At 38.2% G+C, this 144,179-nt stretch overlaps 2 protein-coding genes and 1 long non-coding RNA gene across 11 annotated transcripts; 1 reads left to right on the forward strand and 2 right to left on the reverse strand.

Annotated features, from left to right (window-relative positions):
• Positions 1 to 1,480: 1,480 nt before the first annotated feature.
• On the reverse strand, positions 1,481 to 64,719 carry RIF1 (replication timing regulatory factor 1). Of its 8 annotated transcripts, none has more exons than XM_045575697.1 (36): positions 64,563 to 64,719; positions 64,061 to 64,174; positions 63,242 to 63,320; positions 58,414 to 58,510; positions 56,844 to 56,971; positions 56,652 to 56,746; positions 50,909 to 51,098; positions 46,767 to 46,859; positions 41,712 to 41,850; positions 37,842 to 37,993; positions 36,317 to 36,434; positions 34,511 to 34,684; positions 33,771 to 33,881; positions 32,795 to 32,857; positions 31,871 to 31,971; positions 29,480 to 29,542; positions 28,764 to 28,837; positions 28,112 to 28,292; positions 26,823 to 26,930; positions 26,308 to 26,457; positions 23,393 to 23,492; positions 19,081 to 19,345; positions 17,750 to 17,792; positions 15,920 to 16,122; positions 15,261 to 15,360; positions 14,076 to 14,195; positions 13,138 to 13,286; positions 12,696 to 12,776; positions 12,561 to 12,615; positions 8,604 to 11,855; positions 6,616 to 6,762; positions 6,227 to 6,304; positions 6,019 to 6,134; positions 4,917 to 5,070; positions 3,009 to 3,114; positions 1,481 to 2,412 (listed from the first exon to the last, which is right to left on the reverse strand). In XM_045575697.1, the coding sequence occupies exons 2-36, from the start codon at positions 64,162 to 64,164 to the stop codon at positions 2,198 to 2,200; spliced, it is 7,404 nt and encodes a 2,467-aa protein (XP_045431653.1). In that variant the 5' UTR covers positions 64,165 to 64,174; positions 64,563 to 64,719; the 3' UTR covers positions 1,481 to 2,197. The 8 variants fall into 8 exon arrangements, with proteins under 8 accessions (XP_045431653.1, XP_036278161.1, XP_036278162.1 ...); XM_036422268.2 differs by having other exon boundaries at positions 29,456 to 29,542; XM_036422269.2 differs by lacking the exon at positions 64,563 to 64,719 and adding an exon at positions 64,352 to 64,530 and having other exon boundaries at positions 29,456 to 29,542; positions 64,061 to 64,175.
• Positions 24,435 to 24,993, forward strand: LOC123651673. Its single transcript, XR_006740550.1, has 2 exons — positions 24,435 to 24,572; positions 24,772 to 24,993. It is a non-coding gene; the product is annotated as an uncharacterized LOC123651673 (long non-coding RNA).
• A 28,687-nt stretch (positions 64,720 to 93,406) lies between the features above and the next one.
• TNFAIP6 (TNF alpha induced protein 6) lies at positions 93,407 to 104,243 on the reverse strand. 2 transcript variants are annotated; one of them, XM_036421975.2, is made up of 6 exons: positions 104,064 to 104,242; positions 100,749 to 100,886; positions 99,145 to 99,306; positions 97,078 to 97,306; positions 95,374 to 95,414; positions 93,407 to 94,094 (listed from the first exon to the last, which is right to left on the reverse strand). In XM_036421975.2, the coding sequence occupies exons 1-6, from the start codon at positions 104,155 to 104,157 to the stop codon at positions 93,925 to 93,927; spliced, it is 834 nt and encodes a 277-aa protein (XP_036277868.1). In that variant the 5' UTR covers positions 104,158 to 104,242; the 3' UTR covers positions 93,407 to 93,924. The 2 variants fall into 2 exon arrangements, with proteins under 2 accessions (XP_036277868.1, XP_036277869.1); XM_036421976.2 differs by lacking the exon at positions 100,749 to 100,886 and having other exon boundaries at positions 104,064 to 104,243.
• Positions 104,244 to 144,179: the final 39,936 nt, after the last annotated feature.

Consider the following 144,179-nt stretch of genomic DNA (forward strand, 5'->3'; position numbering starts at 1 on the left):
TCATGTTTTATTAACCATTAGAAAATATTTGAAAAAGCTGCGTTAACTTTAATAATGAGCAACACAATGGAGTTAATTAAGAACATTAATGCATTTTTCTACTTGGGAAAATTTGCAGAAAAATTTAAGGCAAGAATATTGTAAGTAAGGTTCCTCAGAGATAAACTTATAACTACATCAACAATGATTGATGACTTAGCAAATTAATCTTTGCCCTCAAATATTTTAAAACATATCCTTGTTGAATCACAAATGTTATAAATACATACGCTAGTAACAAATTCAGTGACTTAAGTGAATGGTAATCATTTTGGTCCCATTTTCTGCTATACTGTTCACTTTTCCAAGAATTTCATTCCACCATCAAGTTTTTAGTTCACACAAACATTAAAATATGTAGTCAGGAAATGAGGTAATTTTGACTCATTTGAAATACACATACACAACTGTCCACTAGAAACACATATGCCTCTTTACTGTCAAATGTTATTTGGGAAATGATAGACAATATAAAAATATTCTTATATTTCATGTTATTTCTTCAAGCTACAATCCTCAATTCAATGCCCCCAGAATTTCTTTTAAAACCATCCTTGGTATTAAAATTTCAAACTTAGACCCCAAAATATTTGTAATGAATGTGGATTTACAATTACAAAATACACTAATTTTTTTTGTGGTTGACTGGTGGCCCCCTTCTGAATATAGAAGCAAATTAGAAACAAACATTAAACTTCCAACAATTTGAAAAATATGTGCCTTTTCAAGTAGGGGCTAGTTCTGAATAAAGCGAGAAACTGAGATGGCTCACACACTCTATTCAGAGAACAAATGAGATATTCTCATTACAAAAGAGAGAGAGAGAGAGAGAGAGAGAGAGAGAGAGAGAGAGAGAGAGAGAGAGGAGGGAGGAGGGAGGGAGGGAGGGAGGGAGAAAGCCAGGCACTAATATGAGTCAACACAATTCACAAATGTTTTAACTATTTAACACCCTAATTTTTAAAAGTAGGCAAAGCACACATATTTAAAAAAAATAGTTTAAAATTTCTTCCAAGTTTGCTTTAGGTACAGGTGAAAAGAACAGATAAACTAAATTTCTTCTAGTCCAAGTTGTAATGAAAATACTCTAACTCTATTAAAAAGAAATGTAATGAGGCATGCTTTCTAGTGGCTGATACCCTCTTCCAAAAGACAAAAGAAAGTATAGATATGAATAGTAAAAACTGTCATGTAACACTTTCTCATTTCTATTGACTACTCATTTTGGTTACTTAAGAAAATAAACTTATGTTTTAACTGACACTATTTGCTAAGTACAAAACTATTTGCTGTTTCATTTGTAAATACAGAATCCTACAAACATCTGCAGCAAGTCCACAAAGCACTTCTATTGTCCATACTGGTATCTCAGTATTTAATATATACAAAATATTTTCTATTACACAAAAGTATTCACAAGAAGCTTCAGAAAAACACGCAATTAACGAAAGCTGAAATTTATAAATTAAAAACATTGTAATCTATACATAATGTACAAGTAGTCATGCATTTTTAAATGAATACTATATCCCCAAAGAGTAAATTTTCACAGGCAGATGCTGTTGTACAAATATTTGCTAATGCAAATAAATGAATGGTGTGCATTTTAGTGAAGTCTGCTTTAACCCAAAACCTGAAACTTTTGGATTTTCTTAAAAGTTATCCATAGTTAAAATCAGTGAAAAACATTCTAATTCTTTTACATCCCACATATAGTATATTTTTACCAAGACCAAATTTCTTAAACCTTAGCACAACAAATATCAATTTTTTAAAAAATCAAGTATCAGTTCAGCAAAAAATCCAAGTAAGAAATTTCAATTTTACTTCAAATAAGATATTTTTCATAAAATGTTTAATCAGAATATGCATGAGTTTAAGTGAAATAAATGTCTGCTTGTTGCTAGTTTTTGCTTTCACATTTCAATTTAAAATTTTGAAAAAATTATGCATAGCAGCCAAAATACATAGTATCAAAAAAATCATCTTACATAATGAACTTACAAAACTGAACTTACATAAGTCATTGCCCTTCAGGTTCTGAAATGTTACCAATTTTGAAAACATTCAGTGTGAAATTGTGCCATATTTCAGAACTTATTTTATGGAATAACAAACTCAGAGGAAATTTTAAAAGTTTCAACTTTGTCTTAAAATACTAAACAGAATTATCATGAGTTGGTGATCTCCAACGTGACTGCAGATTTTTCATTATAGAGTTTGCCATGCTACCAAGTTTCTCGTGCATTTCAAATAGTTGGCTTCCTGAATAATTATGGAGATCCTCTGAATCCAGCTGAAGAGCAAGGGCACTGATCTGTGCCACAAGATTTTTAGATAATGGAGTTTCTAAAGCAATAGGATCAACTAAATCTAAAAAAAAAAAGAGGAAAAAAGAACAATTAGATGTATTTCAGGTAAAACATAAGTTGTATATATTGCCTCTCAAGTTAATATAAAGTCTAAGTGCCGAGGTTTGAATATTGAAAATGCAGGCTGAGGTATGTAACCATGCTCAAGAGAACAGGCAACAGGAAAATCTAACATAGCTTATTCTTTGCCATTAATCTCTACACTTACTTCGTTTTCATTAAAAGTATGGCAAGAACACAATGTTTAGTTCATACCCTTATTGGAGTAGACAATTACAGAAAGGCAACTGATCTATAAAGTTGTCCTGCCAAAACCAGTTTGGCTCAGTGGACAGAGCATCAGTCTGCAGACTGGGGGGGACCCAGGTTTGATTCTGGTCAAGGGCATGTACATTAGTTGCGGGCACAATCCCCAGTGGGGGATGTGCAGGAGGCAGCTGGTTGATGTTTCTCTCTCATAGATATTTCTAGCTCTCTATCCCTTCTCCCTTCCTCTCTGTAAAAAAAAAAAAAAAAAAAAAATCAATAAAATATATTTTTAAAAAAACCACAAAAACAAAACAAAACAAAAAGTTGTCCTACTTTGCTAAAATATACCTGAGGCAAGTCCTTCTTCATCAGCAGACAGAGGTTTTTCTGTTCCATTTATTGTTTTTTCAGAAATATCAAAAACTGGAATTTCTTCTAGTCCACGAGACTTCACCTTGATTAAACATTTAGATCAGTAAAAACAAAACCAACAAATGGAAATTTACTCTTAATAGGACTAACAGATTCTGACAGCCCATCACGTTATTACTAGCTTAGCCAGTATTGCTAAGAAACTATGTTCTAATAACACACCAAAAAGAACTACAAATAAGCTTTGAAAACACAGTGTTAAGTCAGTCACAAAAGACCACAGGTTTATATGACCCCACTTTTATGAAATGTCTATAATAGACAAATCTATTGAGGAGAAAAAAAGATTCTGACCCATCTTCCCAGTTGTCATGGAGTTGTGCATGAAGAGTGACTGCTAATATCTAAGTTTTTTGTTTTTTTTCTGGAGTGATAAAAATGTTCTAAAATTAAGACTGCAGTTGCGATGTATAAGTTTGTAAATATACTAAAAAAGCACACACACAAATCACTAAAGTGTGTGTAGCAGTGAATTTTATGGTTCGTGGATATCTCAATAAAGCAGTTTTTTAAAAATTATATGTTTCAGAGACAATTCTCATGGCCCATGGACCACAGAAAATACTTAAGAAACTAAATTTTTTATCTATAAGACTAAAAATTACTAATAAAGTATTTGGATTTTTAAAAACTAACAAATGTGTTTAAAAATCACAAAACAAATTAATGCTAATTATAGGACTTTCAAGTAGTTAGCAAACTCTAGTCTCAAAGATTCAAATCTAGAATGCTGATTTTCACTTTTAACAGACCCTATTTTCCATTCACTCAGAATTCTGAGTGTCAATGGATCTGAATGGGTTTTAGAAATCTATGAACCTTTCTGAAATAACATAAAATTTTCCATATATTTTATAGGAGGAAGAATATTGGTCTTCATCAGAAACTCTGAAAATATCCATGACCCACAATGTTTATGTATAAAAAGGTTGGGTATCAAAATCAAAATACTGTTAAACTAAAAACCTGCAAGATTTTTATAAACATTTATATTTTAACATCTGAGTTTTAAGAATCACAGCCATGTAATTCAATAGCCAGTTTTGTAAAAATGAAAGAGAGGTGTTAGGAGAACAGAATTCAAAGAATTGAGAGGTACATTGCATAAGAACAGTTCAAAATAAATGAGAAAAACTCCTCAGTGGAATTATAATGTGATCTTTTAAGTTACTCCTGAGGGAATGCGTGAAATGCGTGTACAGTGTAAGCACAAATTGTGTAACTGTATTAAATCATTTATAGTTATGCACTACTTAATGACAGGGATATAATCTGAGAAATGCATTAGGCAAATTTTGTCATTGTGAGAATATCATAATGTACTCACAAACATAAATGGTTATATGGTACATTCTACTGCTTCTAGACTACAGCACGTTACTGCACAGAAAAATGAGAGTAAATCAAGTAAAATGATGCAATCAAGAGATGCAGTAAATGTAGTTAGGAGGCTGCTACTGGGGTAACATGGCAAACTTTCTCAGCAAACCTTTTTTTACCTAAGTAGAAAGAGTACATTCTAAATAACAATAAAGTTTAGTAAATATGTAAACCAGCAACACAGTCATTCATATTATTAAGTATTATGTGCTATACACATAATCACGTTACATTTTTATGACTGGTAGTGCAGTGCATTTATTCACACCAGCATTATTAAACACGAGTAATGCATTTACACTATGACATCAGTAGGAATTTTTAGTTCCACTATTATCTTGTCAAACCACTGCTGTATATGCAGTCTGTTTTTGACCAAAAGATTGGTATATGACACAGAGTTATGTTTATATGTGCTTTATAACTGACATCTAAGTTTTTTACCTGTTGCTCATGATATACTCTGAGAGCCTTTTTTACATTGGACACTTTTGGAGAACGGATAGGAAGAGTTTTAATTTCAGATGCTGTAAGAGTACTCAAATCACCAATTGTTCTTATATTCTTGGCTCTAATGAGTTGTCCCAGTCCTCTTGCCCTGAACAGACAATTAAAAAAAAAAAAAAAAGGTAGAACATTATTATACAGTTTTATATTTACTCTATTTGTGAGTCTATCCAGGTGAATTTCCTAAGTTCAACCATACTGAATTTATATATGCCCACCTAACCTTCTGTGAAGGCAGACACTGAACATATAAATCTATAATTTTTAAAAAAGTAAAATGCTAATTAGACCAGATATCCTTCCAGATGAAGCCAAGGCTGCGAGGGTAGCCTTGGGTGCTAGAGGGAAGCCAGTGCTGGCAGCTGGGGAAAGGAAGGCCTACTTCTGCATGAATTTCGTGCATCAGGTCTCTAGTTTAAAATATAAAATTTTAATTGGATATGTATGCCTGGTATAAGCAATAGTATTGAAATCAGACTACCGTATTTTCTGGTGTATAAGACGACACCCTAATTTTACAGTTAAAACATAAGTTTAGGCCTATATTCGCTGTAGACTACCCCCCACTTCCGAGGCAACACCAGTTCTTTTTTTAATAGACCGCCTCTCTGACTCTGGCCAATCTGAGCAGGCTTTTTACTAGAACACAGTGTACATGTGATTGTCTTATACGCCGGAAAATACAGGTAAGCCTAATGTGTACTTCATGCTTTTCTAACATAATGACTGACTTTGATGGATTAACCTTTGTAAAGCTTATTTTATAAAGTAGAAATAACACTACTGCTCATATAGGATTTATGATTAAATAACAATGTATATAGAGTTCAGCATGGCACCTAGAAAATAAGCACACAATTATCTTAGCCACTGTGATAAATGCTTCTCTTATTGTCCTTTCTGACCCATCTTCCCAGCTGAATTTTTATTTCTAAAATATATATAAAGGTGCATATAAAAGCAATTCTAAATATGAGGACTTTGATCATTTTAAAGGGGCAACTTTAAGAAGAAGCCAGAAACCTAAATAATTACTTACCAAATATTTGAAGTAATCTGGGGTAAAATAATATCAACTGGTGCCATACAGTTTACCAAAGCTGGGTAAACACTTTCTGTTGGGCATGGTATGGATTCTTTAGCCATTTCTGCAATCTTAGAATAAATTTCAAAAACTGTTAAATAGACATCACCTCACTAAACATGAAAAAAAAAAAAAGTTGCATGAAAACTAAAACACTTCTTACTAAACATTTCTTTGAGCTCTTAAATTTAGGGCTACGTGATCCTGGAAACAGAAATCCTTTGCTTGAAGTGGTATTATGCTAGACAGAAGGAGAGAAAAAAAACACCTCAGAACCCTAGATAACTATAAATTTACAACTCTATTTTAACAATTTAGAATATATTAATTTCTTAATACTTTCAGAAAATCTAAAATGTAATAAACCACATAATCAGTTACTTGCTGGATCATCTTTGCCTTTTATAACCTGTTCATGTCTGTTTACCAAGTGGTAGAAAAAGAATATATCCAAGCCAAACAAGTTTTGTCCTTAGTTATTTAATTTTAAGACAAACCACACAATGCAATTCTGTCTGCATACATACATTTATTTTAAACCCTCCAGCTTACCTTAGATTGTGCAGTAGGTGAAGTTTTAACACTTTTTACCATGGGAGAACTAGTTGAAGAATGGGCTCTAACAAGAGAACATCGCCTATCAATGTCATCTGCCAATCCTGCTTGATATATTGGATCTGCAAAGGAGACTCGGCGAACCTAAAAACACAGGTCATGTTTTTATTTAACAAAATTAAAGTTTTTAAAAAATAACACCATAAATTCTCATTATAAGGTTACCCAAAAATAAGAGTGTGGGTTTAGAAGCTTAAATTATTTCACTAGAAACCAAGAGAATGTAAAAAGTGTAGTTTTTTCCTAATGACTTGCTTTCACAAATAGCACAGGTCATTCCAATGATCTACGTTCTATAGCAACAAAGACTGAAACAGACACAGTAGCAGAAACTTAATAAAAGTGCATGTGGCAATAGAAATGGCATAATCCAATACTACTAACTTTATGGGTTTAACTGTAACTACAATGACTGTAAAGAACAAGTTAAAGAGTTAGACATAGTACCAACTAGCTTCTGGTATTTCTTACTTATTATAGATTGATTCTGTTCTAAACTTTGAGGATACCAGATTCACAGCAATTGGGTAGCAATTTTTGTTTCTTAGCTCTAGTTGGAAGTCTCTTCAAAACTTAAAATATGTTCACTCAATCAGTTATCTAACATAAATACACAACAGAGCACTTACATTTTAAAATATGTATATAAATGTCCCTTAGTTTTAACTCAAAAAGTGGGAAGATTCTGTATATATTGGTTATAAAAAAGCTACACTACGCTGTTGCCTAAATAAAACTGAAATATGAGATACTATCAAACAAAACAAATTTGTATTAACAATGTAAAGCATACTGGAGAACCAAAAATCAAATCCTTGCTTATATGATCAATTAATGCCAAAGGAAGTAAGAATATATAATGGAGGTAAAGACAGTTTTTTCAGTAAGTGGTGCTGGGAAAACTGGACAGGTACAAGGGGGAAAAAAATGGAATTGGAACACTTTATTACACCACTTACAAAAATAAACTCAAAATGGATTGAGCTGTAGCCAGTTTGGCTGAGTGGATAGAGTGCTGGCCTATGGACTGAATTAGATTCCTGGACAGGGCCCAAGTCCAGGGTTGTGAGTTCAATCCCCAGTAGGGGGCGTGCAGGAGGCAGCCATTCAGTGGTTCTCTCTCATCATTGATGTTTCTATTTCTCTCCCCCCTTCCTCTCTGAAATCAATTAAAAAAATATGTATTTTTTTAAGAAATGGATTAAAGACTTAAATGTAAGACCTGAGACCAAAAACTCCTAGAAGAAACCATGTGATGATAAACTCTGTGGCATCAGTCTTGGCATAATCTTTTGGGTTATAGCTCTTTGGAAAGAGCAACAATAGCAAAACTAATCAAATATGACTACTTAAACTGAAAAATTTCTACACCAAGAAAGAAAACACTAGCAAAATGAAAAGACCTACTAAACGGGAGAAGTTATTCACAAATGAGCCTTCTGATAAGGGATCTATACACAAAATATGGAAAGGAACTCATACCATTTAACACAAAAACCCCCCACCAATAATCTATTAAAAATAGGTAGAGGACCTGAATAGACATGTCTCCAGAGGCCAACAGACACGTAAGATACTCAACATTACTGATTACCAGGGAAATGCAAATCAAAACCACGGGAACATACCACCTCACACAGGTCAAAATGACCACCACAAAAAAATTGACAAATGAATTTGTCAATGGTAGTGTTGTTGGTGATGGGGTATGTGGAGAAGGAGGAACTCTCATAAAGCTGTTGGTAGGATCATAAATTGGTGCAGCCAATATGGGGATCAATGTGGAGTACTCAAAAAATTAAAAAGTTTCCATATACCCAGCAATTCCACCCGAGTATTTGAAGACAACAAAACACTAATTTGAAAAAATTAATGCAAAAATATTCCATTTAAACATGAACCAAAATTCAGCCTCAAACCCCTACCTTGTGAACAGGTGGTGAGATCTCATCTTCTTGAGGTCTTTTTAATCCTCTTTTTAAAATGCTACTGGATGGAGAAGCCAAAGGAGACCAGATACAGCGAGCTTGCATGCCACTAGGACTCTCAATAGCTGACAGAAGTAAAGGATCAAATTCACTTAATTTTTGAGGAGATGTATTATTGTCTTCTGTTATCAGTTCAGAGGTCTCTCTTTCAGACATCAGAGACTGTGATGTTTCCTTCACTTTCTCTGAAGTATGGTGAGCTTCCTGTAAAGTTTCAGTATCACTTTCCATTTTCATTTGATTGTCATCTAATTTTACTTCTTCTGGTTTATTAAGTACAATGCTTGTTTCTGTTTTATTAGAGTTAACGTTTCCTTCTTCAGTGTTCACCTTAAGTGTGTTAGGGGAAATGTTGCCAATTTCTATATTCAATCTGTTTGTTTCAGCTTCTATGGACCTTGATGCTTTGGTAATCAAGTCCTCATCCTCTGTTTCACTGACATGGTCGGTTTCAGCCTTCACTTCACCAATTACCCTTTCTTCATAATTTTCCATTTCAGCATTCATTTCTTCAGATGAGCCTGGAACAGATTCATCATTCCCTCCATCTAGTCCACCAACTACTGTTTGTTCAGAAATTTCTAACTGAGGTCTTACTTCTACAGGTGTGGTATTATCAGGATGACCAATAGCTGAATTAAATTCCTCAGTTACTGCTTCTTCAGCAATCAGTACTTTAGCTGCATCTGCTTCAGATTCATCACTTCTTGTACTGTTTTTCTCCGTTGCCTCTTCCTCAAAAATATCAGTTTTGGCACTCTTTTGTTCAGAGAAGCTTGCTTCAGATTTATCACACTCTACATCCAATTCCATAGCTTCTACTTCTAGACTGAATTCTGCTTTTACTTTGTATGCATCTGCTTCAACATTAACCATGTTCTCTGTACTTATTTCCATTTTTAGTATAGCCTCTGGCTTTTCTTCTTTGGTCTCCAAACTAGAACATTCCAGTGAAATATCTTTGGAATCACCTAAACATGGGCCAACAGTCTTACATTTTTTATTGGATGACTCTTGGCTTTCAATCGAAATTGCTTCCGTAAAATCTGTATCACACATTTCTTCTTTAAAATTTACTATTTCAGAAGGAAGAGAGTCTTGAATATCCCTTTCTTTCAACTCAGTTTCAGGTACAATTAATGAATCAATAGAATCGTTCTCCTCCTTGAGACCCAAGTGAAAATTCACATTATGACACTCATCTGGAAGTTTAGCCTCAGGGTTATTATTAGCTGTAGTAGTCTCTGATATAGTTACAGGAGCTGGCACATCTATCTCTTTTGTTTCACTGACCTTGACATTGTAATTTTCTGTATTTGTCAACCCAAGGGGTGACTTTTCTTGAGATTGTGACTTTTCTCCACAGCAATCACAACCCTTAGATCTCCTTACTCTCCTACTTCTCTTGTGTCGGCATTCAGGTGTTTGAAATGTTTTTTCAGAAGGCAAAGAAATGTCTGATGTCCCTATTTTTGACCCTTCTTCCACATTGTTATTTTCTATGGAATCTCGCTTATGTAACCTCTTATTGGCATTTCTAGTCCTTAGATTTAATTCTGATACAGAAGAATTTGAAAAGGAATCATCTGCACATTTATTAGTTTTACTTTTTTCTTCATAAGTATTTGATATATCACAAACTAGCCCAAAATCTGAAGATACTGTAGAATTTTGGAGAGCTACAGTATTTTCACCTTTGTTTTCACAAATCTGAGATTTCATGTTTATGTCCATTTCTGAATTTGCTTTATGATCATATATCTGACTTTCAACTTGCAGACATTCCTGTTTTTCCATTTTCTCTTCTTGATCTTCAATGTCAACACTGTCACTGTTTTTGTTTTTCCATTTTCCAGATCTCTTCTTTCTAGAACTTTCCTCCTTTGCCTCAGAATTATCAGATTCAGAGTTTTCAATGTTGGAAAGCAAACACTGGGATGCTCTCCTTGTTTGATACCGTGTCCGTCCCCTTACTTGCTTCTCGGAGGACTTATCTGCAATGTCCTGGCTAGCATCTCCCTCAGATTTACTATTCTCAAGGTCTGACTTTCTTCTATTTTTTTCAATTACAGTATTAGTGCTGGTTTCCCCTAAAGTCTTCTCATGTGAAATATCTTTCTCAATTAAATTTTCCTGTACAGTCTGTTCAGAAATCAGTTTCTGCTTAGGTAGCATATCATCTTTTACATGTAACTGACTTTTCTGAAGAGTCTTTTCTTCTTCCTTATGTCTTTCCTTTTTTTGAAGATTATTTTCTTTATCTTGGCTATCAGTGATAGGCTCTGTTATTTCTGAACGTCGCCTTAAAGAACGTCTAAGGGTTTTCTGATTTGGAGCAATCTGAACATGACTATCCTCATTTACCATTTGATCTGCTGGTACTATGGCCGGAGGTGTATTTTCTTTGGATTCCAAATTTGTTACTAAGGTTTTCTCCTCTGCAGTACTGTTCTCTACTAAAGCATTTTCTGTTGTTGGTTTAAGCATTGTATCCTCTCGTTCCACTGCAGATTCAGAGAGATGAGCCCGATTATCTAACACACATTCTGTTTGATTAAGCAAACCAGCTTGGTTATTTTCTAAGGCTACCATGCTATCAATAGATTCCTGAGTATTTTTCTTCTGATCAGATGTCATTAAGAGCTTAGAACTTTTATTCCCTGTTTGATCAGCTTTACTTGACCTTAGGCCTGACCGCTTATTTCCATGCACTATTTTTTCAGAGTCAGATTTTGAAAGAGCCACTTCTTTTCTCTTTGCTTTTGGTGGAATACCTGTTTTAGCCATGCCTTCCTGACTATTTTTCACTGTAATAGCTGATGACATATTGTTCAAGGGGGATGGACTAAAAGGTCTATTTTCTGAACCATCAAACTTCTCCAAAGTAATAAAGGTTTGCCTTCGACTTGTAGGCTGTGTGGGTGTTCCAGAATTGGTGATATTAGAAACTGTGCTACTGCTAACACCAAAAGTGTTTTCTGCACTAGATGCACATTCATTTGAAATTTTCTTTGATGAAATTAAAGGGTTTTTTGGGGCATTATTATTATTATTACTGCTCAGTATTCCAAGATGGCTTTCCTCAATAGAACTACATTCATTATTTGAAAGAGAAGTCTTTTCAAGATGTTCTTCCATACCACACTTTCCCGTAACATCTTGTGTAATGTCACTCTTCGTTAGTTCCTCCTGCACAGAAATGTACATATATATAGATTAACCAGCATACAAGTCTGACTTTCTGGGGAAATTTTAGTGTAATGCCTTAGTAATTAATTCAAAGGCAATCACTGACTTTTGATATTTTGTAATTATTACAAAGGTGGTGGTATATGCCCGCTAACTTGTTTCTAATGATAAATCTAGATATATAAAAGGCTAATATGCTAAGTGTCTGACTGTTCAACGTTTCGACGGGTAGTTGTGACACACACTGACCACCAGGGGGCAGAAGCTCAGTGCACTGGCATGGAAACATGGAACAGACTGATGAATCTAAGAAGGAAAGGGGGTAAGGGGGGAGGGTGGGAAGAGATTAACCAAAGATCTTATATGTATACAAGAGGACCGGTGCACACATTCATGCACCAGTGGGGTCTCTCAGCCTAGCCTCGGGAGGATTGAGCCAAATCCATGCAATGAGAACCAGACATCCTCCAAGGGGTCCTGGATTGTGAGAGGGCACAGGCCAGGCCAAGGGACCCCATGAATCTGTACACTGAGTTTCTAGTATTCAATAAATCCAAATACATTTTAAACACCTCTACATCCACAATGACTATAATTCTGCTAGCATCTGCTAGTGAAAATTAACAAACTAAACAGCACATCTTAAAATGAATGAAGAAACTCCATAATGAAAGAGTAATTTGAAAACCCCCAAAATATGTATACCTTAAATGCCATCTTGGAATCTTCCTTCGATTTTTCAGCTAATCTAGGAACTTCCCTGAAATAAACAAACATAAATTAGAGTATAATAGTTAAGTAAAACTTTAAAAAAGTTACTTCAGCAGCTTCCATACTTACATAGACTCTTCCTGACTATATTGAGAAAATAATGCATCTTGTGAAACATCCAGATTATTATACATGGCAGGAATATCACACCTGAAAAATATTTTATAAGTTCACAATCTTGGTATTCCTACAATCGAAAAGTAAAGACTACAATTCTATATCTAGTTCTTTTAAGAATAAAAATTTAAAAAATCAAGGCTTAGATGCTTATTTTCCACAAAACCATCTTCTTTATCTTTCCCTCCCACACTACACCTCAATAAACAAGCATTTGGGGCGTTACTAGGGAGCTGTATACATTATGAAATGTAGTTACTTAGTGTATCTTTCCAGCATTAAAATACACTATAATATACACAGTATCTTAGTTCTAAAGACAAAGCTATAGTTTGGTGCATAAAATCTAAGTGTGACTACAAAATACTCAATTCAAAATAAAAGGACTATAAACCTCTTTGTTTTGAGTACTTCTTTCTGATGTTCAGTTAGTATTCTTTCCTTTGCTTCTTTTCCTTCTGGAGGTATAAACACAAATTCAGTAGACTTTTCTTCTTCCAAAGGCATTCCACTCATTTTGGGTGATGAAGATTCTAGTTTGAACTATAGATTTTAAAGAAGTAAATATACATTTGAGTTGCCAAATTATTTTTCTAATACTTGAATAAATCTCTATTCTAACACTAAGCTTTTTGATAATGAATAGGAAGGTTTAAGTTCAAAAACCACACAACTATAACATTTCTTCTTAGTAACAATTAGTAAAATGTCACTTTGATTCATTGTACCTCTATTACTCAGAAAATAAAAATTATATTTCTTTAAAAAGCAGGCAAGCGTGTGTTTACCAACAAAGCACGGGAAGTGTTTTTTTCAGTTCAACACATATAAATCAATTTGTTCAAGAGAAGAGTGTATCTACAGCTCTCCTGGTGAAGTATTAATTAGTCAAGTTCCAGCTGCCAAAATAATTTGCCCTATATACCAATAATATAAATTGGTTAAATGGCAACTAAAGAGATATTTAATTTTAGATTTGAGGTTAAAATAGATTTCTTACATAGGCATTTTGTTTCTGTTCAATAATATAAGTTCTACAATGTTTTCCTCTTATGCTGTCACAACTATTCAAATCTAGTTTCATTCCATCTCAAAAAGACTGCTACTTAATGGATGCAAAGTATTATGTACATCTAACTTTACTAAGAAGGAATCATCTACTAAAGCTTCAAGATATCCATGTCATTCTAATATAGTCTTTCCAGACCAAACTCATTCTCCTGCAATCCTACTTTTAGTCTTAAAACAGCTTTTTCTTCCAATTAGAAGTTGTATATTTTCAACCTACATATACTGTAAAAGTTCTATGAAATAAACATTGAAAGAACATACTTTGGCTGGTGACTTAATATTTTCTTTTGTAACCTTTGGTTGTGCCAAAAAAGAATCTCTTTTTCCACTTGATTTTCTTTCCATGCCACTTATCTTCATATTTAATTGGGAATTTTCTGTCTGTTTTAGGACATATAAAACAATATCATTAAGTACAATATTTCTCCTCATGTTTTAAAATTTCCAGTGTAATGAATACTCATTAAATTTCTTTTGATTCAACTCTAGTAAAATCATGTCAATGAAAAGTCACTATTTCAGTTAACAGCAAATAGATTTTGTATCTCCAATATACTCAATAGTTGTTTTACATCACTTAATTTTATGAATTCTGAAATTAAGATATACTACAAAGTACTATAAAAATATATCAAATACCCCTACTACTACTATAGTTCTAAAAGAAAAGCCAAAGCCATAAAACTTTAAGACATTAAATAAGCATGTATGATAGAAAATATTAACTATTATGCCCCTCCCAACAAACCATGTAAGTTTTCAAGCCAACTTACAATCAAAAAGTCTCAACAGTCTATTATTTTAGCTAAAAAACAAAACTAAAGAGTATTTGACCTTTTGTCTTTTATAGGTTCTAAACAAAAAAATAACTAAACTATATTGTTATTGAAGAAAAAAGTTGTCTAAGAATGTTCGCTTCATGGGGTATACATTATCCATGCCTTTACTCCTTAATCTTCAGACAGTCATCAGGTATCATTAGCCAAAGTAACTGGTTCAATCGGGTGATATAATAACAAAGATGTGTTTTTCTGATAGAAGGAATGAATGATTCAATGGAAAGAAATGAAAAAGTAAAGGGTAACTCTTGCTTAGATGTGCACAAATAACTATTACTCCTAGTTTATCTAAATAGCAACATTTAAAAATGTGTTTTAATAATTTACAGCCTTTGCAAAACAGCACACATGATGTAAAGAAATTCAAAAGAGATTAGGGAACAAGCACAGAGATTACTTACACAAGAATCTATGGTGAAATTTACTGCCCTACATTCATAAAAGTATCTCAAGCCAGACAACTGACTTTATGGAAAAAAAAAATCCTGTATTTCAAGTATCTTTGTTTAGGTTGTACTTGCTCATCACTTCAATAAAAATTATATTGAAACCTAATAAACAAACTAATCATTCAAAAGCAAAAAAACACACACAAAAAACCACTCACTGCATCCGAATATGGTCCACTGGATTCCTCCATAATTTCAACATTTTCCAAACCAGGCAATAGAAGCAGAAATTTTTCTTTGGCTTGTCTTAGTATAGGTCTTTTAAAAAAGTACATAAATATGCATACCTTGAGTCAAGTAGAACTGGTGAATATCAGTAATCTACAAGAACACTTTAATTATAATTTTAAAATGGCAAAATAAATCCAGCTTAAAGACTACTTCAATACTCTACAAACACAAAACTGAGAGAAATTACTGGCAACATTTAATGTTTTTATGCTAAATTCTTCCATTTCCAAATTTTCTTTATAAAAAATTTTTTCAAATTTTTCTTGCAGAAAATGTCAAGCAAAGGTAGACTATATTATTATTTTATGTAGCCAAGTGCACATCAGCCAGATTTAATAACCATCAATTTCCTGACCTTTGTATTTCTTTTAAGGACAATTTCAAATTACTTTTTCTTTTCCTAAAACCAAGAGGTTACTACTCTGAAATCCAAAGAAAGGGTCAAATAATGTTTAATAATTAGCATGTATTCCACATAACATCTCAACTAAGAAATCCTCTGCAATAATTTCTTACAAGAAAAAAAATTTTTAACTAAAAAATGAATTTACAAGATCAAGAGAATAACTAAGTAAGATTAGCATACTTTAACTCTTCGGGATAAATCAACGTCGTCACTTTAGCAAACGTAGCATTCCAGAACTGAGCACTCTGCTTTCGAATCTGCTTATTCTTGTGCAGAAATATTATGCATAATAATGGGGAAATGTGTTCAAGAAGTTCACTGTCGTAAGTCCCGGTGTAGTTGAAGTGAAGATAAGCAATGATTTCTCCGAGCAGCTTTTCTAACTGAAAAAAGAAAAAGCTTATTAGGATAATACTTGAAAATATACCACTTAAAGCAGCAAAAAAATAAAAGCACATAGCATACTAAACTAAAATACGCACTTGTGACTATTTCAATTTTTAAAATTCAAATAGCTTTCGAGAACGTTCCAGGTCCGCAGAGCCGTTAAGACACATGAGTTATCGCGGGGCTTGACGAGGTCTGCGAGGTGCCCTGGAACAGCCTGTGCGCAGGCGCAGTGTGGGTGCGGCCTGGGCTGCCTGTTCCAGGCCTGTGGGAGGCGGGGCAAGGGCACCGCCAGGCTAGATTGAGTGTCCTCAGGGCTAAGGGAGGGTGATGGGAGGCGGCCTGGAGGACGTTTCCGTTTCCGAGGCCACCAGGGTGCAGGGTCAGGGTGGAGGCCTGGCGCTATTTAAATCGCACGTTCCCACGCCACGCCCACAGTAGGTAACAACCCTGTGGATATTGCATGTTTACGCGTGCTTTTCCATATGGAAAAATGCAAGATTCCTAAAATAACGCTTACTTCTGAATGGGGTTAAAAGTGGTTTTTAAAACAACTTCTGGTTTTTGGTAATGAACCTTAAATAATGTTGCTGGAAGAAAATTTTTAAAAATTTATACTTAAAATGGCCTTTTAAAAGCTTCCATCCATCCCCTTCAATATATACTATATAAGCTGACAATTTATCAAGTAACTTTAAGGTTACTAAAATTAGAACCTTATTTCTAGCTTATTTTCTATTAACAGAAAATTTTGTTTTCACATCAATTTTAATCGATTAAGTGTTTATACAGTTGTATATACAGACAATTGAAACCAGTTATCCCCATAAAGAGATGATAGGAGTTATATAAATTTAAAGAAATATTTTTAAATCCTTCTTTTAAAAAACTATACTTTAAAAAAGTAAAGCTTTGCCGTGAACCAGCATGATGAAAATGTTGTCCAGAAGGTACAAATCAGTGTTCTTAAAATGTGGCCTCCACCTTAGCCATCTTGGTTCAGTGGTTAGAGCCTGGGCCTACTGACTGAAGGATCCAGAGTTCGATTCCAGTCAAGGGCACATCCCTAGGTTGGGGGCTTGATTCCTAGCCCTAGTAGAGGGTGTATAGGAGGCAGCTGATCAATGAAACATCATCATTCATGTTTCTATCAATCTCTCTCTCTCCGAAACCAAATACATTCTTAAAATAAATTAATTTAATTAAATGTGGGCCTCAGTCCAGCAGCATCAACATCACTTGGGAACTTGTCAGAAATGCAAATTCTCAGACTCCATGCCACTCCAGGGCTAAAGCCTATTGTGTTTTAACAAGACTCCAGGTAATTCTGCTGGAGGAGAAAGTTTGAAGGCCAGTGGTATAAACCCTATAACAGGGATAGAGGTCCAGAAAGCATGATTTAATAATAACAGGCCCAGGTCCCTAACCTGCAAACTGAAAATTATTGCAAACAAACATACAAAATAAACCATCCTTTGTTTGTCATATTATTAGATGTCCATTAAAGTTGAAGTATGATAACACCTTTAAAAGTCAGCAATTTCTATTAAGGAAGACAATTATTTAAACCCTAACATTTTCTCACCATGATGTATGTTTATGGGTAATTGTCTATTTTTTTACCTTGTTGTTCATGTAACTATATACTTTAGGAACTTCATCAAGCCTGTGAAGAAAAAAAGATGCAATATTATTTATATTTTAGAAAAGGTAAACCTAAAAGTATGAATGCAGCCATAAAATGAGACATGCATGTATAGTGATATTTAAAAAAAAAAGTACCAAGACTTTTTTTTAAAAAGGACAATTATCAAGTATAAAGTATGGTATAGACCTATAAGTATCAGTTATTTCTGATGAAGCTTAAGAACTATAAAAATGATTTCCAAAAGGTTAATAGATTTGAGGCTCTAGTTTATTCTTTATAAAATCTGTTCCTACGAGTGGGGACTCCCAAAAGGAAGGCAGGGAAGGGTGGGAGGGAGGAGGTAATCAACCAAAGACCTTGTATGTACATATGCATAACCCATGCACACACACAATAGGTTGCTGAAGGCCTGGGGTGCGCTGGAAGGAATCAATGGAATAAAGGAAGGACATATGTAATACTTTCAACAATGAAGAATTACTAAAATTAAATAAAATCTGTTCCTAAAACTTTCTCTGTGAATTTAATTATAAAACGTAGATTATATTATGATTGCACAATATAAACTTGTTATAAAGAACACTGATGAATCCTTGCAACTGTTTTTAAAAAGTATATTATTTGCAATTTTTTAGGTTTCTTTAAGGAATTACTTGTTTCAATTAAATATAAATAAAACTTTGGAAGATAATTCAGAAATATAAATGTATATATCCTTTTAAACCAATAATTTCACATCTAGGACCTTATTTTGCAAGAAGTGGCAAATGTAGACAATGACTTAAATATAAATACATTCAACTGCAACATTGTAGGTTAAGAGGGGAAAGGCTAGAGAAAAAATAATATTATGTTCATTAATAAGAATATGGATAAATTTCATGAAGCCCTATGCAGACATTAAAAAGAATGAGCTTCTTAGGTGTATGGTGCAAGTAAGATGCATATATTTAGTGGATACCATATACTAAATTGCAAAGTAGCATGTCAAATATACTTTGATATACATCATACATTTAATAGGTATGCTTGTTTGTATTAACAAATCTAAAAAGATACACACTAAATGGGAAAAGGGGTTAGACTAGCATATAAACTTAAAGGGCTACCAACTCTTACCTCATAATTATGTATTATTTCAACTATCTTTTTAACAAACACATGATCTAATGAACTTATTATCCTCTCCACTAAATTGTAAAATATTACTATCAGCAACAAAGCTGATAAGAAAACCACCAAAGTTTGCTACCTAGATCTCAATTTACCTACTTATACTTCAAAGCTATTAAGCCCAAATACTTACTTTGAGTTTTCATAAAATAATGCCAGAGGTCTTGTTAAAGTTGCAAATATTTTTCGCATCATAGAAGGCAAAGAAATATGTCCAAGTACATTGGAGAGAATGTTGGTGATTGAGTTCCCAACAGTGAGAAGAGCATCAGAATGTGCTTCCTTGAGGCTTAGAGTATGGAATGAATAGATGACTCTCACAATAAGTTTAAATAAAGAAGCCAATTTGCCAAGGGGCTCCTTCTTCTTTTTGGACCAATCTGAAGCTCTCTTCAGTGCTAAAATAAAATTAAATTTATTAAAAACTCAAGTGCTTTGAAAAGTATTACTGTCCATCTTTAATTCTAACATTTAAATGATAAATGCATCTAATATACTTACTTCGGTTGCAATACCACAAATCTTAAAATACACATACCATTAATGGATGAATATAATCACAAAATTAGATGAATATCTAAAACAAAATAAATATCTAAAATAAAATTAGAGAAAAAAGGAAAAAATTAATCCTTTTCTCTAAGGAAGCATTTAAAAAGTTTACTTTATCGTCTTAGAATTTCAACAACTAGCTACGGCAGAAATATTTTTTTAAAGCCTCGATTAAAAAAAAAATAAAAAATATATATATATGTATGTATGGATGTATATGTATGTATGTATGTCGCGGGGACCGGTTTGGCTCAGTGGATAGAGCGTCAGTCTGCGGACTGAAAGGTCCCGGGTTCGATTCCGGTCAAGGGCATGTACCTTGGTTGCGGGCACATCCCCAGTAGGGGGTGTGCAAGAGGCAGCTGATCGATGATTCTCTCTCATCGATGTTTCTAACTCTCTATCCCTCTCTCTTCCTCTGCGAAAAATCAATAAAATATATAAAGAAAATAAAGAAAAAAATGTCTTTAAAGAAAATGTCTCTTAAAAGCACTGTCCAACTTTTTCTTTGTACCCTCCATCTCTGTTAAGGTGCCTAACCTACAAGGATGAACCCCATTCCAAAATTACTTTTGTTTCCCTCAATCCATTCTTTTACACTAAGATGTCATATTAAAGAGAAAAATCTAATTTAGTGCTTTCAATTAAAAATATCAAGTAGTGAAGTGTAAAACAAATGCTACTAAAAGAAAGTCAAGCCGAAGCCGGTTTGGCTCAGTGGTAGAGCGTCGGTCTGCGGACTGAAGGGTCCCGGGTTCGATTCCGGTCAAGGGCATGTACCTTGGTTGCGGGCACGTCCCCGGTGGGGGTTGTGCAAAAGGCAGCTGGTCGATGTTTCTCTCTCATCGACGTTTCTAGCTCTCTCTCTCTCTCTCTCTCTCCCTCTCTCTCTCCCCCTTCCTCTCTAAAAAAAAAATCAGTAAAATATATTAAAAAAAAAAAAAAAAGTCAATAATCCTCCCTAGAAACAGCAGTTTCCCAGAGATGAATATAAATTGAAATATCTACCCAAAAATTCGTGGCCAGGATGTTGAGGATGAGAATACCGAAGACTGGTTACAGAGAAGATAATGATTAAACAGTAAATGTATTGAGAGTAAGGAGGGCCAGGTTTCTCACTATTAGAGAAAGTAGGCAAATACAGGAAAGGGTAAGACTCAAATATCTAGAGTAGGGGTGGGAAATCTTTTTTCTGCCAAGGGCCATTTGAATATTTATAACATCACTAGGAGCCCAATGCACGAAGATTCATGCAAGAATGCGCCTTCCTTCCCCTGGCTGCCAGCACTGCCTTCACTTTGGCCAGAGCTACCTTTCCACCTTCCCACTCTGCCCAGAGGCTAAGAGCGGCTGGGGTGGTGCAGAAGGCCTGCCTCCAGCTGCTCTGCACCTGCATATACAAATTAACCTGCTGGTTTGTTAATTTGCATACTCAGTCCTGATTGGCTGGTGAGTGTGGCAAATGTATAGTCAATTAGCATTTTATTCTTTTATTAGTGTAGATTCTCAGGCCATACAAAACTATCAACTTAAAAATTACCTGCTATATTTGGCCCAACATTTAATTAACTCACCCCTAATGCCTTGGCAGGGCCAGACTAAATGATTTTGCAGGCCTGATGTTCCCCACCCCTTATCTAAAGAAACAACTGTGTATAGTCACAAACACATCTATTTCTACCACCCCTATCCACTAAAAAGCTCCAGAAACAGCAGTACCATAGTGGCAACGAACAGATCTTTAAATGCCATTCTCTCGGGTAAAGGAACCAGGTTCCTTGGAAATATAAACTCACTTTGGGAATCATCCTAGTGTTTCAGGCAAAAAGCATCAATGAATGATAAAGTCATGACTGTAAATTTGCTGAGGAACAGGATATTTAAATATCTCAAAGTATTTGCCACAAAACATTAATTTCTTAATTGCAAATATTCACTAATTTACTTTACAGTAAAAAACCTGGCAGATACCATCCTAACAAATAGTAAATGTTAACATCACCGTAATAGGACAAAATGGCATGATGCCTGCTGACATAATGCACTAGAAAAGACTATGGTATTACTTCTGAAATATCCTTGTAAATAAATTAATGAAACCTGAATTTAATATTGACAAAATATCAACAAGGCCAGTTTGAGAGATTCTCAAAAAGTAAATAAGCCTGTGCTCTTCTCTTTTGCAGGTCATGAAAAACAAAACTTGGGAATTGTTCCACATTGAAGACTTGTGTACAACTACTTTGAAGTTATTCACGAAAATGTATACATGGAGGGGGGAGGTGAAAATAGTAAGAAAAATACAACCAACTGTTAATTGAGGAATCTAAGTAAAGGATATAAGGTATCAGTAAAAAATTATTTCTATAAAACAAATTATTACAAAATCAGAGTTATCAAAAACCCCAAGTGATCTTGACAGATATCCATAAATACTTTCTTTCAACTATTTCTACTTTCTCCCCTTTCTTCCTCAGCTTCTCCTGGCAAATTTTAGAAATCACCCCCAGTATGCATAATTTTAAGTAACAAGAACACCTCTTCTAAGGAAAGTGAAAAGACAAACATGTAATTGTGGATTTAATCCTAATTTTTCAGAATTAACAAAATAGGTAGAATTGTGTCAACACAGGGATGCTCTTACCTGTTATATGCTAGGCACATGTTTCTCTCTATTACTACTTAGTAAAAACTGAAACATAAAAAACAATTCTAAAAGTAGCCTATGTTCTAGAAATATTTACACTAATTCATCAATTATGGATATTACTAAAATAATGTTCCTACCCTTTATTCAAGAAAAGTAATAGCTCTAATTATTACTGGAAGGTTATTTTCTAATAATATAAATATATACATGGAATCTCATTTCTGCAACTTAATTCCGGAAGGCTGTTTGAATACTGAATCATTTTTTCGCATTAGAAATAATGTAAATTGAACTAATTCATTCCAGACCTCCAAATGATGCTGTTTTAACCTTTTTTACATACATGTCTATTGTACTGTTTAATCTATAAATAAGTACTTTAAAAACAAAAAGAACATGACATAACTTAACAAAAAGGGAAGAAAATGAACATTAAAAAATGAAAATATACCAATAATTATAAGCAGAATCAAAAGCAAACAAAAATAACAAAAAAAAGAAAGAAAACATTCACAGCACAGAATCTTGAGATTTTAAGTAGTAAACTAACTCATATTTATGCATTCTTTCCTTTGTCACCCAAGAGATACGTGACTGAGAAACGAGGTTCAACTGTATACTCAATTCATGGAGACATTTAATTTCAAAGAATCAATTAGATTAAAATAGCTCATTATTAGAATGAACCAAAGCATATAGTTTTAAAAATCATACCACTATGTTAATTGTGCAATTTTAACTAAATAAAAATGAAGTTAAATTTTTAGAATCATTTTTTTTCTATAAATCATAACCAATTAACCACTACCATGATTTTCTATTAAACTTAATGTTAACTCAATGATTATTTCAAATCAGACTACCAAGTAAGAACATTTTTATTTTAGCAAATATAAAAAGTTTCTTGTCCAGATAATCCCTTGCACCAAATGGAGTAAGTAAAATCATTTGACTAGGCAATGTCTAGACAGAATATTTGTCTTTCAGAGTTATAACAAGGAGTAAAGACATTTTGTGCATGTGTGGAGGGCGGAGAAGGGAGGGAGGGAAAAAGGAAGGGAAAGAGAGGGAAAGAAAATGAGTATATTTCAAAAGTATTCCTAGCACAGTAACTGACATTGTTATACAGTATCCAAAATAGGTAAAATGAGCTGGGGAAAACCATTAGAATTTGTCATGGCAGCAGTTTAGAAAGCCAGGTTTATAAAATATTTGAACAAATAAAGGTAAAGAAGATACTTACATTTAACTCTGGACTGAATTTTAATATTATATGGTGAGAAGTCGATGCAATCAACCACTACAGTAATAACATGAATGATCCTATCCAAAAACAACAAATTCTAGAGAAGAATAATTAAAAGTATTAAAAACTTTCAATTACTGGTATAGTTTTCAAAAACAATAAGCACTGACATAATTGTAAGACTTTTACTCCCATATATAATTTACAATAACACACAATATTTTATAGTATATGTTATGTTAAGTATAAGCTATGAATATTTCTCAGTTAACTGCTGTGTGCCATGTATTATACTTTTTTTCTCAACATACCGAGAAAATAATTCAGCTTTAAGATGGCCATAAAACTCAACATATAAACAAATCAATTGAGAATGGAAGAGCTACATTTATCATTGATTTTTGATCGAATTCCTCTGGAAAATTACAAGTCTTCACTAAACAAACAAAAAATTAAAAGGTTGCTAAGCTACCTCACTCCCCTTCCTTCCCCTCTTCCAATCCAACTGAAATAAAAATAAGCCCATCCATAAAAGTATCAGAGATTTTTCTGGAAATTTATTTAAACAGGGCAGGTATTTTGTGGAGATGTGGGAACAGGTTTCAAGGAAAGACTAAAAATATAAGGAAACCCGAGCACAATGAGTCTAAGAATACCTCAATAGCTTTCTGCCTAGCTGGCATGGCTCAGTGGTTGAGCATTGATCTATGAACCAGGAGGTCACATTGATTCCTGGTCAGGGCTGGATCCCCAATAAGGGGTGTGTAGGAGGCAGGCAACCAATTATCACTGCCATTTCTCTCTCTCTCTCTCCCATCCTCTCTCAAAAATGAATAAAAACTTATTTTAAAAAATAGAATGGACTTTAAAAAAAATAAGCAAAGCACAAACACATATAGAGAAATAAAAGGAACACAAGATAAACCCCAAAGGACTAAAAACCATGATTATTAGTCCCTCATTGAGCGGGTGTGGGTGGAGTTTTCATCAGTAAATGCCTCCACTTTCTGTATTACCTGCTGCTGTTGTATTCCTCCATCATAAAGATTTAGAGCGGGTCAACCAGGTCATTACATCTTAATAACAAGCATTACTGTAGAATGATTGTGTGTAGATACCCGTTAGCCATTAGGGTGTGTTTTTTTAACCCATTGTGTGCGTGGGTAGGATTAGAAAGGTTCGTGGTTGGAAAACCGCAGTTCTCAAGCCACATAAGGCTCTTTGGCCCCTTGAATGTGGCTCTTCCACAAAATACCACGGCCTGAAGTGGTATTAGAAGAAGTTTAAGTTGAAAAAATTTGGCTCTTAAAAGAAATTTCAATTGTTGTACTGTTGATATTCGGCTCAGTTGACTAATGAGTTTGCCTACTGGAAAGGTGAACTGTTCAGAAATTGTCTGAACTGATTGTGGCGACGAGTGCTGCTCTGGCATTCATCCAGGAACTATTAGCAGGAGCGGCACCGCCCATCTAACATGAGCATAGGTGCTTCATAACAAACATTACTAGCATGTTCAACTGCATAATGTTCTGGCACTGTATTTTGAATGATATTAATTTATTAAATACATGTATATATCCAAAATAAAAAAATAAAAACCTACATAAAGGATTAGAATACTGCTAATGCAAAAAATTTCCTGAGATGAAGATACAGTGCTTTAGATTGAAAAGGTCTATCCAGTATTTAAAAGAATAATGTAAAAAGATGCCCGAAAATACATCCTGGTGAAATGTGTAAGTTACAAACATTATGAAAAAAATATCTTAAAATGTACAGAAAAAATGGCTAACAAGAAAATTAACATCAAACTATACATTTGCAACAGAAGCGATAACAAATTAACTCTACTGCAAAATTCTGTGATACAAATTACCCTGTATCAGTAAATATAACTAAAATGCAAATCTTTTTAACAAAACTTGGTAGGTGGTAAAAAATAAAAATTTGTGGAATTGTAATATATCCATCTCTTCACTTGATGGGCTAGAATCTTAACTTCTACAGGATGTTAACTCTTCAAATCTGACAGATTTGAGTAGTAATTTCTAAAAGAAACAGGACAAAGCCCCGCTGGCGTGGCTCAGTGGTTGAGTGTTCTACCTATGAACCAGGAGGTCATGCTTTGATTCCCAATCAGAGCACATGCCTGGGCTGTGGGCTTAATCTCCAGTGTGGGACATGCAGGAGGCAGCTGGTCAATTATTCTCTCTCATCATTGATGTTTCTATCTCTTTCTCCCTCTCTGAAATCAATAAAAACATATTAAAATATAATAAAGATAAAATAGAAGAGATAGATAGATAGATAGATAGCCTGATTAAAATATTAGTAAAGCCCTAACCCATTTGACTCAGTGCATAGAGCGTTGGTCTGTGGACTGAAAGGGCCTGATTTCATTCAGGTCAAGGGCACATGCCTGAGCCCTGGGCTCAATTCCCAGTAGGGGGCCTGCAGGAGGCAGCCAATTAATGATTCTCTCATCATTGATGTTTCCATTTCTCTTTATCCCTCTCCATTCCTCTCTGAAATCAATAAAGACATTTAAAAAATAATGAATAAAATGTTAGTAAAGGAAAAAACAAAATGAAAAAGATGTAAAGAACATATACTCTATTTCTAATTATATGAGAATTTAAATATACTTATTAAAACACAGATCCCATCTTTACTTACATGCTACATAAGACACAGTTAGGTTAAATAAACTGGTAAATATATAAAAAGAAAACCCCAAATCCAACTCGGAGAGTAATATGCTAAATGAAGTCAGTCAGTCAGAGAAAGGTAAGTATCACATGATCTCACTCATATGAGGAATGTAATTAACAGAAAAAATTGATGAACGGAGTGGATCCAGAAACATGGAAATAATCCTTTAAATTAAAAGATCAGGATCAGGATAAACTCACCGAAAAGTCTTCATCTTCCAAACTGACCAATATCTTGGAAGAAAGCTCCTCACAGCACAAATTCTCTTCTGCAGTTGCAACCAAAGCAGCACAGCGGGCAAATGCTCTATATAATTCTGACCAAGTTCTAAGTAAGGTCTTCATGGTGGCCTAACAATAACATTAAAACAAACACACACATCAAAAACTTGTGTTTTATTTACATGTCAAATACCTAATAGAATACATTATTAACATTTAAAAAAATACTAACATTAAAAGTGTTAAAGAAGAAACAAGCAGAGGATAATCAATTTGCCATCCACCAACAAAGCTCTAGTGGGAGAACCGTAATAATGCCACAATACCAAGTTATCAAGTGTTAAAAGTTATCTCTTCTCTATTTTTCTTTTTCCCATATTGATTAAGTCATTAAAAAGTCTTGAAACAATTACTATGAGAATTCATTAAAAAGGATAAAATAATGTTTTCAGAAAAATGAAAATTCCCTAAGTAAAAATTTGACATCACTTTACCTCTGAAATTTTCTGTGCTGAAAAAATGTGTTTTATTGGTAGAGTCAATGCACCATAGATGGCACTAAAATTATGTTCTAAGGCATCACCTTGATTCACTTCATTGGTCTGAAACAAGAAAAATTATAAATTAGGTATATCATCTAATTTTAGTGTGAGAATTATTAATATCATACAATATGTAGTGAATAGAATTGTGTCCCCAATGTTCATGAGATGGTAAACTCCTCACACTATTTGGAAACAGGGTCTTTGCAGATATAATCAAAATTTAAGAAAAGGGGAATTTAGACAGAATATATAAAGAAGAATGCCATCGGAAAATAAATGGTTGAGATTGGAGTAATGAATATATGTCAAGAAACATCACGAATTGTCAGTGACCACAGGAGGCTATGCAAGAGCCATGAAAGATTCTCCCTCAAAAGGTCCAGAGAAACCTGCCAAACACCTTGACTTTGAATTTCTGACCTTCAGAGCTATAAAAGAATAAATTGCTGTTGTTTCAAGCTATCAATTTGTGGTATAATTTGTTATAGCAATGCACTGTTTCAAGTCCTAAAAAGGAATCCCAGAAGTGACTCCAAAATTGTTTATGGTACTACACACTGAAGGTAGCATTCAGTAAAGGCCTTAAAAAATAGCGCCTTGCAAGTCCTTCAAACACTGGGAAAATATTTAAAAACATGCACCTATTTTCTTCCAGAAGAATGTGTTTAATGATGTGCTGGCTTGAGTAGCCAAAATAAGGCTATTGCAGTCTCACTTAATAAATTCTTTGGAGTCATCACTTCATTTGAGTTATTGTGAAATATTTCCAGAAAAACGATTTTTTAAAGATTGTAAGGACTAATCAACTCTCAACATATTACTGATTTACGCACTACTATATGGCTTCACTAACATGGCTTGATCATGAGAATCCTCCTAATATACAGTTTAGACAAGATGACAGTTATTATTCCCCAAAATGCAAATATTGAAAGAACTCAAGATATACACATGAAAATTTGTATCATATGTGAGTGTTCCGGTATTAGACACTCTATTGGAGAAAATGAACTAGATTAGTCCCCCTTAAATTATACTTTATTGAACAATAAGGCAGAAGTGCAATGAAAAGAAATCAAGTAATCTTAAAAGCAGAAAATGAACCAATCACAGGAAAAAATATTTAATACCTTCTATTCAAATGAAAGCTCCTATTCATTTATTCAAATGCTCTAACAAGAAAAAAATTCCTTAAATCTTGGGGGAAACATAAAATATGTAGTAGACTTTTATCATACCTTATTAATCAACTCAGTTAATGGAATGACTATAATACTCCACATTCTCCAGAGATGCTCCTTGTTTTCCAACTGTTTTGCATTTTGTTCAATAACATTTAAAACCGAGTCACTGAAAGCTAGTGGTGAAGTTGGACCAGAAAGAACACAACCTACAAGTGTCTCCAGGTTAAGAAAAAACCTGAAGAGAAAATTTTGAACAATGAAATAAACTGTACATTTTCCCAAAATACATTAATTACACTGCAATACAATTCTAAAAATAACACAGAAACAAGAAGTGAATTCCGAATCTTATTTTTTGACAAATTTTATTATATATTGTTAACCCAAAGGATCTTATAACAAAGCCAATTTTCCAAGGTAAACAAAGATCTTTTCAGCCCAGCCAGCATTGCTCAATGGTTGATCATGGACTTATGAACCATGAAGTCACTGTTGAATTCCGAGTCAGGGCACATGCCCAGATTGCAGGCTCAATCCCCAGGGGGAAGAGGGAGAAAGTGTGAGAGGGAGGGAAGGTGCAGGAGACAGGCAATCCATGATTCTCTCTCATCATTGATTTCCTATCTCTCTCTCACTCTCCTTTCCTCTTTAAAATCAATTTTAAAAAAAGTCTATATTTTAAAAGAATATTTTCAGCTTAAATTACCTTTCATCTTCTACACCATATCCCAAGAGATTATTGTTGAAAATTAATTGAATTAAGAATAAAGCAGGCGTTCCCTGAAGAAAGATGAGAGGTTGCAGTTAATCTTCTTGTCATAAAGAGTGCAATCTTCTTGTTACTCCCGTTTTCTACAATTATGTGAAACATGATCCTTTTAAGGTTGACAAAATTTAACTTATAACATATATGATAAAAAAGGGATAAGTGTATTTGAATAAATTGACCAAAGAATCAATCTCTTTATTATTTTAATCACAGCTGTTCCATGTACAATGAGAAATGGTGACAGATTCCAGACATAAAAATTGTTAACTTAAAACTTATTGGCCCAACAATACTTATATTCTGCTGATATTAAGTACACCTTTCACAATTCAGACAATGTTACTAAACCTGCAAAATTTGTAACGTTAACCAACACTATTATTATGTACAAGCAAATAGAAAACTTTCTTTCTGAAACCCGTTTTTAATCCCAGAAAATAGTTTCCTTAATAGTGATGTACTTAATTTTTTACATTATTACTCTATCAATTTTTTTCTTTAACATAATCAGCACATCCAATTTTCTCAAAATTTTACAACTTAAGACTCACTATTTGAAGAAAGGGAAATCATGGAACTTTTCTTTTTTTGGCTCATTTTAATCATATAATAACATTTAAGATACTTGCATTAAGAATATCCATATTAGCAACCTGATATGCTGGTGAACCTAATACTTTCTGAGGAAGTCCTTTAATTGTAATTTCCATGAGAACCTAAGAAAGACAAAGATTTTATTATAAGTGATCTATATACGTAGTACTTTATATAAAGACCTACATAGTATTAACTCTATTTTTAATTGAAAAATTTGTCATGATACTTTCATTAAATATGTTGTCATATAATGTTGCACTAGTTTAAAAAGTTCAAATGCAGAAATATAAAAACTAAAATGACAAAGTCCTTTATTTCCAAGGATAACTAATGTGAGTTTAGAGTTTATTTTTCTAGACCACCTAAATTTCCACATATATGTACCGTATTTTTCGGACCATAAGACGCACTTTTTCCCCCCCAGAAGTGGGGGGAAAAAGTCCCTGCATCTTATGGTCCAAATATAGCCTACACATATACTTAAAAAAAAAGTTTTTTTACTTGCTCGGCTCTGTGTGGTCTGTGTGCTTGCCCGGCTCTAAAATGGTTCTAAATGCTGCTGTTTACTTTACAGGGTTGATTACATGTGTTTATGACTGTGATGTTGGGTTTTAATGCACATAAAATATTTTAGGACACTGTTTCAGAATCTTTTTTTCTTCATTTCCCTTCTCTAAAAACTGGTGCGTCTTATGGTCCGGTGCGTCTTATGGTCCGAAAAATACGGTAAGTATACCAAGAAACGTCTTCTATGTGTGGCTGTCATACTCTTTTATACCATTATACAAGTGATATTTTACTAAAATAATATGACCTTCATCTGACTTTGTGGAGTTTTCACATCAATATATGTAGACACACATCTAACTGCTATATGAACATACATAATGCAAAAACATTTTTCTATTAATAGCTCTTGAGGCTATTTCTAGCTTTTTATATTACAAAAAGAAATTCTTCAATGAATTACTTATTCACAGTACTAGAATTAAGTATTTCTAAGAATTCCTAACAAAAAGCTGAATCTAAGACAAATGTGAGAACCTAGCAAACTGTTGACCCAAAATATCACTAGACTGGTAATTAACCTGAACTATGTAACAAAAGGACGTAACAAAAAGGAAAACTGTTAGTGAAAATATGGTTCATATATACTCATTTAAAGCAGATACTAATGATAATAAATAGCATTTGTTAACTCATTTACTTTGTTCCTGGAGTATTGTACACATATCAAACCATCCTGAGAACACTGCATTATTTCTTAACAGAGACAAGAAAAACAGATCCATTGCCCTACTTCATTCAGCTAATAAATAGGCTGAGATTCAACCTAGCCAGCTCCAGAGCCCTTGATATTAACCATTATGCTCAACTGCCATACTAGGCATTGTCACAGCACATACAGGAAACAGATTCAGATTTTATGTAAGGGTATTATTTGCCCCATCTGCAGCTTATTTGGGAAGATTCACTATTATAAAAAGTACACTAATTAGCTTTTCTCCCACTCCCCTCTACATAAAAGAGATGTTTAATATCAATGTAACTATGTTGGTTAAAGAGATTTCATTTAATGCCCTGGCCAGTGTGGCTGAGTTGGTTGGAATATCATCCCATACATAGAAAGGTGGCAGTTTAGAATTCCAGTAAAGGCTTGTACCAGGGTTTCAGTTTCGATCTCCCAGCCCTATGTGGGAGGCAACCAATTCATATTTCTCTCACATTGATGTTTTCTCTGTGTGTGTGTGTGTGTGTGCGTGTCTCTCTCCCACTCTCCCTAAAATGAATAACATATGCTTGGGTGAGGACTTAAAAAAAAAGGGGGGGGGGGTGTTCTTTTAAAATGCAAAGATCCATAATAAGATTGTTACATTTTCTTAAGTGTACAAATAGCAATTAGTGGAGCTTGGCAATCTGTTTTAAAATATATTTTATTCTTTTTTTTTTTTTTTTTTTTTCAGAGAGGAAGGGAGAAGAATAGAGTTAGAAACATCAATGAGAGAGAAACACTGATCAGCTGCCTCCTATACAGCTGATATAGGAGGATGTGTCCCAAACCAAGGTACATGCCCTTGTCTGGAATCAAATCTGGGACCCAGTCGTCCGCAGGCCGACACACTATCCACTGAGCCAAACCAGTTAGGGCGAGCATAGCAATCTTGTCATAATATTAGTGTTCATCCAAGTTTTTTCAGTTCAAGTTTCATGTCCTTTACCTAATTTTCTCTCTGTAGCTTATCCTTCTTCTCATTATAATGAAAGATTTTTACAGTTGACATTATAGCCATTACTTTGTTTTCAATTGACTATTAAGTCAATGGAATAGCATTTATTACATGGCCAACTCATGTTTAATACTTGATATTTCTCAAATCCTGATCTGCAATATAATTTCAATTTCCAAGAGTGGTTTTTAAAAACCAGCATATAGGTATTGTACTTACCAGTGTTTTTGATACAGGAAATACTTCCGATTTCACTATGGTTTGCAAAGATTTTAATAAGAGGGTCAAAACCTCAGAACCTGGTCTCTCTTTTTTGTTACCTACGGACAAGTAAAAGCATGAATGTACTTCTAAACATACAATTACTGGAGGCCCAGTGCATGGTAGTGCACCAGTGGGGTCCCTCAGCTTGCCCTACAGGGATTGGGCTGAAATTGGCACACCACCTGTCACTCTTGCATACCATTACCACGCATCCCTACCACTCATTCCAGGCCCGCTGTGCTGCGCCTGCCACAGGCTCGCCCATCGGGAGAGGCTCGTGCTACCGCAGCAGTGCTCGCCAGCCATGGGCCCTGCATCTGGCCCGTCAGTCAGCTGAGCAGTGCTTCCACTGTGGGAACACCATGTCCACCAGAGGCCAGCTCTTGTGCTGAGCGTCTGCCCCCTGATGGTCAGTGCATGTCATAGTGACGAGTCGCTTAAGCTTTTATATAGACAGATTTTCAGGGGTAAAAATATACATTTAAGAGAGCTATGAAAATTATTTTTTTACTAAATCAAAAAAAATGCTTTGTGCTCTGGCAAGTGTAGTTCAGTTGGTTGAGCATTATCCTATGCACCTAGGTCACCTGTTTGGTTCCCTGTCAGGACATATGCTCAGGTGGTGGCTGTGCAGGAACCAGCCAATCAATCTTGCTCTCTCATCCATCTCTCTCTCTCTCTCTCTCTCTCTCTCTCTCTCCCCCTCCCTCCCTTCCTCTCTCTCTCAAATCATTGAAAACATATATATAAAGAGCTTTGTTAAAAACTAAGTCTGGAAGCTATAGTTCAAAAAATTATTTTAAAATAAATTTTATATATAAAAGCCAAATAATTTAATGAGTGCCATAAAAATCATTTGATCAGTATTATGGTGCTTACCTGATTCAATAACTAATTTGACCAAGTTAATTAGCTCTTTCCAAATAGCACTGACAACTGCATCTGTCAAAATAAAACGTAAAGTACTTTAGAACAAAGTAGGTATGACTATAATGGCACTCCTCTCATACTAAAGAAATTGAGCAATTAATTTAGAATATAATTTTCCTTCTAATATTCAACTTTATAATAAATCAGTTTATAAAACACTATCACCTTATTTTTGTTAAAGAAATGTGATTGTTTTTTTTTTGTTTGTTTTGTTTTGAAGGACTGTACCATATTAACACAGGGTCATGTAACTATATTTCATTCTTTTTTCCCCCCTTCTCTTATATTTTCTGTATTCAATATCTTAAACTTTTGAGACAACAAAAAACAAATATCAGAATACCTAAAAACCACTAGAAAAAAATTTCCCAAGCCAATTAAATAGCAAACTATTTTATTTACGAAATTTCTTCTCTTCGCTTGATAGGCTATTGAACAAATGAGTTAGGTGTAGATGATGGTATAATAGTCTGAGCTTGATTCATGGCTCTACCATTTACTGTGTGACTTTGGACAGGTTATTTACTTATAGAACAATGGAATTTTCTCATCTGCAAAACTAACACAAAAGATTATTGTACGGATTAAATAAACTATATCTTACAATATAATCTAGTTCAGTGGTCGGCAAATTCATTAGTCAACAGAGCCAAATATCAACAGTACAACAATTGAAATTTCTTCCGAGAGCCGAAAATCGACTTCTGTGCATGGACCACGAAGTTTCAATCACACTATGCATGCATGCCTGCTCGTGATTATTTTGTGGAAGAGCCACTCTCAAGGGGCCAAAGACCCACGTGTGGCTCGAGAGCCACAGTTTGCGGACCACTGATCTATAGATAATAGGTGACACTATATAACTGTTTGCTATTTTAATTGATTTTTGAACAAATTATTTTAAAAACTTGTCTTAAATAGTTACCAGAAGCATCTTTTCCAACTGCAACAAAGCTATCATGAACAGCAGTGATAAGTGTATTTGCATATTTGGAAAAAAAAGAAGAGTTGCTGATTAACGGATATTCAAGAGGCTCTAGAACAAAAAAAGAGACAACTGTGTAAAACCACTTTATGAAATAAACTTCTCAATATTAAATTTTAGGTGGTATGACATGTTTTCTTTTTAAAAAGGTTATAATTATTTCATAATTACAAAATATTTTTATTAAACTGTATTTTAATTCAAAATTCCAAATTATACACAAATAATATTTACAAATAACATCTACCTGATTTTTTTTTTTTTTTCTTTTTGTTAATCCTCACACAAGGATATTTTTCCATTGATTTTTTTAGGGAGAATATAAGAGAGAGAAAGACAGAGAGAAACATCGATGTGAAAGGAACACTTAGATTGGATGCCTTCTGCACAAGCCTTGACCAGGGTCCAGGCCAGGGAGAAGTGTGTAACCAAAGTACCGTTGACCAGAATCAAACCTGGGACCCGTCAGTCCCCAATTCACTGACCCAAACCGGCTAGGGCACATCTACCTGAATCTTAATGCTATTGGTAGACAGACTCATTTAAGCTTTTTAAAAGTCATATGTTAAAAAAAAATATGAAGAAACTTCCCTAAAATCATTCCAGTACTAATCAAATCACTTCCAATTAACTATGTTCTATACGGTTTCAATAACTGAAATTATTTTTAAAGCAAATACCTAAGCTCAGTACAAGTTTGTTTTGCTTAGCAAAACTTAAAACTTCTGGACCCAACAGAAAATGAAGTAACATTTCAAGTCCTAAAAGTTGAATAGAGGGGATTGTGGCCATTACACCAAAATTCGAACTCAAGTTCATCCGGGTGGTTACCGAGGCTCCATATGGAGAAGCACCTTTAAAGCAAAAAAAAAAAAAAAAAAAGTTAGGTAAGCTTAAATTATCTACCCAAATGAACATATTGCTCATTTCCTTCCAATGAAATCTACCTTCAAATGTAAATTGTGTTTTTCAAGAGTTGAAAGTTTTTGTATAAAACTCACAGAATTCCAATTGAATATTAAGAACAAGATTATTTGTTACAAACCATTTAAATGAATAAAATTCTCAGGCATTAATCCTTACCCTAAATTATTACTATTCAGGCATTCCTTAAACGTAAGTATAAAAAACAGCTAACAGAAAGTAATAATAGCAAATAACTTTCTTTCATGGTATACATGCTAAGCCACATTTCTTACATATCTTAAGATGTTGTTTTTAACCTGTTAACTGGGGAGTTCCCTTTTTAATTACGCAACATACAACGGGCGCATACTCTTTCACTAGGACGTGTCAGTACGTCACACCCAGCGGACGTAATTTTATATTATTATTTTTTAATTCATACTTAATTAAAATGAAATATATATTTTTTCATTTATTCATATATAAAGCACAAAGGAAAATACAAAATTACAAATAAATAGAAAAGAATACCAACAAAAAAATGGAATCATCAAATTAAAAAATTATAAATTTTACAAACAATTATAAAGATTACAGCCGAAGCTGGTTTGGCTCAGCGGTAGAGCGTCGGTCTGCGGACTGAAAGGTCCCAGGTTTGATTCCGGCCAAGGGCATGTACATTGGTTGTGGGCACATCCCTGGTGGGAGTGTGCAGGAGGCAGCTGGTCGATGTTTCTCTCTCATCGACGTTTCTAGCTCTCTATCTCTCTCCCTTCCTCTCTGTAAGAAAATCAATAAAATGTATTAAAAATAAAAAAAATAAAAGATTACAAATAATATATACTGTCCCTCTCAGGGCGCAACATATATTTCAAGGACGTATTCATATGTCCTACCCGTTCCCAATAGTGTTTATGTTTGACGTATTTATAGGTCCCGCTCGGTTAACAGGTTAATAATGTTCCTTAAAATACTGGCTCTGAAACCAATACAATTATCTGTAATGTACCTCACATAATGTACTGTGGAAAAGTTGATGTTTCCCAACTACAAAAATGCAATTATTGCAGTAAACATTAATGATGGAGAATATAAATATAATAATCGTTGTGATGGGGGACCAAAATTATTAAGTCATTTCATGTGAATAACACTGAACAGTCTTCAGCCAAAGCATTTACCGTATTTTTCGGACCATAAGACGCACCGGACCATAAGACGCACCAGTTTTTAGAGAAGGGAAATGAAGAAAAAAAGATTCTGAAACAAATAGCGTCCTAAAATATTTTATGTGCATTAAAACCCAACATCACAGTCATAAACACATGTAATCAACCCTTGTAAAGTAAACAGCAGCATTTAGAACCATTTTAGAGCCGGGCAAGCACACAGAGACAACACAGAGCCGGGCAAGTAAAAAAACTTTTTTTTTAAAGTATATGTGTAGGCTATATTTGGACCATAAGACGCAGGGACTTTTTCCCCCCACTTCTGGGGGGAAAAAAGTGCGTCTTATGGTCCGAAAAATACGGTTAAAATAAATAAATAAATAAATAAAAACAAGTTTGACTATTTCTTACCTTTATGTTGAGGGGTCATAGGACTTAAGCCTGGAGAAGTAGCTAGTCGAGATGAACTGCCCTGAGGTGAAGCATTAGCATCAATGCTTATTGTGCTTTGAATTAGAGGCACACAAACCTAGTAGGGTAACAATAATAATAAAAAGGAAATGATATTTGTAAACTGCACAATTTCCTTTAAAAAAAAAAAAAAAGCCTTGTGTGACAGTTGATTTTCTTTAACAAGCAGTATAAATTCTGTTAGTATGTTGAATTTTATGAACTATTTCAATACATGGGCAAAATACTGAAATTTGGACAAGTGAAAACTTTTACCAAACTGTATTTACCCCGAGATGCATACTATCTATAAATTTCAGTTCTAAATTACAAATTATACACAAATAATTTTTGCAAGTAATATCTACCTGAGCTTTAATGCTATTGGCAGACAGACTCATTTAAAATTTTTTAAAAACCTGCTAAAAATATATGAACTAAGACAACTTCAAGCTCATTTCTAAGATCATTCCACACAATCAAATCTAGTCAATGAGAATAAATTATGCCAATGAATGTGGACAACTGATAAGGTTAGTCTAATAGGACCTTACCATGGCAAAATTGCAAAAAAATTACAGTCCTAATTATGTAACACTATCAATGTCCAATTTTAATTAGTTCATCTTCCACCAAGTTTAAAAGTGTTAAAAATTTCAAGTATATTTAAAGTCTCCCTTCGTAAGAATATACTCACTGCTTATTAGATATTGACATAGACTAGAAGACAAGGACTTAGAAATCCAAAATTAAAATATACTGAAAAATCCAAGATAAGCAATAAAAAAATAAAAGCTATCGCACCTGTCCTTTTTATACTTAACTAAAAAAAAATTTCAGACCCTGGGCAGGTAGCTCAGTTGGTTAGAGCATCGTCCCCGTACAACAAAGGTTGTGGGTTCTTTCCCCAGTCAAAGCACATATAAGAATCAATCAATGAATGCATAAAATAAGTGGAACAACAAATTAATGTTTGTCTGTCTGTCAAATCTATAAAAAAAATTTAGAAAAAATTCAGAAACCAAGGATGGGATTAATTGCAAAAACAAAGAGGTACAGATAAGAATATTAAGCCTGGGTGTAAATGCCCAGAGGATATCAATATCTAAAGAAATTTGTAAAATCATTTCAACAATATTAAAAACATATGATGGAATTTAAATAATTAGTTATCCCTAGGTAGCCTGAAAAGAGAAACAAAAATAACAATCCAATTTTGTTATCTACGCACTATAGCATTTGATTTGTTTTAGTAATATTGAATCTATTCTCAGTTATATTCTAAGTCCTCTGAAATTCCTTTTTAAAAATATTCATGTCTCTAAAAAATAGATATTTGAGTGTTTGCCAATTAAAAGGGCTTAGTCAAGAAAAAAGATCTTCTATATATTGTGGTCTGCTAACACAGCAAAAGTAACACTGAAAGATTATAGAACACATTAATAAAGAAAACACAAAATATTATTATCAAAACTTAGAATATTACCTGTTCAAAATTAGCAGGAAGATGAGGTCCAAGTCTCATTAGTAAATACCACCAGACTTCTAGTTTTGTTAGAGCAAGAGCTTCTGTTCGCACATGGATGGAACTCAAAGGCTGCATTAACAACTTTAATCTTTTCGCACTACACAGTATTTCTTAAAGGAAAATGAAACAAGCACACAGGTAAATACATTTAAGAGCAAAAGATTACATTTTAAGAATGAATATACAGTAGTTCCCCCCCCCCCACTTTTTTTTTTTTAACCATATCAAGGGAATAAATTCTTTAAAATTTTTATTCAACAGGTGTGTTCCTGTTTCACCCAAAATTTTCTCCTGACAAACTCCAGTACACCTAGACAACAATAGGTAGGAAGGTAATGACAAAAAAAAGTATTATTTATTAAATGCTGAGGGCCAGGGGTGATTTTGCAATCAAGTGACATCTGTCAATGTCTAAAATATTTTTGGTTGTTACAACTTGAGAGGCAAGGGTATGGAGAACACTACTGGCATCTAGTGAGGTGCATTCAGAAATGCTGCAGAGCAGTCCTCCACAACAAACTGTCTAGCCCGATATTAAAAAATGTTGAGAAACTGTCCAAGCTGCTTTGTATTCTTTTTTTTTTTTTTTTTTTTTTTTTTTTTTTTTAATATATTTTATTGATTTTGTACAGAGAGGAAGGGAGAGAGATAGAAAGCCAGAAACATCGATGAGAGAGAGTCATCGATCAGCTGCCTCTTGCACACCCCCTACTGGGGATATGCCCGCAACCAAGGTACATGCCCTTGACCGGAATCGAACCCGGGTCCCTTCAGTCCCCAAGCCGACGCTCTATCCATTGAGCCAAACCGGTCTCGGCTGCTTTGTATTCTTGTCATCTCCACTTTACAGGTAAAAAATAGAGGTTTACTGCCTAGCTGTTGTGGGTCAGTGGTTGAACATTGACCCATGAACCAGATCACAGTTCAATTCTCGGTCAGGGCACATGCCAGGGTTTGAGGCTCTGCCCCCAGTAGTGGATGTGCAGGAGGCAGATGACTGATGACTATCTCTCATCACCGATGTCTCTCTCTTTCTATCTAAAACCAATAAAAACATATTTTTAAAAATAGAGGCATTTTTTACATTCTGTCAAAAATGAATATATTTAACCAAAACCGGTTTGGCTCAGTGGATAGAGCTCGGCCTGTGGACTGAAGGATCACAGGTTCGATTCCGGTCAAGGGCATGTACACTGGTTGCAGGCACATCCCCAGTAGGGGGTGTGCAAGAGGCAGCTGATCGATGACACTCTCTCATCGATGTTTCTAAATATCCCTCTCTCTTCCTCTCTGTAAAAAAATCAATAAAATAAATATTTTTAAAAAGGAATATATTTAAATTTTGCTAATAATTTATTTTATCAAGCATTATAACTGTTGTTGACATTAGATTTTGAAAACCTACATCTACATTAATAATTACATATTAAAATTCAGCATAAAAATGAAATCTAATTCTTTAAGCAAAATATTTACATCAGAATTCTATAGTGTGTGAGTATGACTGGGAATACATAAAAAGACAGTCTGTGCTAAAGTAACTTATCAAAGACTTCAAAAGGACTTTGAAGTAAGAAAACAAGTCAGACTACTGTGAGAACAAATCCTCTACATACGAGCTCCAAAAAAACCACCTGTAGCAGATTGCCAAATGCCATACAATCCATTTTCTTTTAGTTACCAGACTTGTGTTCATTCATAACAATGATGGCTGCCCAATTTTTACTTATTTATCTAGTCTCCTGTTTAGCCATTCTACCCAATGAAACTTAAGTGATGATGAATGTGAATTTCTAGAATGCTCACTATAGATAGCCAACTCAGCTAAGAAGTTCATTTCTGCTTTCTGCCTTCCCTTTTTCCTATAGTTTGTAACTAAGGCATACTGAAGATGACAGAAGAGTCAAGCACTTTCGATAACGACTGCCTCGACCTATAATACAAGTCATAGACTCTAGCTCTAGACGTACTTCATCTTCTTTAAACCCTTCCTATTTTATGCAGTAACATTCAACCATTTATAATTCCAACAGATTTAGTCGTGAACATTATCTCGTGCTAATAGTTCATAAGCAACAAAAAAAGAAAGTGACATTTCTAATTAAAAATGGTGCCCAGTAATGCACTTTTACCAACCCTTTTAATAAAAGTAATGATAGTTAGATGGTCAGCAGGGGAGGGGAGTTGGGAGGGACCAGGCCTACAAGGGAGGGCAGCTAGGGGCGATCAAGCCTCTAGGTGAGGGCAGTTAGGGGTGACCAGGCTGACAGAGGAGGGAAGTTGGGGGCAACGAGGCCTGCAGGGAAGGGCATTTGCAATTTGGGGGGATCAGGCCTGCAGTGGAAGGCAGTTAGGGGTGACCAGGACTGCAAGAGAGGGCAGTTGGGGGTGACCAGTCCCGCATGGGAGGGCAGTTGGAAATGACCAGGCCTGCAAGGGAGGGGAGTTGAGGGCAACCAGGTTGGCAGGGGAGGGCATTTAAAGATGACCAGGTTGGCAGGGGAGGGCAGTTAGAGGCAATCGGGCCAGCAAGGGAGCAGTTAGGCATCTATAAGGCTGGCAAGGAAGTGGTTAGGGGCAACCAGGCAGGCAAATGGTTGGGAGCCAGGGTCCCAGATTGGAGGGGTGCAGGCTGGGCTGAGAGACACATCTCCTTCTCCCGTGCACAAATTTCATGCACCAGGCATCTAGTCACTTTATAAAATACATTAAAAGTGAAAGGAATGAATGGTCATTGGTAGAAAAAAAATATATAGGATGAAATCCACAGTACTTAGTACATCTGTATGTATTATTCTGAATATTAATTACCCAGTAAGTAGGTACTTAATACTGACCCATCTTTGGGCTAAACATTCTTTTTCATCTATATCTATATATGTATCTATATCTCTATCTATGCATCCATCCATTCATATCAAACACCTTCACTAGGATAATAGGATGTTAAGTTTAAAGTAAATCACAAGGAAACACTTATAGCATATATAATAAAAGCCTAATATGCAAAGTGACCAAACAGTGGAACAACCAGTTGGCAGGGGGTGGGGTGGGTGAGCGGGCAGCGCCAGACCAGCCACGGTGAGTGCCAGCGGGAAGAGGGAGGGAACAGCAATCAAGAACCAGCTGCTCATAGGCTGGCGCTGTCCCCTGATCACTCCCCATCCCCTGGTTCTCACCTGCAGAGGGAGGCTACCAGTAGCTGAGCCGGAACTGCCCCTGGTGGTCAGTCAGACATCCCCGAGGGCTCCCAGACTACAAGAGGGTGCAGGCTGAGCTGAGGGATTGCCCTCCACTCCCCCACCCCAGTGCACAAATTTTTGTGTACCAGGCCTCTAGTATATTAATATTAATCTACTATTAGGTACAGTTCTAAATGTCCTAAGAGATAAAAAGAAGTTCACCAGTTGCACTTGCTGGTTTGGCTTGGTGGATAGCGTTGTCCTACGGACAGAAGCGTCCCCGGTTTGATTCCAGCCAGGGGTACATGCCCAGGTTGCAAGCTCAATCTCCAGTGGCAGCCAATCTATGATTCTCTCTCACCATTGATGTTTCTCTCTTTCTCCCTCTTCCTCCCTCTCTGAAATCAATAAATATATATTTTAAAATTCAGTCAGTGATGTTAATTGCATAACAATCACAATTGTTTCCTATCATCTATTGAGACCTTTGATAAATTCTGTAATCACTCCAAAATAGTAAAAATACTTAGTACCTCAGATCTCTTGTGACCATAAGTAAGATAGGTAATGATGTACTAAGAGTGCCACAAATGGTATTTGATAGTTTTTGAACATTAAATATTCAAAATTTCAAAATATTACTTACCTGGATTTAACGCAAAATTATCTATTAAACTCTTCCAAGCAATAAAAGCTATTTTTTTAATTATGGGTGCTCCACTACGAAATCCCAGTTCCTCCAGCTGTAATAGAGAATTAATGAAACTCCCACTTCGATGTAAAGTCTAAAAAAGAAAAAGTCATTTAAAAAAGAAAAAGTCATTTAAAAAGTTATTGACTTCCTAAAACAAGGCATAAGGCACTAGTATGATTCACTAATCTAATTCATTCTGTTTCAGTTAAATAAAAATCTTAGGAATTAACATTTTTCAAAGTACCAAATTCTATATGCACATTCAAATTTCAAAATCACAAAATATAAACTTCATGAAACAGATAATATAGAACACAAACCATTACAGAAAATTAGGAAGGTCAGATAAAAACCAATTTTACTAACATAATCCCAAAAAGTGAGTACATGAAAAAAATATATATATATAATCTATATTAAAGAATAAATAAGAAATGTTAGATACTGAAACTAATAAAACACCTTTTCAAATACAGTAAATAAAACAGGTATGAAAAATGGTTAAGAGGAGAAACCAAAATGGTGGCATTAGGTAAACACCTACACTGCTGCCCTGCACAACAATTTTATAACGGCAACTGGAAGACAGAGCGGACATCATCCAGAACCACCGGAAAAGCTGGCTGAGTGGAAATTCTACAACTAGAAAAAAGCACTGAGACTCAGAGGAGCTGAGGAAGTGTGGAGACCCAAGCACTTGGAAAGGGCAGGCGGCTGAATAAGCGGCGGAAAGCAAGTGCATGGCTAGCTTTCTCGTTAAGGAGGAAAACAAAACCTCCTGACTGCAATGAAATCCAGCTCCAGGTGAGACTTTGGGTACCAGGCTCATTCGGGGAGAATCTGGACTGTCAGGCAGTGTGTTTCTCTCAAGAAACTCAAGAGCAGCTTTCACTCAAAGGTGCGAGCAGCCATTGCCACAGGACACTGAAACACAGGGCCCTCTTAGGGCGGGGCTGACAGGAAACCTGAGACTCCACCCTATCCAAGCTGAGCACAGAAACGCTCCCAGCGAAGACAGTGCTGATCTTCACAGCCAATTGTCCTGGAGGTCAACTCCTCCCAGTGAAACCAACAACAATCAAGGCTTAACTACAAGACTGCACACACAGCTCACAAGTGGTACACCAAGAGTGTCCACCTCAGATAACTGGAGAGGCTGAGCTACTGGGCCCTCCTAGGACACCTAGCATACAAAGCAACTCCATCAAATCAGGGAAGCAGCTAAAATGCAGAAATATACAGGCAGGCCACAAATGAAGGAAATAGAGGAAAGCAAAAGACTGGATATAGAGTTCAAAACCACAGTTATAAGGTTTTTCAAGAATTTCCTAGAAAAGGCCAATAAATTTAACCAGACCCTCGATATGAAAAAGGATCAACTAGAAACTGAGCATATACTAACTGAAATTAAAAAAATATTATACAGAGACCTAAAAGCAGACTAGAGGATTGCAAGAATCAAGACAAAGATTTGAAATACCAAGAAGCAAAAAACACTCCTCTGAAAAAGAAAAAAGCATCCAAATAGTTGAAGATAGTGTAGAAGCCTTTGGGACTACTTCAAGCATGCCAACATCCAAATTATGGGGGTGCCAGAAGAAGAGAGCAAGATACTGAAAACCTATTTGAACAAATAGTGACAGAAAACTCCCCCCACCTGGTGAAAGAAATACTTACAATTCCAGGAAGAATCAGGGGTATAGAAAGGGAGTGGGAGGTGCAGGAAGAGACTGAACAAAAAGCATACACCGGAGAAACCAAGATGGCGGCGTAGGGTAGACACCTGAATGTAGCCTACCACAACAAATTTGAATTTAGAACTGAAAAACAGGGGAGGCATTGCCCTGAAGCACCAGACGGCTAGCTGAGAGGAGGCTCTGCCATCTGGGAAGGAGAGAGAAGGCACGCTGAACCTCAGGAACTGAGAAGGACTTTTCTAAGGCGAGTCTGACAGGGAACCAAAGATTGTCTGCGCCATCCCAAGACCCCGCCCAATCCAAGCAGAGTACAGAAGCCCTCCTAGCTGAGACACTGCTGATCCTCACAGCCAATTGGCTTGGAGATCAACACTTCTCAGTGATACCAACAATAAGCAAGGCTTAACAACAAGACTGCACACACAGCCCACAAAGGGCTACACCAAGACTGTCCACTGCAGGTAACTGGGAAGGCTGTGCTACTGGGCTCTACCAGAACACCTAGCACACAAAGCTATTCCATCAAATCAGGGAAACAACTAAAATGCAGACAAGAGGAAGGACACAAAGGAAGAAGACGGAGGAAAAGAAAAGATTGGACATTGAGTTCAAAACTACAGTTATAAGGTTATTCAACAATATCCTAAAAAAGGCCAATAAAATAAATGAGACCTATGAGGATATGAAAAGGGAGCAACTAGAAATAAGGGATCAACTAGAAATGAAGAAAACACTGTCTGAAATAAAAAATATTATACAAAGTCCTAAAAACAGACTGGAAGATCGCAAGAATCAAGACAAAGATTCAGAACACAAAGAGCCAGAGGACACTCCTCTGCAGAAGGGATAAGATAAGAGAATCCAGAAAGTTGAAGATAGTGTAAGAAACCTCTGGGACAATTTCAAGCGAACCAACATCAGAATTATGGGTGTCCCAGAAGATGACAGAGAGCAAGATACCGAAAGAATATTGGAAGAAATAGTGACAGAAAATTTCCCCCACCTGGGGAAAGAATTAGACTTACAAGTCCAGGAACCCCGCAGAACCCCAAACAAAAGGAATCCAAGGAGGACCACACCAAGACACATCATAATTAAAATTCCAAGAGCAAAAGACAAAGAGAGAATATTAAAAGCAGCAAGAGAAAAGCTATAAAGGAGCACCCATACGATTCTCAGCTGATTTCTCATCAGAAACCATGCAGGCCAGAAGGGAATGGCAAAAAATATTCAAGGATGCCAGGACCGGTTTGGCTCAATGGATAGAGCGTCGGCCTGTGGACTGAAAGGTCCCGGGTTTGATTCCGGACAAGGGCATGTACCTTGGTTGCGGGCACATCCCCAGTGGGGGGTGTGCAAGAGGCAGCTGATAGATGGTTCTCTCTCATCGATGTTTCTAACTCTCTCTCTCTCTCTTCCTCTCTGTGAAAAATCAATAAAATATATTAAAAAAAAAAAAAATATTCAAGGTGATGAAGAGCAAGAACCTACAGCAAAAAATACTCTACCCAGCAAAGCTAACACTCAGAATTGAAGGCCAGATAAAGAGCTTCACAAATTAAAAAAAGCTAAAAGAGTTCATCACCACCAAACCAGAGTTATATGAATTGCTGAAGGGGGTTATTTAGGAAGAGGAAGATAAAGATAAAAATTATGATCAACAAATACGTAGCTATCAACAAGTGAATCTAAAAACCAAGGGAATTAAAAAAATCTGATGAACAATATTAACTGATGAATATAATAGAATCAGAGGTATGGAAGGGAAATGGACTGACGATTCTGGGGGAAAAGGGGAGTGGGAGTGCGGGAAGAAACTGAACAAAAACTGCACCTATGGATGAGGACAATGGGGGATGGGGAAAGGACAGAGGGTGGGGTGGGAACCTGGTGGAGAGGAGCAATTGAGGGGGGGAAGAGGATCACATTTGTAATAATTTGAACAATAAAGATTTATTTAAATAAATAAAATAAATTAAAAAAAAAAAAAGGCATACACCTATGGATGAGGATGGGTTGGAGGGTGGGGGCTTGCAAGAGGCAGCCGATTGATGATTCTCTCTCATTGATGTTTCTAACTCTCTATCCCGCTCTCTTCCTCTCTGTAAAAAATCAATAAAATATATTTTTTAAAAAAATTCAGTTAAGTTCCTGTGAGCTTCGGGTCAGATTGCATCAACCAATCAATACACAACCTTGCTTTAGAATTATTTTTTTAAAGACACCTTACTTATAGTCATGCACTGCTTAACAAAGGGATATGTTCTGAGAAATACATCAGGCAATTGTTGTGCAGACATTATAGAGTATTCTTACACAAATCTAGATGTTATAGCGTATTACACACGAGTCAACTTCTTGGCTGTATACCTGTACATTATGCTAATACACACATGAGATTAAATCAAGCACAAGAGAAAATGATGCAATTAAGAGATGACGTAAGACCAAAATGTATGAGGTTGCTGACAGGGTAACATGGCACACTATTCCATAGGAAAATATTTGTTAATAAGCAGTAAGAGTACACTAAAATAGTGATAAATACGACAATAAATATACTAAGCAGTAACATTTATTCATTATCGAATACTAGGTACCATACAAAATTGTACGATATACTTTTACACAACTGGCAACACAGGTTTGACACTAGCATCATAACAAACATGTGATATCATTAGCCAATAGGAATTCTCAGTTCAATTATCAACTTATGCAACCAGCCTAGTATATGCAATCTGTTGTTGATCTAATCATCGTTAGGCAGTGCGTTAACTGTGTTTCACTAATTCACTAACATTGAACTCCTGGCCTAAAGTATTATAACTCAGTTCTGAACAAACCTTTAATATCCATATTACCTTCATAGGACACATCAGTCTTTCTGTATTTAGGAATCATAGCATTTCAACACTATGCTTGGGGGCCATTAAACAATGTGATTGTCAAGAAAAAGCCCAAAATGTGAAAAATATGGCAATAACTGGATCATGAAAAGGACATTTGTTTAGAGAATATAGAGAATTCAAACAAAATGGCAAAGCACAATCTTAGGTCAGCTAGGAACAACTGTACTAGGAACTCATTTTTTTTGCCACCCTGTATGTCTGGTATACACACTGGTGATACATTTAGAAAATTATACAGAACAAGTACTGATGTTAGCTTTACAAATAAATTTTAGTGAGTAGGTAAATTTGCATATATGGTCTGATGAATAATGTAAATTGACTGTGCTTTGTATATAAAGTTAAGAAATGAAAGGGTCTAGCAGTAAAACTGAACTATTCTTTAGATGTGGGCTTACCTTTCCAAGAAGTTTGACAAACAAAGGCCATAATTTTAAAACATATGTCTCATTTTTACTCATAAATAGCTTCTGGAGTTCTGCAAGTAATTTCTGCAAACAAAAGCAAAGGTATTTACCAAAAGGACTCTTAAAAAGGAAAAAATATGCAGTATCAAATTGGTTGATTACCTTAGCCAAATAACTTTAACCAATGTTTTATAAAAAAAACTTTCTTACATAATAGCAAAGCTGAGTTTTACAATAATCTAGAGGTCCAGTGCACAAAATTCATGCACAGGGGGAGGGGGTTTCCCCTCAGCCCATCCTATACCCTCATCAATTCAGGACCCCTCAGGGGATGTCCGAATGCCAATTTAGGATAGGGCCAAACTGGCAGTCGGTCATCCCTATCACAATCCAGAGCCACTGGCTCCTAACTGCTCACCTGCCTGCTGGCCCTGCTTGGTCACCCCCAACTACCCCCCCCCCACGCTGGCCTGGTAGCCCCTCACAGGCCCTCTCCAACGCTGGCCTGGTTGCCACCAACTGTCCCAACTACCAGCCTGGTCACCCCACGCAGCCTGCTGTTCAGTCTTTTGGTCATCCCTCACTAACATCCCTGCCAAACTGGTCGCCCTGCACAGCTTGCTGATTAGTGTCAGTCCAATTGTTAATAGTGTCAGTCCTGGCTTTTTATATATTAGGATGTCCAATATAAATCATCATTAACATTTTACTAATGTTTTTATTAACACAATCTAGCCATTCTACATTCATTAATCCAGATTAAAAATTTCCCCTATTATTCTTTTCCCTAAAAACTTTAGCATGCATACCATTAATTAGATTTCAAATTAATGTTTTTTAACTTCTCACTCTAACTTTAAAGATACATTAACCTGTTAACCAGGGAGTTCCCTTTTTAATTACGCAACGTACAACGGGCGCATACTCTTTCACTAGGACGTGTCAGTAAGTCACACCCAGTGGACGTAATTTTATATTATCATTTTTTTATTTATACTTAATTAAAATAAATGAAATATATTTTTTTCGTTTATTTATATATAAAGCACAAAGGAAAACACAAAATTATAAACAAATAGAAAAGAATACCAACAAAAAAATGGAATAATCGAATTAAAAAATGATAAAGGAAAGATAGCAGTATAGAGTAATTCTAAAATATAACCCTGTGCCGAAACCGGTTTGGCTCAGCGATAGAGCGCCGGTCTGCAGACTGAAAGGTCCCAGGTTCGATTCCGGCCCAGGGCATGTACATTGGTTGCGGGCACATCCCCGGTAGGGGGTGTGCAAGAGGCAGCTGATGGATGTTTCTCTTTCATTGATGTTTCTAGCTCTCTCTCTCTCTCCCTTCCTCTCTGTAAGAAAATCAATAAAATATATATATTTTTAAAAATTACAAAAAATATATACCGTCCCTCTCAGGGCACAACATATATTTCAAGGACGTATGTCCTACCCGTTCCCAATAGTGTTTATGTTTGACGTATTTATAGGTCACGCTCAGTTAACAGGTTAATAGCTTCATGGATAAGACTGAGAAAACTAGTTCAAATGTATGAAGTTTTACATATGCTCTTAAAAATTAATAAACTTATAATAAAGAAACTTGCAAAAATAAGAAAGATACTTCATTAGACTCTAAATATAACTATAAAGTAACTTTAAAATGAATAGACAAAACCCCAAGATTTAGAATCTGGAAGCTTCCCTCACTGTCTGGATTACTATAGTATGCCCCAACTAGTTTCCCTGTTCCTACTCAATCCCCTTTAGAGTCTATTGCAGGCGTCCTCAAACTTTTTAAAGTGGGGGCCAGATCACGGTCCCTCAGAGAGCTGGAGGGCCAGACTATATGAACTACTAATTCCTACTGTAACACCTCGGCTGCGCTCACTGCCCAAAAAACCTGGCGGGCCAGATCAGACTCCTCTGTGGGCCGCATGTGGCCGCGGGCCGTAGTTTGAAGACCCCTGGCTATTGTGAACATAGGCAGAGCAATCCCTTTAAAACCCAAGTCAGTGCCCCTCTTAGACTCAAAATCTTCAAATATGATTTTCAGTAGAACCACGTCTTACAATGACCCCCAATGTGCAAGACTCTCTGTTTCTCTGAAATCGTATCGTACTCACCTTCATGAATTCCACTATTATACTGCTCAGTGTTCACTGAACACAACCATCAGAACAGGACCTTTTGCTCTCATGGTTCCTCCAAAGAGCTATCCCCTGTATCATCTTCAAATCACTGCTGAAATACCCTTTCTTTTTTCTTCCCTCATCACTTCACCCTTCCTCTCCAATGAAACTCTTTGGATCTAATTCCTGTTGTTCTAACATTCTTCACTAAATCTACTATATACTTTATTATCTCTACCACTAGAAAATAAGCTCCACAATTCCTTTTGTTCACTGATATATTCAGTGTCTAAAACAATACCCAGCATATAATAGGTGTTCAAAAAATATTTGTTACAAGAACAAAGGCTGAAAAACCTAAAGCCTGGGGCAAATAAAAACTAGGAAATTACACAGCTGATGCAATTATACACATTAAATTTATATTCACTGGGATTATGCTACAACCACTCAAATTGCACTGAATTAGTTAATACTTTCCCGTTTCCAAAAATGCAATCCCTTTCAATCAATATCACTAGGGATTGTATAAAATGTCTGGATCATAGCATCACTAGATAAACAACTTCCTTCCTTACTGAAGAGCAGAAGTAGTAATGCCTACAATAACTTCATTGTTTTAATTCAAAGAGGGATTTTCTAGATCACAGTACAATTATACCAATACTAGAGGCCTGGTGGATGAAATTCGAGCATAGGGCTCCCTAAGCCCAACTTGAACTCTCTACAATCCAGCTCTCAGGGAATGTCCTACTGTTGGCTTAGGCCCACTCTTCGTGGTTCTCTGCTCTCTGCGGGGTCTGGGGGTTTCACTGCAGCAATGGAGATGAAGCCCCCATGCCCCGCTGTCCGCTCTCTGCCTGCCACCACCATGTGCCATGCCAAGGAAGCCCCAATGTACAGCAGTGTGCTCTATCTGCCAGGCCTGGGGACTTCGCCAACACCAACACACTAAGGAAGTACCCATGCCCTGTTGTCTGGGCTCTGTCTGCTGGGCCTGGGGGTGCTCCTGCCACGTCTGCCCTAAGGAAGCCCCCAAGCCCTGCTGTCTGGGCTGTCTGCTGGGCCTGGGGTTTCCCCCGCCATCACCCTGCACTAAGGAAGCTCCTAAGCCCTGCTTTCTGGGATCTGACTGCTGGACCTGGGGATGTTCCTGCTCTCTGTACTAAGGAAGCTCCCAAGACCTGCTGCCCAGGCTCTGACTGCCAGGCCTGGGGGTGCTCCCACCACCACGCTAATGAAGCCCCCATGCTCTGCTATCTGGGCTCTATCTGTGGACCTGGGGGTGCTCCCACTGCCACCGTGCTAAGGAAGCCCCAAAGCCCTGCTGTCCAGGCTCTGTCTGCGGGGCCTGTGTTTCCCCCCCTGCCACCGCACTAAGGGAAGTGTGTCTTCCCCGCTGCTGCCGCACTAAGGAAGCTCTCAAGCCCTGCTTTTCTGGGCTCTGTCTGCTGGGCCTGGGGGTGTTCCCACCTACTCTGCTCTAAGGAAGCCCCCAAGCCTGCTGTCCAGGCTCTGTTTGCCGGGCCGGGGGCTTCACCACCATCACCCTGGGAAACGAATCCCCCAGGCTCTGCTGTCTGGGCTCTGTCTGCTGGGCCTGGCCTGGGGCTTCCCCGCTGCCACTGTGCTAAGGAAGCCCCAAGCCCTGCTGTCAGGGCTCTATATGCCGTGTCTGGGGGCAGATCCAACTTGATCCCCACGAACCCCAATGGGGCTGACAGGCCCAGGTACTGCAGCAGCGGTGGAGCAGAGAGGCTGGATCCGCCCCCTCAGGCAGTGGATCCAGCCTCACTGCTTCAGTGGACAGGCCAGACACTCCAGCAGCAGGGCTGAGGGAACTAGGCACCGCCATCTTGTGGCTATGGGGGCTGCCATTCTGCTGCGGAGTGATGGTAAATTGCATATTACTCTATTATTAGATAGGATGAGCCCTAAGCATGGTAAAGAACCTTACAGCACAGTATTCAAAAAATCCTTATAAAAAGTAATACTTACAGTAGTCATAAGCTGCTCTGTGATAGATGCTATTTCTTGTTGTTTCTGAAGCAACAATGGCATTCCCATCTCTAGAGCAGTCGCTCCCCGCAAATGTACCTTTTGGGCCGAATGAACAACTAAAGGTATGACCAGTTTTGCCCACCTAACTGACTCTTCTCCCATTTGAATTGGGGCTTGTTCAATTAGCCTATAAGAGAGAAATCAATAAATAGGTAAGTTTGACCTCACCTTTTATGTCGAAACTACCAGGAAAATAAGCAGCACACAGAGAAATATGAATGGTACGGAACATTTATTTTAAAATATGTACATCTAGTCACACACACAAAAAAATAATTTTCCTGGCTAATTCTACTTCTGTATTATTCTTATACATTTTTTAAATAAAAAGGTATTTTGTCTTTAAAGTTTTTTAAAATACTAATTATCTATACTAATAAAAGGGTAATATACGAATTGATCATGATGCCCTCATAGTAACAACCGAAGAGCAGGCTGCATGGGGCGACCAGGCTGGCAGGAGGATTAGCAAGGGATGACCAAACAACCGACCAGCAGGCTGGGTGGGACAAACAGGCTGGCAGGGGGAATAGTGAGGGGCGACCATGCTGGCAGAGGGGGGCAGTGAGGGGAAAATAGGCCAGCAGGAGTGGGGCAGTTGGAGGAGACCAGGCTGGCAGGGGGGAGGGGAGGACAGTTAGTGGTGATCAAGCAGGCAGCCAGGTGAGCCGTTAAGAGCCAGTGGCCCTGGATTGTGAGAGGAATGGCCGATCCTAGGGATCGGGCTGAAACCGGCAGTCGGACATCCCCCAAGGGGTCCCAGAGTAGAGAGGGTCTAGGCTGGGCTGAGGGGACTCCCCTGCCCCTGTGCAAAAATTTCTTGCTCAGAGCCTCTAGTCTAGGGGTGTTGAACTCAATCAGAGAAGGGGCCAAAATCTAAAATCCAGCCTAAATCGCGGGCCGAATGGTTTACTGAACAGTCATAAACTGTCATTGTGATGGAAACGCAGCGGAGTGCAGTGATGACAGCGTGGTGCGGGCCATATTGCAAGGCCTGGCGGGATGGATTTGGCCCGCGGGCCTTGTGTTTGACACATGTGCTCTAGTCTATGCTAATAAAAGGGTAATATGCAAAATGGTCACTACGCCCTCACAGTAACAACCAAACAACAGGCTGCATGGGACAACCAGACTGGCAGGGGGGTTAGCGAGGGACAACCAAATGACTGACCAGCTGGCTGCGTGGCGACCAGGCCGGCAGGGGGGAGCAATGAGGGATGACCAGGCTGGCAGAGGGGGCAGTGAGGGGCAACCAGGCCAGCAGGGGGGTAGGTGGAGGAGATCAGGCCAGCAAGGAGGGAGAAGTGGGTAGAGTTGGAGGCAACCAGGCTGGCAGGAGGGGGGGCAGTTAGGGGCAATCAAGCCGGCAAAGCAGGCAGGCAGGTGAACAATTAGGATTGTGAGAGGGATCCTGGATTGGAGAGGGGGTCCAGGCTGGGTTGAAAGGCTTCCCAATTCTCTGCATGAATTTCATGCACCAAGCCTCTAGTTTTTATATTGGGTCTAGTAATAAGTAATGTCGTTTTTAAACATTCGTTTAAAATCTTGCTTGGCATTGACTTGTATTGACATAACCTTCAAACATTTGGTATCTACAGAACGTGTGAAGTGCAATTAACAAGTTTTGCTTGAAAAAGTTTGTGTTTGGTTTGGTTTTTGTTGCAAAACTAGGGCTAAGAAGATGGCGGATGAAGAGCATATTCGGCACTGCATGCTTTACGAGTTCCAATTAGGAAGAAAAGCAAGTGAGGCTGCAAAAAACATCTGTAGTGCTCTTGGTCAAGATGCAGTTAGCGCCAGAAAATGCCAGCGTTGGTTTGAGAAATTTCGCGAGGGAAATTTTTTGTTAGATGACAAGAGTGGTCGAGGCCGAGTGTCCAATTTTGATCAAGAAGCTCTTCAAGCTCTTTTGGTGCAAAATCCTCAAATTACCCAACAAGAGCTTGCGACAACTTTAAATTGTTCACAAAAAACAATTTCCAATCAATTGCGTGCACTTGGCAAAGTCCATGAGTTGACCGACAACAACCATAATCAAAGAGTCACAATTTGCAGTTCGCTCCTCTCTCGTCAAAACCGTTTGCTGTTTTTAGAGCAAATTGTTACTGGAGATGAAAAATGGGTGCTGTATGTTAATTTGAAAAGGCGGCCTCAATGGTTGGACAAAAATGAGGCTCCGCAGCCCACGCCCAAACCTGACTTGCATGCGAAAAAAGTGATGTGTGTTTGGTGGAATTTTAAAGGAATTCTTCATTATGAACTTTTACCATCTAACCAAACCATTACAAGTACAGTGTATAGTGCCCAATTGGAAAGGTTAGCCCAAGCTTTAAGAGAAAAAGAACCCGCGCTGATTAATCGGAAGGGCGTAATTCTTCACCACGATAACGCACGACCGCATACTGCAAGAATCACTGCTGAGGGAGAATCCAAGATGGCTGCTCGGGTGGGCAACTAGCCGCAGCCGCACACAGCAGTTTCAGCGAAATACAACTAAAATATAAAATGGACATTACCCAGAACTACAGGAAAGTCGACTGACTGGAAATTCTACAACAAGAAGGAGAAAACCAGAAGGAAGCACGGAGGAGCTGTAAAAGCCCAAGGTACGGAGACACGCGGCGCGCGGAGAGGACAGAGCCGGAGAGGAGGGAGGCCAAGTGCCTGGCTGGCGGTCCCAAGCGGTAAGGAGAGAAAGGCCCAGCTCCAACTGCTCTGAACCCCAATTCTAGGCCAGACCCCGGGGACCCAGGCTCATCCATAGGGAGCCGGGCTGTAAGGCGGGACTTCGGGGAAGCGGCGAAAGGAGGTCCCAGAGGCGCGCACACTGCGCGCAGAGAAGGGCCGGCCGGCTGTGCCGCGGGATTGCCCTGACAGGAAGGAGACAGGGGCTCCAGATTGCTCTGAACACCACCTCCAATCCCACTACCAACTGAACTGAACCCCAATACCGGACTCATTGGGGGAGAGCATAGATAGTTTGGCAGCAGGCGAAAATCGTGGGCACCTTTCTCTCAGAGGCGCTCGCAACAAGTACTGAAGGACCCTGAGTCTCAGGAGTCGCATAGGGCAGGGCTGACGGAAGCCAAGGCTGTAGGCTCCACCCTGAAACCCCGCCCCATCAGGAAAGCTGCCTGCGAAAATGCCTAAACCAAATAGATCACAAACGAAAGAAATGGAGGACAAAATAGAGTTCAAAACCACACTTATAAGGTTGTTCAAGAATCTCCTAGAAAAGGCCGATAAAATAAACAAGACCTATGAGGATATGAAAAGGGGTCAACTAGAAATAATAAGGGATCAACAAGAAATAAAGAATACATTGTCTGAAATAAAAAATAATTTATGGAGTCCTAAAAACAGAATGGAAGATTGCAAGAATCAAGTCAAAGATTTGGAACATAAAGAGCCAGAAGACATTCCTCCGCAGATGCAAGAAGGCCAGAGAATCCAGAAAGTTGAAGATAATGTAAGAAACCTCTGGGACAACTTCAAGCGAACCAACATCAGAATTATGGGGGTCCCAGAAGATGAGAGAGAGCAAGATATCGAAAACATACTGAAAGAAATAGTGACAGAAAACTTTCCCCACCTGGTGAAAGAATTAGACTTACAAGTTCAGGAAGCGCACAGAACTCCAAACAAAAGGAATCCAAAGAGGACCACACCAAGACAAATCATAATTAAGATTCCAAGAGCAAAAGACAAAGAGAGAATATTAAAAGAAGCAAGAGCAAAGAAGGTAGTTACCTATAAAGGAGCACCTATACGACTGTCAGCTGATTTCTCAACAGAAATATTCAAGAAATATTCAAGGTGATGAATAGCAAAAACCTACAGCCAAAGATAATCTATCCAGCAAAGCTATCACTCAGATTCGAAGGTCAGATAAAGAGCTTCACTAATAAAAAAAAGCTAAAGGAGTTCATCACCACCAAACCAGAATTATATGAATTGCTGAAGGGGGTTCTTTCAGAAGAGAAAGTAAATAAAGATAAAAATTATGAACAACAAATACGTAACTATCAACAAGTGAATCTAAAAACCAAGGAAACTAAAAAAAAAAAAAATCTGAGGAACAATATTAACTGTTGAATATAATAGAATCAGAGGTATGGAAGGGGAGTGAACTGTTTATTCTTGGGGAAAAGGGGAGAGGGGGATGTGGGAAGAGACTGAACATAAACTGTGCACCTAGGGATGAGGACAATGGGGGGTGGGGAAAGGGCAGAGGGTGGGGTGAGAAGGGGGGGGAAAGGAACATTTGTAATAATATGAACAATAAAAATTTATTAAAAAAAAAAAAAAGAATCACTGCTGAAAAACTGCGCCAGTTGGAATGGGAAGTTCTCCCTCAATCTGCATATTCTCCTGATATTGCCCCTTCCGATTACCATTTGTTTCATTCTTTGCAAAACTTTCTTCTTAGAAAAAAATTTAATAATGAAGAATGCCTCAAAAATGCACTGACCGAATTTTTTGCATCAAAATCACAAGAATTTTACAACAGAGGGATTAAAATGCTTCCTGAGCGTTGGGCACAAGTAGTAGAAAACAACGGCAACTATATTGTTGATTAAATTTTGTTGTATTGTTTAAATAAATTAGATTTTAAAAAGTATTAGAAAACGACATTAATTATTACTAGACCTAATATAATTAAATTCAGTGTTCTTATGGGACGGCCAGAGAACTGTGATATAATATGAGCATTAAGGAGGACATCAGAACATTCAATTAGAGCAAATAGCTCAATTACTAAAGAAAGCTTTAAAGCAAAGGTAAGACAAAGTATATCAACAAAGAGCAGAATGAGAAGTAGAGATTTTCTTCTTCTGCCATCTCCTACTAAGCACTGTTACTTACATCCTAATTACCCACTATAACTCACTTAGGAGTCTGCTTTTTTTTTTTTAACTCTTTCAAAAGCTTTAACAGAAATAATTTTTAAAAAATATATTTATATTGATTCCAGAAAGGAAGAGGGAGAAGGGAAATAGAAGCATCAATGATGAGAGAATTATTTCTCAGCTGCCTCCTGCACACAACTCAATGGGGATTGAGCCTACAACCTGCACGTGTGCCCTGACTGGGAATTGAACATTGACTATCTGCTTCATAAGTCAATGCTCAACCATTAAGCCATGCCTGCTAGGCCAGAAATATATTTTTCAATGTGTTTACATTTACTATAAATTCATCAACTCTTCCTTTTTAAAAAAAAAAAAAAAAAATGTTTTTTTTTATTGATTTCAGAGAGGGAGAGGGAGAGAAAAAGAGAGAAACATCAATGACAAGAGAGAATCACTGATCGGCTACAGCAAACCAGCATGCACCCTTAACTGGAATCCAGCCCAGCACTCTTCAGTCCACAGGCTGATGCTCTATCTAATGACCCAAACCAGCTAAAGCAAGAAATAATTTTTAAACCCAGAATTGTGTTAGCAGAAGCCTAACCAAGACTTTACTTTTAAGACTATCTCAGTAAAATTAAACAAAGAAACCTACTAACTTAAGCACACATATTTCGTTCTTCCTGTTACTTTTTTCTTGAGACTTTTTGTCTAGAAGACATTTCCCTCTTTTAATATCTAACTCTAATTCAAGTCCCAAAAGTCTTCTTGAAGTAAATTCTGAACTTCCTAAAACTATCCTTATTGCAGAGCATCCAAATTCATACCTTATGATGACATTTAATGCTTCATAATCAACAACAGCAGAATGCATCTCTCCTCTATTAAATACTGTTTCTAATGAATCAATTATACTGGGTACCTAAAAGATGGAACAAAATAAATACAAATCAATTAAGCCTGAATTTTTTTTTTAAATGACATGTATTTAAGAAGATACATACAAAAACTATACTCACTACTTTGCCAATAACTTCAGTGGGGAACGTCTGCTTGGATATCACCCAAAGTGCCCTCGTACGTACATTTTTGTCTGAACTCTTAACATTATCATTCAATTTTGAAAGCAGTTCTTGAATATTTTTCTCTGAAAAACAAATAGCTTTAATTATGTGGAATATTTTATATCCTTTAAAACACTAAATATAAAAATAGAGAAAAAGATTAAATGCATGTCCAAGGAGAAATACCAAAGAACCAACGCTGATATCAAACTACTTTCCAAAAACACAAAAATAGGTAAGATGGTAGATTTAGAGAAAATAGTTCCCTCTAAATCAGATATTTTGTGCAATTAATTTTATAGATATCAATAAGTTGGTTTGAACATACAAGATAATTTTTGGCAAGATGTTACGAACCCTACGTCTGTCTCAAAATGAACTACTTTAGATTGCTACCATTTCTATACAGGGTGAGGCAAAAGTACATTTACAGTTGTGAGCATGTTAAAGATTCTTCTTGTATTATTAATTATTATTTTAAATAATAATTATACAAACTATAAACCTACTTTTCCCTCACTCTGTACATTAAAAAGAGCAGAAACTTCTCCCTCAGAAAACAGATGTTAACAACTATCTAACATCTTTATTTCCTAATTCCTGATTTCCCTTCTCTAAAGATCATTTCCTAGGTTTCCTTGTCAAACTGCTAACTTAGAGCAACAATTAGATTAGTTGAAAACACAGAAAGCATCTGTTAAGTCTTGTTTTCATTACCATTTTTAGTTCCAAATCATCCCACTTACCACCATATAAAAACATTCTAATTCAGACTATTTCTTACTGTATGTGCTTCTACAAAATAAGTGACCATCTAAATTACTAACTTCTAAAGCAGATAAGAGTTTCCAAAGGGGAAAGTTCAAACTTTCATAACATTTATAAATAAGCTTATTTCTTTTAGAGCAAATTTTACAATTACCAAAGGGCTATGTGTAAGAAAAAATAAAGCATTCCTGTAATAATCTAAACGACTGAATTATGTTATCAGCCTTGTTCAGTGTGGCTCAGTTGGTTGAGTACTGTCCCATGCACCCAAAGGCTACTGGTTTGAATCGCAGTAAGGGCATAAATATACCCAGATTTGGGGTTTGATTCTCGGTTGGGGTGCATATAGGAAGCAACTAATTAATGTTTCTCACAAACATGTTTTTACCTCTCCAAAAAAAAAAACTAAAATAAAAAAATATTTTTAGCTGAAACCGGTTTGGCTCAGTGGATAGAGCATCAGCCTGCGGACTGAAGGGTCCCAGGTTCGATTCCGGTCACAGGCATGTACTTTGGTTGTGGGCACATCCCCAGTGGTGGGTGTGCAAGAGGCAGCGGATCGATGATTCTCTCTCATTGATGTTTCTAACTCTCTATCCCTTTTTCTTTCTGTAAAAAATCAATAAAATATATTTTTAAAAATATATTGATATATTTTTAGAACATATATTAATATATAACAGAAGAGTACTTTTCACAACATCAAAGTATATATTTATAAACACTTAAAATATTAAGGCATGATAAATTTAACTACCTGATAGTCCTGAGGTAATTTTGGGATTATATAAACAAAACCCCAAGGCCTGTAGAGCAGCACAACTAAGCTCTGAGTTTTGACTGGAAATGTGAGCCTATAGCAAAAATAAAATTAAAAAACACTTGTTACAAATGAATACAATTGTGAAGCAATCTTTAGAAAGCAAAGTTTGATTAAAAGCAAAATTACATTTTAATCAAATCAATCAATCAAATCTTTTGAAGTAAATGAAATAAGACCCGGAATCCATATATATAGCTTTACAAAGAGGGAAACTACATAAAGATTAACTAAATAAAGAACATTTTTCTTGGCCATGGCCTGGTAGGTAGTTCAGTTGGTTAGTGTTGCTCCAAAAAACCAAGGTTGCGAATTTGATCCCTATCAAGACACATACAAGAAGCAACCAATGAATACGTTAAGTGGAATAAAATCAATGTTTCTCTCTCCCTCTCCCCTCTCCTATATCAAAAATCAATAAATAAAAGGTAACAAAAAAAAAACATTTTTCTTAAAAGATAAAGAACATTTCCACATATCTGAAAGCAAAGGAAAAGTCAACCAAATGGAAGATGCTACAGATACTAGACAGAAAATAAACAATAAAGCCCTTCCATAATGGATAAGGAACAGACTCAAACATAAAGGGTCTTGGGGTGAGGTTGCCAGCTCAATCAGGGCAAGAGCCTGCAACCTGGGCATGTGTCCTGATTGGGAATCGAACCATCACCTCCCATTTCATAGGTCAACACTCAACCACTGAGCCACATTGGCCAGTTTCATCGATGTCTGTCTCTCTCTCTGTCTCTCTCTTCCTTTTCCTCTCTAAAAAATCAATACAGACATATTTAAAAAGAAAAAAGAAAAAAGACTTCAAGCTGCTACTGTATCTCCTAGATAACAGCTAGCATGTGTCTGTAAATAAACTTAAATGCCTGGAAGGGTTTCTTAAAAATGGTGTCTTACCTTCAAGAATGTTGTGGGTTCATAGAAACAGTACTGGTAGAATTCTAAATAAGACATTTCACCTAGTATGATTCCTATTCTACTAGAATTCAAATATCCTTTTAGTGCTTAGTAATTCACACATAAAGCTTCTGTTGGTTGTCCTATCAGTACCGAGCTCACTCAGACATTTCTATATAGTTGAGTTCTTGGGAAGTCAAAAATTACAAGTGGATTTTTTACTACAAGGAGGAAGAAAGGGTTGAACCTCTAACCCAAGTTGTTCAACAGTCAACAGTAATTATACATCAGGTATTTTAGTTACAAACCCTATCTAAAACAGTGCATCAAGCATGATTCAAAATGCAAGCAATTGAGCTCCTGACCCTACATGTTGTCAAATACTAAATATATGAAAATGCATGTTTTTAACACATCAAATAGTCTTGTGCAACTTAGTATCAGACATGTTCTGAGAAATGCAACATTAGGAAATTTTGTCATTGTGCGAACATCATAGAGCACACTCATACAAACCTAGAAGGTATAATCTACTACACGCCTAGGTTATCCTAATAAAAGAGTAATATGCAAATTGACCACCACTCCAAGACACAAGATAGGCTGCCCCCATGTAGACACAAGATGGCCGGCAGGGAAGGGCAGTTGTGGGCAATCAGGCCTGCAGTGGAGGACTTTTAGGAGGAACCAGGTCGGCAGGGGAGGGCAGTTGGGGAGGACCAGACATGCAGGGGAGGAAGGTTAGGGATAACCAGGCATGCAGGGGAGGGTAGTTGAGGGGAGACCCAGGCCTGCAGGGGAGAGAAGTTGGGGTCGATCATGCCAACAGGGGAGGGCAGATGGGAGGGACCAGGCCTGCAGGGGAGGACAGTTAGGGGTAATCGGGCCAGCAACAGAGCAGTTAGGCATCTTATCAGGCTGGCAGGGGAGTGGCTAGGGGGTGATCAGGGTTGCAGGAAGCAGCAATTAGGAGCAATCAAGGCAGGCAGGCAAGTGAGCAGTTGGGAGCCAGCAGTCCACCAGGATCAGGCCTAAACTGGCAATCAGACATCCCCCAAGGGTTCCCAGATTGGAGAGAGTGCAGGCTGGGCCGAGTGACAGCCCTCCTATGCACGAATTTCTAGTATGACATAACCTGTTGCTCCTAGGCTACAAGCCTTTATGAAACATGAGATTAAACGAAGTACAGTACAAGAAAAAACGATACAATCAAGAGATGTAGCGAAACCGGTTTGGCTCAGTGGATAGAGCGTCGGCCTATGGACTGAAAGGTCCCGGGTTCGATTCCGGTCAAGGGCACTTACCTTGGTTGCAGGCACATCCCCAGTGGGGTGTGTGCAAGAGGCAGCTGGTCAATGTATCTCTCTCATTGACATTTCTAACTCTCTATCCCTCTCAATTCCTCTCTGTGTAAAATCAATAAAATATATTTAAAAAAAAAAAGAGAGATGTGGTGTGAGATGATCTGTTGCCAGGTTAACATACTGCTTTACAGCACTTTATAAACAGAAAGAATGCACATTAAATTATTAATAAATACAACATAGTAAATACATAAGTCAATAAGTCACAGATCATTATGAAGTATTATATGCACTGCACATAATTGTATGTGATATACTTTTATAGGACTGGCAGCATAGTAGTTTATTTACACCAACATTACAAGAGTAACATTTAAAATGTTAAAAATATATTTTATTGATTTTTTACAGAGAGGAAGGGAGAGGGATAGAGTTCGAAACATCAATGAGAAACATGGATCCGCTGCCTCCTGCACATCCCCTACTGGGGATGTGCTTGCAACCAAGGTACATGCCCTTGACCAGAATCGAACCTGGGGCCTTTCAGTCCGCAGGCTGGTCGCTGTATCCACAGAACCAAACCAGATAGGGCGAGAATAACTTATTTTTTATTATTGTATGAAGTTTTACCTATGTCTCCTTTTTACCCAACTGACCCCTCCCCCATCCCTTTCCAGCTGGGCAAGCTCCCACCACCCCAGTGTCTGTTTCCACTGGTTATGCTAATATATGCATGCATAAAAGATCTTTGGTTGCTCTCTAACCCCTCTCCCCTACCATTTGTCTCTGCGTTGATCTACTGATGTAAGAGTAACTCTTTTTTAAAAAAATTGATTTTAGAAAGAAACATCAGTGATGAATCACTGATGGGCTGCCTCCTGAATCAGGGATCCAGCCCACAATCCGGGCATGTGCTCCCTTGACTGGAATCCAACCCGGGACCCTTCTGTCCACAGGTTGACACTCTATCCACTGAGCCAAATCAGCCAGGGCAAGAATAACTATAGTGTTATGCTTGCTAAAATGTCACTAGGAATTTTTCAGCCTCATTACAATCTTATGGGACCACCATTGTATATTGGGTTGGTTCAAGTTGTTGACTAAAACCTCATTATGCAGAGCATGAGTATACTACTGGAATGTGCGATATGAGAAGGAAAAAAAAAGGGGTAATAAATAATACCACTGATACTGTATAACAATACCATTTATTACCCTATTTCCCCGAAAATAAGACAGTGTCTTATATTAATTTTTTATCCCAAAGTTGCACTAGGTCTTATTTTCAGGGGATGTCTTATCTTTCCATGCGCTAGGACTTATTTTCGGAGGATGTCTTATTTTTCGGGGAAACACGGTAATATCTTGAACTACCACACAATAAAGTAAGCTCCTGATCACTGGAACAGGATACTTAAGAGGTAAACAGAACCTCACATGCTCAACATTTAGCTAAAAATCATGCTAAAAAGTAGAATGAATATCTTGATAGAATACTTATATTTTAAAAGCACAAAAACAAGATAAAAATAAAAACTCATATCGACTTTAAAGACTGAATTCAGCTGAAACCGGTTTGGCTCAGTGGATAGAACCGGGTCCCGGGTTCGATTCCAGTCAAGGGCTTGTACCTTGGATGCGGGCACATCCCCAGTAGGAGGTGTGCAGGAGGCAGCTGATCAATTTTTTTCTCTCATGGATGTTTCTAGCTCTCTATTCCTCTCCCCTCTTCTCTGTAAAAAAATCAATAAAATAAAAAAATTTAAAAAAGACTGAGTTCAACCTCTTAATTCTAAAAATAAGAAAATTAAAGTTAAGGTTTAAGGAAGGTTACAAAGCTACAGGGTACTCAAGTGAGGACAAGAACATAGGTCTTCAGTTTGAGGTTAAGCTATCCCACTTTCCTATAAACACTTGATAGAGATAACCTTCCTAACTGTTTTTAATCAGGAAAGAGTAGCAAAACTAAGGGCGTGTGAAGATAAATAAATACACCAAAAACAAAATTAGAAAGTCATTACTTAGGAATACATTCCTACAAAAGGAGGTAAAACAGATTAAATAATCTCTGACTATTGCTTTTAAATTAAGAGCAAAGGTTTTGGATTCAAATAGCCTTGGACAAATTAAAGCAATCTGTTCTGCAAAATGGGGACTAAAGAGTAACTTTACAGGGACACTGAGTTAGATTAAGTGAGAGAAAACTATAAGGGAACTCGGGGCACTACAATATACTTTCATTTATTTAAACTCAAAGTTTCTATGAGTAAACTAGTAAAACTTTGCCCCACAAATAAAAAATAAAAAAAATTACTGCCGAAACCGGTTAGGCTCAGTGGTAGAGCATCGGCCTGCAGACTGAAAGGTCCTGGGTTCAATTCCGGTCAAGGGCATGTACCTCGGTTGCAGGCACAAACCCCAGTGGGAGGTGTGCAGGAGGCAGCTGGTAGATGTTTCTCTCTCATCGATGTTTCTAGTTCTCTATCCCTCTCAATTCTTCTCTGTGTAAAATCAATAAAATATATATTTTTGAAAATTAATAAACAGACACATACCTTTAAAACTTCACATAACCGAGGAAGTTTTTTCTCGATTTCTATAATGACTTCTTTTCCATCTTCTCCAGTAATACGACTTCAAAGCAAAAATAAAAAATTTATGCAAATAGACACAAAAGTATAATCACTCCCTAAAGTTTAATCCTGGCAAATTAGCTTGATGTAGTGGTAAGGTACTCAAGAATAGAATGCAATATATATCTGATGCAAAAAAAATAATAACAATAACAACCTTCAGAATTACTTTTGCATCCACTGTACAAGTTTCAATAGTTTCTCTTTGTGAACAGGGAACAGAGAGACCTCTCCCTAGTCGCAAATGCACAATCTTGATCATTTTATACCAGTTGCTATCCTCTCTCTCGCAATGTCCCAACTGCAGAAAACTCAATGGTTTGCGGGAGGGAAATACTACTATTTGCAATTAAAACAAAACTCAATTAAAAAAAAAAAAATTCTGAGTTGCCCACACTGTCCCAGGACCTGCGCGACTTCCATGGAAAACCATTCCTGCAGCCAGCAAGCCCACTTCCAACCAAATTTTTAAATACCTAAAACTCTCCGACTGCCAGGCGCAGGCGCGGACTTCCTCATTCCGGACGCACACCTGAGCGTGCACCTTAGGGCGATGCGGCGGCAGCTCCTCCCGCACCCACCCCGCCCCCCGCCCCCCGCCCCCCGCCCCGGGCGACCCCGGCCGGCGTCCTCCCCCGCCGCCGGCTTCTACCGCACACGCTGGTCTAGCGTACCCCCACCCCGACCCCGCTCCCCCCACAAACCCCCCTGCACGCCCCGTCCCGCCCCCGGCGGCCTCACCTGGTCAGGGACAGGTAAGCGTCCGTCTGCTCCCCACAGGAGGCGGCAGCGTCTTCCAAAGTCTCCAGGAGCGGCGCCAGGGGGCTCTGGCCCGGGGCGGTCATGTCGGCCACCCTGCGGCACCGGCCGGAAGAGGAGAACAGCCAGTGACCGACGGAAACGACCCCGCGCCGCCCCGGCGGGGTCCCAGGCCCCGGCCCCGCGCGCCCGCCCGCTTGCCGGGGCCTCCCGGGCCCTCGGACCACGTCCGCGCCCTGAGCCCCGGGAGCACGAACCCTCCACCCCAGCCTCCTCCTCCGGCGGCGCCCCGCCACTCGCACCCAGGCCCACACGGCGCCGGCCCGCTCCCGCCACCACTTTCCCGGGCAGCTTTCAACAGGGGGAGGAGACCGGCGTGGGGCGGGAGACGCCGGGAGTGGAGGCGTCTCACCGCGAGGGGGCGGAGGGGGCGCCCGGCGGAGGGCTCCTGCCTGCGGCTGGGCAGCGCGACCCCGACACGTACCCCCACGTACGAAGGTCAGAAGTGCGTCCTCTCCGCCGCTTCCCGCACCGCACGGACGCGGCCGAGCCTCCGCTCCTCCCCGATGTGGGCTGTTTACTCACGCGTGCAGCCCGCTCCTTCCGAGGCCAAGATGGCGGCGGGGGCGGGCCGGGAACGCGCGGGAGTGGGCAGGCCGGGCAGGCGAGCCACGAGCAGGTCCAACAGACGGCGGCGGCGGCGCGCCGAGGTCATCGAGCGCCGCCCGCCTCCGCCCCGCCCACCCCTGCCCTGCGGGGGCAGGTCACACCCGGGGACCGGTCACACCCGGGGGCCAGAGGTGTTCAGGCCTCAATTTAACCGGGGAAGGGCTTAAAATGGTAATGCATCTCCCAGTTCACCGGACTAAGTAGAAGGAGCCTTCTGGTTGCTTCCGAACTCAGAGTGCAATGCTTGCTGAAGTATTTAGCATGAAATCATCATTTAGCAAGAGGAGGTAACCGCACTGCAATGTTTAAGACATGGAATTTTCTTTTTATTTATTTATCTATTTATTTATTTATTTATTTATTTATTTATTTTAATATATTGTATTGATTTTTTTGCCCCCCTCCCTCCCTCCCATACATACCCTCCCTCCCCAGAGTTTTATGTCCATTGGTTGTACTTATATGCATGTACACAAGTCCTTTGGTTAGATCAACCCAAAGACATGGAATTTTCTTGGAATGTTCAAGAGTAGATCTACCATGAAAACTCTACCACCATACTGTTTGAGGCAGAGGAGAGCTCATTAAATGTTGATAAATGTAGCTTAAATAGATTAGTTTTGGAGTCACACGTGACTACATTAAAGTTCTCTACTCTTTAAGCTTTAGCAAGTTCATCACCCTGTTGTCTCAGTTTCCTCCTCCGTAAAATAAGGGTGATAAGGGTACCTACCTACTTCAGGTAAAAGTGAAATAAGAAAAAGGTTGCCCTAGTTGGTTTTGCTCAGTGGATAGAGCATAGGCCTGCAAACCCAAGGGTCCTGAGTTGGGTTCACATTAAGGTGAAGGTCACAAGCCTGGGTTGTGGGCTCCATCCCCCGGTGGGGAATATGCAGGAGGAAGCTGGTCAATGATTCCCTCTCATCATTGATGTTTCGGTCTCTCTCCTCTCCCTCCCTCTTTGAAATCAATAAAAATGTTTAAAAAGAAAGAAAAGGGGTGAGGCCCAGATTCTCCAGTTTTAACTGTACATAACAATAGCCTGAAGACATTCGAGATTAAACTGCTGGTTTCTGGTTCCTGCCCTTCCCTTAGACATTGTGATTCAGTAGATTTAGGTTATCTCCCAAGGATCTGCATTCTTTTAGTCCCCACCTGTTCAAGGGTGGGGTCTTGGCTGTAAATCCTTAATGAAAATCAATTCTCAACTATTAATTTGTTGCTCCCCCTCATATTTACAGAGGAAAGGAAAGGGAGAGATTGAAACATCAATGATGCGAGAATCATCCATCAGCTGCCTCCTGCATCTATCTTTTCATGTAGTTGTTCAACTAATACACAATTTCTATCTTCTTTGCCTTTCAAATATTTTATTTCTTTTTTCTCCTCAGAACATCTTCAGAAGTAAAAGACATACACTCGCAATCCAATACTCCTTTCTAACTTCTGTATTCTTGTCTTTAACCACATATCAAATATCACACAGCAAATATCCAGTCTATATAACCTTATGCCTCTAAATGACTACTTTCTCCTACTTGCCCTGAGTGGTCCTAATGAATCTTCCTATCTAATAATTCTCTGTCCACCCAGTATCTATCTAGAATCCCAGTTTTTACCCTAAATGTAGCATTTCAGGATTGTAACATTGTTCTTTATAATAAACTACTTTTTATTGAGTGCTAGATGCCTTATATACATTATCTCCTTTACTCCTAACAGTGGTTTAAGGTGAAAAAGCACTTTTCCCAGATTTACAAATAAGCATGTGAAGCTTAAAGAGTAGAGAACTTTAATGTAGTCATGTGTAACTCCAAAACTAATCTATTTAAGCTACATTTATCTATCAACATTTAATGAGCTCTACTCTGCCTAAAGCAGTATGGTGGTATAGTTTTCATGGTAGAGCTACTCTTGAACATTACAAGAAAATTCAATATAAAGAGTCCAATGGAACCCAGCTGGTGTAGCCCAGTGGTAGAGCATTGATCTATGAACCAGAAGATCACAGTTGGATTCCTGGACAGGGCACATGCTCAGGTTGTGGGCTCAAACCCCCTGTGTGGGGCATACATGAGGCAGTCTATCAATGATTCTTTTTCGTCATTGATATTTCTGTCTCTCCCTCTTCCTTCATCTCTGAAATCAATAAAAATATATATATATAGATATGGAAAGAGTCCAATGGAAGTGCACTACTTAAAGGATTCCTATAGTTATTCATTCAATAAAATAAAGTATCCATCTGTAACCCAAATTACTAATGTTAATGTAAGGAACCCATCTTTGAAGTCAGAGAGATAAGTCAAATACTGACTCTGCCACTGTGAAAATTGAGATCTTTCAGAAAAATACTTAAGCTTCACCATTTCTTCACAGTAAAATGAGAAGAAATACACCAACATCAAAAGTCAATAAAGGGCAAATAGCACTGGCCTGTTTAGCTATCTAATAATGATAGAGCGTCGGCCCATGGACTGAAGTGGTTAGAGCACATGTGTCAAACACAAAACCCGCGGGCCAAATCAGTCCCGCCAGGCCTTGCAATGTGGCCTGCACCGCGCTGTCATCACTGCACTCTGCTGCGTTTCCATCACAATGACAGTTTATGACTGTTCAGTAAACCATTCGGCCCGCGATTTAGGCTGGATTTTAGATTTTGGCCTCTTCTCTGATTGAGTTCGACACCCCTAGGTTAGAGTGTTGGCCCATGAACTGAAGGGTCTTGGGTTTGATTCTGGTCAGGGTACGTGCTTTGGTTGCAGACTCTATCCCTGCCCGATTGGAATGTGTGCAGGAGGCAACCAATCGATGTGTCTCATATCCATGTTTCTCTCTCTCTCTCTCTCTCTCTCTCTCTCTCTCTCTCTCTCTCTCTCTCTCCTTCTCCCCCCTCCCTTCTACTCTCTAAAAATCGATGGAAAAAATGTCTTCACTCCTCGAATGAGGATTAAAAAGAACATGTTAAATTTTTTAAAACAATTTTTAAATGTCTGCATAAAAATATAGCCAACCAGCAATAATTTAATATTATATTTCCCTCTTTTTTTAGAGAGAGAGAGGAAGGGAGAGGGAAAAAAAGAGAAACATCAATGTGAGAGGAACACTCTCAAGACTCCTGCACGCCCCTACCAGGGATTGATAATACAAGCTAGGAATTGAACCAGGACGATGCCCAACCAACTGAACCACACAATATAATATTTCTGAAAGTTTGGTTCCTAAATCATTGCATCACATTGATTCACAAGGGGCCTTTATATGCAAGTATCTTGGCCATACCTGTCAGATCTACTGAACCAGAAGTCCCAGGGCAAGCCCAGAAATCTGAAATTTTAATATGCACCCTGAGTGAGTCGATTCGTTCCAAAGTTTGAGATTCCTACTGTGCTCAGGGTACACACTTTTTTTTTTTTTAAACATTGAATGATAGCTCTTAACTATTACTTTTATTTGTAATTGGAGTACAAATATTCATTTTTGAGAGAACCAGCCTATGTATAGCAGAAATCCTTTGTTTACATCTCAAAATGTGGAGAAAAAAACAAAATACTTTAGAAGTTCAGGAACTAGAAACACAATTTATTTCTTTTTTCTTTTTTTCTTTTAAGTGCCTGGGGCAGGGAGGGTGGGGAAAGTTGGGGGAGGAAGGGAAAAGGGAAAGGCAGGGGTGTGCTCCCAGGAGGGAGCTCACCTAGAAACATAATTTAAACTGACAGCCTTGAGGAGCCAAAAGGGAAAGTGACTCATTATTATGCTTAAGGCCTTTGTGGAAAAAGAATGTAATCACAAATTTAGAAAATTAATCCAGTTTGAATTCATCACCATGCCTACTCAGGGGCAGGATTAAATGCCCTATTTTTCTTGATCAAGGATTAAGAAGAAGAAAAAAAAATTGACTGCCTATTCTAGTAAACTAATGCAATTGAACATTTAAAATCTTCTAAATGTGCTATTGATAAAACAGAAATTTGACTTAAATTTGAAAGCTTGGGCCCTCATCGGTTTGGCTCCATGGGTATAGTGTTGGCCTGCGGACTGAAGGGTTTGGGGTAGGATTCTGGTCAAGGGCACATGCCCAGGTTTCGGCTCGATCCCCAGTAGGGGGCGTGCAGGAGGCAGCCAATCAATAAATCTCTCTCATCATTGATGCTTCTACCCTGTTTCCCCGAAAATAAGACAGTGTCTTATATTAATTTTTGCTCCCAAAGATGCACTAGGTCTTATTTTCAGGGGATGTCTTATTTTTCCATGAAGAAGAATACGGTACACATTTATTGTTAAACGAAAATAAAGGAAATTTATTACCTGTATACAGTACAGTAGTATGGTAGTTGTCAACACAAACCAGACAAAGTGTGAATCCTACAGTATCAAGAATTTACTCATTTATTCAGTGACAATCATGTCATCATCTTCTGGAACATCATCATAACAATCCAATTACTGAATTTCCTGGTGAATTTCTTGTGACTCCATTTCTTTCAGAATCAGTGGACCAAATCTCTCATGTTTAGCCTAGCGGGGCCTTATTTTCGGGGGAGGGTGGGATGCCTTATATTTCACTCAGAAGGAAACCTGTAAGTAGGTCTTATTTTCGGAGGATGTATTATTTTCGGGAAACACGGTATCTCTCTCTCTCTCCCTCTTCCTTCTTCTCTGAAATAAATAAACATGTATTTAAAAAAATAAATTTGTAAGCTTGATTGTCTGCTTTCATATGATAGTGATGGAAATATAAATACAGCCTCTAGGAAGGACAATTTGTAATATTTATTAAAATTAAAAATTCTCAAAGTCTTTGATACAAAAATTTTTCTTCTAGATGATTATTCTACAAATATACTTATTCATATGCAAAGTAAAGTATGGAGAATGTTAACTTAAAAATACAAAAGAGTGCCTTAACTGGTTTGGCTCAGTGGAAAGAGCGTAGGCCTGCGGATTGAAGAGTCCCAGGTTCAATTCCAGTCAAGGACATGTACCTCAGTTGCAGGCACATCCCCAATAGGAGGTGTGCAGGAGGCAGCTGATGTTTCTTTCTCATCAATGTTTCTAACTCTCTCTCTTCCTCTCTGTAAAAAATCAATAAAATATGTTTTTGTTTGTTTGTTTGTTTTTTGGTATAGCAAAGGTGGAGGTTTATTGATGAACAAGTATAGACTCCTACATGGGAAGAGGAAAAGAACAAACTCCCAAGTAAGGAGGGGGAAAGAGCCCCCAATAAAATATGTTTTTAAAAAAATACAAAAGTGCCCTCGTTGGTTTGGCTCAGTGGATAAAGCACTGCCCTGAGGACTGAAGGCTCTGGGTTCTATTTGGGTCAAGAGCAGGTGCCTAGGTTGTGGGCTCAATCCCCAGTAGGGGGCGTGCAAGAGGCAGCTGGTCAATGATTCTCATCATTGATGTTTCTATCTCTCTCTCTCCCTCTTCCTTATGCTTTGAAATAAATAAAAATATATTTTAAGAGAAAAAAAATAAATAAGCCTCTTGGAGTGAGAGGCAAACAAGCATTTATTCAGGAATCATTAATTCAGGCAGAAACCCATATAATGTTCTCTTAGGAGACAGAGGCAAAGGGTATTTAGGAGAAAGGGAAGGGGAACAATTACATCATTAGAAGAAAGGCATTTCTTCTGGGACAGATGACCTAATATAGTGACACTAATTGTAAAAGATATTTTTAATTTTTAGTCTGGTAGTCATCTGTCCAGTTGTCATAATCACTGTTTTCTTGTTATTTTTGCAAACAGTTCTTTGGATCGCCTTGTTGCTGTAGGGCCAGTACCAAGTTTATTTTGCCCTGTTTTAACATTTGAGACAAAGGACATGCAGGGCAATTCCTCTGGCAGCTCCATTTTATTTTATTCTATTTTTTAATCTTTATGGTTGAAAGTATTACCCATGTCCCCCTTTCTTTCCCATTGACCCCTTCCAACCCTCCCCCCCCTGCACTTCTGGCAGCTCCATTTGAATGTAGCTCCATTTATATTATTTTGACAAGACTTTTGTTTATTGTAGAATTGTTTGTTAAAAAAAAAAGATTAGAAACAATTAATGAAGACATGTTAAATAGATTGTGGTGCATCTATACTGAATAATACTATGCAGCTATCTACGTAATAATATATAGTGATATTCAAAATATATTTAATGAGGGGGGAAAGTTTTTCTAAAAGGAACCAGACTTACTTAGAGAAATTACTAATTCCAGGGCTGGGGGTGTGAACATATAAGAAAAGTCTATAGTATCTTTTTGTGCCAGGAAGTAAACAAGTGCTTAAAAATGATGGGGACATATTAAAAGGACTCAAGAGCCAGTTTGGAGGGCTTTTCCTGAATGAATCTGGAAGATTGGATTATAAATCATTGAGTAAAAGAAAATCCATGAACCTGTATTGGTACTAAAAATACAAATGAGTAAAAGGAAAGATAGAGTTAGGAAATCACCATTTTACAACCATGATAGTAATAATTGACTCAAGAACTCAATGGATGCTAAATCAGTAGGTAGAAAAACCACTGAACAAAAGTCTGATGGGGAGCACAGTCTCAAAATATATACCTCCCCATAAGATACTTGTCAAACAAAAGAGATAAATGGTAACTTTACAGTGGAAACATCTATGAAAATCCCCAAACTGTTACAAACTGATATACAGAGATTCTGGGATGTGATTCACTAGGGAAACAATATTGCTTCTTTGGTGTGCTGGCAAAAGTTCAGAACCTGAATCTATCTATGGGGAAAGAATCAGAAAAATCCATGTTGAAGGATGCTTTATAAAAAAGAAAAAAGTGAAAAACAAAAACACTGGCATATGTTCTTCAAATGGCAATGCCATGAGAAGCAAAGGAAAGCAGATAAACTGTTTCAAACTAAAGAAGATCTAATTATAGAATATCACCTGTATTTTATAATTAAAGAATTTGCTAATCCTTAGACTCGTAGGGGTGTCGAACTCAATCAGAGAAGGGGCCAAAATCTAAAATCCAGCCTAAATCGTGGGCCGAAAGGTTTACTGAACAGTCAAACTGTCATTGTGATGGAAACGCAGCGGAGTGCAGTGATGACAGCGCGGTGCGGGCCACATTGCAAGGCCTGGCGGGACGGATTTGGCCCGCGGGCCTTGTGTTTGACACATGTGCAGAGAGACAAAATTTTGCTATAGAATCCAGGACTCTTAGAGATAGTAATTGTTCTGGACCACAGACCTATACCAACTAATTTAATTAAATTATAAACCCCACCAAAGGGAAAAATGTTTCAGGTCAGCAAGGCATGAAAGAGATTTTAATAATTTAGCTGTGAAAATTTTTTTTAATATATTTTATTGATTTTTTACAGAGAGAAAGGGAGAGCGATAGAGAGCTAGAAATGTCGATGAAAGAGAAACATCGACCAGCTGCCTCTTGCACACTCCCAAATGGGTATGTGCCTACAACCAATGTACATGCCCTTGACCAGATCGAACCTGGGACCTTTCAGTCCACAGACCGACGCTCTACCACTGAGCCAAACCGGTTTCGGCTAGCTGTGAAAAATTTTTAAGTAAAAAAAAAAAAAAAAAAAAAATACACTACATAAAGCAACGATATAAACCTTCCTTTTAAAGGGTAGAAAAAGATTAAAATATTGTTAACATAGATAAAATTACTAAATAGACTTTTGGAAACTTTCCAACACTAGTCTGGGTTACATTCAATATCTTAAGTAAAAGCAGCCTTACCTTCCCTTTTTATAAATGGGCTGAAATCTGACTTAGGGGATTTAATAAAAAAAATAACTTAGTTAAAATGTGAATTTGCCAGTATAGAAAATATATATATGTGGCTTAACATTGCTAAGTAGCTTTAAAAAATAAATAAAGCCCTAGCTGGTTTGGCTCAATGGATAGAGCATCAGCCTATGGACTGAAGAGTCCTGGGTTCTATTTTGGTCAAGGGTACATCGCCAGTTGCGGGCTCAATCCCCAGTAGGGGGCGTGCAGGAGGCAGCTGACCAATGATTCTCTCTTATCATTGATGTTTCTATCTCTCTCACTCTCTCCATTCCTCTCTGAAATCAATAAAAACATATTTTTAAAAAAAGAAAAAAAACAGGAAAAAAAGTTTGTGTTACAGTAAAAGTGACAATGTCAGATTGTTTGGGGGGAAAAAAAGACAAGACAAATTTTAAAATATACAGTAATTTTGTCAGACTGGAGAAGAAATAAACTTTATTTAACTTGTTTTAATAGAACCACTCAAGTTTTCTAACAATTTAATGTCTCAACTGTAACATTTGTATATGTGTGTGTGTGTGTGTGTGTACATACATATATTCAATCTCTAAATGTTTAGAATTGATGAGAGAGAGAGGGGGGGGGGAGCGATTTGTTGTTCTACTTATTTATGCATGCATTGATTGCTTCTTGTATATGCTTGACTGGAAATCAAATCTGCAACCTTGGAGTATTGGATGACACTCTAACCAACTGAGCTACCTGGCCAGGGCTGTCACTGATATTTTGCTTTCATTATCAGAGGAATATTCTTTCTCCATGATACAACATTGTGCAGAACACAATCAGCATAGCAGGTTTGAATTGCTATCCTTGAAAAGGACAGTTTGTAAGGTTAGCACTTGGCTGGCCTCTGGAACTTAGATTTTGGGAGGTTCCCAACAATAACTGATAAGAATGCCTCACTAAACTGTTTATAGAAACTACTAGGAGCCTGGTGCACGAAATTCACGCATGGCGTGGGGGGAGGGGGGTGGAGAGGGGTGGTGTCTCTCAGCCCAGCCTATGCCCTCTCCAATCTGGGACCCCTCTAGTGAAGTTGGACATCCCTCTCACAATCCAGGATTGCTGGCTCCCAAATGCTCACCTCCCTGCCTGGTCCCTAACCACTTCTGCCTGCCAGCCTGGTAACACCTAACTGTCTTCCCCTGCGGGCCTGGTCACCCCTACCTGCCCTCCCCTGCTGGCCTAGTTACCCCTAACTTTCCTCCCCTGCAGGCCTAGTCACCTCCAACTGCCCTCCCCTGCAGACCTGGTAGCCCCTAATTGCCCTCCCCTGCTGGCCTGTCGCCCACAACTGCCCTTTCCTGCCAGCCATCTTGTGGTGGCCATCTTGTGTCGACCTGAGGGCGGCCATCTTTGACACATGCGGGTGGCCATCTTGTATGTTGGAGTGATGGTCAATTTGCATATTACCTCTTTATTCTACAGAAAAAATTAAAACAGATATTAATAATTATATAACTCTTAATATTATGTACAATATATTATTTAACAATATATAACAAAATGTATTATATAAAATTATGTTATTATTGTTTACAATAATGAAGAAAATGTTCTTTTGCTAGGAGAGGGGGATAAAACTATTCTTGGGCTATAGCAGTAACTGTTTCTCATAACTACACCCAGAGGCGCTATATCTGCAACTCCACTGAGATTAATCATCTCTCTTGAGCACCTCCTGGATTATTTTTCCTATGTGAAAATCAATCTCTTCAATGCTGGCCCAGAACCAGGGTTAACTGACCTATAGGACATTCTATGGGTATAATTCCTGTACTCTCAGTGAAATACAGATCTTGGAAAAAAATATTCTGAAGGATAAAGCTCTTTCTGGGAAAAATTCCCCAGAATAGTTTTCCACTATCCAGAACCACAACTTAAGGTGACAATAACTAAAAAAAAAAAAAGTGTTTCTTCACTTTGGTTGAGCCCTATGGGGTTCTAAGAATAGAATATCTTAAGGATTTTTTTGGCTGGCCAGCAAGGAGTCTGTGCCATTACTCAAATTTCTGCTGTGCAGGCAACAACACATTAGCTGAGATAAAACCATCTATATCTAAGCTAAAAGAAAACACAAACTGACTATAAGAGTCAGGGAGTTGATAGGTCTTATTTCATTAATCAGACTTATGAAATCTTGGTTCATGGTTGGAGTGTCTTCCTTTCCCTTTTAATATTATAGGTACTTCCAGTTTTATTTGTTTGTCTCACTGTTGTTCAATGTCTGTTGACCAAAATGGATTTTTTGCACACAGGCATTTGCATTAACAGTGACTCAAAAAAATGATTCAGAGACAAAAATCAAGATAAAAATCATAATAATCAGTGTGCAAATTGAAAATAAAATCTCCCTAAATAAGAAACCTTACCTGTATATTCAAGAACAATCAACAACAGTGGTGAAGATCTGGACTTGTGGTCTCTGTTTCAGCTTTGGCTGGATGAGGACTAAAAGAGAGGCTTGAGAATAAAGAAGTCTTCTTGAATGTAGAAAAAACACCTGCTTGTTCAGAAGCCATGATAAACAGGTAACAATTAGAACTGGTTTTAAACCTGTTCAATTGATCAATTCATCTCAGTGAACACAATTTTTAAAGCCAACTAACCAGCATTAGCTCATCACTTTTGAAAGTCTGCCAACCAGGTATGAACTCACTCCACAAACATGCCTTGGAGTGCCAATCAATCAATGCAGCTTCACCTGACTAACCACACTTTGACTGATATTAATCCACATATGCCTCTGAAAATCTACCAATTCTAACAGTCTTATGAAAAATCCCTTTTCTACAGTAAAAAATGAACTCAACATGCCAGATATTGAATTTTGGTCTTGTCATCATATGACAAATATGACTCTATTCTCAAAAAATGGGTACTCATAAAATATTGAGAGTAAGCCCAGCCGTCTTGGCTCAGTGGTTGAGTGTTGGATCTAGTAACCAGGAGATCATGATTTGATTCCCAGTCAGAGCATAAGCCCAGGTTTTGGGCTCTATCCCCACTGTGGGGCATGCAAGAGGCAGCCAATCAATGCTTCACTCTCATCATTGATGTTTCTATCTCTCTCTCCCTCTCCCTTCCTCTCTGAAATAAATTAATATATTTTTCAAATAAAAATACAATAAAATATTGAGAGTAAAACATGTGATGCCTGCAACTTCAGATGGTTCAGAAAAGTTTATATGGAAGACAGAGACAAAGCAAATGTGGCAAAAATGTTAATATTTTGTCAGTAAATTTAGGCGAAAGTTCATTATGGTAGTCTATAACTTTTCTGCAAATTTCAAATATTTTCCAAAATTAAATAATATTTTTTTAAAAATGGGTGACATCATGGTGGAATAAGAAGTTCCAGGGCCTTGTTCCCCCAGGGAGACACTGAATTAACAACACTCAAAGTGCCAAGTTGTCTTTGTGAGAACTCCAGAAATCAGTTAACATATTGTAGCACCCCAGGTGAGCGCAAAGCCACGAAGAGACCTGAGTAAGCAGATAGGAAAATTTTTCCCATTTGTCTTACCCTCCCAAACACAGTGCCATAATAGCTATCAGGAGAAACCCCTCCACTCCCAGCTTCTCCCTTGGGAGGGAAAGAGGGCTGCTCAAAGGGTTGGTTTCTGTCTTGCCTGACTCACTTTCCTTCCTAATGGGAAGGAAAGTTGTACGTTTAATGCCAGATTTGGGAGCAGCTGAGAACAATGGCCAGCACCATAGCTTGTTATAGCACCAGAGAAGCCGCAGTACTGCAGACAGACACTAGAGGGAAAAGGAGATTCTGGGCTCCTGAGATGTGGCAGGGGCAAACTGTTCTTTTTTTTTTTTTTTTTTTTTTTTTTTTAAATATATTTTATTGATTTTTTACAGAGAGGAAGGGAGAGACATAGAGAGCTAGAAATGTCGATGAGAGAGAAACATCGACCAGCTGCCTCTTGCACACCCCCCACTGGGGATGCGCACGCAACCAAGGTACATGCCCCAGACCGGAATCGAACCCGGGACCTTTCAGTCCGCAGACCGACGCTCTATCATGAGCCAAACCGGTTTCGGCCAAACTGTTCTTTGTTCTTTATTTTTTTCCTCACTAGAAGATATGCTTTTTAGATTGATTTTAGAGAGAGATGAAGAGAGAAAGAGAAACATCAATGTGACTGAGCCATATTGGCCAGTGCAGGATAAACATCTTTATCTGGGAAATTAGATACACAAGCCCTGAGAAGACATATCGCCAAAAAAGGTTTGAGTAGGCCCCAGAATCTCTAGCCAAGTTGACTGGTTTTTCAAATCCCTACATCTTAACAAATGAGCACAAGGCATGCAAAGAAACAGTGAAAAGTGGCCAAATAAAAGGCACAACAATAACAAGAGAATAGCTAAAACAATTTTGAAAAAAGAGCAGAAATTTTCAAAACTTTCTAATTTTAGAAGTTGTTATAAAGCTGCAGCAATCAAGAAAATGCTGTATTGGTGTAAAGGTAGACCTGTAGGTCAATGGACCAGAATAGAGTCCAGAAATAGACCCACCCATGTATGGTCAATTGAATTTCTCAAAGCTGCCTATGCAATTCAGTGGGGGAAAGGATAGAGTTTAAATAACTGAATGCTAGGACATTGAATATCTAGATGCAAAAAAAATTTTTTTTGAGAGTTATATCACATAGAAAATTAAACTCACATTAACTACCTGAAATGTCAAAATCAAATCTATAACATTTTTGAAGAATACAGGAGAAAGTCTTAGTAACTTTGGAATAGGCAAATGTTCTTTTATTTTTGTTAATCCTCACCCAAGCATATTTCCCCATTGATTTTTAGAAAGAGTGGAAGAGAGGGGAAGAGAGAGACAAATTTATGCGAGACGGACACATCAATTGGTTCCCTTTCGCATGTGTCCCCAACCCCGGGGGACCAAGGATCGAGTTTGCAACTGAGGTGCATGCCTTTGATCCGAATCAAACCTGGGACCCTTCAGTCTGCAGGCCAGTATTCTATCCACTGAGCCAAACTGCCTAGGGCAGCAAATGTTTTTCAAATAAACACAAACCAAATAAAAAAAAAGCACACAAACCAAGAAACAAATGATAAATTAGACTTCATCAAAACTTAAAACTTTTGGATATAGGCCTCTCATAAAGATGGTGGAATAGATAAATGTGGTTCTTGCATTCCCCCATGACCACTGGGCTCTACAGGATACCTAATACATAGGCTGCTCTATAGACTGGTTGTGTGACAGCTCTACCTAATACATGGAAACAAACACAGGAAGGCAAACAAAACGAAAAGTCAAAGAAACATGTCCCAAATGAAAGAATAGGAGAAATCTTGAAATAACTTCTACAATAAATTTAAAATGTTATAAAGTTTTATTATACAAGACTTAGCTTCAAGTAGGTTTTTTGATTGTCTGTTTTGCCTTGCCAGGAGAAAAAAAGCTGTTCAAGACATTGAGGCTGATATGTGTAGGTGGGGCAGGATAGAGCTAAAAAACAAATTGTATAGAGACTGAAGGAGCTTGGTGAGAGGAGGAAGAGGAAATGGGTGTAGAAGGCAAAGGAATACCATTTTCCTTGCCCAACAGGAAAACCACCATCACAGAGATGCAACATTTCCCCCTATTGTCTTCTTCTCCTAATATATTACTGGTAGTGATGAAAGCCAAGAGAATAGACTGGATGAGGGAGTGCAGAAAAAGAATCTAAATTTAGAATACATGGCTAGGACACCAGTTGGCATAGCTATTTCCAATTCTGAATTTCTAGAAAGTACTGTTCTCTACAAAGTGAATGCCTTATGAAATCTCACTGTCTCCAGTGGAAAAAATATCTTCAGGTGAAGATTATTAAAAAAAAAAAAAAAGATAAAGAAGTACACATTGGTAGTTATAGAATAGTCATGGGTATGTAAAATACAGCAAAGGGAATATCGTCAATTATATTGTAATAATTATGCATGCATCAGGTGGGTACAACATTTATCAGAGGAAATATGATCAGAAAAACTACCCCAATATTAAATTAAATGGAAATAAAAAAATCTTAGTTGATTAGACAAATGGGTATATAACTGTGTTAAAGATACTGCTGTTCAAGCAGAGAGCACATGTTGCTTTCTCCCATAGCATTAAAACTTTAGATAGGGCGCAAATATTTGTCTAGCACTGCATCATCTTCTATATCACTCTTTAAAAAATCTTTATTGTTCAAAGTATTATAGATGTCCCCCTAGTCCCCTATTGACCTTTATAGCCTGCACCTGCTCCCTGCCCTGGGCCGTTACTACACTATTGTGTGTGTGTCTATGGGTTATGCTTATATGCATATAAATTCTCTTCCCACCCACCCACTCACCCCCACCTTACCTTCTGTGTCTCTGGATCTATTTTGTTCATCAGTCAGTTTAAAAATGATGTAACTGAGTGCCAAAACTGGTTTGGCTTACTGCATAGAGCATCGGCCTGTGAACTGAAAGGTCCCAGGTTCGATTCCGGTCAAGGGCATGTACCTTGGTTGCAGGCACATCCCCAGTAGGGGGTGTGCAGGAGGTGGCTGATCAATGATTCTCTCTCATCGATGTTTCTAATGTTCTACCCCTCTCTCTTCCTCTCTGTGAAAAAATCAATAAAATATAGGAAAAAAAAGAAATAAAATGATGTAAGTGTGGAATCTACATCACGTTTAAACTTGACCACCTATCACTTTTAAATTGAAAAAACAAAACAGAACTCATGAGGGTGGGGGAGTTGGGTCCTTGAGGAACTGGGTGAAAAAGATGAAGGAATTGAGAAGTATAGATTGGTAGTTACAAAATAGTCATGGAATTTAAAATACAATATAGGAGCTTGACCAGCATGGCTCAAACACATAGCACAGTGATTGAGTGTTGACCTATGGATCAGGAAGTGATGGTTCGATTCCTGGTCAGGACACATGCCCAGGCAGACTCAATCCCCAGTGGGGGGCCTGCAGGAGGCAGCTGATCGATGATTCTCTTTCATCATTGATGTTTCTATCTCTCTCTTTCTCTCTAAAATGAATAAAAATATATTTCTTAAAAAATAAAGATTCTATGCAGAAGTAAAAAAGAATATCTTACCCTTTAAGACAGCATGGAGGGACCCGAAGAGTATCATGCTAAGTAAAATAAGTCAGTCAGAGAAAGACAAGTATCACATGATCTCACTCATGTATAATCTAAGTAACAAAACAAACTGATGAATGGAATGGATCCAGAGACAGGAAGCTTGGAACAAAGTGCAGAATCTCGGAGGGAAGGTGGAGGAGGGTGAGTGGGGTGGGTGGGAAATAATCACTAAGAACCTTATATGCATACTAGAGGCCTGGTGCATGAAATCCATGCACTGGAAGGGTCCCTAGGCTTGGCGAGCAATCAGGGTTGATCGGGGCCTTCTGGCTGCTGGCCTGGCTCTTCCTTTATTCCACGCCACCTCCTGGTGGTAAGCACATGCCATAGCCAGTGATCAAACTCCTGGTCTCCCGGTCAAACTCCCGAGGGGACACTTTGCATGTTAGTCTTTTATATACTAGTATATATATAGCAATTATAATGAGAGTGGGCACTAATGTGGCTTCAAATAAAATATAAAATATGATTAGTTCAGTGGCAGAAAATGTTATAATCAGGAAAATTTGGAGTAATACTATTATAGTAATATAGTTGGGTTTTTTTGTGTGAAATCAATTCTTTGGATAGATTAGATATTGGCTTGCAATGATTTTAAGTGGTAGGAGCCATATTGTTAATAATAATAAGGGGGTTGATAGAGAATCAGAGAAATAATAAAGATAAATTTAGGCTATTATCACAGGGTTGATTTATCAGTGGTAGGCTGATAAATGTTGATTTATCATTTCTTCATGGCCCATGGCCACAGACAATGGGACAGTGAGGGCCTGGGGCAGAAGAAGTGGGGGTGAGGAGTGGGGGGGGGTGATGGAGATGGAGGGGGTCAATAGGGGGGGGGAAAGGGGACATTTGTAATACTTTCAACAATAAAGAATTATTTAAAAATAAATAAACAAAAATATATTTAAAAAATAAAATACAGCATCTATATAAATAAAAATGTAAATGTTCATTTGTTCAAAATCTTAAATCTCTGAAAGTTCTTCACCGATTGCTTTAAAATTTTGACACAACGTTGCTTTCGAATACGCGCGTATTTTATATACCTTATACCTACTATTATAATATATAGATGTCACACCTGTGAGAGGTAAAAACATGCTTTTTTGACAAACAGCTCCATTCGTTGGACATAAAAGCAACCCACGCTATACTAAATATTTTACGATTCTATTTCAATGTATCCAATTTACCATCCATTTACAATTTCCAAATTTCCAATTTTAAGATTCCATTTCAATGTTGATAATGATTGAAGATTTGTGCTTAGAAATCGTGAACAAAGTTCTCAATCAATTGGGAATGCCATCACCGAATCAATCTGCTGCTGCTTCGTTTGATGTAGAATTGCGTCGTGAACAAAACTGCAACACGCGTGATCTTTTGTCCTATGTGCAATCAAATATTCCTAAGCTAATGCTTAAGCAAAAAGGCATTTACAATCAAATAATGCAAACTGTCAATAACGGGGTTGGAGAAATCTTCTTTTTAGATGCGCCAGGAGGAATTGCTAAAATGTTCCTAATTAGATTGATTCTGACAGCATGATCCCCAAATGACATGGCTTTAGCTCTTGCATCATCCAGAATAGCTGCGACATTGCTACCAGGTGGAAAAACTGCTCATTCCGCTTTGAAATGGCCATTAAACATGCAATTCATTGAAACTCCCACGTGCAACATTGCCAAAGCGTCTGGCATGGCAAAAGTATTGCAGAAATGCAAACTTATTGTTTGGGATGAATGCACAATGGCGCACAAAAAAATTGCTTGAGGCTCTTGATCGATCATTGCAAGATTTGGGTGGAAACATCAGACCATTTGGGAACGCTTTAATTTGCTTGCAGGAGATTTCAGGCAAATATTACATGTAATTCCTCAATCGACACCCGCGGACGAAATAAATGCTTGCTTGAAATACTCTACTTTGTGGTGACATGTAAAGATGTTAAAATTATCTACAAATATGCGTGTCCAGCTGCAAAACGACCCATCAGATGAGATATTCTCACATCAATTGCTAGAAATTGGGAACGGAAAGGTGCCGGTTGATCTGACCTCAGGACGAATTTCATTGCCTCATAACTTCTGCAATTTAGTGACGTCAAAAGAAGAATTGGTTGAAAAGTATTTCCCAATATTCAAACCAATTATAAGAATCACGATTGGCTGAGTGAGTGAGCTATTCTTGCAGCTAAGAACAAAGGCGTCTACAAACTTAACAATATTATTCAGTCTAACATTCAAAGTGAGGCGATCACATACAAGTCCATTGACACTGTTGTGGAAGCAGATGAAGTGGTTAATTATCCAACAGAATCTTTTCATTCACTCGATCTGCCAGGGATGCCATCAGACATATTGCAATTGAAAATCAGCATGCCAATTATCATGTTGCGAAATATCAACCAGCCAAAGCTTTGCAATGGCGCTCGGCTTGCAGTAAAAAAAATTAATGAGCAACGACTTAGAAGCAACAACCTTGACAGAACATTTCAAAGGTGAAGAAGTCCTCATTCCCCGCATTCCTATGATTCCAACGGATATGCTATTTCAATTTAAGAGATTGCAATTCCCAATTCAATTGGCGTTTGCAATCACCATCAACAAAGCTCAGGGCCAATCTTTAGAACTGTGCGGTTTAGATCTAGACACAGATTGCTTCTCACATGGACAATTATATGTTGCGTGTTCTAGAGTTGGCAAACTAGACAATCTCTATATCTGCACAGACAATGGAACAACAGAAAATATTGTACACACACAAGCATTGTGAAATTAAACATACTAGAAACGTGCGCTTTCTCTTTTCTTTCTTTTCCATTTAACCAGACTGAGCCATAGCAACGCGTGGCAGAGTACAGCTAGTAGGAAATATAGTCAATAATATTGTAATAACTATGTTTGATGCCAGGTAGGGACACTTGAAATATCAGAAGGAACACTTTGTAAAGTATATGGTTGTCTAACCACTATGCTGTACACCTAAACTAGTACAAAATAATATTGAATGTAAACTGTAATTTAAAAAATTAAAAAGGAAGGAAAACATCACAACTTTAATCATTTTTAACTTTTTTCTTTCTGCTTTTATAAGAAACGGCACATACACTGGAGCAATTTTTTTTCTACTTCTGCCTAGAATGTGTGAATAAACTGGTATATTAAAATATATATTTAAAATATATTTTTATTGATTTCAGAGAAGAAAGGAGAGGGAGAGAGAAAGAAACATCAGTGATGAGAGAGAATCATTGATTGGCTGTATCTGCATGCCCCCTACTGGGCATCTATCCCTCAACCAGGGCATGTGCCCTTGACCAGAATCCAACCAGGGACCCTTCAGTCTGCAGGCCCATGCTCTATCCACTAAGCCAAACCAGCTAGGGCTATAAGTACTTTAATAATGTGGGAAAAGTTGATTTCAAATACAACAAACCTTCCAGACTCAGCCTTCTGGGTTTTGCCAATGACTTATCCGTATGTACGCTTCCAATATCTGATTTTCTGTGACATTTAAAAGCCTTTGTATATTTAAAACAATAAAAAAAATTTTTTAAAGCCTTTGTTATCTTATACTTTCAGATTGACATTAGGATAGGAGCTATGTCTAATATCTCTTGAGTAAACTCACATAAAGAAAAAAACTGTGGAATTCTATTGGGAAATGTTTTGAGTATAACTGTGACCAAGAGCCTTTGAGAGAGAATGTTTAGCAGCCTTGTCCAAGAACATTCTGGTCACTTGGGATTACAAAGAAACATAACAAATAAAAAATTTGTTAGTAGAAAAGAGGCAATTTTCACAGACCCAAGTTTTATTAGAATTGGCATTTCTTAGACTTCTGTTCTAAGCGTACCACAATATTTTAATCAAATCTGTATTACTGTCATTCAAATGTGGAAACTTGACACAAAAAATGACACCATAAAAGACATTTTGTAATTGCTGCAGTTAACATTGAATGTTTCCAGTCTAAAGAATCTTCCTTTTGTCTTTTTGTCTTTTACCCTTGAACTTACCATTCCTGAGCGGTGCATTAACTTATTAATAAGCTACTATTTGTAAAACTTGAATGAGCTTGCTCTGTAGACGCTGAGCACAGATGGCATTTTCAGTTTAGGAAGTCCAAATACTCTGAATGCCTCCATACGAAGAATGCTAATGTTGACCTTAAATAAATAGACAGCCAGATAGTTCTCTAGTAAAATGAGTTTATTTGGGAACAACAACAAAATTGCAATTTAGAATATATGGTCTAATGGTGAGCCACAGCGCAGGTCCAGACAACAAAAGGGTAGGAGCATTATTTTTGGGGGAAAGGGGAACATTTGTTTTTCATTTAAAAAGGAGGAGTTCAGAGGGGCTGTTGGAAACAAAGTGTCCTTTGGAGGAAACTGGGAATTTGAAGGGTTGTGGCTTTTTATTGCCTGCGCTATAACAGTCTTTCATTGTCTGGACCTTTGCTGGGTGTTCTGTTGGGATTGAAAAGCCCAGCCTCTTCCTCCTGGGATAATTGATGGTGAGTGCTGGGTGTGAAAGCTAGTCCTACCAGGCCTCCCAACTTCAATTTTTGATGAGTTTTCTGCTTATTAATCTTCCAAATAGTGATAGGCTCTTAGGCTAATAAAATAGGGAAGGGGATATGACATTTTAGAAAATTTGAAATAAAGTGCCCAGAAAGATAGAGAATGTGACCTTTTTAAAAAAAATGTTTTTATTGATTTTTAGAGAAAGAGGAAGGGAGAAGAATTGAGAGATAGAAACATCAATGAGAGAGAAACATCATCGATTGGATGTCTTCTGCATGACCCCTCACTGGGGATCCATCCATAACCTGGGCATGTGCCCTGAACAAGAATCAAACCAGTGACCTCTTGGTTCCTGGGTCGATGCTCAACTGCTGAGCCACTTTTTGAGTAAAGATCTGAAGACAATGAGTGAGTCATGTGGCTGTCTGGGGAAGAGTATTCCAGATAGAGGAACAGCTTCCATAAAGGCCCTACAGCAGGAGTGTGCTAATATGTCTAAGCACAGGGAGGACACCGGTGTGACTGGGGTGAAGATATTGCAAGAAGAGAGGGTAAGGGAGAAATAAGAGAGGAGATGAGAGAGGTTACAGGAGGGGCCAGATCATGATGGCTCTTCTATTGTAGATCGAAGGAATAACTGGCTCTTCTTCTTCTTCTTCTTCTTCTTCTTCTTCTTCTTCTTCTTCTTCATCATCATCATCACACTATTTTTTTTAAGTGCAATAGTTTGTTTTAAAAAAATATTAATTACTAAAATACTTGATATTTTAGAATAGAAAAGCAAAAATAATCCTTTTAAGGTTGTTTTGTAAGTGATCCCCATTCGCTCTAGCTGGGATAGAATTTCAGAGAGCAATGTGAAGATTAGGTTTTATACTGTAGATATTGTACATATAATTTTATTTTAAATAAATGTCTTGGTTCGATTAAATCTAATATAATGTAACTTTTCCTTTGATATCATGAGAATCACTGTGAGATTCTTCTTCTTATTTTTAAAAATATATTTTTATCGATTTCAGAGAGGAAAGGAGGAGAGAGAAATAGAAACATCAATGATGAGAGAGAATCATTGATCGGCTGCCTCCTACATGCCCCCCACATGGAATCAAGCCCTCAACTCAGGCATGTGATTTTGACTGGAATCCAACCTGGGACCCTTCAGTCTGCAGGCTGACGCTCTATCCACTGAGCCAAACCAGTCAGGGCACTGTGAAATTATTAATAGTTAGTCAAGGAAGTCCTATTTATAATTTTTTGACAGTCAAATAAATGCTCAAAAACTGTTTTGTATCTTGTGAGTGCTCTTAAGGATGTGGCTTTTCCAGTGGAGGCCCAAGAGCCTGTGCTTTTAGGGAGTTTACTTTTTGTGGGATGTGATTTTTCCTAGTGTTTTTCTTTGCTGGCCATTTGCTCAGAAGGAAATGAAACAGCTGTGGATACATGTTTTAGAAATTTTAAAAGCAGTGCAAGACATGTTGCCTTTACAATAACAGAGCCCGAAAAAAATGTTTTTGTGGGTTTTATTTGGTGGGAGATAGTTGTAAATCATATTTATAAAAAATTTTCTTTCCAAAAAATTTTTCTTTCATAAAATCTGAACTTGAATGTAATATTAAATAAGACACTGAATATATTTACATATACCAACATCAGTACATTTGTTTTATTTTCAGATAGTGATATGATATAAAGATCAGGTTAAACAGAAATAAGGAAAACTTAAAAAAAAAAAAAAATAACTTCCCAAACCCATACATAAACGAAAAAGAGGAAAAAAAAATTATAAATACATCTGAGCAGGTCTTAAACAGAAAACATTCAAATACGATGGAATTAGGAGAATGTAAAGTAGACATACAAAAAGATATTAAATTGAATAAAGAAAATCAAAAATTTAAAAATATATTTTTATTGATTTCAGAAAGGAAGGGAGAGGGAGAGAGAGAAAGAGACATCAATAATGAGAAAGAATCACTAATTGGCTGCCTCTTACACATCCAGGGATTGAACCCACAACCTGGATATATGCCCTGACTGGGAATCAAACCATGACCTCTGATTGATAGATCAATGCTCACCCACTGAACTATGCTGGCTGGGCAAGAAAATAAAATTTTTAAAAATGTTCTACAAGGTCACTTATTGATTTAGTAAAAAAAAAGCATGTATTTCCTTCCCAACTATTTCTATAGGTTTTAGAATATAATCATAATGTATCCCAAACCTTGGTGGGGAGGCTTGGAAACGATCCAGCCAAATCTCTAGAAGTCATTATTACCTGTTTCTGTCCTGTGTATACTATTGTCACTACTATTGAGATATAGGGGAATATAGGTCTGTGGTAATAAATGGCATTTAATATCATTCTAAATATTTCACACATTTGAGTATTTTCAGGAAAGTTTTATATGATCTAAATTTATCAACTTTATGGGTAATATAATATCTTATATTCTAGAGTGCATTATACTTTTCAAATTTATACACACTCTTCAATTTCCTAATTAAATCCCATTCATCATAACTTCCAAAGGAAATAAAAAATGTGAATCTGATAAAGACCAAAAAGCCTATGAAAGTGAGAAAAAGAGTGAAAAAATTTTATGAGAAAGCATATAAAAAAGCATTAGAAGTTTGCAAAAAAACATATAAACCGAGAGATGTTGTTCTAGTTTAAATATTATTCACCTAAGCTAATTTCTCCAAGTTTAGAAAAATAGCTATCTTCTGTTTACTGCTTCTTCTTGCTTATACTTTGTCACTTAGACTTATACTTGAATTCCTCAAAGTCTAGGCCTGCATGGAACTGATTAAAAGGTGTGTTTGTTTTTTTATCGCTGCCAGAAAAAGTGTGACACAGTGGCTTAGAACAATATGAATGTGTTATCTTAGGGTTCTGTCGTTCAGAAGTCTGACCTGGGTCTCCGTGGGCCAGAATCAAGCTGTCAGCAGGATGCATTCGTTCCGGAAGTTCTAGGGGAGAATCTCTCCCCTTGCCTTTTCCAGCTTCCAGAGGCCACCCGCATCTCTTGGCTCACAGCACTTTCTTCCATCTTCAAATCTATCAAAGATGCATCTCTCTGCTCTCACATCTTTTTTTTTTTGTCAGATCTCTTTGACTCTCTTTTTTGTATGCCTCCCTCAGTTACTTTTTTTTTTTTAAACCTTTTGTGAAATACATGTAAAGTTTACTATTTTACCATTAAAAAAATACATTTTATTGATTTTTTTTTTTCAGAGAGAGGAAAGGAGAGGTATAGAGAGTTAGAAACATCAATGAGAGAGAAACATCGATCAGCTGCCTTTTGCACACCTCCTACTGGGAATGTGCCCGCAACCAGTGTACATGCCTGTGACTGGAATCAAACCTGGGATCTTTCAGTCCGCAGGCAGACGCTCTATCTACTGTTTCAGTCTGTAGGCCGATGCTCTATCCACTGAGCCAAACCGGTTTTGGCCTCAGGCACTTTTAAGGACCCTTGTGATCATATTGAGCCCCGTGGGGTACTCCAGGATAATATCCCATTTTACGGTTCTTCACTTACATGTGCAAAATCTCTTTGACACATACAGTAGCATTTACAAATTCTTGGGATTAGTACGTAGACATGTTGGGAAGGGAGCACTAGTCTGCCTACCATAATAGATTATATTTAAAATCTCATTCTTTCTTCTTGTTGTTAATCTTCACTTGAGGACATTTTCCCATTTATTTAATTATTTTTAGAGATCGTGGAAGAGTGAGGGAGAGACCAAGAGAGCTAAACATTGATGTGAGAGACACATATTTATTGGTTGCCTCCCACACTTGCCTCGACCAGGGCCAGGGATTAAACCTGCACCTGAGGTGCGTGCTCTTGATGGGAATTTAACCTGGGACCCTTCATTCCAAGGGCTGATGCTCTATCTACTGAGCCAAACCAGCTAGTTTAAAATCTCATTCTTTACTTCCTATCTTTCAAACCATGATTCTACAGTCCTTTGAGCCCTCGTGGGAACTTCGCTTTATCCAGTCTACCACTTTTTTCACTCGTTTTCTTGATGTTCTCTTTTCCCTCATAACAAAGCAATTTCCATGGTTATCATTACATTCCCTTCTTAGGTACATCCTCTGCTCCCTTGGCCCCTTTTGCCACACTCACTTGGCAGAACCCCAATGTCGGTGACTCCAGCTCCCTCCATGACGTGTCTTTGTTCTTGTGTAGCTGAAAATGGCTGGAGGAAACCATTACCTTGCTGACCAGGCTTTTATTAAAGTCTCCTACCAATGTTAAATGGGCCCTTAATAACACTTGATAATGAATGACATGCTATTTCCTTAGTCTGTTTATTTCTTTCTCTCCTAGAAGACTGCCTTCTCCTGTTTTCTCAGCCCTTTTACATCTACTTCTCCATCCTCACTCTTGGCTCATGAATTGACTCTTCAATGAGAAGTGCGAATAGTTGCTCTGCAGATTTCCTTGTATCTCTCCACAGGTCAGCGTCTGTGTCCTCACACTCTGCCTTCCTCCTAACGGATCTTTGGACTGAATCCAGCATTGGTGATCTTGCATGCAAAAATGAATCTTTATTTCCATGAACTCTTAAGTCTAGCATTCCCTTAAACTATGATGTAAACAGCAAACTACCATAGCATTAACAATACCTATGCTTTTGTCACTAGTAGACATCATATTTATATCATAAAACAGTTTTAACATAATGTAGTACATACAAGCATTTTGAAATTATAATAGTTATTAGGCCCACTGCTAGATCTTATTTATAACATTAATAAAGAAGCACATGTATTAGGATATCACAGGTTCTATTTCTAAAATGATTTGAATTTCAATAAAATTAGTTTTGTGTACCCCAAAGTATTTTGTATATTTAAAAAATTATTCTGAGAAGTGTCCATAGATTTAATTATTAACGAGTTCATGGCACACAAAAAAATTAAGAACTCCTTCTGTAAAAGGACTGCCTTCTTCCTATCTAAAGCCTGTCCTCTGCTTGTGCACTAAATCCTGCCTCCTCTCACCTACTGTGCAAGGTGTCCTCCTTTTGCTCCTCCGGATCTGTATTCTACCTTCTCCTCCTTGCTCTGGCGCTGATCTCTGTGGATAGCATCCACCAGGTTTCCTTGTGCTCTGACTTCCACTTGAACACAGATAAGGGGAGGCACCTCCAGGACATAGAAAGGTGGCAGGAGGCAGAAGCTGGGGTATTCATCCACAATCACTCCCCACTGACTGGGGTTGGCAGAAGCTCTGTTCCAACTTCTGTTTATAACCCTTTTCTAGCACCGAAGCCCTTCTCTGGATTCAGATCACTGTCCCTGACGTTCCTCTTTGGGGGAATATCCATCTTTGGTGAACATCCAGTCATTCACCAGCCATTGAGAGCTTCCCGTAAGCAAACCCGTACCTCTGCAATAGTCTCTTCAGCCTCTTTCTTTTGACTGCGCCATCTACTTCCTGCAATGTCCATGAATACCACCCAGACTCAAGGAGATTGCTGTAATATCTCTCCCTTCTCTAAATTTATTCCCAATCAGAAAGCCTTCTTTCAACTCAGTTCCCCTGACAGCTACCACTCCCTTGATAGGCAGCTTCACTATCTCCAATCCTCTCCTCCAGATCCTTCTTCAATAAACTCCAACTGGGTCTTTGCCTTCTCCCCATTGAAATTGCTCATCAAAGTCACCAACGATATTCATGCATGTAGATTCAGTACTTATTTGTAGACCTACTGACAGTATTTAGCACAGTTGACCATTTTCTCTAACTTGATACATTTTCCACTTGGCTTCTAGGACCGCAAAAGATTTTCCTCTTAATTCACCCCCTGTTCCTTCTCAGTCTTCTGATCTTCCTCTTCTTGAGTTTAGTTCTTAGCCTCTTTCTTCCTTTCTTTTTTTTCTTTTTTAATCTACACTTATTCCATTTAGTTTAATAAGCAATACAACACTTTATTTCCTGCATGCAGTTTACTAATTTAACATGTTTATTGATTATTGGTTTCTCCCCCCACCAGAACATAAGCTCCGCAAGCCTAAGGATTTCTATTCCTTTGGTTCTTGAGTGTTTCCCAAGTGTCCAGGATAGAACCTAGCATATACATTTTTGTTAAATTTAATTGGATAGAGACTATACCCCTCACATACAAAGTAGCAACTATAACTTATTTTATACAATAGAATCAAAGAAGGAGATGCAAATAGGGTAATTGGAATCCATTGGTGGTAGATTAGGGAGGTGGGAGAAAGGAAATCTCTGAGACTGGATAGAGACTAAAATGGAGAGACAAATACTTCTTCTGCATCGGTGGGCATAGGATAGATAACAATTAACATTTACAGCCGAAACCCGTTTGGCTCAGTGGATAGAGCGTCGGACTGCAGACTGAAGTGTCCCAGGTTCAAATCCGGTCAAGGGCATATACATTGATTGCAGGCACATCCCTGGTGGGGGGTGTGCAGGAGGCAGCTGGTCGATGTTTCTCTCTCATTGATGTTTCTAGCTCTCTATCCCTCTCTCTTCCTCTCTGTAAAAACTCAATAAAATATAAATTTTAAAAAAAGATAATTATTTAAAAACCAAAACAAAAAACATTTACAGCCCATGGAAACGGTATGTGGGAGAACAAGATAACAATAAGGGGTTCTGTGATCTCTGCTCTGATATTGTAGGTGTTCCTTGAGGGGTCTAGAAAAAGGGGATTACTCTGACATTCCACAGGTATGTCATTTTAGGTGCAAAAAGACAATAGACAGTCTCACTTAAAGCAAGCATTGATCTTTGTCAAGGAAGCCACAGGCCTAGGATGTGATTACCTGCCTTGACTTGTTATGAATTTTAATTCTGAGACCATCTTAGGTGGTTTCTTTTGGACTCTCAGTTTGTAGGGCCAGTCATTCAGGCCTTCCCTGAGCTTGTCGTGGTTAGTATGTGGCCCCTATTTTGCCTACAACAACTTGAACCAATCCTGGCACTAAGAACTCAGACTGATTCTTCTTCTTCTTCTTCTTCTTCTTCTTCTTCTTCTTCTTCTTCTTCTTCTTCTTCTTCTTTTTCTTTTTTTATTTTACTTTTAAAAAAAATTAAATTATGTATGTATGGGAGGGGGGGCAATGGTAAAATATGTACACAGATAATAATTTAATAAAAGGAAAAGGACTGATTCTTCTTAAGATGGTACTATATACTATAAGAACCAACCCTCAGCTTTCCTTTCTCCTTCAGAACACAACTAGGTTTTGCTTAGCTATGTTTCCGGTGTGCAAACTCTAAGATCCTTGACTAACTCTCTGTCATTTATATTCTAGCAGTCTCTTAATTCTTTTTGAGTTCATCCAACAATTTGTAATGGGAATATTCATGCTAAACATAAAGATAAGGGACTGCAGCAATAAGTATGACAGCAACTAAAATTTAACTTTGAGTGCATTAAAAACATTATAAAAAGTCAAATTACAAATAAAATTACATTCCAGCATGTAGGACAGATATAAAATCATATGCCTAATATATAATGACTTCTTATAAATCAGTAAAAACAAGATAACACAGGTTTAAAAAAAATGAATAAAAGACATCCTATCTAATAACGAGGCAATATGCTAATTGACCATCACTCCATCACAAAGATGGCTGCACACACAGCTGAGGCCAAGTTCCCTTAAGGAGCCTTAACAAGCAATTAGCAGGGACCTGAAGCTATGCCTTCCCTCACCCCCTAGGGCTTGACAGGGTCTCTCAGGCCCTGCACCCCACCCTGGCATCAGGCTGACGGACCTCAGGCCATGCCTCCTGCCCCCGGCACCAGGCCGGGGCACCTCAGGCTGTGCCCCTCTGCTTGGCAGGGCTTGATAGGGAACATCAGGCTGAGCTCCCCACCCAGCGGGGTTTGATGGGGGACCTCAAGGTGCACCCCCAGTGCATCAGGGGAACTCAGGCTGCACCCTCTGCCCAGAGGGGCTTGACAGGGGACCTGAGGCTTCACTCCCCTTGTCTGGTGGGGCTTGAAAGGGAATCTCAAGGCATGTCTTCTGCCCCACCTGGGGACCTCAGGCCACACTCCCTGTCCTGATGCTGGGCCAGGGGACCTGAGGCTATGCCCCCTGCTTGGCGGGGCTTGACAAGGGTGGGACTGGCCAGGTCTGGATCTAGCCCAATTGGGGGGAGGAGGGGTTGCCGGGTCTGGGTCTCACGCGATTTTGGGGCTCATGTGGGTGGGTGGGGACTTGACTCTGGGTCCCCCTTTTAATGTGCACGAATTTCATGCACCAGGCCACTGGTAGAAAAATAAATCACAGAAGAAATAACATTGGATAAAAATATATATGTAAACCAACTATTAACCACACTACAAATTTAAACTGATATCATTGTAATAACCTGTGTTTAAAAAAATCTTTATTGTTGAAGATATTACTGATGTCTTTCTCCCCCCGACCCCCTCCCATGTTCCCTTCTATCCTGCATCTGTCCCCCATCCCATGTTGTAATAACCTGGTTATAATATTAATAACTGGAAAGGAGCGAAGGAAAGCTGCAATTTAGACACATGCTCAGTAAGGTCTGGGAGATATGGGAAGATGTTTACCTGTTAGTCACACGTGAAAGCAGGGCATTGACCAAAATGGGCGGGACCACTTGGAAGGTGTGAAATCTGAGACACATAAGCTCCTGAACAAAGGGAGTTCCCTCTCTGGGCCCCCTGGTGCTCCTGGCTTGTGGGGCTTGCACACTCTCACTCAGCCATGTGGCCCACGCGGATGTGGGTTCCACACAATGGACTCAGAGACTTTAGCCTGATGCTACATCGGACCCAACTCGACGTGGAACAGAAACTCTCAGGACACCGGCTTACTCCTAGCTATACTGAAGCCCCCGCTGCACACTTTCCAGGACGAGATGAAGAGAAATGGGACTTCGCAAACTGAGGAATATAATTTCACACAAATGAAAATCATTCATCCTCCCGAGTGCATCTTATAGATAATGCTTTTTCTCAAGATGTTGCAAGTACCCTACTCCCACTGGCAATGGAGGAAGTTCACCCACGCCATCCTCTGGCATCAAAACCACAATGTTATGTCATTTTTGCTCATCAAAAAGAAAATTCCATTTTAATTAATATCTGACCTGCTAATTCCACTTCTAGGACCCTCCCCCAAATGAGTAGAGAGCTATACAAATGCACATGTTCAAAGATGTTTATTGAAGCAGTGTTTATGACAACAACCTAATATTCCCACAATAGAAACAGGCTTAAATAAAGTATGGAAAAATCATATGGAACATTTGACAGCTGTTCAAAATCATGTTTTTGCATAATACTCAATGTTATGGGAAAATATTTAAGTTAGATAGCTCAAGGTTTAAAAAACAACAAGATATAGGGATATAGAGCAGAATTCCAAAACTTCAAATACAAATACATATAGGAACATATATATACAGATACAACAAATAAAAAAATGACTAAAAGAAAAATACACAAATGTTAACACCTGTTATTTTCTTGCAGTGGGATTATGAGAGATTTTATTTTCTCATTTAAAATGTTCTGTATTTTCCAATTTTCTCAACATTATCAGGCATAACATTTACATCTAGAAAAGTAATAAATAAATGTTAATAACAATAATAATAATATAAAAGTGAGATCCAAGGGGTTCCAAAAGATACAAACATAAATACTAAAAGTCCTGTTTTGTTTTATAAATGGCTAAATCTTCCAACTAAAATGTTTTTATTTCCGGTAGAAGTAGTGCTTGTATTTTTTCCTTGACTGGATTTCAATTGAGGATCCACTGCAACATATTTGATTTGGAAACCTCCTGCAGTCACTGAAGCATCACTTAGAAACTTTAAGGTCATGACATTTCCTGGGGAGGAAGAGGATGCAAAAGAACAAAGATGTTACTCTCCTTTAATTTAGCAGACAAAATGGAAAGTTTCAGGGCTTCCTTTTGACTCTCCCTCTCCCTCTTTTAAAAATAGAATTCTCATCTCCCAACCACCTCCTACAGCTCATATGATGTCTTCTTTTAACTTTCTGTTAACATAAAATTTATTCTCAAGAAAAAAATAGAGATAAACAAAGGGCTTCATACTTTACCAATCCTAGGAAATTGTAACAGAGTAATGAATTAATAAGTTTTAAGCATTACTCATTCAAGAATTGAACAAGTAGTTCCATGTCTTGCAATAATGACAAATATATGAGAATTGTGGGTACTAAAAGGCTAGAGCTTGGGAATAATTTAGGTAGCAATATCTGAGCTTATGGACTATTACTTTTAATTGCATAGTATTATGATAATTTAATGACTTGGAGGAAAAAATTGAGCATGCAAAATGCCAAATACTAATGCTGGTGATTACATTAAAAATGGTATCTAAGAAAATACAAGTTCTTAGTCAGAAAATATGAGTTTGTGTTATTAGCAGTGGTATTGCTTAATGAGATAAATTTTTGCTATTATAAGGACATTTCTTGAGGTACATTTTGTAGAACAAAATCACACTAAATAATTTGCAGGAGAAAAAAAATTTGGAGAAGGTTACCTACCAAAACTAGCCCTTTGAGGTTTGCTATGCATAATTAACCTATTAAAAATTCTCTGACATCTTCAAATAAAGAAACCTGTTTAACATTATTTAACTCAGTGTTACCCAAACTTACCTGACCTAAGAGCCCTTTCTCATGTAACACCTATTATAAAAACATTTCACAGCACTGTGTTCTTTACAACTCTCCCTGGGAAATGCTATACTAAGATAAAAATGCAAGAAGTAAGGTAAAATTTTTTCAGTAATAGGTGGTATTTTTAACAACTTTATAAATTAATTTAATTCTTTATCAGTGAAAAAACCTTGGCCTTTTATTACATTTTATGGAGCTCATAAGCCACAGCAGTATTCATGGATTTGCAGACTCAAAACTATCTCAGCCTATATTTCCCACAAATAACGAGAGTCTACACGTTTTCAGTGCAAGGAGTTGGCACAGATCTTTCTTTAGGTATAAATAAATACTTGGAATTTATAAACCAGAAAACAGGTCTCTCAGCTTTAAAAAAGTAAACAGTGATGACTACTGGGTCCTTCACTTTCGGTGACACTAAGAGAAAACAAAACATGCAACTAATTTAGAGCCCTTACCTGTACTAATGATGTCTTCTGGAAGCTCATCTCCACAGTATCTGAAAGGGAATTTTAAAGAGAATTCACACAAATGAACATTATACAGCTATAGCAATGAGCTCTTTCTAATAACTAAAGTGCTTTATTTCCCCCAAGTAATGGCTTATTTTCCTGTTATTTTATGACGTCTTATTGCTTTTTTAAAATTTGGATTTGTAAGGGAGAACATGTACATTATTTGAAGTAAACTTCTCAAACTATTAATGAGATTCTTAAGAAAGGATATGTGGCATTTCTACTCTGTGCACCTACAAAACTATTTGTGTAACAGACAATTTGAATCTTCTTGAAAAAATTAAAAATTTGTCTCTGATTAATCTCAAAGTTTTCTTCACAATTGAAAGTCTATGGGTGTATAGTTGGTAGTATTATATTTTGAATTCTGGAGTAGACAGATTTAAAGGTGGAAAAATTACTTGGACCTTATAGATATAAGAGGGTTCCATTTTTATATGAATCATATCTTGAAAGGAACTCCCTTGCACATTATATAAACATTGAGTTTTGTCAGTTTTGAAAGTGTAATCTATTCCAGAGGAGGGAGGGAGATCTATTATAAAGGTAAATTACACAATATAAATGTATAGCTGTTGAAGACCTTTAAAAAATAGTATATATATATTTATATATAGTCATGAATAAGGGAGAATTGATATTCTATTGATAATGGATAGTCTTAAATACACATTATTAAATGGTGACCTGAATATATAAAACACCTAATTGCACACTCTTTAAATTGAAATGTTTTGTAAGGATCTGAAAATGGAAACTGCATTAAAGATTTAAGGAGAGAACACACACAAAAAAACCTGTCCCAGCATGTTGAAGATCAAGGGAGAAAGAAATATTGTGGAAAAGAGCACTTGTTTTTTATGGCAAAGAAAGCTATTTTTAAGAAGCTGCTCTTTGTAGGTTTAGCTAACTTGTATGAAAGCAGGGGCTATGCTTTGCTTATTTGCCATATACCCATGATACTTAGCCCATTGCTTTGTACACAGAAGAAAGGCACCCATTACTGAATTTATAGTTATTTTAAAAGGTTGACAGAAATTAGAACATTTAAAAACCCCAACAAATTTCTCTTTCTCCTTCATGTTGTTAGTCAATCTTGAGGTCTTCATAAATAAATTATTTAAATAATTGTTACAATCAAAAGGTAGCTATCACTATTTTAATAGTAAGTAGCAACTATGACTTAACATGATAAGAAAAATCTTTGTTGAAAAAGGATATAGCCGAAACCAGTTTGGCTCAGTGGATAGAGCTTCGGCCTGCGGACTGAAGGGTCCCAAGGTTCGATTCCGGTCAAGGGCATGTACCTTGGTTGCAGGCACATCCCCAGCAGGAGGTGTGCAGGAGGCAGCTGATCGATGTTTCTCTCTCTTCAATGTTTCTAACTCTCTCTCCCTCTCCCTTTCTCTCTGTAAAAAATCACTAATATATATATATATATATATATATATATATATATATATATACATATATATATATATATACATATATATGTATATATATATATTTTTTTAAAGGATATGGTGTTATAGGAGTGTAGGAACACTGGAAAATCAATATTGTAAGTACAGTTGGGGAAAAATTAAAGAAACATTAAACACAATATTGAATGTTCCTCTAACTTTCTGTATGGGAAACAACACGTACCTTCCCACAAAGCCATGAACATCATCATAACTGTCATATATTTCAACATAGTCAGCCAAGCAAGATGGGTCATCTTCAAGGTCGAAGTCCAAAAAACTCAGATGAATACGCTGACCATACTTGAGTCTAATGTGCCAGTAGCAGATTTGGTTATCATCATACTCATTTGGGTAGCCTGGAGATTTAAAAATTCTCTTTGGATCTGTAAAGATTCCACCACACTCTTTTGCTGGAATGGGGGGAGGGGGAGGAGAGGAGATCAGAAAGATAAAAAAGCATTAGAAAAAATTATTCCTACATTAAAATGATATTCACATCTTAGTGTTCATTTATTTATATCCCTTTATGAAAAAGTAAAGAAATGGCTTAACATACAGCATCTATAGTATTCCTGTAGCTAAAGAATAAATGTATTTTTCATCAATAGTTGTTCAATTCTCTAAAATAAGCAGACACTTGTGAATTAAAAAAGTAAGATAGCAAAAAAAAGATTAATTGTATCTTTGGTTACATTTTTTGGGGGATGACTTTTAATTTATATTTTTTAAGCATAGGATGCACAAATATTATGTGAACCCTTCCATATGTTTTGACAAATACATATATTCATGTTACCAACAGCCCAGTCATATGTTTTTGTCTTGTTGTGTCACCACTTTGTCTTTAGGGACTGGAATATGAAGAATAATGAGTCCAATATATTCTGTTTGGGAAATTATTATAGAATTTCAAGATTACAAAAGACCTTGGAGGTCACTCTAATCCAGCTGAAAGGAATAATTTTAATCTTCCTATACTCTTTTTCCTGGTTTTAAACTAACACCTTAATCTTGTTTGAGGATTTGGTGAAGATATTTATGTTTTTCTAAGTTATTTTTTACTTCACAGATTTATGTTGTGTCACATAAGCTGTTAGAAGAACAACCTCTTCCAGAACCAATCACTTACACTATGACCTAGAGAGAAAAGTATGGAGTGGCCCTGATTAATTTTAATTCCATATCAATAAGTATCCAGTATCTTGAAAGACCAAACCAATCCTGGAAACTTAAAAATAATCTGAGTGGTGGTGCTAGTGCTGACTCTGGGTAGCATACGAAGGTATTTTTCACTTTGTCAATTAGAGGTTTTTTCCAAGAATATTCTCCATTAAAGTAACTATTTTTTAAAATCTTGTTAGAATTCTTATTGCCATTGAAGTTAAGGAAGCTTATCTCTAAGGCAGAACAGGACCTTAGAAAGGCTGGGGCGGTCAGAGCCCGGCCGGCATGGCTCAGTAGTTGAGCATGGATCAGTGAACCAGGACATCAAGGTTTGGGCTCAATCCCCAGTGCGGGGGCATGTGGGAGGCAGCCGATGGATGAGTCTTTCTTATCAATGATGTTTCTCTCCCTCTCCCTTCCTCTCCGAAATCAATAAAAAAATATATATATATTTTTAAAAGGAAGGTCATAGATCTGGTGCGAGCACTCTGTGACCATCCTATACCTGTTTCTTTATTGGTAATTGAATGTAATCATGTCTCTCCTATTATTCCCACACAGAATTATCCTGAGGATAAAATATAGATGATAATTTAAGGACGTTATACAGCTCTAGCTGGTTTGGCTCAGTGGATAGAGCATTGGCCTGTGGACTAACAGGTTCTGGGTTCAATTCTAGCACATGTCTGGGTTGTGGGCTCGATCCCCATTAGGGGCCGTGCAGGAGGGAGCTGATCAATGATGTTTCTATCTCTCTCCCTCCTTCTCCATGGCACAAACAAGGCCTAAATTCACAATTCTGCCTGCCTTCTAATTATTTGCTACATAATTTTGGGTAAGTTGCTTAAATTCTTAACTCTCAGTTTCCTGATTTCTAAAATGGGTATAAAAATAGCTCCGTGTAGGGTGGTGAATATTGAGTGACAGTGCAGATTGACACAGCATAATCACTCTATGAATGATAGTTACTAATTAGTATCATGAAACTGATTTATCTCTGGGAAAATAAGCTATTTCATTTTAACAACATCCTAGTAACATGTAACTGTTTTTGCAAAGCACAAAATTATTATTTTTAACAAACCATGTGGATTGTAGCAGTAGGCATCCCATCTTTCACTCCTATTGAGACGGATTCCATAATCAATAACACCAACTTTTCCAAATCCACAGTGGGGCCCTGGCTTCACAATGGGGTATCCAACTCTGCCCTTGGCCATCCACCCAGCAGCACAGACATGAAATCCTGCAAGAGAATGAAAAGGTTTTACACTTAACAGGCAAACTGGCTCAGCTGAGAGCACGAAATCTTTACAAAGGTGGTCCCTTCCAACACAGACAGTTTCTTAGCCACCCAAATTCATTCAGTTCATGTAAAAGGAGAAAAAATGGTTTTCTTAAAACAATTTTATAAAATATAACATCTGACTTTTACTAAGAAATGACATATTACTTAAAAATAGAGAAAGATGAAGGTGAACTAGAAATCATAACCCCACGAATCTGAAAACATTGCATGTTCAGAGCTGGCTTCTTCTCACCAATGACCTATCCAGTGCAATGAGATAATTTCTGAAAGTACCGTCGGTCTTGAAAACTTTCCCCCCCCCCCCCCAAGTCATAGTTTAAGTCATTTCTAATTCAGGATTCATCAAGATATTGCTAACACTTTTTAAAATGTGAAGAGGGATAAAAGTGCTCGTAGAGTTCAAACAAAGCCTCAGCCCTGTGTTTCTCGCTCAGTTCAGAGGCTGCTTAGATACTTGCCAATGGCATCCAAGAGCAATTTTACTTGAGGTCCAGGGCAGCTAGCAATGACTCTGGCTTTGTGTCCATCATTCCCGTCCCTGTCACACTCAGTCCCGTGGGAACAGGCTGAGCAGTTATCTGGGGAGACTTTGGAGCGTTGGGGAGAACACCTGTGTTTTTGCCAGCATAAGCTCTGCCAGGCACTTTTCTGCAGGAAAAAGAGCTTTCTTCAATGGAGAAGAGTCCTGAGTAGGGTTGTCTTTTGGATTCTCCTGAAAGCCCAAGAGAGATGGTAGCAGCCTCTCTACCCCTCCCCCCTTTTTTTCTAAATAAGTAAAGAAAAAAAAACACTAATTAATTACTGGGTTTTTCCACTAGGACTTCTAATATCATCTTCCCAATTCCTTTCTCCTGCCATCCTATACATTGCTTATCCTCTTTTTCAATACAAATGCATTCTCCCATTTAATATTTAAAAAAGAAAAAAGAAAAAAATGGAAACATTTTGAAAAAAGCCACTAAATTCAGTATTTCCTCTACCAAGTAAATTTTTTTGTAAAACTCAACATAGTAACATCGCTCAACACATGAAGAAACCCATACTCAGAAGTCAAGAAGAGATATTAAAATGAATAGCAATGGCTTTAAATTTCTGAGGAATTTAAACGATATCGAGATGCCTTCATTTTCTTTTGACTTTTATTTATTGGCCCAGAGTGGGTTGTAACCCCAAATAAGTTACTAGTATTAGGAACTTTTCACTAGCTAGTTCTAGGTAGAGAAGATGGGAAAAGCAGGGGGCGGAGATGAGAGATGTCATGGGGATTTAGAGAATTATTAGTGAAGGTGGGTAGAGAAGTCTTATTAAGGGGTTACAGGAAAGTGGGATATTTTTTCCCAAGGGTGAACAAGAAGGAAAGTCATTGCCAAATCAGTTACCAATTTTCCTGGCTGCCTCTAGTTGCTTGTAGGTGGCGAGACGGCCGCCTTCATATTCACACACCGCCTTTGCTTCTTGGTAGGTGAGCTTGTATTTGCCGGCCCGAGCTTCTCTGTGATAGACGCCTGCAGCTTGTTCTGTGAATTCACAAAAAGTTGTAAATGCACTACTTGCCTTCTTGCAGAACAAGGGAAATTTTATGACCTCAGATGAAAGATTACATCAGCTATTGTTTCTGCCAAAGGGTTCCTTGGGTCAGCAGCATTGGGTAGCTACATTTCATTATTAGAAAGCTTTGGGGGAAAATATGAATGAGGGGGAATTTTAGGAAAACCTGGGGACAGAGACAGAAACTTGAGGCTAAATTAAGTTTCTGAATTGACAGCCTGAAAGGGTTTCAGTACAACATTGCATTTCTGCACTACCAAAGGTGATCAAGTTTTGACTTTTTTTTTTTTTCCTTTAAATTACAGAAAAACTTGGAAAGGTAACTAATAGGAGAAAAAAAGGAGGTGAAGGCAAAGAAACCATGAAAATTGATCCATTATGTCAGCTTGTGATGATGGAGAAAAATAAGCCACAGTATCCATTTGAGGGAAATGACTAATACAATATAATTGAGACTTTAGTAAACAAATAAAAAAAACAGAGGGAAAGTTGAAAGGAATCCAAAGCAAACAAATATTTCATTAAAGAGAAGAAAACTAGATTCAAACGCAGCAGAGAAAATCCTGAGCACCCCTAAGTACCGGTTCCTAAGTTCTTGAACGATTTTGTCCTTTTTTAGCTTACATTTGTTTCCAACATATTTTCGGTAGTGTTAAATCACACATGAGTTATCTCCCAGTAGATTACTACTTAAAAGGATTGTTTTGAGTTTGGAGTGCATCTTGCCATGGAAACAACGAGAAAAGATTCTCAGGGCAGTAATCATACTGTAGCTCTAATAGTTCTATGTAGATTGTCAGATTATGGTTCAGTCCTTGTACCCTAACCTGGGCAATCAGTCACCATCAAGATCATTGCTAATGAGAACACCTATATCTTGGCATGCAGTGACATGCAGCCAGCAGTATTAGAAAGCTTGTTCCTTGCTGTCCTCCCCAGGCTGAAGGTGACACTGCCACAGTTCAGCAGGAATGCTGCATGGCATTTTCTCTGTTTTTCTGGACGCCAAGGGATCCTTTTATTTTTATTTCTCTCAAACATATCTTTATCGATTTCAGAGAGGAAGGGAGAAACATCAATGGTGAGAGAGAATTATCGATCTGCTGCCTCCTGCACATCCCCCATTGGGGATTGAGCCTGCAACCCAGGCATGTGCCATTGACTGGAATCAAACCTGGGACCCTTCAGTCCACAGGCCGATGCTCTATCCACTGATCCAAGCTGGCTAGAGCCAAAGGATCCTTTTATACATTATATGGTAAAAGCTCATTACTGAAGACCTCGGTCAACTTGATACTTACTAGTATAGATCAGAGAACACAAGGAACACACAACTCATTTTCCCCTTTGAAACTTACCTACTTCCACTGTCCTTCATATGGTAAAGTCTCATTAACGAAACTTTCACTAGTTTCCAATCTGGTTGTTTTGAGCATATACCATGAGGTGGTTTGCTAATTGCAGAGGATCAGGTCTTACTCCTAGTGGACACTAGTGGGCAACGCAAGTACAGACAGTCCCCATGCATGCTGGTTCAATTTACGATACCAGAGTTAAAAACCAACCTCAGGGGTCCTCTGTTTTCTCTTTTTCCCCATGTGGCACTAAGTCTAAGGGTTTCAAGTGCCTTGTTCTTGATAGTTGCTAGTGAGCCCTGCCTTCTAATCCAACTCTTCTTTCTCCTTAAATAGTTTCTCATGCTATATGGACCTAACCAACGGTAAACAATTCATTCATGCTGACTGGTCAATAATTTGTCCTAGATTGGAGAAATGTGCAATTACCCCAAGCCTCAAATCTGCAGCACTATTAACAAACATTTGGGTTTGCTTCTCTTGACCACCAGGACAGAATTTCTATTGTGTAGGTTTATATTTTTGTAAAGTACAAAATCACTTTTAAAAACACCAACGACCACAGCTCCTAATTACTTGAGCATTTCGAAGTTCATCCATATGGGTTTAATTCTTACTAGCTTCATGACCATCTTTTTCCTGCCTAACAAATCTGAGGCTATCTCCTTAGTTTGATTGTGTGCAGTGAAAATAAACAGAGATGTGTTCATTCCTCTGGTAAATTCCAGACCCCAGCTTTGCCAAATGGATCTCAGTGTTCAGCACGAAGCTAGTTCACTGGCTCAAGCTGAAAAAGAGAGGCGGCAAGGCTGTGCATTGTAAATCAAGCTTTTAAATCAAATCCGCATGGCTGCAGTTACTATTACCAGGGAGAAACATGCTGAAATATTCTACAACTGTACACTGCTTAGCAAGCATAAAACCACGCTCTGGCCTAAAGTTAATTTTGCTTTCTCTTTATTTCTTTATTTTATACAAGAAACCCTCAATTTTCTTCTTAAGAATTAAAAAATGTTTTCACTATCAAACACAATAATGAACATAAAGCAATATTAATTTGCATCATGGGAATTAAAGCATTGTTCAGAATACTAAAAAGGGTATTTTGGGCTTTCAGTATTTAGCTTTTTTTTTGTTTATTGTTTATACTCACAGTTAGGTCCAATTAATTCTTTGCTAGCATTTAACAAAACAAAGCAGCAAAAGGAACGTTCCTTGTCTAACAAAAGGGGCAGAAAAGTACATGGGTTGCTTAAACAAAAGGAACCAGAGTGGTAAGAACGCATTCAGAAATACATAGACTTTGTCAAACTAGTCAAAAAGAATATTTGGAAAAAGTAAGACATATGCTACATGGAGCAATGATTATAAAGTTATTTTATATTCTGATTTGTCTGTTATGATTTTGTTACAATTACCTGCTATAAAATCTGATTGCAAATGCATTGAAATAAAAATAAAAAGGTACATTGATGTTTTTGTTAAAGAAACATTTCCCACAATACCACCACATCTGCTTTGAAAAATTTTAAATATATTTTCATATGGAATATTAATATTAACTTCTATTTCCTACTGAACAACTTTATAAAAAGCTATTTTTAAATCCTAGAAGGCAGGAACACTATTTTAAAAAGGGTATAGACATTCCAAAAGTTATCTTTCCTAAACATTTTCTTTGAAAACACAAGGCTTGAACAGCACAGAAAAATCTACTGCTTTGATTCGTTTCTCCACGAATTCAAAAAAGTGGCATTCTTAACCAGAAGTTCAATAAGTACAGTTTCTTACCAAGCCATATGGAATTATGAAAAATTCCATCCTTGAATCCCCATCCGTGCGCCTCTTCCCACAGCAAGACAAATAAGTAAATTGGGATGATCATATCTCAGCTGTAGAGAAATAATAGCCTATTAGGGGCTCCTCAGGATAAATTCTCAGTGCAGAGGCTGCAATGCGACTGAAACATCTGGTTTCCACATCTTTTTAAATAGTTTTTGCAACTGTGAGGTCAGCAGGCACTCTCCAATGGCATTTCCCGCTGCAGAGTTTCACAATTAACTCAGTGTCTGAAGCAAACCCTCTGACTCATTTGCATTGGCAGCTACAGCTAAAGATAGAGTGATCACCTACATTTTCATTAATCAATTCTGTCTGTCACAGACACTTTCCTGGTAGGATATTTGTGCAACTTGGTGCAGAGTCAGCAGCCATTGAAAACAACAAGAACAAAAAAAGTCAGTAGGAATTTTAAGAAAAACCCTGAACGTCTTAGTGTTTGTAGTAAGTCAGTTATGAAGTATGGGGTGTGGGATGAAGCACTGATCATAAACTTGACTTTGATAATGCTACTTCAGTTTTCCCTAAACATTGCCAGGCTTGTACAGAAAATTTAAAAGGAAAAGTGTGCACAATTTGGCAAGCCCTAAACTATCCCCAGTGATGGAGGATTCCTTTATCCTCTGTCTGCTCTCTCCTTGGGTAAGGTCTGTTGCAGTCCTTGGTTTATTGTGGTTATCAGGTAAATACATCAGTTCCAGAAAAGTAATTTCGTTTCAGAGCCTTAGGAGATTCCAGCAGCTAGTCTAACACTAATTTCCCCAGGCCACAAATCCTTGAAGTGTTTTGGAAAAGGAGAATGGGTAGATAGTCATAACGTTAAGAAAAATATGGTCATAGTTTCCCCACAACATTCTAAGTTTAAAGATGATCAAAATAGTAGGTATAATTATCAAAGTTGTCATACCTTAAAGTATCCCAAATTTTGTTTTCTTTTTGTGCAGAGTCTTTTGGTGTCATGTCTGGTGCTACCCACACTGCTCTGCTGTGAATGTCATTTTCTGTTGATTGACAGTCAATTTCTTGGCAGCTTTTGCTTCTCTTTCTTGAAGGTCATTCTTTGCTATCTAGTGTCTCTACTCTTGCTGCCAAATTGCCTCCCATTTGCTTCCATTATGCTTATTTCTCTTATACTTTCTTAGTTCCTCCAGTGATATTGGAATCCTTTGAAAAACCAACTTTTTGGTCCAGAAATCCCTTAAGTCCCCGAGGCATCAACTGCATTGAACAACAAAGGCTTGGCCTGGTCTCATCTCAGAAAAGCAGTTGTGGGGGTTTAGGCTGAGGGTACAGAATTTATTGGACACTCGCTGAGGTATGCAGAAAGTTACTAGGGTTCAAAATCTCTATTTGGGGCCCACGGCAAGTGAGAGAGGAGAGCATTGTATTATCTTAGTTCACCAATAGGGTTAGAAAGTTTTCAGTTTGGTGCAAGAGAGATAGAGTCTAGACCAGGTAGGTGTGACCATGGAGAAGACAGACATGGTCAGCAAGTACAGGATGAATAAATAGTTGGAAGGAACAAACTGATATTATTGCTCTGGAAAACAGAATTACATGAGTATTTTAGGTTTGTGGTTAGGAAAGTAAATATAACTTTACTTGCGCAAGCCTGCAGCAAAACCCTCACAGCCTTCCCATTCTTCGCCTGGTCACAATCTCTGGTCATGCCCTCCTCTCTGCATCTCTTCAAAGTACCCAATTTCCCTAGTTCTCATTTATAAAAAAATTACTTTCAGGAAAGGGCTGGAAATTAATCTTAGGTCAAATAACTAACAGCAGATACCCTTCTTTGTTCATTTGCATTTTAAGGAACCGCCAGGTAGAGCAGGGTGTGAATGTTCAACCTCTACTAAAACAACATTCAATGATGGTTTGAATGGATTAACCCAATCCAGGGTGGAGGATTTCTTTTCCCCTTTCCTAACTCTCCAGGCAGAGGACAAGTATTTCCTCTTACCTCTGTTCAGTGTTTGGAAACCCCATCCTTCCTACCATCCAGCAAATAGAAAACAGTGCCCAATGATGAGGGCTCTGATTTGGAGGGTTTCGACTTAAGAGAAACCTTTAGAGAAATTTCATGAGTTTATTTGAACCAAACTGTCGACAATTTCCAGGAAGCAAAATCTCAATGAATTGAGACAATGTTAAAAAAAAAAAAAAAAAAAAAAAAAAAAAAAAAAAAAAAAGAGTTTTGCAGATTATTTTATACATTAGAATCAAAGGTGGAAACCTGTGGAGGGTTACATGAATTCCATTGGTGGTAGATTAAGGGAGTGAGAGAAAGCAAAGTGGGGAATCTCTGGAATTGGATAAAAAGTAAAGGGGAGGGACACATACTTCTTTTATACTGGTGGGTACAGGATAGTTAATAATATTTACAGCACCTAGAGATGGTATTCAGAAAACAAGATAACAATGAGGGATTCTGTGGTCTCATGCTCTGGTGTCTGGCTGTGCCTTAAGGGGTCTGATAGAGGAGGTTATTCTGACATTTCAGATATATGTTATCCTAGATGCAAAAAGACAATAGACAGGCTCACGTAAGGTAAAACTGACCTTTGTCCGGGAAGCTACAGGCCTAGGACATGAAGACCCTCATGACCCGCTTTTAGTTAGGAACATTTATGTTCAGATCATCCTATGTGGGTACTTTTGGTCTCTGACTATGTGGGCCTGCCATGCTTGTCAAATTTCGTATGTGGTTCCTTTTTTGTCCACAAGAGGGTGTTCAATTCTATTGTAGAAGAAAAGAAAAAGGTTTTTATATGGAAAAGATACAATAGGTGTGAGTGGGAACCAGGGGGGAATAAGAAGGAAAGAAGAGTCCTGGCTTATTTGGCTCAGTGAATAGAGTTTTGGCCTGCGGACTGAAGGGTCCCAGGTTTGATTCCGTCAAGGGCACATGCTGGGGTTGTGAGCTCGAAATCCAATGGGCAGCTGATCAATGATTCTCTCTCATCATTGAAATTTCTATTTCTCTCTCCCTCTCCTTTCCTCTCTAACACCAATAAAGAATATTTTTTTAAAAAGAGAGGAGTGGCAAAGGGAGTGGTGCCTATGAACCTACCTTGTAAGTTGCCTAAGGTAAGTGGGCACCTCTGCCCAACTCCCAGTCACACCCCTGAGGAAGTGTCTGAGGAGCAGAGAGAAGATACACTGGATGTAAGTTCATTTCAAGGGCTCAGAAGTCTCTCCCAGTCAAATGCTCTGCCCTCATGGATGAATGCAACCACCCCCTGAGCCACTCTTCCCCATCTCTTGGGCAGGTTGTACAGTGACTTATTTTTCACTTGTCAGTGACGGACTGAAGACCCAGCAAGACTGCTTATTTTTTGGAGAGGCAGTTCCTCTTTTGGTTGCTTTCCCAGAATGTTCCAATGCCCATAAGCCTGAGCATCCACTAGGTACCTAAAGACAAGGTGGGAAGAATAAGACATCTGGTTTGGGCTAAAATTGCACTGAACTAAGCTGGCACAGTAGTTTAGTGACATCACTATTACACAAACTCCCTTAAAAAACTGAGATTCTAGCCCTGACCGGTTTGGCTCAGTGGATGAACCATCCCAGGTTCCATTCTGGCCAAGGGCACATGTCTGAGTTGAGGGCTTGATCCCTAGGTAGGGGGCATACAAGAGGCAGCTGACTTATGATTATCTCTCATCACTGATGTTTCTGTCTCTCCCTCTTCCTTCCTCTCTGAAATCAATAAAAATATTTTAAAACAACAACAACAACAAAAGCAACTGAGACTCTAAAGTAGGATTTCAAACATCTGTCAGAGGACAAGAGAAGAAGGCATTATAAATTCTTTTTAAAATTTTAATTAATTTTTTACTGAAGTCACATTGGTTAATCCTATATAAATTTCAGAAGTGCAATATTATAATTTGATATCTGTATACTCTATTGTGTGTTTACCACAAAAAGTCTAGTTTCCATTCATCACTATACATCTGACTCCCTTTACCCAATTCCCCCCATTCACTCCCTCTGGAAACCACCATTCCATTATCTGTATCTATGAGATTGTTTTTTGTTTGTTTGTTTGTTTTAAAAATATATTTTATTGACTTTTTACAGAGAGGAAGGGAGAGAGATAGAGAGTTAGAAACATCGATGAGAGAGAGTCATCGATCAGCTGCCTCCTGCACACCCCCTACTGGGATGTGCCTGCAATCAAGGTACATGCTCCTGACCACAATCGAACCCAGGACCCTTCAGTTCCCAGGCCGACGCTCTATCCACTGAGGCAAACCGGTTTCAGCATATGAGATTGTTTTTTATTTGCTTTGCTAATTCTTTTGTTACTTAAATAAATTATATATATATATATATATATATAATTTTTTTATTAATGATTTTTAGAGAAAGGAAGGGAGAGGAAGAGAGACAGAACATCAACGATGAGAGAGAAGCATTGATAGGCTGCCTCCTGCATACTCCCTACTGGGGATTGGGGATCGAGCATGTGCCCTGACTGAGAATCGAACTGTGATCCCTGGTTCATAGGTTGACACTCAACCACTGAGCCACACTGACCGGGCTCTTTTGTCTTTTATTGTACATTCCACTATGAGTGAGATGATATGGGTTTTTATCCTTTTCCATCTGACTAACATGCTCAGTTTCTGCTGATAGAGAAAATGTATGGAGCCCTAGCCAGTTTGGCTCAGTGGATACAGCATTGACCTGTGGACCAAAGGGTTCTGGGTTCGATTCTGAATAAGAGCAGTGAAACATACCTTGGTTTCAGGCTCCTCCCTGGCTCGGGTCCTAGTAAGGGCTTGTGCAGGAGGCAACCAATTGATGTTCTCTCACATTGATGTTTCTCTCTGTCTTTCCCTCTCTCTTCCATTCTCCCTAAAAAAAAAAAAAAAAAAAAAAAAAAATCACTGGAAAAATATCCTCGGGTAAGGATAAATAAATAAATAAAGTATTGAAAAATGTCAGGTGGATGTGTGCAGATTCGAGAAAGGAAGAAGGAAGAGAAGCAAGTTCATATTATCCTTAAAGACTGGATTTGAGTTACAAGACATTGTGGGAAAATGCAATTTTTTGGCAAACAGTATGAAAACCAAAACATAAATTATATCATTTATTAATTGTATTTTGCAATATTGGAAAGAGAAAGAAAAGGCAAGAGGAGAAGGAAAGAAAAGTGTGGAGCTCAGTGAATTACAAATATGTCAGTAGAATTACAATATTCCTGGCAGCACTTAGCATTGTACTCCCTGGCCCTCTGTAGTTTTGTGGGATCCTATGATTATTTCTGGCTAATGAAATGTAAGCAGAAATTATACATGTTATTTCAGAAGTGAGCATTTGAGAACTCTCTTCCTCCCTTGGCATGGAAGGAGACGTTAGAGATGGTGGCTGCTCCAGCACCTGAATCCCTGATTGATCCTTGATGTTAGGTAGCATAAACAAAATACAAATCTTTGTTGTTTTAAGTCACTAATACTTTGGGTTGTTCATTATGTTTAGCAATACTTTAAAAAAAATTTTTTTTTACTGATTTTTTACAGAGAGGAAGGGAGAGGGAGAGAGAGTTAGAAACATCGATGAGAGAGAAACACCAATCAGCTGCCTCTTGCACACTCTCTACTGGGGATGTGCCCACAACCAAGGCACATACCCTTGACCAGGATAGAACCCAGGACCCTTGAGTGTGCAGGCCGACGCTCCATCCACTGAGCAAAACCGGTCAGGGCAGGTTAGCAATATTTAATCTGTTCTGATTTATGGAAAGAAGTGAGCTTATATGGGTATTAAAACAAAGGATGTCCCAGCCAGTGGTGGCTTGTTAGGTCTGATCAAATCATTGAATTGACACCCCCTCCCTTGGGAAATGACCTTTAGACCACTTCACAACCGACGTTCCCTTTCACTTAGACCCATTCCACTTGCTAAGACCATTATCCTTCCCCTCTAGACCTTCCCCGGATCTGGGCCCACCCAGAGAATTCTCTGCCCAAAGTCCTTTAAAATCTCTAACTCCCTGTTTCTGGGTGCTCATGCCATCTGGGGGCTCAGCCCATCTAGTTTTCCAGATAACGTAACAAGTTTATAATTCTTCACCCCTTTTGGCCTCATGCGTTCCTCCTTCAGCAACCCTATCATTTGGTGCTGAAACCTGGGAGGGTTTTACAGGGAAGAAGAACCATTGCTCTGGCTTCAGCCACCCCTTTGCTACTCGGAGAGCAGTAGGCAGCGGCAGCTCAACCAATCAGACTGCCCCTTTAGGTGGGACATCAGCCAGTCCAACAAAGCTACCCTCTGGGTATGTATAGCTGGGAGCTCCCAGACTTCCTGGGACTGGCCACAGAGGACTGAAGCTGCCCAGGCCCTGACAAGGCCCCACAGACTTCCATCACCAGGACAGAGCCTCCGATAATGACTGTGGTGGCAGGTAAGCCAATCTCTTTTTTAATTGACATTGGGGCCACTTACTCTACCCTCCCTGAATTCGCTGAGACCCTTGTTCCCTCCTCAGTGTCTTATGGGGGTTGACAGACTAATCACACAGCCATTAGTCACCTCACGTCTACACTGTTTCTTACTAAATGCCCCTGCCCTCTTGCCAAAGAACAACGTTTTTATTGCAAAACTGCAAACACTTACTTAACAGTCCTGATACTATCAGAAGCTGACCTCATTATCACCCAAACCTGAGCATGTTATTTCTAAGGAAAAATGTGGCAGTTTTATTTATTTTAAAATATATTTTATTGATTTTTTACAGAGAGGAAGGGAGAGGGATAAAGAGCTAGAAATATCGAAGAGAGAGAAACATCAATCAGCTGCCTTCTGCACACCCGCTACTGGGGATGTGCCCGCAATGAAGGTACATGCCCTTGACCGGAATCGAACCTGGGACCTTTCAGTCCTCAGGCCTATGCTCTATCCACTGAGCCAAACTGGTTTCGGCAATGTGGCAGTTTTAAATCCAAGGATTTGGAGGCCTGGAAATTGCAGTCCTAGAACAGGCTGCAGGGTCTGCTCCCTGCCGCTCTCTGCCTTTTCTGCAGGCTCACATGCCTATACATAATTTTCCAAAGCCTTTGGTAAAGCTTTGAAGCATTGCTGGGTTAAATGGTAAACATCTAAATATTTCAATAAGTTTTAAGTTCACCTGATTTTAGCTTTTGTTACACAGATCATCTATAAAGTAGATTTGGAACTGTTAATGTAATGTCATGTGTTTTGTTGAAAAAAAATTTTTTTTTTTTAAGTGATAGTGTTCTAAGAAATGCTGGTTGTTTACTTTTTTGGTTATCATTAGAAAATTAAGGTTCCTCTTACCACTTATGCTGGGACCAGGAGGGGCATTGCTCTCCTTCCCCTCTTTGCCAGCCTAGGAATAGTTACAGGCCTAGGCACTGGGATAGGGGGCTGGCAACCTCTCTTTCCTGCTATCAGAGCCTAAACGAAGACCTCGCAGATAGCTTAGAGGAGGTTGCCCAGAGAATCGTCACAGTCCAGGACCAGATAGATTCACTGGCAGCAGCTACCCTCCAAAATCAAAGAGGACTTGACCTCCTCACAGCTGAGGAAGGGGGGCTATGCCTATTCCTAGAGGAAGAATGCTGTTTTTACACCAACCAGCCTGGCATAGTAAGGGGTGGGGCCAAGACACTAGCTGACAGGGCCTTAAAAGTCCAACAATCCTGGAATCTTAACTGGATCTCCTGGCTTCTACCTCTAGCTGGACCCCTCTGAATGCTCTTTCTGGCACTCATCTTTGGCCCATGCATCCTAAGAGCCCTTTCCTTCTTCTCCAAAACCACATTCAGGCAATTACCAAGAGAGCCACAGGGGAAATTATGCTATCCCTGACCTACACCAGAGATCACCCCCTCCCTCAATCACTGACTAATTAGGGACAAGTCTACACCCCACCTAAGCATAAAGAAGTTAGAGAAAAATGAGGCCAGCTTGCAGAAATCCCAACTTATAGGAGCCCCAGCTTATAGGAGAAAAAAAAGAGAGAGGTTGGAATGTTAGGCACCTCCTTGCATTATGGCCTGCTCTTCCCAGAATTTTTCTGTTATTCTCATTATAGATTTAATGATTAACGGCCTTCAGTTTCCAGTGAACTGCCTCACCCAGTTTCCAGTGGATGGCCTAAACCTGGTCCCCACCTGCACCTGGTTTGACTGGTTACCCTAACTGGCCCAAAAATATTAAATGGAAAATTCTAAAACTGCAACAACCCATAAGTTTCAAGTTACATACCATTCTGAGTAGTGTGATAAAATCTCTCACTGCTCCTCTCCATCCAGCCTGGGACATGAATCATCCCTGTGTCCAGAGTATGCATCCTGGATATGCTACCCACGCTTTAGTCACTTAAAAGTCATCTTGGTTATCAGATTAGAGAGAGAGAGACTGCTACCACATTCACATATCATTTATTATAATATGTTGTTATATTATTCTATCTTATTATTATTCATCTCTAAATTTGTGTCTAATTTATAAATTAAACTATTATATAATATTATTTGAGTATTTAAATGACAACGTAGTTACAGAGTAATTACATTCATCTAGAAGTATTTTTTTTTTTAAAAAAACCAAGCGAGGGCTCAGGGAACTTCTTTCCAACACCCTTCTACTCTCAATGTATAATAGAAACAGAGACCTGGAGAATAAACTGTCTGAGCTTGTCAAGGCCACATTTATTTATTTATTTTTATTTATTTTTATTTATTTTTATTTTTATTTTTTAATTTTAATATATTTTATTGATTTTTTTTGCCCCCCTCCCTCCCTCCCACACATCCCCTCCCTCCCCAGAGTTTTGTGTCCATTGGTTGTACTTATATGCATGTATAAAAGTCCTTCGGTTGATCCATTATCTCCCCCAGATCTTCCTCCCCTCCCCGCTGTAATTTGACAGTCTACTTGTTGATATACTGTCTCTATATCTATCTTTTGGTTCATCAGTTTATAATGCTCTTTATTATCCACAAATGAGTGAGGTCATGTGGTGTTTCTCTTTCATTGATTGGCTTATTTCACTCAGCATGATGTTCTCCAATTCCATCCAGGTTGCTGCAAATGATGAGAATTCCTTCTTTTTTATGGCAGCATAGTATTCCATTGTGTAGATGTACCATAGTTTTTGGATCCAATCATCTGCTGACAGACACTTAGGCTGTTTCCAAATTCTGGCTATTGTAGATTGTGCTGCTATGAACATAGGGGTGCATATATCCTTTCTGATTGGTGTTTCTAGTTTCTTGGGATATATTCCTAGAAGTGGGATTACTGGGTCAAATGGGAGTTCCATTTTCAGTTTTTTGAGGAAACTCCACACTGTTCTCCACAGTGGTTGCACCAGTCTGCATTCCCACCAGCAGTGCACGAGGGTTCCTTTTTCTCCGCAACCTCGCCAACACTTGTCGTTTGTTGATTTGTTGATGTTGGCCATTCTGACAGGTGTGAGATGGTACCGCATTGTTGTTTTGATTTGCATCTCTCGGACAATTAATGACTTTGAGCATGTTTTCATGTGCCTTTTGGCCTTCCTTCTGTCTTCTTTTGAAAATGTTCTATTTAGGTCCATTGCCCATTTTTTAATTGGATTATTTATCTTCCTTTTATTTAGTTGTATAAGCTGTTTGTAGATGTTGGAGATTAAACCTTTATCAGTGGTATCATTTGCAAATATGTTCTCCCACACTGTGGGCTTTCTTGTTGTTTTGTTGATGGTTTCTTTTGCTGTAAAAAAGCTTTTTATTTTGATGTAGTCCCATTTGTTTATTTTCTCTTTAGCTTCCATTGCCCTAGGGGTAGTATCAGTGAAGAAGTTCTTTTGGCATATGTCTGGGATTTTGCTGCCTGTGGATGCTTCTAGTATTTTTATGGTTTCCCGTCTGATGTTTAAGTCCTGTATCCATTTTGAGTTTATTTTTGTGAATGGTGTAAGTTGGTGATCTAGTTTCATTCTTTTGCATGCGTCTGTCCAATTTTCCCAACACCATTTATTGAAGAAACTGTCTTGAGTCCATTGTATATTCGTGCCTCCTTTGTCAAATATTAATTGAGCATAGTGATTTGGGTTGATATCTGGGTTCTTGATTCAATTCCATTGATCTATATGTCTGTTCTTGTGCCAGTACCAGGCTGTTTTGAGAACAGTGGCTTTGTAATATAGTTTGAAGTCTGGTATTGAGATCCCTCCTACTTTACTCTTCTTTCTCAGGATTGCTGTGGCTATTCGGGGTCTTTTATTGTTCCAAATGAACTTTTGGAGAGTTCTTTCTAGGTCGGTGAAATATGTCGTTGGTATTTTAATGGGAAGTGCATTGAACCTATAGATTGCTTTAGGAAGTATGGACATTTTGATGATGTTGATCCTACCAATCCATGAACATGGTATGTTCTTCCATCTCCTTACATCTTCCTCTATCTCTTTTTTCAGTGTTGTGTAGTTTTCCTCATATAGGTCCTTTACTTCCTTAGTTAAATTTATTCCTAGGTATCTTAATTTTTTTGGTGCGATGGTAAATGGAATTGCTTTTTTAGTCTCTGTTTCTGCAGTTTCTCTGTTGGTGTATAGAAAAGCCATGGATTTCTTGGTATTAATTTTGTATCCTGCTACATTGCCAAATTCGTTTATTAAGTCAATTAGTTTTTTAATGGAGTCTTTTGGTTTTTTTATGTACAATATCATGTCATCTGCAAATAAGGATAACTTTACTTCTTCTTTTCCAATTTGTATGCCTTTTATTTCCTCCTCTTGTCTGATTGCAATGGCTAGTACTTCCAGTACTATGTCAAACAGGAGTGGCGAGAGTGGGCATCCCTGTCTTGTTCCTGTTCTTAGAGGGAATGGTTTTAGTTTTTGCCCATTGAGTATAATGTTGGCTGTGGGTTTATCATATATAGCTTTTATTATGTTGAGGTATGATCCTTGTACTCCCACCTTGTTAAGAGTTTTTATCAGAAAAGGGTGTTGGATTTTATCGAATGCTTTTTCTGCATCAATTGATATGACTATATGATTTTTATCTTTCAATTTGTTTATGTGATGTATCACGTTTATTGGTTTGCGGATATTGTACCATCCTTGCATTCCTGGAATAAATCCTACTTGGTCGTGGTGTATGATCTTTGTAATGTTCTTCTGGAGTCGATTTGCTAGAATTTTGTTGAGGATTTTGGCATCTATGTTCATGAGGGATATTGGCCTGTAATTCTCTTTCATTGAGTTGTCTTTATCTGGTTTTGGTATTAGGGTGATGCTGGCTTCATAGAAGGAATTTGGAAGTGTTTCTTCCTCTTGGATTTTTTGGAATAGTCTGAGGAGGATAGTTTTTAGTTCTTCCTTGAATGTTTGGTAAAACTCTCCTGTGAAGCCATCTGGCCCTGGGCTTTTGTTTGCTGGAAGCTTTTTGATGACTGTTTCAATTTCTTCCCAAGTCACTGGTTTATTGAGATTTTTAGATTCTTCCTGATTGAGTTTTGGAAGATTATATTTTTCTAGGAATATGTCCATTTCCTCCAGGTTGTTCAGTTTGTTGGAGTAGAGTTGTTCATAGTATTTTGTAACAATCCGTTGTATTTCGGTGGGGTCTGTTGTTATTTCACCTCTTTCATTTCTGATTTTGTTTATTTGGGTCCTCTCTGTTTCTTGGTTAGTCTGGCTAGAGGTCCATCTATCTTGTTTATCCTTTCAAAGAACCAGCTCTTGGTTTTGTTGATCTTATGTATTGTTTCTTTGGTCTCTATGTCGTTTATCTGTGCTCTGATTTTTGTTATTTCCTTCCTTCTACTTACACTGGGCTTTTCTTGTTGCTCTTTTTCTAACTCTTTGAGTTGTAGAGTTAGATCATTTGTTACACTTTTTTCTATTTTTTTGCAATAGGCTTGTAAGGATATGAACTTCCCTCTCAAAACTGCTTTTGCTGTGTCCCATAGATTTTGGATTGTTGTGTTTTCATTGTCATTTGTTTCCAGGATGTTTTTAATTTCTTCCTTGATTTCTTTGGTAACCCAGTCCTTGTTTAATAGCATGCTGTTTAGTCTCCATGTGTTTGATTTCTTTGGATTATTTTTATTATAGTTAATTTCCAGTTTTATGCCATTATGGTCTGAGAAGATGCTTGATATGATTTCTATCTTCTTGAATTTGGAGAGACTTTGCCTATGTCCCAAAATGTGGTCTATCTTTGAGAATGTCCCATGTGCATTTGAGAAGAATGTATATTCTGTGGCTTTGGGGTGGAATGTTCTGAAGATGTCAATTAATTCCATCTGGTCTAGTGAGTCATTTAGGATTGATATTTCTTTGCTGATTTTTTGTTTAGATGATTTGTCGAAGGGTGACAGTGGGGTATTAAAATCTCCTACTATGATTGTATTGCTGTTAATCTCTCCCTTAATGTCCTCCAGCAGTTTTTTTTATGTATTTGGGTGCTCCCGTATTGGGTGCATATATATTTACCAGGGTTATTTCTTCTTGTTTGATTGTTCCCTTTAGTATTATGAAGTGGCCTTCATTGTCTCTTGTTACGTCCTTCACTCTGAGATCTAATTTGTCAGATATAAGTATTGCTACCCCAGCTTTCTTTTCATTTCCATTTGCCTGGAAAACCTTTTTCCATCCCTTCACCCTCAGTCTGTGTGCATCTCTTTTTTTTTTTAATTTATTTATTTATTTATTATTTTTTTAAATAAATCTTTATTGTTCAGATTATTACAAATGTGATCCTCTTCCCCCCCTCATTGCTCCCCTCCACCAGGTTCCCACCCCACCCTCTGTCCTTTCCCCATCCCCCATTGTCCTCATCCATAGGTGCACAGTTTTTGTTCAGTCTCTTCCCGCACCCCCACTCCCCTTTTCCCTGAGAATCGTCAGTCCACTCCCCTTCCATACCTCTGATTCTATTATATTCACCAGTTAATATTGTTCATCAGATTTTTAAATTCCCTTGGTTTTTAGATTCACTTGTTGATAGCTACGTATTTGTTGATCATAATTTTTATCTTTATCTTCTTTCTCTTCCTAAATAATCTCCTTCAGCAATTCATATAATTCTGGTTTGGTGGTGATGCAGCAATTCATATAATTCTGGTTTGGTGGCTTTTTTTATTTGTGAAGCTCTTTATCTGTCCTTTGATTCTGAGTGATAGCTTTGCTGGGTAGATTATTTTTGGCTGTAGGTTCTTGTTATTCATCACCTTGAATATTTCTTGCCATTCCCGTCTGGCCTGCATGGTTTCTGTTGAGAAATCAGCTGACAATCTTATGGGTGCTCCTTTATAGGTCACTACCTGCTTTTCTCTTGCTGCTTTTAATATTCTCTCTTTGTCTTTTGCTCTTGGAATTTTAATTATGACATGTCTTGGTGTGGTCCTCCTTGGATTCGTTTTGTTTGGGGTTCTGCGGGCTTCCTGGACTTGTAAGTCTATTTCTTTCCCCAGGTGGGGGAAGTTTTCTGTCACTATTTCTTCTAGTACTCTTTCGGTATCTTGCTCTCTCTCTTCTGGAATCCCCATAATTCTGATGTTGGTTCGCTTGAAATTGTCCCAGAGGTTTCTTACACTATCTTCAACTTTCTGGATTCTCTTATCTTCTCCCTTCTGCAGAGGAGTGTCCTCTGGCTCTTTGTGTTCTAAATCTTTGTCTTGATTCTTGCGATCTTCCAGTCTGTTTTTAGGACTTTGTATAATATTTTTTATTTCAGACAATGTTTTCTTCATTTCTTGTTGATCCCTTATTATTTCTAGTTGCTCCCTTTTCATATCCTCATAGGTCTCATTTATTTTATAGGCTTTTTTTAGGATATTGTTGAATAACCTTATAACTCTAGTTTTGAACTCAATGTCCAATCTTTTCTTTTCCTCCATCTCCTTCCTTTGTGTCCTTCTTCTTGTCTGCATTTTAGATGTTTCCCTGATTTGATGGAATAGCTTTGTGTGCTAGGTGTTCTGGTAGAGCCCAGTAGCACAGCCTTCCCAGTTACCTGCAGTGGACAGTCTTGGTGTAGCCCTTTGTGGGCTGTGTGTGCAGTCTTGTTGTTAAGCCTTGCTTATTGTTGGTATCACTGGGAAGCGTTGATCTCCAAGCCAATTGGTTGTGAGGATCAGCAGTATCTCAGCTTGGAGGGTTTCCGTACTCTGCTTGAATAGGGCAGGGTCTCGGGGTGGTGCAGACAATCTTTGGTTCCCTGTCAGTCTCGCCTTAGAAAAGTCCTGTTTGTGGAGAGTTTTGGAAGATTGGTTGCAGGCGCGCGCACCTCTTTGGTAAAGGCGCAGACAAGCTTTGGATTCCTGCAAGTCCCTCCTTAGAGAAAGCCAGCCTCTGGGAGAGCTTCTGTGCTCAGCCACAGGTAGGGCGGAGTCTCGGGTTGGTGCAGACAAACTTTGTTTTCCCTTTGGCTCGTCCCCAAGTCCCGCAGTAATGGCCTCTGGCTTCACACACCTCCAAGAGATCTCTGCCTACTGCCTGACAGTCTGGCCTCTCCCTGTCTGGGGCCGTTTATCAGAGCAATAGGGTGATTCTGTTTTCCTCTCAGACAAGAAAGCCAGCCGCTTTAGCTGTTCTCCCTCTCTGCGCCAGGAGTAAGTCAGTAGCAAACTCAGCCCGGCCCGCCCTCTCTGCGTGCAGGGAGAAAGCCAGCAGCAATCTCGGTCCGGCCCTTCCTCTCCGCACCAGGATTAAGCCAGCACCTTTTCGCGCACACAGTTCTCCGTACCTTCACAGTTCCTGAGGTTCAGCGTGCCTTCTCTCTCCTTCCCAGATGGCAGAGCCTCCTCTCAGCCAGCCGTCTGGCGCTTCAGGGCAATGCCTCCCCTGTTTTTCAGTTCTAAATTCAAATTTGTTGCGGTAGGCTGCATTCGGGTGTCTACCCTATGCCGCCATCTTGGTTTCTTCCCGTGTGCATCTCTTTTTCTGAGGTGGGTTTCTTGTAGACAACAGATGTATGGGTCTTGTTTTCTTATCCAATCTTTTACCCTATGTCTTTTGATTGGAGCATTTAAACCATTTACATTTAATGTTATTAATGATAGGTACTCATTTGATGCCATTTTTATTCTATACCCCTGTGTTCCTTCTTCACTTCCTATTTCTTTATTTTTACAGTAGACCCTTTAGCATTTCTTGCATTGCTGGTTTGGTGGAGATAAATTCCTTTAGTCTTTTTTTGTTTGTGAAGCTCCTGATTTCCCCTTCAATTTTGATTGATAGTCTTGCTGGGTACAGTATTCTTGGATTCAGACCCTTTCTTTGCATGACTTTGTATATTTCATCCCATTCCCTTCTGGCCTGATAAGTTTCTGTTGAGAAATCAGTTGTTAGTTTGATGGGGGTTCCTTTATATGTAACTTTCTGTCTCTCTCTGGCTGCTTTTAAGATTCTAACTTTGTCATTGGTGTTTGCCAATTTAATTATAATATGTCTTGGCGTCGGTCTTCTGGGATCCATTTTGCTTGGGACTCTGTGAGCATCTTGGATTTGTTTGGGTTTTTTCTTCTCTATCTCAGGAAAATTTTCTGTCATTATTTCTTGAAATACGTTTTCCATATCTACCTCGGTTTTCTTTCCTTCCGGAACCCCTATTATTCAAATATTGTTTTGTTTTGCATTGTCCCAAAGCTCCCATAGGCTCTCCTCCTGCTTTTTAATTTTTTTTTCTAGAAGCTGCTCTAATTGGGTATTTTTTCCATCTTGTCTTCTAGCTCACTGATGCGATCCTCTGCTTCTTCTAGTCTGCTCTTGATGCTTTCTATTGAGTTCTTCATAGTAGCGATGTCATTTTTCATTTCATCTTGAGTCATCTTCATTTCCTCTTGGGTTTTTTTCATTTCCTCCTGGGTCTTACTCATATTGTCAAATTTGTCTTCCATTCTTTTTAGCCATCTTAAGATCGTTACTCTGAATTCTTGCTCTGGTAGGTTGCTTGCCTCTATATCATTTACTTCCTTTTCTGGTGAAGCCTGCTTTTCTTTCATATGTGGGCTGTTTTTTGGTCTCCCCATGATCTAGGATGTCTGGTTGTGTAGTTCTCTCTCTCCTGCTTTGATTTAAAGGCACAAAATACAACACAACCAGGTACAACACACAAGGCACTGAATAGAAATGTGTTTGCGATATTAATAACCACCAATAAGGGTGACTAGAACCCAGCTAACAAAAACATACAATCAAACAAAAAGCATAGGCAAATCAATCTTATAAAAGAAAAGCATACAACTTCAGTAAAGTTAACATTCAACATACAACTTCAAAGAGTTAGAGAGAAAGACTGTTTTGTTTTTTTGTTTTGTTTTGTTTTTAGGACAACTGCGAGGGAGGTGTGAATGGGTTTGGAGCAGGTAGTTGGAAATTAGATATATACAAGTAGGGTGAAATTTTAGGAGGGGGTAGACAGAAGGAATAGGGGAAATCTAGAGCAGGAAAGGGTTAAGATAAACAGGGTATCAAAGGAAAAGATTGGAAAGAGGGTGAAGGCATAAAGGTAGGGTTGAGATAGAATAAAGCGTTGGAGAAAGAAGGATAGATAAAGACTGTAGAACAGTAATCCTGAAATTAAAATAAATAAATAAATAAATAATATATATATATATATATAATCAAATGAAATAAAAATAATAAAAATAAACAAAAGAAAATAAGATGAAAAAGGTAAATTAGTAGTAGTAATAATGTTGATTACATATACAATGTAATAATTATCAAGATAAAATCAAGTGAGGAAAAAGAAAAAAAATAGTTTATTGAGTAAATGTTGCAAATAATGAAAACAAAAATAAAAAACAAAAATTTAAAAATTAAAAAAAATATTAAAATTTAAAAAATTTAATTAAAATTTGCAGTAATGAAGGTCATTCGCTTCCTCTATTGTTATGATCCAGTCCTGATTTTTAGGCAGGTTTTGCTTTGTTTTTATTACACTAGAGTCAATTTGTGGATTAGCCTCCTGGGGCAGTGTTTCTAGGTTGACTTCCAGACTCTAGACTCTAGAGCACATGTGTCAAACACAAGGCCCGCGGGCCAAATCCGTCCCGCCAGGCCTTGCAATGTGGCCCGCACTGCGCTGTCATCACTGCACTCTGCTGCATTTCCATCACAATGACAGTTTATGACTGTTCAGTAAACCATTCGGCCCGCGATTTAGGCTGGATTTTAGATTTTGGCCCCTTCTCTGATTGAGTTCGACACCCTTACTCTAGAGCCTCTCCAGGTTTTTTTTTTTTTTCTTTTTTTTTTTTCCATCCTCTCTGAACCTGGAACTACAGAGGGAGGGAGGGGGCAGGTCCGAGCAACTGGAATCTCCCGCAACTCTCCGATATCCCTCCGAGCCGGATCCAAATGTGTTGCTCTTTAGATATCTCCCCTGTTAGGAGCCCCGTCCACTTTCAAGGGTGACAACAGCCCAACAGCGGGGGCTTCTACTTGTAATCACCACCCTTGTCCTCCAGCTTCCGCGAGCGCGTTCTGTGGGCCCAGGCTTTTTGTTTTTGCCGCGAGTGCTCTCCACCCTCTCCCTGCGAAATCTGACCTTTTCGCTGAGCAGTGGGGCAATCCTGTGAGGGTAGGGATCCGCGTTCTGGGGGTCACAGATGCTTGGTGGTCGCTGCGGCTGTGGATATTCAGGCCTCTGACACGATCCTATCTTCCTCTCAAGATGGCGAGGTTTCCCCGTCCAAGCCGGTAGGTAGCTCCGGGCAGGGACACAGCCCTCGTGGGTGCTTCCCTGTGAGGGGCACCTCTGTCAGCAGCCCCCCAGCAGTTTCTTCTGGTGTTCCCTGTCTCCCAGCTTGCCGATAAACACTCACAGTACAAGACCCTCAGTTGCTCTCTCTTTCTGCTTCGGGAGAGGGCTCAGAATCCACCTATCTATTCTTCCGCCATCTTCAAGGCCATATTTATAAGAATCTGGACTAAGGCCCAAGTCTGTTGAATGCTGTTCACATATCATTCATAAAGTCCATGTGTTATCTCGTGGAGAGAAGAAGCAGAGTGTTTTCTGAAAGCCTTTAGACCTGTCTGATGCCCTGTCAGTGCACAGCTACGGCTTCGAGATACAGATGGCCTTGGGACCCAGAGGAGACTGTGGCATCCTTGAAAAGGAAGATATATTGCACATGATGAGCTGAAACATGATAGCTAATCGCAAGAATTATCTTTAAACAGAGCGAGTATTTGGGTAAGATAAACTTGCCAGAGCCAAAAAAAAAAAAAAACAACAACAACGTTCCGGGAGAAGGGAAACACACGTGGAGGATCAGAAATGGAACCAGCTGACTCCTTTGAGGAACAGGAAGTTCTTCATTAGAGCTGGAGAACAGGCACAATGGAGATGAGGAAGTAGCTGGAGATGAGACCAGAGGGAAGCACAAGCCAAGTTTTACTTAAGGAGCTTGAATTTCATCCTGCAAGTTAGAGCGCACCGCTTAGGGGCCAAGAAACTGTCTACAACAAGCATGTTGAACTCACAGGCTAACTCGGGCCAAATAAACAAGGCTTAAGTTTATGTGGGCCGCAAATACACAAAAGCTTCAATTTTCATAGAAACATAGGTTTATTTTGATAGACACATGCTGAATACAAAGGTCTGAAATAAATGAGTAATCGTTAACATAAAATAATAGAACATTGTAATAAAAATTAATATTTTCTATTGAACATTAACTTACCAGACACTGAATAACTGCACAAATTAATATATGTGTAACACAAATAAACCTGTTTTTTGTATTCTCCGAAAGTGAAATATTTCCTGTCACCCACACTGAACAAGTCAGTCCAAGACTAATGATGTGACAAATGGCTGCTAAAATATTTGCTGCCAGTATTAGTAGAGAGAAATGGTGTGCCTGTGTGTAAGGCACAAGGGAAATGAATGCAACACGATTATAGTAACCAGTCATTAACAAATGTAGTTCATTATTAATAACTAGAGGCCTGATGCACGAAAATTCTTACAAGAGAAGGCCTTCCTTCCTCTACTTGCCAGCACCGACTTCCCTCTGGCTCCTGGGACCCAGGCTGGCTTCCCTCTGGCCCCTTTGTCAGGAAAGACGTTTGGAATAATGTCCAGAAGACATCCGGTCTAAAATTATTGTATTACTCTTTCATTATTTTATATTATGCGTAACAGGATATTTAAAAAATTAAGTTACAAAATTTTTATTAAAACTTTTCTTACATACCATTATATTGGCTGGGCTGCAAAAATATTCATTGTGGGCTGCATGTGGCTTGTGGGCCACGCATTTGACATGCTTGGCCTACGATATGTTTCTTTCCTTAATTCAACCTTGCAGACTCTTTCTTGTTCACGAACTTTTGTGATTCGTTGGACCAGTTAAATGCACTTACTTGAGAGATTTAAGGGCTGCAGTATTTTAAAGGAAGACTTTTTAATCCAGTGGCAAAGTGTATGTGTGTGTTGTGTGTGTATTTAGTATACTTTTCCATCAGATGCTATTGGGAGAATAAATAAATAAAAATAAAAATAGTTAAAGCACAAACACATATATAAAAATTTTAAAAAATGATTATTTATTTACCCATACTTCAACAGCATCCACCACATACCATTAGATTTAAAAGTCCCCTCCTTCAGCCGAAACCGGTTTGGCTCAGTGGATAGAGCGTCAGCCTGCGGACTGAAAGGTCCCAGGTTCGATTCTGGTCAAGGGCATGTACATTGATTATGGGCACATCCCGAGGAGAGGGTGTGCAAGAGGCAGCTGGTTGATGTTTCTCTCTCATTGATGTTTCTAACTCTCTATCCCTCTCTTCCTCTCTGTAAAAAAATCAATAAAATATATATAGAGAGAAGAAGGGATAGAGATAGAGAGTTAGAACCAGCGATGAGAGAGAGTCATAGATCAGCTGCCTCTTGCACATCCCCTACTGGGGATGTGCCCGCAACCAAGGTACATGCCCTAGAGCGGAATCAAACCTGGGACCCTTCAGTCTGCAGGCCAATGCTCTATCCACTGAGTCAAACCGGTTTTAGCCAAAATATATATATTTAAAAATAAATAAAAGTCCCCTTCTTCAAAATAGGGTGTAGCCTTTAAATCTCTTCTATATAGAAATTCCACAGCTGTAATAAAAGAAAAAATTCAAAAGGCACTCATTCATACAATGACCAAGAACCAGAAAAAATGCTATCATCAAGCAAGAATTTTGAAAAATTCTAAAGAGAAACAGATGTGGTTAGCCAAATAGAGGAGAATACATGAGCAGAAAAGTACTGCCGAGGCTTCTCTGAATGCATGGCACTAGCTGTAAGGAATAGAAGGGATGCCTCCAGCAATCAGTAGTGTGATTGGGGAAACTTCCAGAACAGTCAGCCAGGTCAGCTCTGTCCGGGCAGGAGGAAGACAGCAGAACGCTCCCTCCCAGATGGAGCAGCCAGGGTGGACCAGAGGCAAAACAATACCCTCAGAGTCTTCTAGGCCTCAGAAGGGAAGGGAAACAGGTGTTTCTGGGAGATAAGCTCCTGTAACACATTAGGCATCAGATTCTACCCCTTCCCAGCAGGAACTGGTATGGACTCTGTTGAACAGAAGCAGAATTCTCAGACAGGGAAACATGGGATCTCAAAGACACAGATGGGATGAAAACCAAACATCATCAACCATTAAGGGAAAAGTCACAGCCGTGAAAAGGAAGTACCAAACTCAACTAACATCTGGGGAGGCTGAATTTATAGAGCAAGAGAAAAGAGTGGATTGTAACTGAAACAAGATTGCCAATACCAGTATAGCTTTCCCACTCACCAAAAGAGCAGGGTGGAGATGGCAGCAGGAAGGCAAACTAAATAGCAATTAAAACACTTCAAATTCTCTCTCCTTCCCTCCCCCCCCCCCCTCTCTCTCTCTCTCACACACACACACACACACACACACACCAGTTTGCTTGAGAAAATAAAGAGAAGACATTCCAGGAAATAGTAATGCATTTAGGATTCTCCAAGTGGAATTTCCTTTCTTTCCCTTCTTGGTTTTTGTTCACCCCAGTGCCTCAGAGAAAATGTGAGGGCAGAGGTGTCCTGAAGGGCATTGTGCTCGTGACTGCTGGCCCAAACCCTCCTGTCAGGAATTTCCCAAAAGAGAAGAGATGGGGCAATGGAAGAAGAGACATTTGAGGGAGGAGATGAAATGTCACTGTAAGCCAGGGAAGAAGAGTGGAAACGCAGGGCAGCCAGACAGACATCTGCTGCTCTTCTTTCTCTTAGTAACACCAATAACTACCAACTGCTACTTGCTGTGTTCAGATCTTGCTGGTTATTATTATTTTTAAAAATCCATTCCAAATTCTCTTGATTTGTGTCATCCTTCTTAGTGTGCTTATAGATGAGTTCATTTGTAAAAGTGGTAAACATTATTAAAATAGAAGTTTTCTCAAAACAGTCAAAACAATAAATATGATTATTTTATTCTTAAAACCTCAAGTTAAGTTATTATGGAAAACATTATGGAGTTTCCTCAAAAATTTAAATATAGATCTGCCATTTGACCCAGTGATCCCACTTCTAGGACTATATCGTAAGAAACCAGAAACACCAATCAGAAAGAATGTATGCACCCCGTTGTTCATAATACTACAATATACAATAGCTAAGATCTGGAAACAGTCCAAGTGACCATCAGTAGATGAGTGGATAAAAAAACAACTGTGGTACATTTATATCTTGGAATACAATGCAGGAGTAAAAAAGAACAATCTCTTGCCCTTTGAGACAGCATGCAGGGACCTGGAGAGTCTCATGCTTAGTGAAATAAGTCTGTCAGAGAAAGACAAGTATCATATGATCACACTCATGTGTGGAATCTAAGTAATAAAATAAACTGATGAACAGAGTGGATCCAGAGACTTGAAGCATGGAACAGAGTGTTGAATCTCAGAGGGAAGGTGGAGGAGGATGTTTGGATGTGAGGTAATCAATCAAAGACCTTGTATACATATATGCATAACTCATGGACACAGACAATAGGGTGCTGAAGGCCTAGGGTGGGGGTGGGGTGGGGGATGGGGAGTTGGGTTGCAGGTGCAGGCAAAAAGGGGGCAAATGTAATTCTTTTGACAATAAGGAATTTTTTTTTAAAAAAAAAAAACTTAAGATAATTTTATGCTGAAATCGGTTTGGCTCAATGGATAGAGCGTCGGCTTGGGGACTGAAGGGTCCCGGGTTTGATTCCGGTCAGGGGCATGTACCTTGGTTGGGGGCATATCCCCAGTAGGGGGTGTGCAAGAAGCAGCTGATCGATGACTCTCTCTCATCGATGTTTCTAGCTCTCTATCTCTCTCCCTTCCTCTCTTTACAAAATCAATAAAATATATATTAAAAACAAACAAACAAACAAAAAAACCCTTAAGATAATTTTAAGTGGTTGGGGGAGGGAATGCTGCAGATGGGCAATTGCTTAACTTCTCTCTACACTATGATTTTAAAACCAGTATTCACCTAACTAAAAAGCAGATGCATTTTCCTTCTTCATTGTCTAGGGTTCTCAAATGATGGCATTCTATCTTCAGACACCTTTCCAGCCACAACGAAAGTCTCACTATTGATGGAAATGCATTACCTGTCCATGCCTCAGTGCTTTTGTGTAGTGACGTGCAGTTCACTAGAAGTCTGACTACTCCTGAAAATATTCTCTCTGAGAGGTGAACTTTTACTACTTTCCCCAAATCCATCCAAAATCCATCTTTGTTGAGAAAGGACCTTTGCTTCTCTTGAACAATTAATTCTTTCCGTCTCTGGTTCCCATATCACACGGGACACATCTCTACTATGTAAAGTATTATATCTTTTTACCTGTCCTCTGCACTAGACTGTGGTGGGTATGCATGTTTAAGGTCTTTTAACATGTAATACCAGCTTGCCTCTAGAAAGAACTGAACTGACATTCACTCCATTGTCAGTGTGAGTACCATTTTCCTCCACACAAACAAACACGGGACAGCATAAGTTAAAAAATCTTTGCTAATTTGGTTAGCCAAAATTGGCATCTCATTATCATTTAAATTTATATCACATTGATTACTTTTGAGATGAAACATTAGACTATATGTTTTATATACCCTTGTTTCCCTGAAAATAAGACATCCTCCAAAAATAAGACCTACTTACAGGTTTCCTTCTGAGTGAAATATAAGGCATCCCCCCCCCCCCAAAATAAGGCCCCCCTAGCTAAACATGTGAGATTTGGTCCACTGATTCTGAAAGAAATGGAGTCACAAGAAATTCACCAGGAAATTGAGGAATTGGATTATTATGATGATGTTCCAGAAGATGATGACATGATTATCATTGAATAAATGAGTAAATTCTTGATACTGTAGGATTCACAGTTTGTCTGGTTTGTGTTGACAACTACCATACTACAGTACTGTATACAGGTAATAAATTTCCTTTATTTTTGTTTAACAATAAATGTGTACCGTATTCTTCTTCATGGAAAAATAAGACATAGTGCATCTTTGGGAGCAAAAATTAATATAAGACACTGTCTTATTTTCGGGGAAGCAAGGTAGTAATGGCTATTTGTGTTTTGAACTGATCAGATTTGGAGATCGATTCAATTCTATTATGTTATTATCTGTGCCCTACCCACCCCAACCTCTTACCTTATCCAATTCAGCACTTTGGGGAAATACAGTATTTATTTTGCAAAGCATTGCACTATGGTGATCTGATTAAGTTACTTCATGGGAAAATACTATTAAAGCCATAATATTTCCTTGGAAACTGGTAGTGCTGAATCAGTTCTTCACCATTGTTTCTGCCTACTCACAGTACTTCTGAGTTACACATTTCTATCAGTAAGTCTAATAAAAAGTTATTGCAAATGACGTGTCACTAATAAATCTGGAGAAAATTTAAAAAGTCCCTGGGAGTCAGTGGAAAGTTGTTTCTTACACTAATAAAATTTTACAATACATTTTATATGTTTGTGTTGAAGAATGTTATTAATGAAAGAGGGGAAGGACTTTAAAAAAAACGATGAGGATGTTTGTCAAAGCTTGATTTCAAGTGAATTTTTATAGTTCCCTCTTAATGACAATAATGATGACAAAACTACAACATTACTAATAGCTAAGACGTATTGACTGTTTAAAAGGTTGTGAGCATTTTTCTAAAGGCTTTATACATTTTAACAAGTTTAGTCTATAACTTTATAACTTTACTTAATTTCCTGGGCTGCAGAGGTTTATAGACATCTTTGGAGACTCTTGTCATCTGGCTGTCAGAGTGTCTAGCGCATGGAAAGCATGGGCAGGAGATTGGAGGGAAGCTGGAGGAGGGGGTGGGGGATGTTTCCTGGCCTCCTTCTTGCCAACTCCACCAAAGGGTGCAGCTGCTGTCTTGTGGCCCTGCATGCGGCTCCTTTCTGGGCACTGGTAACTCATTTCTCCCCTATGCCTCGGTGGTAGTGATGCTCTACCCAAACCTTTACAGCCAGTTCCTTTATTGAACCTCCTTCAGTACCTTCCCGGATTGCACCATCCCTTTCCTGCCAGGATTCTGGCTGATGCGCCTGATGGGTAGTTGATAGTTATAAATAATCGTGCTAAGAACTTCAATGGCGTCCCTTCATTGCTTCAAGCTGCCAGTGTTGCTGTTGAAAGTCTGACAATATTTCAATTCCTGAATTTCTGTCTCTCAACCCTGGAAGCTTGTTAAATCTTCTTTCTGTTCCTGGTGTTGTGAAATGTCACTAAGTTGTGTCTTTTTGAAAGATGTTTTCCATTGTTAGGTTGGACATTGGGTTCTTAGGATCTGGAATTTTATGTCCTAGAGTGTTGAAAACTTTTCTTGATTATTTTGCTGTTGATTTTCTTCTTGGTGTTTCCCAAGTCCTTACTATAATATTAGGTATTAGATCTTCTTGTCTCATTCTCTATTTTTTCTGATCTTGCCTCCTATCTGTTACACTTCTGTGTCTTTTTGCTTGCTTTCTGAGATATTTACTTAACGTTACTTTTCAACATTTCTACTGAGCTTTTTCATTTCTGCCATCACTTTTTTATTTTATTCCCAAGATCACTTTTTTCCCTGTGGGATGAACCATTTTAAAAGTAGATATTTACATTTCATGGATATAATATCTTTTTTTGACTATCTGAGAATATTGGTTATGTTGGATTTTTAAATTTTCTTATCCCTACGTAGTCTGTTTTCACCAACTTCCTTTTGTTCATTGGCTTTCATCACTGTTCTTCATGGTAGATGCTTTCTCTTCTGCTAACCCTTGAGCGTTTGCTCATATTTAAAAATTGGAAGTAGCCCTGGCTGGTTTGGCTCAATGGATAGAGTGTCAGCCTGCAGACTGAAGGGTTTGATTCCATTCGGGTACACATGCCTGGGTTGCGGGCTTGATCCCCAGTAGGGGGATGCAGGATGCAGCCAATCGATGATTCTCTCTTATCATTGATGTTTCTTTCTCTCCCTCTCCCTTCCTCTGGGGGGAGGAGGGAGAGGAAGGAGGGATATATATATATATATATATATATATATATATATATATATATATAATTTTAAATTGGAAGTAAAAATATGAATGAAAGTCCTGAGTGGAGTGCATGGATGAGTATTATTGGTTGTGATCTCATTTCTAGGGTGACCTGACTGGGCTGGGCAGTTGGGAAACCCTCAGGGCCAGTGTCTTAAGGCCTGAGCTCTTAGATTGGTCCATTCCCTAGATAGGAGGAATCTTCCAATGACTTGCTCGGAAGGTACAGCCTTATGTGAATATCTACTCAGTGCCCCTGTTTGTAGTATACCACCTCCACTCTCTATTGTAGCTGGTGTTGTCCTGTTCAGAGATCCTCTATTTTGCCCCTTCGGTCTTCTACAGGGGGAGGAGGAGACCAGTAGCCAAGCTGCTCAGAATCACAGTATGGATCTGGGAGCTACTGTGATTCTTTCTTTTTTCTTCTTCTTTTAAAAAAAAAATATATTTTATTGATTTTGTACAGAGAGGAAAGGAGAGAGATAGAGAGTTAGAAACATCGGTGAGAGAGAGTCATCAATCAGCTGCCTCTTGCACAGCCCCTACTGGGGATATGCTCGCAACCAAGGTACATGCCCTTGACCGGAATCGAACCCTTCAGTCCCCAAGCTGATGCTCTATCCATTGAGCCAAACCAGTCTCAGCATACTGTGATTCTTAAACACACTTTCAACAACAATCACATCTATGCTTCTGCAAGTATATGACACTATCAAGTCTTGAGCTTTCCCCCTCCCCACACACCTTTTCTGTACGTTGTAAGAGTCACTTTTCAGATCCCCTCACTAGTAAGATGGGGCTTAGCTTTCTTGTTCTGTTAATGTAGTTGCCACTCTCACATCTGCTTTCTAGCTTCCAAAATCTTCATATTAGATAAAGATCATGTAAAATACAGTAGTCCCCCCTTTTCTGTGGGGGGTATTTTCTAAGACCTGAAACCAAGGATAATACAAGATCATATATATATATATATATATATATATAATGTTTTTTCCTACACATACATACCTATGATAATATTTAATTTATGAATTATGCACAGTATGAGATTAGCAATAACAAATAATAAGGTAGAGCCACTATAACAACATACTTTATTTATTTGTTCATTTTCATTTACAGGAGTTATATGGATGGCTTTGGGGCCATTGTAAGTAAAATAAGGGTTACTTGAACACAAACACTGCAATACAGTCAATCTGAAAATTGAAATGGCTACTAAATGTCTAATGGCCAGGTAGGGTACATAACATGGACACGCTGGACAAATGGATGATTCATGTCTCGGGTGGGACTGAGTAGAATGTTGTAAGTTTTCATCATGTTACTCAGAATGGCCCATGTTTTAAAACTTATAAATTATTCACTTCTGAAATTTCCCACTTAATATTTTCAGACCACCACTTATCACAGGTGACTGAAACCATAGAAAGTGAAACTGTGGATAAGGGAGGACTACTACCGTGTTTCCCCGAAAATAAGACATCCTCCAAAAATAAGACCTACTTATAGGTTTCCTTCTGAGTGAAATATAAGGCATCCCCCCCGAAAATAAGGCCCCCTAGGCTAAACATGAGAGATTTGGTCCACTGATTCTGAAAGAAATGGAGTCACAAGAAATTCACCAGGAAATTGAGGAATTGGATTATTATGATGATGTTCCAGAAGATGATGACATGATTGTCAATGAATAAATAAGTAAATTCTTGATACTGTAGGATTCACAGTTTGTCTGGTTTGTGTTGAAAACTACCATACTACCATACCGTATACAGGTAATAGATTTCCTTTATTTTCATTTAACAATAAATGTGTACCATATTCTTCTTCATGGAAAAATAAGACACCCCCTGAAAATAAGACCTAGCACATTTTTGGGAGCAAAAATTAATATAAGACACTGTCTTATTTTCAGGGAAACAGGGTATATATCCATTTAATATTATTTTAGTGTGATTTCAGGAGGGAGAGACTATTAATGCACTTGTTACACCCTATCTTTACCTATTTAAAGTTGATTATAATTTCTTATAGCTAAAGAAAGAGATCCATAATAGCCTGCTCTTTGCCTTTTAAATTCTTTAAAGCACTTCTTCAATATTCAGTTATTTATTTTTAAACAATTTTCTTTTTTTAAAATATATTTTTATTGATTTCAAAGAGAAAGGGAAAGGGTGAGGGATGTAGAAACATCAATGATGAAGGAGAATCATTGATCAGCTGCCTTCTGCATGTCCCACATTGGGGATTGAGCCCTCAACCTAGGCATGTGCCCTGACCAGAAATCGAATCATGACCTACTAGTACATAGGTCTCTGCTCAACCACTGAGCTACACTGGCCAGGCTTCAGTTGTTTATTGATTGCCAATAAAACAAGAGCACTTCATAATTGAGACTGGTAAGATATATTATTCTTACACGGAACTGAGTGGACTTGTGAAAAAGCAGGGATGACTCAAGAACTGTGCTCTGATATCACTGTTAGAGCACATATGAGCAAGTTAGTGATAAGTTCATGATTAGGCTGGATGACTTCGCTGTAGGTCATGGGGCCACCATGCAAACTAGGACATTTTGTTTTAGCAACTCTCATTTACCCTTTGAGAAACCTTCCAATGCATGTATTTTCAGTGTGAGATAGTGGCCACCTCAGCCTTGACATATTCAAGGGACAGATGACTTTGGATCCTCCCACTGGACACTCTGTCCTGCACTTTGTCATACAAGGTGGTGGGACATAGGAGGGTCAGATTTAACAGTGTCAGAGGACTTGTTGACCTGTTGGGTGATGGTTGATTGGGTTTCTGTTGCTCAAACTGGTCAGACAGTCCACCCTGAGATTATTCCCATTTCTCCAGCCTGGCCATCTGGCCTCTCATCAACTCAGCCAGCCCTGATGACCTTCTAACAAATTTCTAGTTTACTTGTCAGCCAGTGATGTTTTAGTCACTTACAAATAGAAACCCTGACTGATAAACATGACAACCATAGGAAAGCAATTTACAAGCGCCACAGGAGGTTGGGAGGTGAGGATGGACAGACACAAATTCAACAAATCTTCAGAAAATAGATTTCAAATACTTGCCCCATTAAAAATTAGTTATCAGTATCCCCTACCTATGAAAACAAGGATGGACTTTTTAATCTCTGCCGTGTACAGTCTGAGAGTAGGTTAATGTTCACTTCAGTGCTTCTGAAATCCCAGATTTGTTTTATCAGAGCCAAAGGGAATGATTCACTAATGAGCACCAGATCTGCCTGTGTCTGAAATGCCAAGGGAGTTGTTTAGTAATATTTGGGAGCAATCCCTGATATTTTAGGTGGGGTTATAATTGGTTTTCGGCTGCCAACATTATATCATTCCTATACACTTAGTTAAATCAAATAAGTTTGGTTTGACTTATGGTAGAAGTTACTTGATATTGGCAGCAATATAATCTAACACACACACAAGGTAACATACCTTAGACCAGTGTTTCCCAACCTTCTCTCATGATGAGAATCACCTGGTGGAGTTGTTAAAACACAGATTCCTGAATCCCAACTAAGAAGTGCTAAACTAGAATTTTTGAGAACATATAGGTAAAATTGCATACCTAACTTAGTGCTCTGTATATAAAATCTGTCTTAGAGCACTAGTTAAGTATACAATTTTACTTAACTTAGTGCTCTGTATATAAAATCTGTCTTAGAGCACTAGTTAAGTATACAATTTTACTTAACTTAGTGCTCTGTATATAAAATCTGTCTTAGAGCACTAGTTAAGTATACAATTTTACCTATATGTTCCCAAAAATTCTAGTTTAGCACTTCTTAGTTGGGATTCAGGAATCTGTGTTTTAACAACTCCACCAGGTGATTCTCATCATGAGAGAAGGTTGGGAAACACTGCCTTAGACTATTATAACTTCTAAAGCAGCTTATTGTAAAAATAATTTCAAACAATAAAGAAACAAATAAAGTGAATCCTTCAGGCCCGTTTTCTAATCATCCCCAATCTACCCCAAACCCCTCATCTCCTCTGACATAACCTCTGTTAACAGTTAGATATATGTGTTCTTCCAAGTTATTTTTACATCTCTCTACACACATTTACACATCTGCATTTTTATATACTTTATAGCTGTATTATACATGTTATTGTATTATTATACATGCATTTTCATTTATCCAATATATATTAGAGACTTTTCAATTTATACATAAACATCATCTTTATTTTATTATTATTGATTTTTAAGTAAATATATATATATATTATTTCAGAGAGGAAGAGAGAGGGAGAGAAAGATAGAAACATCAATTATGAGAAAGAATCATTGTTTGGCTGCCTCCTGCACACCTGGGCACGTGCCCTTGACTGGAATTGAACCTGAGATCCTTCTGTCCACAGGCCAATTCTTTATCAACTGAGCCAAACCTGCTAGGGCAAAATCATCATTGTTTTATATATATATATTGATTTCAAAGAGGAAGGGAGAGGGAGAAAGAGAATCATTGTTCAGAAAGATCATCTTTTTTTTTTTTTTTTTTTTTTAAATCCTACATAGTATTATATAATATGTTAAATCATAATTTGATGAGTTCCATTTTTATTAACTTAGGTTATTTGGGTTTTTCTCTATTACAAACAAATGTGATATCTCGTACTATGAATTTCTCCATGTATTTAAGTATTATGTGTGATAAATTATTCCTAGAAGTAGAATTGCTAGTTACAGGCTGTCCATGTTTAACATTTTGAAAGATCCCGCTCCCAAAGGTCTCCCGTGACTTCAACTTGAATTTCTATACTTACTGGAGAGGTTGAGCATCCTTCATGTCTTTGTTGTGAAAATGCCTGCTTATACTACTTGTTCACTTCCCTAATGATTTGGTTATCTCTTTCTTATTGGTTTGATTTTATAATGTATTCATAGTAAATCACTTTCAGGCTCTATAGAAATCTATAAACAAATGGCAATATCCCTCTTTACTTCCTTTTGCCTTAATTGAAGCAATATAAAAACCTAGTGGCTTACTCAACTCTTTAAATAGCAGTGCCAAGGCCTAATTGGTTTGGCTCAGTGGATAGAGTGTTGGTCTATGGACTGAAAAGTCCCAGGTTCGATTTTGGTCAAGGGCACGAACCTTGGTTGCGGGCACATCCCCTGTGTGGGGTGTGCAGGAGGCAGCTGGTCAATGTTTCTCTCTCATCGATGTTTCTAACTCTCTATCCCTCTCTTCCTCTCTGTAAAAAATCAATAAAATATATTTAAAAAAATAAATTGCAGTGCCAAGAAGTCAATCAGCGCCATCCATATACATTACTCTAACTTGTACTAGATATCTGAAAATAATTTTAAAAGACAAATAAATTATTAAAATAACATTCTCTAGATAGCTCTTATTTTTTATTTATTTAAAAAAACACATATTTTATTGATTTTTCACAGAGAGGAAGGGAGAGAGAGAGCTAGAAACGTCGATGAGAGAGAAACGTCGACCAACTGCCTCTTGCACACCCCCAACCTGGGATGTGCCCGCAACCAATGTACATGCCCTTGACCGGAATCAAACCTGGGACCTTTCAGTCAGCAGACCGATGCTCTACCGCTGAACTAAACCGGTTTTGGCTAGATAGTTCTTTTAAATTACATACATTTAACTAACTTAAAGATTAGGGTATTTGACAATTTAATTCTAAAATGTATGTGGAAAGGAACAGGTCCTAAAATAACTAAAACAACCTTGACATGAACAAATAAAGTGGCCTACCATATAGATATAGTGATTAAGACAATGTGGTACAGTATTGCCAGCCATTGTAGCTCATTGGTTGAACATGGACCTATGATCCAAGAGGTCATGGTTTGATTCCTGGGTTGTGGGCTTAATCCCTGGTAAAGAATAAGCAGGAGGCATCTGATCAATGATTCTCTTTCATCATTGATGTTTCTATCTCTCTCCCTCTCATTTCCTCTCTCTGAAATTAATAAAAACATAAAAAAAAGACAATGTGGCCCTGGGAGAGCAATAGACACATAAATCAACAGAACAAATTTAAAAAGCCAGAAATAGACTCACACAAATATATTCAACTAATTTTTGACAAATGTGAAACAGTAATTCAATTGAGAAAAACTGCAAACAGACTATCAACAAATGGTGCTGTAGCAATTGAACATTCATAGGCCAAAAAATGAAGCAAGACTTAAACTTCACCCTTTATTTAAAATAACTCAAAAATGGATAATGTACTTAAAGCTAAATGTAAAATGAAAACTTTTAGAAGAAAAAGGGAATATTTCTCAGGCTCTAGGACTTTATGATCAAAGGAATAGGTTAGACTGAACTCTAAAAACCTGTTTATAAAAGGAAAAATTAATAAATTGAACTTCACCAAAATAAAAAAAAACAAAAAAACTTTGTTATGTAAAAACAACAACTTTGTTATGTAAAAAATTCTGTTAACATGAAGAAAAGACAATCTGTTAACTTGGAGAAAACTTTGAAATCTATAAATCTCACAAAGGACTAGTATCTACAATATATAAAGAACTCTCAAAACTCAATAGTAAAAAAAAAACAAAAAACACACACAAAGAATCAAGTTAGAAAATGGGTAAGACACACAGAATGAATGAGTTACTGAAGAAAGTATACAGTTGTCAAATAAGCTCATAAAAAGATGTTCAACATCATTAGCTATTAGGGAATCCAAAATTAATAGCACTACACAAATTATCAGAATGCCTAAGTAAAAAATACTGACACCACCAAATGTTGATGAGACTGCAAATAATCGAACACTCATACACTGCTGGTAAGAATATAAAATGGTAAGGCCATTCTGAAAAACAGATTGGTTATGTAGTTTAAAAAATTAATAAAATTGAATATGCAAAAGACAACCCTCAGAATAGGAGAATATATTTGCAATTCATATATCTGATAAGGGTCTAGTATCCAAAATACATAAAGAACTCTTACAACTAATCAATAAAACAACTAAATTTAAAAAAATGAGAAAGGAATGTGAGTAGACATTTCTCAAGAGAAGACATACAGCCAGGACCGGTTTGGCTCAATGGATAGAGCGTCGGCTTGGGGACTGAAGGGTTCGGGGTTCAATTCCTGTCTAGGGCATGTATCGATACCTTGGTTGCAGACATATCCCCAGTGGGGGGTGTGCAAGAGGCAGCTGATCGATGACTCTCTCATCGATGTTTCTAACTCTCTATCTCTCTCCCTTCCTCTCTGTATAAAAATCAATAAAATATCTTTTTTAAAAAAAGAGAAGACATACAAATGGCAAATAAGCACATGAAAAGATACTCAGTCTCATTAGTTATCACAGAAATGCAAATCAAAATCACAATGAGATACCACTTCATACCACGTAGGATGGCTAAAATTAAAAAGTCAAATAATAACTGATGTTGATGAGGATCTAGAGATATTGGAACCTTCATACATTGCTGGTAGGAGTGTCAAAGGGTACAGCCTCTTTAGAAAACAGTTTGAAAGTTCCTCATGAGACCTGAAGTTACCATAAGACCCAGAAATTCCATTCCCAGGAATATGCCTAAGAGAAATGAATACTCATAGCAGCATTATTCATAATAGCAAAACAACCCAAGTGTCCATCAACTGATGAATGGATCAACAAAATATGGTGTATTATACAATGGAATATTCTTCAGTCATAAAAAGGAATGAGTACTATCTGGCTAGTGTGGCTTAGTGGTTGAGCCTTGACCTATGAACCAGGAGGTCACTGTTCGATTTCTGGTCAGGGCACATGCTCAGGTTGCAGGCTCAGTCCCCAGTAGGAGGAAGCCGATCAACGAGTCTCTCATCATTGATATTCTATCGCTCTCCCCCTTCCTCTCTGAAATCAATAAAAAAAATTTTTTTAAAGAAAAGGAATGAGTATTGATGCATGTTAGAGCATGAATAAACCCTGAAAACTTTATGCTCAGTGAAAGATACTAGCTACAAAAACAAATTATATGTCAGGAGCAGGGGGAGGTGGAGAAGCCCTGAGGGGCGATCGGGGCTGCAGCCACCACTTCCACCCCCTGACGGTGCCAAGCGATCAGGGCTGGCATCGGGTGCCGGCAGCGGGTATGAGTGGTGGCTCTGGCTCTGGCAGTGGGTTTGAATAGTGGGTGGGACCATGGTGTATGGGAGCAAAGAATGTTCAGTAACCACCAGAGGCTTGTCCTAATGATAGCGACCAGTGTCCTGCCTTGGTTTGGCACCCCTACTCACCTGCTCCACCATCCCACCAAGGCCCACGCCTGCCATGTTCTGTGTGCATCCTCTGGTGGTCAGCACACACCATAGGACCGACTGTTCAGTTCTGCCATTCGGTCTATTTGCATATTAGGGTTTTATATAGATAGATTTTATAGTGACAAGATTATAGACCTGGAGAAGAGATTAGCGGTTGCCAGGGGTCCTGGATGGAGTTGGGGGAGGCAGAGAGAGGTGGATATGACTATAAAAGTGCGACATGAGGGATCTCTCTGGTGAAGGGACTGTATCAGCGTCAATACCTTGTTTGTGATATTAAACTACAGTTTTGCAAGATATTACCGTTGAGGGAAACTGGGTAAAGGCCACATAGGATCTTTGTGTATTCTTTCTTACAACTGCATGTGAATTTATAATGTTATCAAAATTAAAAGCTTAATTAAAGGAAAAAAAACTGGTCACAAGGAGGACAGAAATTTTTTTTTCAATATTTAACAGAAAAATAAGTTAATGAAACAATATAGTAAATAGCTTCAAGTAAACTTTATATTCAGAAAAATTCCTTCTAGGAAAGAAAATATTCATTTTAATACCTTTTATTTTTTTAATTTAATTTTTTACTTTTATCAGAGTTTTAAGTCAGACTATTCTCTAAGACTTATGATATAGCAGCTTGATGTCTGACCTCTCTTTAATCTATTTCTATTATCTCCTTCAAGCTAATAATTTTATATTATTTCAGTAGTTTATTCAGATAGTTACCTCTACTATTTCTATTATTATATGCTTATATTGCTAGTTCTTAAGTTTTCCATTTTAGTTATTATCCATTGATTTTCAATTATGAAAGATAAAGATTTAGCTTTTCTCTCTTTCCTACCATCTCCACACTTCCCTGTCCCTATCCCCCCAATTATATTGGAAATACAAACAAATGTTTACTTGCTTACATTATTTTGACTATGTAAATATTTTTTCTTAGCTGTGCCAAGTAGTATTCTATAGTTAAATATCCTTTTTTTTGTACAAATATTTTTTCTCTGAAGATAATAGCCTCATTTACACAAGTTTTCACTGCATCTATTGCTATTTCAGCTATAAACTTCCCACAGAACTATAAAACTGCTTTCAATATAGGAAAACAAGTTAACTAAACCATCTGTTTAAATTTGCTGGGAGACACCCTCACAGAGGAGGGAGGGTCAGTTACTTGGCTGTGCAAGGGTGGTGAGGAAATTTAGTGGTTGAACTGCTCTTAGGGAAGCCATCAATCAGTCCTCTTGTTTGCAGCCTCATCTTTTCCGCACACTCAGAGACAGCTTGTGGCCCTAATTTCTGAGCTTTCAATGGCTTGGCAGCCTAATCAGTAAACTACCCCCCCCCCCCCCCCCGCAAACATTTTAACTTCCTCTAGTCTGCTCAATTAGTTATTATAAGTCTGTTTTGTTTTCTCCTGCCTGCTATGATCTCCTGTCCTATTCTCCCCATACTTGTGATATTTTGAGGTTTTCTTTAAAAAAGTTCTTTACCACAATTTCAGTGAGATTTTGGGGAACTGCAGTGAGGGTAAATAGGTGTGTTACTTTGCCATATTTGAATGGCAGTCTGAACTTTGTGCATTCTAATATAATATAAATAGTGAGTGCTTCCAAATGATCAAGCTTATGAAGCATCTATAGTCTTAGGACATTAGAAGATAATTTGGTACTGTCTCCTAATTGTTCTCCCCTAATCTCTGGCCAATGGGATATAAAGAGTTGATACATACATACTAATTCTATCTAGAACATAGACATGGATAATGTGGTTGGAGGACACATCCTAGAGATGGCAGAGCGACAAGATAAAAATCTGGATCCTTGAACCCTGAGGAGCGGTCACATCCTTACGCTTGAAAAGTTATGTGGGAGAGAAACTGACTTTAACTACCATTTTATACAGACTTCTCATTGCTTTTTTATTTACTTGGTTGGTTTACTGCCACTGAACTAGTACATTACATAATACCGACAATATTTTTTGTTAAGGAAATGTTTAGTCATAAACACGAAGGGTGAAAAACAAAACAAAACAAAAAAGAGAAGAAAAAAAAAAAAAGAGAAGAATAATTTTTTCTTATGAATGCCTTTATATTTTCTTAAGACAAAACCTCATTCCTTTAAGATTTAGATTACAAAAATTCTCATTACTTTTTTGGAGCCCCTTCTAAAAAGGTATTCTGTATACCATGTAACATTGATTATTTTAAAATATGAAAACATTGCAGAAAAATATAATTTTGTTCTACTTGGTAGTTGACTAATCTTAGGTTTATTTTTGTTACTAGTAAAAAATGAAACTCTTTCTTCCATCCCTACACTTTAGTCAGACATGATGATGTGATAGGCAGATAGACAGAAATGAGCAGAGCAAGGACAGCGGGCCAGGTGCCCTGGTGACCTAGCAAAGGACATTTGTAGAGTGGGACCTTGCCCCCAGGGTGGCCTTTCCTCCCCCTAGAATATCACTGGTCATGGGTTTTGGACCCCCTGACCTTCCCTCTCCAGAGAAAACCTATAGGCCTCAAGTTGATTTCAGCTCCAGACCCAGAAAAGCAACTAAACCAGACATTATTCAAGGCTGAGCTCAGAATCAACGCCTTGAATAATGACCCCCTGGAGCCGACCAATCAATCAAGGGGGACCTTGAAAGGACTTCCGTGGAAAGCTGCTGAATGTTCTATTGAGTGTTGTGGGGTCGGACCCTGGGTCCAAAATAAGACCACCGGAGGCTGATAATTTATTTAAAAAAGCAGGCAAGGAATTTACTGAGCAGGCCAGGGCAGCCGCAAGAGCACCACACGCAGGTGGACTCCAAACGACTGCGAGGCTTTAGGGGCAGGTGGTTATTTTTAAAGGTTCTGAGAAGGAAAACCCCCATTCTACAACAAACTGTTGTTTGGAATTTTCTGCTGTTCTTCCTAGATAAAATGTTGCTTTCTAGTTTGCTTTAGCCCGTTTGAAGAACGATGAAGACAAACCTAGCTGTCTGACCTTGCAGGCCAGAGACCAGACATGCCCACAATCTCAATACCATGCCAGGTGCACTTTTCTTAATTGGATAGAACAGCATTGTTTTTGAGGCCAGCATCGAGATAACAACCACTAAGTGTACATAGGGCTGGCTCTTTAATGAAAAAGAAAGTTCTGTCTGTAACCTTGCCCAGAACTTGAACTCATCCTCCCTAAGCCCATCGCGCAATGAACAAAGCAAGTCTCTTCAAATTCTCCCCCTGCACCATCCGACCGCTTGGGAACTCTGCAACCGTTCAAACCACAGGAATTTTCTTTTGTTCTAAATTCTGAATCCTAAAGACTATATTCTAAAAACTGGGGTCAGCCTGCAGGGTCGTTTCCAGTCATATCCTGCTGGACATTGGAATGTGGCCCTATCTTGCAGAAGCAGAACTCAGTGGTTAATCTCCAAAGGTTATGGTCCCAGGTACAGGAAAATTGCCTTAGCAGGGTTTAAAATTCGAACAGCAGTCTTTACGTGAGTTGTATATTCTTAATTTCTTATTTCATTGAGATCTTCCCCTGGGATCACCTCTAAAATCTCCACCCATTAACCATTAGGGCAGAGGGCCCAGTGTGTTTTCCCGCCCCACCGGGAGCATGGCCAGGTCTCCCCCTTTCCCTCCCTCTCTCCAGGTGCCTTACATACCATTACCTTCCACACGCCCAAGCTCCTAGGGCCCTTCCTTTGCCTCTATAACTTGTTTCCTCTGCCCATTTCTTCTAGGAATTACATCTACCTCTGATTTTATAAATAAATGTTCTCTTACAGTTAGAGCCTTGACTCTGAATTCTTTGCCAGCCAGAATTCAAGTACCAATATTGCCAAAGCCCCAACAGTCAGGTCAGACATCTGGTGCTGTTCCCACCACTTACTACATAATGGTGCTCCCGCTGGGACTGGGACTCCCGTTGTGTGCCAGGATCCCAGAGAAGCCCACTCAGGACCACCTTGCAGACCTGAATCAGTGCTAGGGACCCATTATGTCCCTCCGGCTCCTTGCTTTGCATCTGGTGGACTTGGGTGTTTTTCTTGGAATTCCAGACCTCTTTGTTTTAAGGTAAAAGGCTGGCTTTCTTTAAGTTTTTTTTTTTTGTTTGTTTATTTATTTATTTATTATTATTATTATTATTATTATTATTTTAATCTTCAAGGAGAGACCCTTGGTTATCAGGATCAAGATAACCAAGAAAGGGAAAATAAATAAATAAATAAATAAATAATAAATAAGATGGATGATTTTTAACTTTGGCTTTTCAATTGGAATTGCTTTCTGAAGGTCTGAACGAAAACTTTTGCTGGTAAATGAGAGCCTAAGCTCATTCTGCTGTGAAAATAAGGGATCCCAGGCAGTTTCCACTCTTCCAATAGAAGGCCGACTGGATTTGCCCTCAAGGCCTGAGGTGTTGCCTCTGGCTGGCCCAGCTAACAGGTCATTAGGAATCTTCTCTGAACCCTTCTGTGTCCTGTCTTTTAATACCAATTGTCATGAGACCCTCATGGATAACTTAGCAGGGACTTTCCCTTCCCTTGGAGGGATGATCTCTCTCTCTCTCTCTCTCTCTCTCTCTCTCTCTCTCTCTCTCTCTCTCTCTCTCTCTCTCTTTCTCTCTCTCTCTCCTTCTCTCCTAATCCTCCTAAAGGGCCAGGGCTTTTGGAAACATTAAAGATAGGGCAACAGGCAACTACCCTGACTACTGGAGACCAGAGTTGTAGGATGAGGCTTCTCCATTTGAGGCAACATAGATACTAGACACCTCATGTGGACAGACATTGTAAAAGGGGATCCCCAGTAAGACTGGCTAAGGCCAGAGGTCATCTAGAGAGGGACTATATTTGTTGGGGTACTAGGTGCCTGCAAGGATTAAGGAAGCAGGTACTTGCAGAACAGCCCAGACTAGCAGAACGCCTCTAATTCTTGGCTCAGAATTTATCCGTCACTCCATAGATGGGGAACCAGTTCACAGTTCCTCAAGGTACCCTTTTGGGAGAAATTTGACTGAGTCCTTCAAATTTCATTTCTTTTAAGCATGTTTTTACTGATTTTAGTGAGAGAGGAAGAGAAAGATAGAAACACCAATAATGAGAGAGAATCATTGATAGGTTGCCTCCTGCATGCCCCACACTGTGGATTGAGTCCACAACCAGGGCATGTGCCCTGACCAGGAATTGAACCATGACCTCCTGGTTCAAAGGTCAACTCTCAATCACTGAGCCATGCTGGCTGGGTTCAAGCTTCTTTTAAAACATAGCCTAGCCCCATTATAGAGTAGACAATGAAGAGTATTGGGTGGTTAATAAGACCATTAATTTAATACTATCTTACAACTAGACCTGTTTTGCTATTTGCAAGCTAAGTGAACGGAGGATGAGGCCTCATTAGATTCGTGTCTTTTCCATACTGTTGTGGGGTCGAACCCTGGGTTCAAAATAAGACTACCAGAGGCTGAAGATTGATTAAAAAAAAAAAAGCAGGCAAGGATTTATTGAAAGACTGGCAGACCGCACTGATCAAGGTGTAGGCAATCCCTTTAAAGCTTCAAACCACAGGAATTTCCCTTTGTTCTAAATTCTAAAGGCTGGGAACATTGGAATGTGGCCCTATCTTGCCCATAATACAAAAGCAGAACTCAGAGGTTAATCTCTAAAGGTTATCTATAGTTTCTACCCCTGAAACTACTGAGTCAGTGGGAGTCAATCTCCTGTAACTACCCTATTGTTTAAGCAAGTAATCGAAGTCAGATAGCAAGGTTAAAATTCAAACAGCAGTTTTTACCCAAGAATGATTGCTACTATATTTCGCATACATGCAAACCCATTGTGGTTCTCAGAAATGACTCTCAGCTATATGCCACCTGTAAAATAGGTTTCTGTCATTGCTACATTTCCTGAAAGAAAAATATACCCAGCTGGCGCCCTAACTGGTTTGGCTCAGTGGATAGAGCGTAGGCCTTCGGACTGAAGGGTCCCATGTTTGATTCTGATCAAGGGCATGTACCTTGGTTGTGGGCGCATCCCTAGCAGGGGTTGTGCAGGAGGCAGCTGACCGATGTTTCTCTCATTGATGTTTCTAACTCTCTATCCCTCTCCCTTCCTCTCTGTAAAATATCAATGAAATATATTTAAAAAGAAAAATGGAAAGAACCATTCCAAAAATGGGTGAATGACCTTGTTAGTCTCTTGCCAACATCTGCCAATCCTTAAGCCTTAAGGCTTAAGGTGTTAAAAATAATTGTCCTTGTTTTACAAATAAAGTTTTTACAGGGCCAGAGGTG

Source organism: Pipistrellus kuhlii, unplaced genomic scaffold, assembly GCF_014108245.1.
Source record: "Pipistrellus kuhlii isolate mPipKuh1 unplaced genomic scaffold, mPipKuh1.p scaffold_m20_p_7, whole genome shotgun sequence".
Lineage (NCBI taxonomy): Eukaryota > Metazoa > Chordata > Mammalia > Chiroptera > Vespertilionidae > Pipistrellus > Pipistrellus kuhlii.

Bases quoted from the DNA above. Each gene is read 5' to 3' on its own strand.
- RIF1 (XM_036422268.2), bottom strand. From the start codon at position 64,164: ATGACCGCCCCGGGCCAGAGCCCCCTGGCGCCGCTCCTGGAGACTTTG. The intron at 12,616-12,695 runs GTAAGTATGGAA...TGTTTATTTCAG, and splicing joins TATAGTCAGGAAGAGTCTAT to GGAAGTTCCTAGATTAGCTG. The intron at 6,763-8,603 runs GTAGGGGTTTGA...CTGTGTTTTTAG, and splicing joins TCTCACCACCTGTTCACAAG to GTTCGCCGAGTCTCCTTTGC.
- TNFAIP6 (XM_036421975.2), bottom strand. From the start codon at position 104,157: ATGATCATCCCAATTTACTTATTTGTCTTGCTGTGGGAAGAGGCGCAC. The intron at 99,307-100,748 runs GTAACTGATTTG...ATTCTCTTGCAG, and splicing joins AGAGGCAGCCAGGAAAATTG to GATTTCATGTCTGTGCTGCT. The intron at 97,307-99,144 runs GTTTGTTAAAAA...CCCCCATTCCAG, and splicing joins CTACTGCTACAATCCACATG to CAAAAGAGTGTGGTGGAATC.